Source organism: Chenopodium album, chromosome 20, assembly GCF_948465745.1.
Source record: "Chenopodium album chromosome 20, dcCheAlbu1.1, whole genome shotgun sequence".
Lineage (NCBI taxonomy): Eukaryota > Viridiplantae > Streptophyta > Magnoliopsida > Caryophyllales > Amaranthaceae > Chenopodium > Chenopodium album.
This window is the reverse complement of record NC_137853.1, coordinates 37,706,355-37,811,927: the sequence shown is the minus strand read 5'-3', so window position 1 is coordinate 37,811,927 and position 105,573 is coordinate 37,706,355. Positions and strand designations below refer to the sequence as shown.

Genomic DNA, 105,573 nt, shown 5'->3' with positions numbered 1-105,573 from the left:
GTTCCTAAACACAATAACATCAGCCGACTATTATACTTTGATAGTTTGGGTAAGTTATGTGACATAAATTATATAATCATGGGCTTAAATGAGCTAATTTCAAAATCGAGCTTTATAACGAGTCTGATTTCGAACGCTAGCTAATAACGAGCTGGAGCCACGAGCCGAGCTCCACTTTTGAGCACTCAAAGCTCGACATGAGCTCAAATTTCAAGGCTCAACGAGCCACAAGCTCCTCGAGCCGAGCCTCGAACTCAAACTCATGAGTATAAAGGTTGGATTATTCGAGAATAATCCAAAGGTTGGTTTATTTTGGGAGAATGGGGCAAAGGTTGGATTATTTAAAGTAATTTTTCCTAAAAAAAAAAATTAATAATAATAATAATAAAAAAAAAAAAAAAAAAAAAAACCACCTTACAATTACGCTTAAATTAAGTTGATTGTTGATTGAATGTATTAAGTTGTCGTATGAATTTTGATCTCAAAAGTTAAGGTTCATATTAAATGAACCCTAACTCACTTAAAAAAAAAAAAAAAAAAAAAAAAAAAAAAAAACAGAGATTATTTCCTCTCTTAAATAAATAGATATTAAAAGATAAGTATAATCATTGAATCCTTATCTTTTGTATCATCCATAAAGATTGGATACATCATCTATCGTTATCTTACTTATCATTGTAAATTGTTTAATAAAGTTTTCAATACTGATTAACACTTTGCCTTCTAGTTTGTAACATGGCAGGTTGGGGTGACATACCAAAAGAGCTCGTCACTAAGATTGCAGAGCATCTACATTTCTTTGAGGACTTTGTGACTCTAAGTTGTGTTTGTTCTTCTTGGAGATCAGCTGCTAAGAAAGCTAAATTCCGAGCATTCATCAACAATAATGACGGAATATCATCATTAGGCTGCGAGCATACAATTCCATGGCTAGGATATCCAGAGAGATTCCTCGGGGTTATATTATATTTTCCATAGCTTCTACAAGAACACGTTTCGCTACATTAAAGTCCAACAGGGAGTCTACAACAATGACGAGGAAAGGATTTTAGCTTCATATGGGTGGCTGCTTTTGGTCTTAGAAAGTCTTAGACTCTTGCTCTTTAACCCCTATACCGGTGCCACAATAGAGCTACCCGAAATTGAGTTATTATGGCCTGTGCACCACGGTGTTGACTACTACCCTGATAAACTAATCCTATCCGCCAACCCATCAATCACGTCGGATTTTGGAGGACAAAGATACAACCGATATTACTGTTCCTTCAATGCTGGTTTATTGGAGGAACGGCTATGATGATGGGTGGATTCAAGTAGTGGATCCCCAATTGAACTTGAATGGCTTTCTTGGCTCTCTTTGCCGCGACATGACTTTCTATCAAGGAGAGTTTTATGGGGTTAACTTCAATGGTATGATTGTGAAATTTGAGACAGCCCAAGGTAGTCCTCATTTTCAGGTGGTCACTGAGTTGGAAACCAGGAAAGGTAATGAAGCATGGTATTATTATTTGGTTGAATCTGCAGGTCAATTGTTGGTTATCCGTCAGGTGACATTACATATGAATTGGTATATGATTCATATTACCTCTTGCGAAACCACCAGATTTGAGGTACTCGAGCTAGATGTCAAGGACGGAAAGGTCAAGGAAGTTACAAACCTGGGTAACAGAGCTATATTCACTGGTTCCAACTCTTCCTTCAGTGTCCAGGTACCTGCTGATTCAGACCATGGTGTTAGGGCTAATACCATCTTTAACCTGGATGATCGCGTGACATGGAGGTGGGATGGGCATGGAGTTTGTTACGGAAACACTTGCTTTTATAATATATTAGATAGGCAGCCTTGGAAGTTTATCAAACGCCTAGATCGATCACCACAAGAGATTTGCTCTTTATTACTTAACAGAAGTCCATTACTGTTAGGAGAAGGCATACCATATACTTGGATTGAGTCTCCGATGATATAAACAATTTTAATCTGTTTTCATAAGTAAAAATCAGCTTCAATTAGTATGAATTATTTAAGTGTAGCACAAATAAGGTGAATAGATGGAACAAAGACTTTGTTTTACTCTGTTACAGACTGATCTCTATTTGATTTCTACCCTGTGTTTTACCAACTGTAATATGGTATTTTTCTTCAGAGTCTCAAGGAGACAAAAATGATGTTCTTGTTTTGACTTTTTCATAGATTGACCAATATTCTCATCTAAAAAAACGAATTAAAATGTATCTTTAGGAAGGTAAAAGATAAAGAAAGCGACAATACTCCAGTATTAATCATAATTCGAAACAAGCATGACATTAAACTTCATTTCACGGCAAGTCTCATATTTACTTTGAAGAGTATTGAATAAACACATTTTTGGAGAAAGTAATCTGTTAGACTATTATGGTCATTTGTAAAACACTTGCGTGTCAATGACACCTGATTATGGGGAAGAGAAGGAGCAACTATGCACTCTGCGCTCCCCTCCCTGGATAGAACAGGAAGACCATTGCCACCATAAGTCGAGTGTAGAACTACGGACCTTTGAGAAGCCAGTCAGTGATACACAGGGTTACTACTCAGGCGCTCATACACTATGGTTCTCATCACACAATAGCATTACTAAAATCCTCAGCAAAGTTTCTGAACACTACAAAACATCAGCTAGAGGCTTAAACTGTTGATTTGTAACAACTGGCAATCTATGACGATTCTAGCCTCTGAGTACCCTCGTCTCTCCAATGCCAAATTGCCAACCTTTGTCCAACTGTCTATGGTTGCACCATACTCACGAGTTATAGCGCAGCCCCTGCAGGGTTTGGCTAGGATAACTAATTGCCAGTGCTACCAGTGCTACCTGGGAGATCCCCTACTAAGCTCAAATTACTGTCTGTTCGACAATGATGTTACCTTTTGCCACTGTGGAAACCTTGTTACAACAGTCGAGTTGAGATAAGCTAGCACTGTTGTGCAAGTAGTTTATGAGCTAATGCGTTACATTAGATTAGTAGCACCCATGCCTAAACCCAAGCTTTTTATAGTTTTCGGCAAAGCCCACTTATATATGTTCTCAACCATGAAATCAGTAAGGAATGAGTGAAAATTCTGGTTTTTTTCAGCTAAGAACGTGCAATCGAGTTATGAAAAGAAAGAAAATGTTTCTGGGTTTACATTATATTATGAACTCAGTCATCAGCATGGAAAGAAATTAATTTCGGAAATATTTATCTTATGAAGATAACTGATGGAGAAAGCTACAATATTATACTAATCATAATTCAAAACAAGCATGACATAAAACTTCATTTAACAGCAAGTTCATCACTTAGATTTGATAAAATGTGTATACTTCATCTCCTTGAACTCTTTCAAAGACGCGTACATGTAGCTGGAATTCAAAATATTCTGATGGCATTATTCATCACTCAATTTGATCTTACAGCAAGAGTAGATAGATGCAATCATTGCTTCTCCTTCTTATCCACACTCACTTCTTCCAAAGGTGGCAAAGTCTACACACAAAGAAAATCTTCGATTATACAACTCATTTAACATGAATAAAAAGATTTACGCTACAATGTCAATGCATTCCAGTAAGCTTAACATGGACAAGCAATTGATCATCGAGCAAGGGAGACAATGAATTCGATAAATTAACTCGATTTGAAACGATGAAGTGCATTAGCTTTCAGGCAGTTTGATAAATAAATACATTGAGTGATACAACAAGACTTGGGCAGCACAACATAAGCACAAAAAAAAACTTACTCAGTGGAGCATTTTATCAAACATATGGTGTGCAAGCTCTAAAAATCAAAAACAAAAACAAAACAACATACAAGGTCAGGTTTGTAGATGTTGTGAACAATGGAAGCGCCACCGAGGAGAGACAAAACAACCACCACACACGACTTCGCCAACGACGGTGTTCCGGTCGGAACCTTCTTTCCTCCCAATTTCCCCTGCATTTTTCTCTCTCAAAATCTCCAAAAAAAAAAATAGTATAATTAGATGAAATTGTTTGTAGTTGAATGTTGCAATAATTAAACCAACAATTTAGGCATATTTATTTTATGTGAATGAAATTTAAAAAAGATTTGAGTCTGTCAGACAACCGTGCGACCATCCCCGGCTCTCGAAGGAGCTGAGGAACGATCCTCTACAGCACCGGCGATCCGAAGATCAACGGTGGCCGTTAATCACGCTCTGATCGCACGGTCATAATTCATCCACCAGACTTGGTTTTCTGTCTCCTTAGAACTCAAGGATACAGAGGTACGATCCTATAGAACAGATCCTGTTCAAGTAAGGTCGTGCTCTAATTACTGTTCTCCTGAGTTTATAAAAATGTTATTTGTCTTGTGTTTTGCCGATGTGGGACTATTTTTTGTTTACATGGAAAATTTTATCAACCACACGAGTACACGACCACAAGTGTTATATCAATGAAGAGTCTAGCAGCAATGCTTAGCAATTGGAATTAAATATGACTTATGATAACATAAAACATGTGGTGTACTTAATTACTTATATTGTATATCAACTCTTCTCAAATATTGATACATTTAGCACACGTTAAACTTATGCTATGTATGAATAATATGATCATTTGACATGAGCAAACCATTCTAAGCCGTAGTGATTAGTCATATGCATTCCAAAACTCATAGTAGTCCAAAGTTATTTGGTATTATTGTTAGAATGGATTTTATACTTCATTAATAGAATTGATTGTAAATCTTAGGGGGAGAGGTGGGTATGGGATTCCATAAATATGGGAGAGTGCACAATTATAATCCCTTGGACATGAGATTCCATTACTAAAAAAACTCAACTAAACAAAAAACTAGATGGAATGGATTCTAACTCCATTCCAACCCATTCCAAATGATTTAACCAAACGACCCATTAGATAACTTATGTTGCTAAATCTTTTACAAATAATAGTTGAGAACCAAGGCTATAATGAGAACTAGAAACTAAACTATAACCTTAGATCATGTTAATCGGACGGTGCACATGCTTTTCGTGTCATTAATGACATTTTTGTAATATTTTAAATTTAAAAAGTAGTTTTCAATTTCATTTATCAAAAGTAAATGAAAAATTAGTAAAACTAAAGTAAATTACAAATATGCCATTAATGAGGGCGAGTGAAACGTGAGCCATTAGATGGAGTGCAATTAAAGGCTGAGATTGATTCCTATTTCTCATTTTTCACCTTGGTTCTCATCTGATCTCAAATTCCAGATGTTTAATTTTTAAGAGAATTAGAATTTTTCTTATCTTCCCTCCAACTCTCAAGTGTCTTATGTCTAATCGCGATCTAGTAAATGATTTATTAATGATCTAACCCAATAAAAGTACTGAGTACCTCGTACAAATTAGTCTAGATCTAGTAGACTCTGATTTACCGGGCGTATACCGATACCCTAAAAATACAAGGCCACTTGCCAAAGTTGCTATCTATAGTTAATACAGGTAGAAATTATCCCCAAAACAATTACTCCAGTATTGCAAACAAACAAGACAACCATTAGCCAAACAAAAATAAATTCCCTGTCGTTTGCTTCACCATATTCACAGAAACATTAGTGCATGTTTATCATCCCCAAAATTTCCCAGATTTTATTACAAAAATTTTATCAAATGCATGTTTCTTAGAATCTCTTCTTAAAGTCAAATGGGTGTATCGATTTCTCAACACCCATAACAACTAATGTGAGCATGGCAATGGAAGCTAGTGGCTCTCTTTCTTGCTTTGCCCCCTTTCTCTCTCCTCCTATTAAATGCAGACAGAGTTGCCTGGTGAATTTCTTACACTCAATTCCAATTATTAGCATCGTTTTTATCATTGATTGATTTGAATTTTAATGCATTTGTACGCTTTAATTTATTATTGGGTATCTATAATTGTTATAAGATTATTGTAAAATATTGATTTTGTTTCTGGGGTAGCTTAATTTGAGCTATAATTTGTTGGGTTGAAGTGGGTTTTGTGCGAATTTGTGATTTTTTAGCTGTTTATACTTTGTTGTCTTTCTTGTTGTATTTTAATCTGAGCAATGGGTTTTGATTGAAATTTATTTTTGTCTATGTCACAAATTTGAGTTACTGAAAAACTGACTTGTGAAATTGAGGATATTTGGATGGAAAGGCGTGAGCATGTTGTGGTGTAGGTTTTGTCCAAATTCACACTCTTGATAATGACATTTTGTACTCCCCTCATTACAGATTTAGTGGTCGCGTTGTTAGTTTAAATTTAAAAAATCAATGTTACTAAGTATTGGACAGAAGAATACGTTTGTCGTAGTATTTAGATCAGATGGATTATATGGGTGAACCATTGTAAGTTGAAGAGATATGGTTCTAGGTAGAAAACATACACTCTACATGCTAGGTATGAGACTATGAGTGTATGAAAATTCTTTTAGCTCCTCCAATTTTACAGGTAATTTTTCAAGATGATTACCTTGGGTTTGCTCGACTTAGTTACAGAATGAACATGAACAATATGTTGTAAATGCCAGATGTTTGTAATGTCATTTCTTCAGTTGTGTCTCTAACGGCATGAAGTATCTCTGCTTGTATTACCTTTTACTTAGGATTTTTGATCTGGGATCTTATTATTTGCTCCTTAAGCATTAGAAGCTTTTATAGTTTTATTACATTAGGCAGAATTTTGGGGTTTTAAAGGGAGTATATTAGAAGCTTATTCCTAGAAATTTCAAGATTCACACTGTTGTGGAGTAGAGCTGTCCCGTTGACATTGCTTCTTGTAGCTATTGAGTGCTATATATACCTGCAATTTAAATGATTTTGTGGCTCTAATTCCTGCTTTTTATGTTTTAACTTTAGGTTGGCTTGTCTTCTGTATATTTACCTCTTATCAATAATTTATGCACAAGAATTTGGTAGAAATATTAAATGGGTGAAACATCCCTATTTGGGATGATAATAATTGTGGGAAGAATATAATCAAATTAACTCTTTTTTACAATAGGAAAGATAATAAGGGATAGTTGTCAAGATTTTTGCACTGAAGTTGTGCAAAATACTTTGAAAATAACACTTTGAAAGGGACTGAGGGAGTATATGCCTTTGTCCCTATTTCATGAAGTGCTCATAGACATCTAATTGGAATTTTGAGATGCTAATTACAATATTGAAGTGTAAAAACAGTTTCATTTTCTTTGATGTTCAGATAAGCTTAAGGCAACGATCCTTTGTAACTAAGCAGAACAGGAAGCACTTAACAATTACAAAAGGTGGGTTTCAAACTTCTGTCAATTTGCCATGATTAACTTATGTTCTGTTGGTCCACGAGTTACGGGTATTGCAATTTTGACTTGTCAGTTATGATGACCTTTTCTTTTATCACGTACATATTATCTTTGCCAAGAGTTCTACAAAGAAACTTCATGCCACAGTTGGATCCTTCATTCCATACCACATTTCCACCTAATGCAAGGATTATGGCTTTGTGATTAGGCTCACTGGAAACTAGCTTTATTAGGACCCTATGTTGACCTAGAGTTTATGAAGGGAGATATGTATGTGTATGTAAACTGCTAAATTTCCACCACCTAAATGGTCTCCCGAGTTGTCATAGGGTCCATGCGAAACACCTCGACCTCTTTCATTTATGGGCTTGGAAAAGTCGAAAATTTTCCAAAATTGAAGGCTATAATCCACACTTTCGGACTTATTTCGGAAATTTTTTTAAAATTGAACTGAATGTGGGAGGTGTCCCCTGTGGTCATATAAGTTGGTTTGGAACCATATCAAGGCTACCAATAGGTCTATAAAGTCTCAAGAATGAGTTTGGTTCAATCTTGTAGTTATTTTGGAAATATGTTGCATTGGCAGTCTACAAGAGATGGTTCCAATCACCAACTTGGCATCCCGCGGTCCTATTAAGGTGTTGGGAGTTCTTCATTATGTTATCAATTTATACCCAAATTCATTATTTTCCATACAATTAGTTGTTGATGCATGCATGTAATACAAGGGTTGTATAAATTATGCTATACTATATTGGTGTTGTGTTTGTTACTCAACACCAATCAATGTTTTACAATTGTTCGTAATGGGCTCACAGGAAATATATGATAGCTTTAGGCCTGAGACTATTAATGATCTGTCAATCACTTAAGAATAGACCACATTCTTCAACCTCAGCCAACATAAAATGATCGTTCAATCTTAGGAGCATCCAAGTAGTTTTGAAAGACCCAAGCTTGCATATTAAACTTCTAAGTTCTAGCAGTGGCTTGTCAGCCTTGTCTTAAGTGAACCATGGTTTAGCGTTCTATCATCTGTTTTGTGCTCTAAATAAGACTTTTTATTTAATTGTTTGAAGGTGACCTTACTCGATCCAGTTTGATGGTAACATTAATGAGAAATTTTCTTTTGAGCATTACTCTAACTCTTTCCTATCATCTTTTCTTTCTGTTTTGTCTAGCAGCAAAGCCATGGACGTGCAGGTTTGGGATGCTTAAAACCACAGAGGAGCTTCAGAGGAGAAGTTGTTTTCCTGTTGTATCCGAAGATTTCTTTCCAGAAGAAGTGATCGAGTTGAGTGGTTCGGGGACAGAAGAGTTACCTTTAGACTTAGTTGGTAATGTGGATGACGAAGGCATCTCACCTACTGTTTCATATGAGCAATCTGAGGGAAGTGGCGGTAAACCTGGATTTGTCTCATTTTATAGTCTTCAGCGTGCGAAAGAGAATGTAGTTCCTTCACCAATTGTGAAGAAGAATCAGAACAGCCTTTTATGGTTCGCTGGCCCTGCTGTTCTTGTAGCCTCATTCATTCTTCCATCACTATATTTGCGCAGGATAATATCTTTAATCTTTGAAGATTCCCTCTTGACAGGTGAGATGCTGGTTTAAAATCTTCTTGTATTTAAGCCCAATTTTTTTAGATGAAGGTGACATCTGCTTTACATGTTTACTACTTGATGTCATGTGTATTACGGGAACAACCTTTAAATGGAAAATCTAATCATGTTACTTTAAAAAAGAGATACTAATTCTTAAGGTGACAGGGAGCAACAACAACTAATCTCTGCTAATATGTTGAGGTACAGCTTTTGAATAACCAGTGCATGTTAATTCTTAAGGTGACAGGGAGCAACAACTACTAATTCTTGTAGCTTTAATATTGTCAAATACCTGTATTAAGTGCTAATCATGATTTGTTGGGCGCTCATATGCTAAACCTTCCAAGTTATGATTCCGAATTACCTATAACTCTATAAGTCTTCACTAGCATTACTATGCACTGAGTTGATTCTGCATTTAACTCCAAAGTTTTTATTCACAAAATCTTGTATGACTAGTATATCACTATAACCGAGATTATTATGGAAGTTCGTGAGCAGCTCATTCTGTTACTTGCAATATTCACTTGTCATGAAACTATTCACTACACTTTATTAGTGCTCCGTCTAGATATTTTGTATTGCATACCAGCCAATATTTCTCTTTATGCTCATCTGGTACACTACTTAGGTTCTCCTCATCTCTTTCTTGCAGATTTCCTCATACTATTTTTCACAGAGGCTCTCTTCTATTGCGGGGTTGCAGCTTTTCTTCTTCTTATTCACTCCCTCTGGAGCCCTGGTAACAAAGTTCCTGCTACCAGCAGCTATGGAAAGTTAGCCTCCCAGATGGGACATCGAATTTCTTCAGTTGCTATTCTAATGCTTAGTCTTATTATTCCAATGGTGACTATGGGTTTTGTTTGGCCTTGGACGGGACCTGCAGCATCTGCTGCACTAGCTCCCTACTTGGTTGGTATTGTTGTACAGTTCGCATTTGAGCAGTATGCAAAATATACAAAATCACCTTCTTGGCCTGTCATTCCAGTTGTATTTCAGGTGAAGTACTCTATCGATTAATATAAACTAATATTCGTCCTTCAGTCCTCCCCCACCCTTTGTTTTTTAAATACTTTTTAGGAGACAAGTTTACCTTAGTTATGTATCTGTGAGTTTATTGGTATTATGGAGGAATTAATTGTAACAGATATAGGCTCATGTTTTATGCTAAGATAATTTACAACTGTATAAATTCTTGTAATTTCTTTTGTTCAACTTTTTCCCTTTGTTCTTTTGGGGGATTGACGATTAACGGAATGATATCTAACAGGTGTATAGATTGCATCAACTAAATCGAGCCGCACAACTGGTAACTGCTCTATCTTTCACAGTAAGAGGAGCTGAGATGACTGCACACAACTTGGCCATTAATAATTCCTTGGGCACTCTGTTGAGTGTCCTCCAAGTTCTTGGCCTCATCTGCATTTGGTCTCTCTCTAGCTTTCTTATGAGGTTTTTTCCATCTTCTTCCATTTCGGAGCAATGAGGTACCCCTGAAATAAAGATTTGCAATGCATGATTTGAGCTTACAGCCCTTCAGACAGTCATTAGCTTGAAATTGGCTAGATATCAATGGGGAGAAGCTGGTTCAAAAAATTTTAATTACAGCTTTATGCACAGATCATGTCTGAGATTTGAGCTTAGATAAATTACGTGAGATAGGAAGTAAAAGGCCAGGGTTTAGCATATTCATTACGACAGCTTTATACGCTGCTGTATTACTCTGTGGAACATGCCAAAATTAGAAAAAGAGGAAAATGAAAGGGTGAAAACATTGCTTGTATAATTACCTTGTTAGGTATAAATTACTGGGTTGTATATTCAACATTATGAAATATACATTCTTTATTCTTTACTAAGTTTCTGCAGGATCAAATTATGGATCTTACTGTTCATTTTTTCTCATGATGCTTCCTCAGCCTCTGATCCCCCATAAAAGCTTCATATTTACCGAACTGTGATTGTTTTTTATCACGCTTGCTGTGTATTTAATTTGTGTTCGGAACTCCTGATAGGCATTTGTAGATCTTTCTGAAGGCTCACTTGTACGTTGTACCTAAAATTTGCTTCTCTTTAGGGAGCACTATGATATGATGATAACATGTATTTCAAAGTTAGGCCTCATGAATAATGCAATTATATGGGCACTGGCATAATACTTATGATGATACAAAGGCATAATTGGCATTGGACCTTTTCTCCCACATTGTGTGTTTTAGCTTTGCTCCTTCCAGTATCATGATGATACATGTGAAATACTACTCCCATTTTACTTACAACTGTTATACTGTCAATTTTGTTCCCTTTGGAAATTACTGTCCTAATTATTTTTCAGTCCTCTGTGCTTAATTGTATAGATGCACAATTCCTCGAATAATTTGAGGGATGATTAACACAAAGAAACATGTTTTCTTTCACCGAATGCATTTCTTAAGCCTGTTAACCTAAAGTCCGAAAATCATGCTGAATATAGTTCAGACTTCAGAGAGTGCTGAAGCTTTTTATATACTATGAACCGGAATAGGAATACAGAAATGCGAAGTGTTAAGCCTGTTAATCAGTTCTTTCTGTGTTTGTTTTCCTTAGTTCTATTGAAAAACAACTACCCCCCCCCCCCCCCCTCTCGAGAAATCACTTTGCATCATTACTAATAAGCACAAACTGTCTGCTGGACAGGAAGGCGCGGATCGTGAAAGCCCTTCCTACAACTCGAAGTTCAAACATCACGAGACGATGAAAACTCGCGTCAAGAGTCACATTTTCACCCTCTTCTGATGTAGGATATAAAAAAACTGATTGCACTCACAGGTTCTGCAACTACTTGTCTACTTGCAGTAACATCTCCCCTAATTCATGAACTACACATTGACTGCATTATGCTATATAAATTTATTATATAAATCCTAATTCAACCCAAATAATTAATCCCAATTTTTATAACAGTCAATACATTGGAATTAAAAAAAACACTGGTTTGGTGCTAATTTGTTGATACTCCCTTGTATTCTTTGGATAGAGGAATAACAATGAATTGGAGATATTCAGAGTAGTTACATAAATCAGAATCTCTTAATATAAATATGATAGAGGTCCAGATCATTGACATAATTGTGTCAAAGGTATTTGGCAGAAACCATTTGAGGATAATTTATTTTGTTAACTCTATGATTATAATCTTTGGTATTTTCTGATTTGTCTGAACTATGGTCTAGTATAATTTTCATAATTTATAATAAGTCAATGTGTATTATACACCTAAATTACCAAAGTTTAATTTCTTAATCCATTGAAACCTGATTTAAAATGTTTGAAGATAATATATTTTCCAATTTTTGAAGAGCAGGGGAGCTTCAAACTGCCTTATAATAAAGTCAACCACACCGACCTTAAATTTTATTAGTAACAACAGTCGTATAATCGTATGGTAAGACAAGAGTGACTTTTATTGAAAAGCGGGAGTGACTCGAGTGAGTGGGTGAAAATTTATGACTTGTAAAGTTGTGATATTATAGGGTGACTTTTCTTTTTCTTTTTATTTTTGACAAAAAGGTGAAATTATCTGTCTCATGGTATGATTTGGCAACGCACAATTTTGTTTATGCTAAGCTCTACATAATGTTTAAACCAGTTATCCTTAATTACCTTGGGTGCATTATATTCACCTTTAAAAAAAATAGGTTCCATAACTAATCAGGGTTCATTAGGTCCAATCAGGTGTAAACATAAGGTGAAATTAAGTCTAATAAGATGAGTTTAGATAAGTTCAAGTGAAAGATCGAGAACACACCTAATTTGATTTTTATGCAACTGGTATAAAGATTAAATTCTCTTCTAACCTACTGAATTTGTATCTCTTGGATGGACCAAACAATCATGTTTCTCTACTACTTGGAACATATTATCTTCACACTTCACATGGTCTATGGCTTTTATTATGAATAAAACTGTCTTAAACATGAAAATTGGAAGTGGTTACTATTTTCTCTGTGATTTTGCCCCTTTTTAAAAATGGTATTAGGTGGGTATTAGTTGAGGTTGAGGAGAATAAGTTTTTTGGCTAGATCTATAAAACTCAACAGAAGTCAAACTTTTCATGGTTTTAATAATTAATCATCCTACTCCTTTGTAGTATTATGCTTGAAAGATATATTTACAACTTTATAATAATTCAGTTTTGACTATGTTTGATTTCTTAAAATGACCTCATTCCATTTAAAGTCAAATTATTATTTATGTTAATTTTTTTGTTAATGGAATCTTATCAAGGCAAATACTTTTGTAATCATAAACTAGAAGAAATACATCTTATATGATTGATTATAGAAACATCACATTCCTTCTTAGGTTTTAGAGTGGGCCTTTAAACTCTCTTTTTATATGTTTAAACAATAAGCATATTCCCATCCTAAAACTCCATACTTCTTTTCATGATTTTTCTGACTTTCAGAAAAATGCATGGACAAAATTCCAACATGACAGAAGAATAAAACTGCTACTTACCCCATATTCTTAAACAACCAAAAAAATTCTTTTAAAGCCTCTCTCAATTTCAGTGCAATGACCTCAATACATATATAATCATATATACCTTCTCCTAGACCCTTCATCATCTTACTTGTAATTCGAAATCGGTTTCTTTCCATTTTTAGCCACTATTTCATCCATCCAAGAGCTATATAATGCAAAATTTTCTGCTGTAATAGCTCTGCAAGCATAACCCCTATAAATGGATATCACTAAGATGTCTCATTTGATGATTTTTTTCTATGTCATTTTCAGTATTTTTCTTTCTACCACCTTGGCTGAGAGTTTGGGTGATTCGTATTGGCTTTTAAGGATCAAATCGAGTTTTGTTGATCCTGATAATGCTCTCAGCAACTGGTCTTCTGCAACGAGTATCTGCAGCTGGAATGGTCTTACATGTTCACTTGATCAAGCTCATGTTATAGGCATGAACCTCTCAAGTTCCGGGCTTTCTGGTGTTATATCACCTGATTTTTCACATCTATCTTCCCTTCAGACTCTCGACTTGTCAATGAATTCTTTCTCTGGCCCTATTCCTGGTGAGCTAGGCCGCCTTGAGAATCTAAGAGAGCTCCTCCTATACAGTAACTCTCTCTCTGGCAAGATTCCTAATGAGCTCGGTTTTCTTCCAAAGTTGGAGGTTCTTAGGATAGGGGACAACTTGCTTAGTGGGGAGATCCCCAAAAGTATTGGCAACTTGACTGAACTGAAAGTTCTAGGCATTTCTTATTGCCTGTTGAATGGAAGTGTCCCATCTGAGATAGGAAAGTTGAAGAACTTGGAGTCTCTCGATTTGCAACAGAACGCTCTCACAAGCCCGATTCCAAGTGAGATTGGTGGATGTGAGAAGCTACAAATTTTTGCAGCCTCCAACAACATGCTCCAAGGCGATATACCTGCATCAATTGGTAACCTTCATTCATTACAAGTCCTTAACTTAGCCAACAATAGTTTTTCTGGTAAGATTCCTAAAGAGCTGGGAAGTTTGCAAGAACTGAATTACTTGAATCTGCTCGGAAACAGATTAAGTGGTGCTATCCCCTCGGAACTTAACCTGTTAAGTCAGCTACAAAAGCTAGACTTATCAGGAAATAATCTCTCAGGATCTCTCAATCTCTTCACTTCAAAAATGAAGAACCTCGAGGTTCTTGTCCTCTCTGATAATCATTTAGCTGGTGACATTCCAGTGAGCTTCTGCATGAATGATTCAAAGTTGCAGATGTTTTCTCTTGCAAGAAATGGTATCTCAGGAAAATTTCCCTTGGAGTTGTTGAACTGTTTTTCCCTCCAACAGTTAGACCTTTCTGACAACAAATTCCAAGGGGAGATACCGTCTGAGATTGATAAACTGGCATACCTCACTGATCTTTATCTTAACAACAACAGCTTCAGTGGGAAGCTACCTCCTGAGATTGGCAACTTGAGTAACCTGAAGTTTCTTTCCTTGTATGGCAATGGGATCACAGGAGAAATTCCGGCAGAAATAGGGAAGCTCAGTAAGTTAAGTGTCATCTACCTGTATGATAACCACATGTCAGGTAACATTCCGAAAGAATTGACAAACTGTACTAGCCTCACAGAGATTGATTTCTTCGGAAACCAATTTTCTGGCTCGATTCCTGATACAATTGGGATGCTTAAAAACTTAGTTTTGCTTCACTTGAGGCAAAATGAGTTATCAGGGAAGATTCCTCCTTCCTTGGGTGACTGCTCCAAGCTCGAGATGTTGGCCTTAGCAGATAACAAATTATCCGGGTCAATCCCATCAACATTCAGTTCTTTGTCAGAGCTCAGTCTCATCACCCTTTATAATAACTCTCTTGAAGGCCCTTTACCCGAATCTCTTTTCCTCTTAAAGAACCTTAAAATCATCAATCTATCCCATAATAAGCTTAATGGAAGTATTTATCCACTAACAGGTTCAACCTCTCTTACAGTATTAGACTTGACTAATAATAGCCTCTCTGGTTCAATCCCTCCTAGGCTAGCCTTGTCCAAAAACCTCATCCGTGTTCGCCTTGCAGGAAACACTCTCACTGGCAATATTCCTCTTGAGTTTTCCCTTCTTAAAGAGCTTATTTCCCTTGATTTATCTTCCAACAGTTTGTCAGGAGAGCTTGCTGTTAGTCTATCCAACTCCACAAAACTCGAGCATCTCATGCTGAACGATAACCAGCTTTCCGGAAAAATTCCTACTTGGTTAGGGAATCTGAAAGGGTTAGGAGAGCTTGATCTGTCTTCTAATAATTTCAGTGGAACAATACCAAAAGAGCTAGGAAACTGTTCTGCATTACTCAAACTCGCTCTTCATACCAACAAGTTGTCAGGCCAAATACCTCCAGAATTAGGAAGCCTGTTATCTCTTAATGTCCTCAATCTGCAGGGCAACAACTTGTCAGGAAACATTCCTTCAGAAATCCAGCATCTTCAGAAGCTATTCGAGCTTCGGCTCTCTGACAATTTCTTGACAGGTAAAATACCTGATGAGCTAGAACAGCTTACTGAACTTCAGGTGATATTAGACCTGAGTCATAACCAGTTGTCAGGGGAGATTCCTCAGTCACTTGGAAATCTCATGAAACTCGAGCGACTAAACCTCTCATATAACCGTCTTCAAGGGCGAGTGCCTTCCTCTCTAGGAAAGCTCTCAAGCCTTCACAGACTCGATATTTCACATAACCTTCTCCGAGGGAAACTCCCATCAGCATTCTCGTCCTTCCCGGTTAGCGCCTTTGTGGGAAACAAGAGGCTATGTGGGGCGCCGTTAGAGTCTTGCTCGGGTTCATCTAGGAAATGGCTTCCTAAGGGTGAAGTCATTGCAATCATTGTCGCAATCGTTTTCACTTCAGCTGTTATATGCTTGGTAATGATCTATATCATGTTGAGAATATGGACTGTTTGGAGGCAAGTTTCTGTTTCTAACAATGATGGGTTTGGGAATGAAAATAAGGGGCAAGATGAAGAGAAGTGGGTGTGTTACGGGGACGAAAAAAAGAAAGGAGGATACTGCAAAATGAACTCCAAGAACATGACTCCTTCACCAGATAACCAACTCAAGAAATGAACATTAATCAGTTTGAATTCCTTTTTGTGCTTTTTGTTTGAGATGTATAAATTCCCTTTATCCTCTCTATTATACATGTAAGTTTCGTGAGGCGAAAATTTGTAGCTAATGATTTTAGAGTCTGAGGTTGTAGAGATGTGTAAATTTAATTTTAGTTTGGTGGATATTCAAATGTTTGTTTTTCTGCGATTATGTATAGGTTTGATCATAACCAGATCATTGAGATAAATAAATACTAGTATGATAAGAAAAACAAAGTAAGAAGTGCAATTAAAGTGACTATAAGCAGGATGAAAACCATCAACTAGCTCTAGTTTAACTTTAGAGTGGTGGAGATTGGAGAAGGACAGTCGGACAGAAGGTATATTATCCCACATCGAAAAATGATAAGAAAAACAAGAAGAACAAGGATATAAAAATGAAGGATATAATATTTAAATCTTCATACCTTTCTCGGCCTTTTGGCTAAGATCAAGTGTAGTATCTGTTCTTATCAGTTTAATATCTGATATGTGGGCCAATGGCCCACAACAATATTAAACTTATTTTTTAAGGGGGAAGTTCCACCACAGTAGCTTGCTGCCGGGATCTTCGCGCGTCGTCCATGCGTTGCACTACTGCACGGGCCTGGCGCACCCCACCAATTTCTAGTTTAAAGTTATGTTTTCAATGAGCATTATGTGTGTCATGTTTTAGACCTTGTGAATCACAAATATTATCACGTCACAAAAAAATGCGATTTTTAAGTTCATAATTTATAAAAAGATATTTACTTGTGTACACAGTAAATATTCAATTTATATTACAAAACTATTGAATTATTATTAGTCAAACAAACTTTTTTCAAAATTTGTCTGACTCGTAATAATTTAAAGTTTGCGATTGTTGAGAATAAGGGATAGCTCATGTAGTTATAGTTTCCCTGTAAGGTCGTGTTTTAATTACCTACAAAGTTACAAATGTTAAACAGAAGTATTATTACAAGTTAAAAAAAAGAAAATTAGAGGAATCACATTTAACACCCCCTCCTCCCCAAAAGTAAAAGGCTCCTTTTGCCGCAGTCCACTAACGAAAACACGTGGTAGGGCTGCAACACTTGTTAAACGCTGGCACCTCTTATAACTGGCGCACCCCACCAATTTCTAGTATAACTGGTTTTTCTTGTCTTTTGTTGGAACTCGTTTTTGGGGAGACACAATCAGGCGTTAACACCTGTAACCTCCAAAAATTTTCAAAAAGCGTGGATAATAGCCTTCAATTTTAGAATTTTTTGACCTTTTTTCGTCTAATAAAAATTGCTGAAATATTTAACATGGTCACCAATACCCTCTGGGAGTCCAATTGGGTGAATGGAACTATCCAAATTGCCTTTCAATTAATCAGTTCACAACGTGCACCAATTTCGTGAACTCAAACCTACCACAAACATTTATGACAACATATAATAGTCATATATGGTTCCAAACAACATTATATGACCCTGAGATGTATCCCCTAGGGTCTCAACACTTTTCGCCTCCGACCCCCGAAACCTCCAAAATTCCTCAAAATGCGTGGATAATAGCCTTCAGTTTTAAATTTTTTTGACCTTTTTTCGCCTGAAAATAAAAATTGCTGAGATATTTACCATGGTCCCTAATATTCTCCTGGAGTCCAATTGGGTGGGTGGAACCATCCATTTTGCCTTTACACGATTAATGTACCAGTTCGCAACTTACACCGATTTCGTGAACTCAAACCTACCACGGACATTTATGACAACATATAAAGGTTATATATGGTTCCAAACGGCATTAGATGACCCTGAGATGTATCCCCTAAGGTCTCAACACTTTTCGCCTCCGGACCCCGTAACCTCTAAAATTCCTCAAAAAGCGTGGATAATAGCCTTTAATTTTGGAATTTTTTGACCTTTTTTGCTCGGAAATAAAAATTGCTGAGATGTTTACCATGGTCCCAAATATCTTTCTGGAGTCCAATTGGGTGAGTGGAACCATCCAATTTGCCTTTAAACGATTAATTTACCAGTTTGCAACGTGCACCAATTTCGTGATCTCAAACCTACCACGAACATATAGGATAACATATAATGGTCATATATGGTTTCTAAACGGCATTAGATAACCCTGATATGTATCCCCTAGGGTATCAACACTTTTCGCCTCCGGACCCCGTAACCTCCAAAATTCATCAAAAAGTATGGATAATAGTCTTCAATTTTACAAATTTCTGACCTTTTCTTGCCCGAAAGTGAAAATTGCTTAGATGTTTACCCTGGTCCCTAACATCCTCCAGGAGTCCAATTAGGTGTGTGGAACCATCCAATTTGCCTTAAAACGGTCAATTTACCAATTCGCAAGTTGCACTGATTTCGTGAACTCAAACCTACCATGGACATTTATGACAACTTATAATGGTCATATATGGTTCCAAACGACATTATATGACCCTGAGATGTATCCCCTAAGGTCTTGTCACTTTTCACCTCCAGACCTCATAATCTCCAAAAATCTTCAAAAAGAGTGGATATTAGCCTTCAATTTTGGAATTTTTAGACCATTTTTCGCCTGGAAATAAAAATTGCTGAGATGTTTACCATGATCCCTAATATCTTCCCGGAGTCCAATTGGGTAAATAGAACCATCCAATTTGCCTTTAAACGATTAATTTACCAGTTCGCAACGTGCACTAATTTAGTGAACTCAAACCTACCAACAACATATAATGGTCATATATGGTTCCAAACAACATTATATAACCCTTATATTTATCTCCTAAGGTTTCAACACTTTTCACCTCCAGGCCATGTAACCTCCAAAATTCCTCAAAAAGCATTGATAATATTCTACAATTCAAGAAATTTCCACCTATTTTCGCCCGGAAATAAAAATTGTTGAGATGTTTACCCTGGCCTAGTCCCTAATAACCTCCGGGAGTGCAATTGGGTTGGTAGAACCATCCCATTTGCCTTAAAACAGTCAATTTATCAGTTTGCAAGTTGCACTGATTTCATGAACTTAAACTTACCACGAACATTTATTACAACAATTAATGGTCATATATAGTTCCAAATGGCATTATATGACCCTAAGATGTATCCCCTAGGGTCTCAACATTTTTCGCTTCCAGACCCGTCACCTCCAAAATTCTTCAAAAAGCGTGGATGGAACCATCCAATTTGCCTTTAAACGGTTAATTTACCTGTTTGTAACGTGCACCAATTTTGTGATCTCAAATCCACCACGGACATTTATAACAACATATAATGGTCCTATATGGTTCCAAACGACATTATATGACCCCTAGATGTATCTCGTAAGATTTCAACACTTTTCACCTCCGGGGCTTGTAACCTCCAAAATTCTTCAAAAAGCGTGGATAATAACCTTTAAATTTCGGAAATTTCTGACCTATTTTCGCCCAAAAGTAAAAATTGCTTAGATGTTTACCCTGGTCCCTAATTTCCTCCTGGAGTCCAATTGGGTAAATGGAACCATCCAATTTGCCTTAAAACGGTCTACTAGTTCGCAAGTTGCACTGATTTCGTGAACTCAAACCTACCAAGATTATTTATGACAACATATAATGGTCATATATGATTCCAAACGGCATTATATGACCCTGAGATGTATCGTTTAGGGTTTCAACACTTTTCGCCTCCAGACCCCGTAACCTCCAAAATTCTTCAAAAAGCGTGGATCATATCCTTCAAATTTTAAATTATAACCTTTTTAACCCGGAAATATAAATTGCTGAGATGTTTACCATGGTCTCTAATATCCTCATGGAGTCTAATTGGGTGGGTGGAACCATCCAATTTGCCTTTAAGCGGTTAATTTACCGGTTCGCAACGTACACCTATTTCGTGAACTCGAACCTCCTACAGATATTTTTGACAACATATAATGGTCTTATATGGTTCCAAACGGCAATTTATGAGCCCAAGATGTATCTCCTAAGGTCTCAACACTTTTAATCTCCGGACCTTGTAACCTCCAAAATTCTTCAAAAAGCGTGGATAATAACCTTCAATTTTGGAATTTTTTGACCTTTTTTCGCCCGAAAATAAAAATTGTTGAGATGTTTACCATGGTCCCTAATATCCTCCTATAGTCCAATTGAGTGGGAGGAACTATCCAATTGGCCTTGAAATGGTCAATTTGCCAGTTCGCAAGTTGCACTGATTTCGTGAATTCAAACCTACCACAGACATTTATGACAACATATACTGGTCATATATGCTTCCAAACGACGTTATATGACCTTGAGATGTATCCCCTATGGTCTCAACTCTTTTCGCCACCAGTTCCTGTAACCTCCAAAATTCATCAAAAAGCGTGGGTAATAGACTTCAATTTTGGAATTTTTTGACCTTTTTTCGCCTGAAAATAAAAATTGCTAAACTGTTTACCATGGTCCCTAATACCCTCAGGGATTCCAATTAGGTGGGTGGAACCATCCAATTTTCCTTAAAACGGTAAATTTTCTAGTTCGCAACGTGCACCAATTTCGTGAACTCAAATCTATCACGGACATTCATGACAACATATAATGGTTATATATGGTTCCAAACGGCATTATATGACCCTAAGATTTATCTCCTAAGGTCTCAAAATTTTTCACCTCCGGGCCATGTAACCTCCAAAATTCCTCAAAAAACGTGGATAATAGTTTTCAATTTTAGAAATTTCTGACCTATTTTCGCCCGAAAATGAAAAAATTGCTGAAATGTTTACTCAGGTCCCTAATAACCTCCGGAAGTGCAATTGGGTGGGTGAAACCATCCAATTTACCTTAAAACAGTCAATTTACCAGTTCGCAAGTTGCACTGATTTCGTGAACTCAAACCTACCACGGACACTTATGACAACATATAATGGTCATATATGGTTCCAAACGGCATTATATGACCCTGAGATGTATTGTAACACCCCAATAATTCTCTCTTTAAACCTCTGAGGACCCTGAACAATATTCAAGAGAATTACTGGCGTGCTACCGCCACGTGTTCAAACGTTAAGGCTTTATCAGAAAATAGCAGCGGAAAAACTAAATCAGTTATAAATAAGTTTGAAAACCAACGAATGAAACCAAATTAAGTCATACAACTTGGAACCATTAAGGCCCTTATTCAAAACCCAATAAAAGTAGTAAGTGATTAAATTCAGTGTTCAAATAAATTCAAACCCAAAAGAAATAGTGTTGAATAAAATCGAATTAAAATAAATTCAAACTTGCAAAAGAAATAAAATGAAACAACCAACTCTCTACTCAAGATCCCACAACCCTGATGAATGCTGCATGTGTAAGAACCTGTGGTAATTCTGCTCCCCAATATTACAAGTGTAAAAATTGGATCGTCACAGGGTCATTGAAAGGCGAAGGCTATGACCAAAGAAAGACACACAAAGCACGCAATCAGCAAAGCTGAGTACATACAAGCTGCAAAATAAATTAAGAATTCCATTACATGCTACTAATAATCAATCATCATGCATCATTAAATTATAGACTCAACACACGACTCAACATTTATATTACTAAGACTCCATTAATTAATAATAGGTAAATCATTATTTCTATTCATTGGATTACGCAATAGACAAGGTTGTCCAACCCATGCTCCATTTGGAACATCAATAAAAGAAAAACCCCATGCCTCCTTTCGGAAACATCAATAAACATCCAACGACCACGGGCGGCATCCGTGACCGTAGTTAGTATGAGATCTCACCTAACTCCTAGTTTTGAAATATATTTGAAATAAGAGACTCGTAGATCAGACGGCCTCGAGAAAAGTACACGGCTAATACCCCATGTACCCCAACCCCTGATTGTCATTACTCCAGAAGTGCACCAATCCAGAGTTTTATTGCTCATCTATCTTGCACTTTACGTGATTTACAGGTTTAGACTTGGTGATGACTCATATGCATAACAATACAATCAATCCAATATCAATTCAATCAAGTAAAGCAACTTTTCAATTTCAATTCTTGATTTATTAGTGGCAAGCAACATTTATTATTTATTCCTTTACTACCTCGGTGTATAAACACCTTGAGTGCATAAGACACCCCAAACTCTTAACCTTGTCTTATAAGACATGAACCATTCCTTTACTCATCCTATTTCATTAAATCATGAATGAGTAATAATTAAGTCATTTCACCAATCACATACCTTTGCCTCTAAGCGCACCTTGCATAATTAGAACATAACCAATAATTACAATAAGGAATAGTGCACGTCAAAGGAAATTCACAATGTATAACCAAACAATTTAACCCAGTCATCCCTAGACATGATACTAAGTTCTCGATCTGTCCTTAAACATGCACCTAAAAGCAAGGTTTTGTAACTTGTACGTACCTTGAGCAAACGAATTGGTATGCCACTTTACTAACTAGAAATCACCTCAATAAACTCCTCTCTTAAGCCAAATAATAACGTCTCAATCAATACCCAATCAATTAAATTTACAGCAATACTAACTTACTTTAAAACCTTCAAAATCCAAATCAAACAACACTTTAAAACCTTCCCTTTTGTTAAAATTAAAGGCTTATATATAGTTCTTTAAATTTTTCTTCATGAAAACCTTAAAATACACTCTTATACATGAAATTACAGCAAGTTCAAAGTCTAATAAAAATCTGAAAACTATATAAAAACCCCTAAAATCTCTCTTTTTAATGGGTGATTAAACCCTCTTTATAAAACATCAAAAATAGTACTTAGAAACCATTTCCAACAATTGAAACTTCAATAAAAACATATATTTATGCTTAATTAACTTTAAACATAATTAATTTTATTAATCAAACTCATGGATAATATTTTAAGTATGTAAAAACTTCGTTAAAATAAAAACTACCCGAAAATCATATTTAGAGTCTTTCTTAAAACGTGGTTTCCACATGGAAAACACTACTTTTTTGTCAAAATCGGATGAGTTTAGAACCTGATCGGGATTAAAACGGGATTAATATTAACAAACGGAAATCTAAAAATTAAAACACGAATCTATGTGTTCAAAATAATCTGGAATTAAATTAAACTAATCAATAGTTATAATCACCAAAATTTCAAAACATCATTACTATAAAAGCCCTAAATCAATTGTTCATAAAAACCCTAAAATCATGATTTTCAATAAATTGAAACCCTAGGTTTATAATTCATAAAATATGAAATTTATAACTGTAGGGAATATTTCAAGCATTATGATAACCCCAAACTTGAACCCCACTGTGATCATACACTAAAGTACGGTGGCGTTCCAAAGGGAAAGACAAAGAGCAAAAAGAGTCGCCAACAAGTTTTAGGAACTTGTAAACCCAAAAGACAATCCAAAAGGACCATCAACTACTCCATAAGGTCTCGAACCAAACAGGGTCCGGGGATGAGGGTACGAATCCAATCTACAAAAGAAAGGACCCGCCCTATAAAATAGGCCTCTACTTTGTTCTGCTCGTATTCATGTGCGCTTTTCGAATAACATACAAACATTATATTAAACCTACCCTGTTTATCTATGTTGGTTGAATATTAATGCACAAATAATACTATTATTGGCGATCACTTGAGTTAAAATCACATTAGCCTAAACCAAATTATTAATTATCTTATTAAGCGTGATTTCAAGTACAAATTCCCTTTAAACCTGCATAAAAGGCGTGATCAAGCAATAACAAATAAAATATAATCAAGCAACATAAATAATAAAGAATAATAAATGATCATAATATTCATAATAATAATAATAACGATAATAATAGTCAAAATCATGTTAAGGCATAATAAAGCTCAAATATAATAGCAAGATCCTAGGCATGATACTAATAAGATTAATAACAAATCCTAGCATGTCACTAAGCAATAAAGATCAAAGCTTTGAACCTAACATGGTACTAACATGATATTAGAAAGAGTAAAGCAATAAAAGGCACCCTAACATGATACTAGAAAGCATTATAAGCATCCTAACATGATACTAGAAAGCATTAAACATCCTAACATGATACTAGGAATTATAAACAATAATAAACATGCGATCTACATTGTGAAAGAAATAGGGAGTAAGCCAATCTACTTACTTTGAAGCCTCGTACCTCTTTCTAATTTTCATTTATAAAATATTTAAAAATACGGGGGATTACATGTATCCCCCAGGGTCTCAACACTTTTCGCCTCCGAACCCCGTAACCTCTAAAATTCCTCAAAAAGCGTGGATAATAGCCTTCAATTTTGGAATTTTTAGACCATATTTCGCCCGGAAATAAAAATTGCTGAGATGTTTACCATGTTCCCTAATATATATCCTCCTGGAGTCCAATTAGGTGGGTGGAACCATCCAATTTGCCTTTAAACGGTTTATTTACCATTTCGTAACGTGCACCAATTTCGTGAACTCTAATCTACCACAGACCTTTATGATAACATATAATGTTCATATATGGTTTCAAACGGCATTATATGACCCTTAGATGTATCTCCTAAGGTTTCAACAATTTTCACGTACATGCCTTGTAACCTCCAAACTTTCTCAAAAAGCGTGGATAATAGCCTTTAATTTTGGAAAATTCTGACCTATTTTCGCCCGAAAGTAAAAATTGCTTAGATGTTTTCCGTGGTTCCTAATATCCTCCTGGAGTCCAATTAGATGGGTGGAACCATCCAATTTGCCTTAAAACGACCAATTTATCAATTCGCTAGTTACTCTGATTTCGTGAACTCATACCTACCACGGACATTTCCGACAACATATAAATGTCATATATGGTTCCAAACAACATAAGATGACCCTGAGGTGTATCCCTAAGGTCTCAACACTTTTCGCCCCCGGACCCCGTAACCTTCAAAATTCCTCAAAAAGTGTGGATAATAACCTTCAATTTTGGAATTTTTTGACCTTTTTTCGCCTGAAAATAAAAATTAATGAGATGTTTACCATGGTCCCTAATATCCTCATGGGGTCCAATTGGGTGGGTGGAACCATCCAATTTGACTTAAAAGGGTCAATTTACCACTTTGCAAGTTGCACCGATTTCGTGAAATCAAACCTTCCACAAGCATTTATGACAACATATAATGGTCATATATGGTTACAATCGGCATTAAATGACCCTGAGATGTATCCCATAAGGTCTCAACACTTTTCGCCTCCGACCCCCGTAACCTCCAAAATTCCTCAAAAGTGTGGATAATAGCCTTCAATTTTGGAATTTTTTAACCTTTTTTCGCCTGAAAATAAAAATTGATTCGATGTTTACCATGGTCCCTTATATCCTCCTGGAGTCCAATTGGGAAATTGGAACCATCCAATTTGCCTTAAAAGGGTCAATTTACCAGTTTGCAAGTTGCCCCGATTTCGTGAATTCAAATCTACCACAAGCATTTATGATAACATTTAATGGTCATATATGGTTCCAAACGACATTAAATGATCCTGAGATGTATTCCCTAAGGTCTCAACAATATTCGCTACCGGAACCCGTAACCTCCAAAATTCCTCAAAAGTGTGGATAAGAGCCTTTGAAAATTTTTGACCGTTTTCTTCGGAAATAAAAATTGCTGAGATGTTTACCATGATCCCTAATATCCTCCTGGAGTCCAATTGGGTGTGTAAAACCATCCAATATGCCTTTAAACTGTTAATTTACTAGTTTGCAACGTGCACCAATTTCGTGAACTCAAACCTACCATGGACAGTTATGACTAGGGGTGTTCGCGGTGCAGTTTGGTGTGGTTTGGATCATAAACCGTACCAAACCACAAAAGTGTGGTTTGTAATTTTTTGAACTCGCACTTTTAAAAAAACCGCACCAAACCCGCAGTCCGGTTTGCAGTTTAACCGTATTATATTAAAATTATAATTATTATTTTTAAAACAAAACTTTTATTTTATTTTATAATTATTAGTTTATAATTCAAATGCTATGCTCTTTTTTTAACCTTTAATCAACTAAAAAATTAAAGATTAGCTCATACATTTTAGTTCTTTTATATATAATTTTAATAAATATATAGTAAAAAAATTGCAAACCGCAACCGCATTAAAGTGCGGTTTGCGGTGCGGTTTGGTCTCAATATTTTTGGAAACCGCACCAAACCGCAAACCGCGTTTCGGTCATTTTCAAAAACCGCACTGCGATTTTCAAACCGCAAACCCCCAAACTACAAAATTGCGGTTTGGTTTGCGGTTTGGTGCGGTCAAAACCGCACACTGTACAACCCTATTTATGACAACATATAAGGGTCATATATGGTTCCAAAGGGCATTATTTGACCCTGAGATGTATTTCCTAAGGTCTCAACACTTTTCACCTCCAGGCCTTGTAACCTCCAAAATTCCTCAAAAAGTGTGGATAATAGACTTCAATTTTGGAAAATTTTGACTTTTTTTTCGCCCGAAAATTAAAATTGATGAGATCTTTACCCTGGTCCCTAATACTCTTCGGGAGTCCAATTGGGTGGGTGGAACCATCCAATTTGTCTTAAAATGGTCAATTTACCAGGTCGCAAGTTGCACTGATTTCGTGAACTCAAACCTACCACGGACATTTATGACAACATCTAATGGTCACATATGGATCCAAACGACATTGAATGACCCTAAGATGTAACCCCTAAGGTCTCAACACTTTTCGCTTCCAGACACCGTAACCTAAAAAATTACTCAAAAAGTGTGGATAATAAGCCTTTAAGTTTGGATTTTTTTGACCTTTTTTCGCCTGGAAATAAAAATTGCTGCGATGTTTACCATGGTCCCTTATATCCTCCTGGAGTCCAATTGAGTGGGTGGAATCATCCAATTTGCCTTAAAACAGTCAATTTACACTTTCGCAAGTTGTATTGATTTCGTGAACTCAAACCTACCACGAACATATATGACAACATATAATGGTCATATATGGTTTCTAAACGACATTACATAACCCTGAGATGTATCCCCTAGGGTCTCAACACTTTTCACCTCCGAACCCCGTAACCTCCAAAATTCATCAAAAAGCATGGATAATAGCCTTCAATTTTAGAATTTTTTGACCTTTTTTCGCCCATAAATAAAAATTGACAAAATGTTTACCGCGGTCCCTAATAACCTCCAAGAGTCCAATTGGGTGGGTGGAACCATCCAATTTGTCGTAAAAGGGTCAATTTACTAGTTTGCAAGTTGCACCGATTTCGTGAAATGAAACCTACCACGGACATTTATGACAACATATAATGGTCATATATGGTTTCAAACGGCATTAAATGACCCTGAGATGTATCCCATAAGGTCTTAACAATTTTCGCTTCCGGACCCCGTAACCTCCAAAATTCCTCAAAAAGTGTGTATAATAGCCTTCAACTTTGGAATTTTTTGACCTTTTTTCGCCTGAACATAATTATTGTTGCGATGTTTACCATGGTCCCTTATATCCTCCTGGAGTCCAATTGGGAAATTGGAACCATCCAATTTGCCTTAAAAGGGTCAATTTACCAGTTTGTAAGTTGCATCGATTTCATGAACTCAAACCTACCACGGACATTTAAGACATCATTTAATGGTCATATATGGTTCCAAATGACATTATATGACCATGAGATGTATTCCCTAAGGTCTCAACAATTTTCGCTTCCGGACCCCGTAACCTCCAAAATTCCTCAAAAAGTGTGGATAATAGCCTTCAATTTTTGGAATTTTTTGACTTTTTTCCCCCAGAAGTAAAAATTGCTTAGAAGTTTACCCTGGTCCGGAATACCCTCCGGGAGTTCAATTGGATAAGTGGAACCAGCCATTCAATTTGCCTTAAAACGGTCAATTAACCATTTCGCAACTAGCACTCATTTCATGAACTCAAACCTACCACGGACATTTATGACAACATATAATGGTCATATATGGTTCCAAACGACATTATATGAATCTGAGATGTATCCCTTGGGTCTCAACACTTTTCGCCACTAGGCTCCGTAACCTCCAAAATTCCTCAAAAAGCGTGGATATTAGACTTCTATTTTGGAATTTTTTGACCTTTTTTCGCCCGAAAAAAAAAAATTGTTGAGATGTTTACCACGGTCCCTAATATCCTTTAAGATTCCAATTGGGTGGGTGGAACCATCCAATTTGCCTTCAAACGGTCAATTTACTAGTTCGCAAGTTGCACTGATTTCGTGAACTCAAACCTACCACGAGATATATTCCCTAGGGTCGTATATGGTTCCAAACGTCATTATATGACCTTGAGATATATCCCCTAGGGTCTCAACACTCTTCACCTCTGGCCCCCATATCCTCCAAAATTTTCTCAAAAAATGTGGATAGTAGCCGTCAATTTTGGAATTTTTTTTACCTTTTTTCGCCAGAAAATAAAAATTGCTGAGATGTTTACAATGGTCCCTAATATTCTCCTGGAGTTCAATTGGGATGGGTGAAATTGTCCAATTTTCCTTAAAACTATCATAATTTTCCTATATGTAGGAATTAGTGAATTGCTCTCTTCATTCACAAATAGTCTTTCTGTAAGGTTTGGATATGCATATATGAGGAAATTATGTAAGGTTGAGTTAGAAAGTTAGTAAATCCGCATCACATGAACTGCGATCTTAATCCGTCCTAACTCTAAAGTAACATTCCAATTTAAGTAGCAAGAAGATTTACGATTTACAAGAACAATCGTTTATGAACATTGTTGGTCTCCATGAGCTTGGTCTTAGTTTTATAAAAGTTAGTATAATACTTGAATCTGTGAATGATTTAGTGTATGATCTTTGGTCTTTGATTAAATCAATAGACAAGTTACATTTCATGTTTCCTAATATACCTTACAATGATTTTAATGTCCATAATTTGATTACTTAAGCACATATTTTCAAATTTTAGTTCTAGGTGGTTGAGAAAAGTTTAATTTGAGGGAGTTGCGAAAAGATTTATGCAAAGTTGACTAGGCACTTATTTTACATGTCTAGCTAGTTTGCGTTAGTATACAAGTTAAACAAAGTCTTATAAGTGTATGTGTGTAGCAACATGGATTTTTGTTTTTCTTTTTTTTTTTTCTAGTTGGCTCAAATTATATCTTTGGGTGTAGAAAGTCATAAAGGGCAAATAATATGAGCATTTTTCGAACTAAAATATAAATAGGGTACTATGTTTAGATCAATTTATGTTCGCTAATAATATTTGTCAAGACACAATTGAGTCTAGACAGTATTGCCCAATAGGCTAATATCAACTATGTTTATGGAGTAATAGAGTACAATATGATGGTTTAGGTCTTTAGGAGATGAGTTGATTCTCTAAAATCAAGTTTGAATCCGATTTTCAAGGTTTTCCTTGTACAATATGATCTCCGTTGAACTTGGTCTCGTTGTCATTGGTCATTTTTTTTCTATTTTCTTTATATTTTTATCGGTATCAATATGGTCAAATATGTATATTTACGCCCATAACTACACTGTAGAGCAAACCTCACAAATTTTATTTTATTTTTGAACATGCAAGGTAGCACAAAATTAAATTGGATGACCTAATTTATTTATTTATTTTTTTTTTTTGAAGAAAGATGACCTAATTATTTAAGAATCAATTTTATTTCAAAGAATAAAAATAAAAATAAAATTGGATGACCTAATCCCCAGTTCTTGACCCAATAACTCAAGCCCAAACCCATTAACAAAATGGTCCAAGTCCAACTACCGCCACCAATAGAATATGCGCAAGAATATTCTATTGGTATGTCAATTTCTTCTTGGCAATTTGCTTGGTGCTAAATTGCTAATGAAATACATCCTTGTATGTTCTTTCACATTTGTCACAAAAATTTATACTACTTCCCTTCCTTAATGTGTGTTCCATTTGACTAATTTTTAATGCATATTTTTTTACCACATATATCTTTAATTGTACATAGATAAAAATCATAAAAATTTAATATGTTAATTTCAAACTAACTTGAGATGATTATCAAATCACATATGGTCAAATGTTCTCCCTTCAAGTAATTTCAAGTGAGAAAAATGTAGAAGAACAGATCGTAAAGAGTAGTAATTTGTTTAAAATAGAGAAGATAAAATAAATATATACCATTATATATTTATAATATTAATCCATAATAAATAAAATTAACAGAAAAATTTGAAAAAATAAAAGATTAATACACACTTATTCATGTCCGAATTCAAAACAAAAAAATGGGATCGAAAAACTTGTAAAAATTCTGAAATGTCACCACACTTTGTGATTTATTGATGAAAAAAAATGTATGCTCTAATCTCTAAGAGCATTGGTGCAATTAGATTGCAACAAACACCTTAGAAAGAGCAAAAAAAGAACACTATTATATGTACTTCTCATACCTTAATATGTGCAAGAATATGGCCGCTATACTCATCTATATTTTTAGAGCATTCGGATGGAAGTCATTTGCACATCATGTATATTCAACATGAATAATACTAATCAAATTTGAAAAAAAAAAAACTCAAAAAAAAATAAAATAATAAAAATAAAAAATAATAATCAAACAATAACAACTACTCTCTAGTCTATACCGGCCTATTAGACTGTAATCGACTACATCACTTTCCTTTGTGACTTTCTATACACTAGAAAAAAAAAAACACGAAAACGACCCTGAATAAAAACTCATTAATAGTAAGCTTAGCTATATTTGAAAGGGTTTAGCTTAGCTAAATGTAAAAGAGAGAAGTTTAAGAAGAAATGGTGTAAGAGATTAAGAAAAAGTTGTATAGAATTTATAGAAGATTCAAAGTGAGGCCTAAAATCTTCTAGCAAGGGTTTCGGGCAGCGGGCAGTCGGGCAGCAAGAAATCTTGGGAGAATGGTAAGTTGTAATTACGGGCAGCATTGCCAGCATAGCATTTGATGGCCAAAATAATTAAATGTAGGAAATGGCAAGTTGCATGTATTATTTATATTACTAAAATGGCAAGTTGTATTGCCAAATTTGATAAACTTGTCATACATGCACAGCCGCTTAGGTCAACAATGGATCTGGATTGGAGTCACTCAGTCACTCTGGGCTTTAGAGCACGGGCAAATAATGTTAATCATACGTGGATGCTTACTCACTCTTTTGCCGGTTCTTCGCTAGATAAATGTGAAGATGGTTGTAGGTTGTGTCAGGCCGTGCCTCATGTTGAGCCCACATATTTTAGGGCTAGCTGACTTAGCTCATGAGCAGTGTGTTGTGCCAAAATTATAAACAGGTCGGTCTGTGCAGGTCTAGGCTCACGTTTGAATATGCCGAATTTGCTTGACTAAACCATATTTAATTGATTTTAGTGTCCTTTGTCACGGTGGGATTGTGTTATGCTTTGTCATACTTTCTCAAATAAAGACGACCCCGTCCACGACCTAATACATATACATGCGAACACAATAACGTATTGTGTGGTGCCTAGTGCCTACACTATGCCCTTGTTGTCCTACGTCTCGTATGTATAGAATTGTGTTGTGCTTGAGTTTTATGCTTTCACCAGTATGCCACAACAGTAGATACCGGCAATGTCTTTCATATACTTGTCACTTGTTTTATGCTTTCACCAGTATCTACATTCAACGAGGTCTAATGAGCTTTGCTTATGGACAATGCAATTGATGAGGTGATTCAACTGACAATTTCCGTGCCACTACTGCTGCTATATTAGCATTTTGTTCCTATTGCTGTTTTCTCTATTCGTTATATATGTGCTTCTTTACTTTGGATTTTGTCTTCCATGTTCTGCTTTGTGATTTAGTACTCTAAAGTCTGAATCTATTACCCCATCCCTGGATTTACTAGTTTCTTTATAACTTATGTTATTCATTATGGGTGCAAATGTTTATTCGAAGATTGCTTATTACCCAAATGTGTATCTCGTACTTCTTCATTAACGCCATATTGCAATATATTCAACATCATTTATAGGCCGGAATAGAGGTAGGGGTGGTACTGCTTTGTAAAAAAGGTGGTATTTTTTAGGAAATTTTGTGTAGAACTACCCGCAAGTTCGGAAAAGTTTGGGTAGCACACCACCCACTGACGTTTTTCGTCCAAATAAAACGTTATTTTGGCCCAATTTTTCACTTTTTTCAGTAATGAGATCATTGGAATTCACATCCAAGGTGAAAACGCCCCAGTTTTCGATGAAGATGGGAAACACAAGATAGGGATAACAAGAGGAGTGGTGAAATATGGAATTCCCTCCTCCTCTGTAATTGAGGAGTTTGGCAACATGTGCAATGATTTTGAGGTTGAATATATTGGAACAACATCATCAAAGCTGGCTGCACTATTTTCTTATTTTAGAAAGAAGGACAAAAGGGAAGAGAAAGCAAGAAGGGCAGAGAAAGGGAAGAAAAGAAAAAGGGAAGAGAAGAAAAAGAAAACGAAGGGCACTTGGAAGTTGGAACAATTATTTTAAGTAGAAATGAAAATTGTAATTGACAATATAAAATTATCTTTTGAAACTTCAATGAAATTAGGTGCCTTTGAACCATTTATTTTTTGTGTGGAAGTAAATGTTGATATAAGACGTATCATATGAAGATGTAGGAAAACTAGGTGACATGGAATCGTTGTTTCTAGTAGTAATAAAAATCGAAGATTTTAATGAGAAATTGAATACAAAGTACATATGGTAGTCAGTTATTGCTATCGCTTTAAATTTTTCTTATAATTGTTGTTCACGTGGATGGTGGAAAAGGGTTGTTACAATGCAAGCAGAATAACGTACCATGGTGTGACTAATGCCTACATGGCTACACCGTTCCCTTGTTGTGCCACGTATTTCTCAACCTGAGTTTGTGCTGTGTTTCAGACCGATCTAGCCTAACATCTTAGATACTTGGAACACTCGTATTATCATTCATTTTCGAATGTTTGTAACAATTCATTATATCCATCATATTCCTCTTCTACAAACTCTATCTGCACTTGTATTTAATTGTTTCAGTCTCGTTAGTTTTACTTGCACTATCTTTCATGGAATCATATAAACCATCAGAAATACTCCCCGTTTTAACTTTGCTTGCATATTAGTATATTCGTCTAATTTCTATATACATTTCACAACTTTCCTTACACAAACACAAGTGTTGTGAGTATCTAAGAACAAAAAGTATTCTTCAACTCTATATACTTTTTCAGTATAAATCATATGAATTCCGATACCTCATGGTTATATATCTATTAACTTAAAAACAAATTAGCCATTTCATATCATTATTAAATTTGGCTTTACAAATAAATAACAACATTTATTTTTACATAAGAGAGTGTATACATTATATTACATCCATCCAAATTTAGTTATCACATTACTAATTCAACTCGTGTGGTAAAGGCATAACCAATCCATTCCATACATATGAATTGGAGTATATAATTTCTTTCTATGTTTTCCACATTAGTTGTTCCATTTTCTCCTGCTAACACGACCAATTGTTGCATTTTCCATACCAGCTATACCACCAGCCAAAATACAGGAGATCTATATGTATTATGTTCTTTCTTTTTTTTTTTTTTAATCTCTGGTCAACCAATAACTCAATAAGCACAAAATACAGAGATTTTCTTAGTTCATATGGAAAGCCAAATTAATTAAGTGTCCAAAACCTTAAGCTTCTAAGAGTGAAAACACAAAAAGGCATGTGAACAACACTGTCAGACCACACTGTATGCTGTGACACAAAAATGACTACCCAGTCAGAAAAATGGGAAACCAGACCACATTGTATGCTGTGAACAACACATATAAGTAATATAACTACTCTGAACTGTACTTCTAGCTCCAACAACATGCATAAGCTAACCAGCATCGTTCGGATGTTACCTGCGAAGGGAATTTAAAACCTTTGTAAGCATAATGAACATGTTTAACTAGTGACAGTATTGAAGAAAAAAAAGGGTCAAAAAATTTACTGGTTTTGCAATTACCTGTGATGGGATTCACATAAGTGTTACTATTTAGGGTGATATTCTCTGTATTCTTATGTATAGGATTAAGATAAAAGACAGATTAGTCTTAGCGATTCAAAAACTAACAAAATAAAAGCACGGAATGTATACATACTTTCTGCTAGAGAGTAGTTCTAAGCTTTGGCAGTTCGCTCAACATCCTGCCATATCTGATTTTTTCTTCTTCAAGCTCCTTTTTAAGCAGTGAAACCTGCATGAATTAAGTAAATATTGTAACAAATAATGGTGTTATCAAAAATAATTTGTAAACACATACAATGACAACAATGTTCATATTCACTAAAGTTGTGGTAAACCCATGCACATGGGAAACAATACTAAAGCTACCTTAATAATAATCCTACTTATATCGAAGCAACTCTTTAGAAGTCCATTTAAACTGTTGCAGACAATGTCAAATGTCCGAAGATATTCTCCTCACGACTGTAGTTGACTCCATCTTCACGAATCAATGAGATACTGACATGGTAACACCATATTTTTAGTCATAGAACATACCTTCTGAATAAGTACTTTCTCTCTATTCGCAAAATCTAAGCATCTGAAAATGTAAACCAACCGGATCAGAAGAAAATATAGGGAATTACAACAGATTTAAGACTTCTAAAAGTGTGAAGAAGACAAGAAGAAACTCCTATTCATCTGAATTATGTAAACTACCTCCATGGTTTTATGATTTTATCAATATTTTGATTTCTAAACAACTTACTTTAACCGAAGTTCCTTATGCTCCTGTATCATCAACACAGCTTCCTGTTTTCTCTGCTCATTTGCTCCAAAGGTGCAAAGCTGCAATTCCTGCAAGAAAGGTGAGTTGGTCAGAAACATGGATAAGATAACCATACTATCAAAGTTAGCTACCCCCAATTCCCTTGTATCCTTTTCTTCCCATTTGTTTTAAGGTGCATATCAAACAGAGGATGACCACCTACTGACAAGAGTAATCGCTGTGAACAATCAAACACGGAAAAACACCAAGGAAAGATGAGATGAGAGTGCTTAGTGAGATTTCATAAGGAAAAGGGTAGCATTTCTGCTACATAGTACAATTGTTTACAGGTTCAGTTAAGATGATCACATAACTGAAAGATAAAAGCACAAAGCCTTATATTCTAGCCCGAGTAACTAATTAAATGAGTTTTGGCCATAATCTGACATAACCTGGACATTGGTGAAGTTCTCCATGTTAGTAGCCTCAGGTGTTAAGCTAATCTGTGTACTTTTAAGAGCAGACGAGATGGGATTTTTTGTCCCTGTAGAATCTGCGAGGCATGAACATGGGGAAAATGATATACATAGTACTAAACATGTTGGCATTAAAAACAAATCTGATCCAGCTGTCCAAAAGTATTTACCTCGGTGTTGGCCTTTTCTTTGAGATACAGATCCAACGAGTAAACCAAGACCAGGATCATCATCATTGGCTGAATCTGACATTGTACTATTATCCAATACTACAGGTTCGAACCTAGCACTTCTAGGAAGATCATATGGCGTTTGCAGTGATGACACAGGGGGTTTCTTACTGTGATTGACATGATATCCTATAAGTCCACAGTGATTATCCCTACAAATTATTCAACAACATGCATCAATGAGCAACTATTTGTCAACAGCTGCGCTATATAAGCAGACATAAGACATAGAGGCCTTAGATTTATCATGTCACACACCCGGCTATAAATCCCAGATGAATAGCAGAATAACAAAATTCAAGGGCAATTTCTGAAGCAAGATCAAAGAAACCCACACTAAAAGTCTGGAGACAAAAGTCTATGGGAAAATGCACAAGTACAAATAGTAAAAAGAAAGGAAACATAAGATATGATGCAATGCCACCGATATCATTACCACATAAACCGGGATAAACAACAAAATACCCACCAGTATTCCCATGCCATGCTCTTCAACCGTGTTTCAAGCCTTTGGAAGAGGGAAGTCCTTTCAAAGTCTTGTTTGTTATGAATAGGCTCAGCAAAGTTTGCTTCCAAGACCCCTAAAGAACATTTTAACAATCAAAATCCCATGCATTAAGCATTACGTATTACCATTTCACTAAGTATGTGCTCCAGAGAAAGTACCAACAACGCCTCTTCCTCTATTCTTGTTATAAGGGACAACCTCCCAAAATGGCTGCAAAGAAGAAATACAAATTAGATATGCATGTTATCATCAACTGACCAAAAACAAAAGCAAAAACAAAAAAAAAAAAGAAAAAAAGAGAAAGAAAAGAAAAAAAAAGAGGGATACACTTCTCTTTAACATAAACTTTCTTGTCAGTAGGGAGCACAATTCAATTTCGAGACAGGAAAATATTTCATTCACAGTAATTATAAAGGTAAGTTCTTCAGAACTAAAAGTTCATGAAGTATATGAATGCTTCACAGGGGTTTCTTACTTGCCACATCTTGAAACATGGTTGCAAATGCTCTTGCACATGATATTGGTGCATACACAAGAAGCCAAAAAAAAAAAAAAACAAAACACTTCTTAAAGGCGGTTTACAACTTACCAGTATAAGGCGGTTCTTATGGTAGACATTGAAACCATGTATATTGACATTATGAGCTTCATTCAGAAAGCCTATTGTTGTTAAAATATCGCCCTGTCCCTGTGAATTTCAGTCAGAATCATATTCAACTGTATTATTATCATGTGGTCATTGAGGTTTGCAACTGATAATGATAACAGTGTTGGAAGCTCAGATAATGAAAACAAAAAACAGTTCAACAGGAGGGACTTAAATACATATGTTTCTTTATACTACTTCAGGCATCATATTGAATACAGCCCATGATGTGACATGCTGCACATGCATGACCACTAGTATAGGTAGTTGCTTCTGGGAAGAGAAGCCCCACGACAACAGCTTTCCAAATGGGACATCTCAAAAACCGGTGTCAGGAAGAAAGTTAAGAGCAATTTATTTCTACGTGTTCACCAACACCAACATTACACCAATGCATAAGCTTTTACATAAAATCATCAGCATCAACCAAAGAAGCCATCAAATAATGCAGGAAATTTAAATGCAAGAAGTAACAAAAATCAATATGATAGAAGAAATTTTACTCCAATATCAGCTAGCAGTAAGAGAGCATGCTTACATATCAAGAATAATTGAAATAGAAAAGCAAATGAGTTTACCTCCCTATTATGAGGTCTGTACACGATGAATTCTGGGAATTCAAGATCGCGTGCTATACTATGATGCTCAACAACTTTTCCACGCAATATCATACTAAAATTTTGGGGGAGCTGCAAATACAATATGGACATGTATACCTGCAAAGAAGACTTTCAGTTGTAAGCATAATTTCTTCTGACTCATAAAATCCATATTATATTCAGACTGACCCGGAGAGAATAATGGTATTGGTTGGAAATGTGCTCTTCTGTTAGCAACGTTTTTGCATTTTTCCAAGCATTGTTTGAACCTTTCAGGCGGATATCCTATGATGAAAACAGTCAATTCATATTCCTCAAAAAATGATGCCCCCTCCACTTAAAATTGCTTGTTGGTAATGCTTTTCTTTCCTTAACTTTTGATGCAAATTACGTATAATTTAGCCATAGGCCACACCAAATGCAATATATAATCAAATCTTTGATCTTATGCATTAACCATAGATGACATGTGTTTAGAAATGGAGTGAGCAGAATAGTCCTAATCAAGAAATAAGATAAGGGAATAAAGAGTAAACCTCAGGGTCACTATTGAAATCCAATTCCAACTTCCCGTCATCAGCAAACCACAAATTATAGATGATGACTTTGGTACCATGAGATCCAATGTCATCAAACTGCCATCAACTCAATAACAAATGAAGTTTATAAGAGAGGCAGAGAACTAGATTGCTTGAGCAAGCTAAGTAAGAACATCCAACAATAGAAACAGCATTCTTGGTCTCTAAAACAGAAAAAAAGATAGAAAAAGCATTTAATCTCTTCCATCCCCTGTAATGTGATTAACCAATAGATGTGCATAAGCTTGCAGAAAAAAGCATTCTTGGTCCTCAAACATAAAATCCATGGTTATACTTAAAGTGGCTATCACGTAGTGGGTAAATTTTATGCTGCTGGTGTGACATGGTTCCATTTGACGTGGAGACGACATATGCAGTTCATTCATTATTCATTTAGGCCCTTAGATGTCATCCACAAGAAATAATTATTAGCAAAGAAAGCCATTGAGTTTCATCCAACTATTAAGGGATTGAGTACAAGATTGAAGACCAATTATAAAATGACAATAACAAACTCGATTTAACATGGATAAATTCCCCCAACCATATTATGAATTAACCACATTAGTATACCCTATCCACAATGTTACCATCAGTAACTCCCCTCGAAGTTCATGAGGTGTCTCCCACATAGATCACCATTATGGTGTATATCACTCTCACTTGTGTATAGCTCTTTTGAAGCACTGTTATGTAACAGTGCTAGCATATTGCATGTACTCTCTCATACCAATGACCATATCAACCCCTATATATAGGAGTTACCTTCAAAACATTAAGAAGTATATCAATGGAATAGAAAATTAACATAATTTGCCTTAATCCTTCCAACTGAGATAGCCTAGCACAATTACAGTCTTTTACTTTCCTATCTTGTAATATTTTTAAAAGCCAGCAAAAAATCTTAACAAACATTATAACTGACATATCTGACCAAAATATTAGATTTGCACCTAGCATTGAATATATATGGACAAAGTGACAAACAGAGCCTGATAAACACACAGCCTGTAGGCTGTACAAAATTTTTTACTAAAAGAAGGCCAGCAACATAAATTTATTTCAATTCATTTTAAAAAGCACCCAAAGAAAGGGTTCTTCTTGAGTTCGTCTAATTGGAAATACGCAATTCATGTGTTTCTCTTCCCTTAGATTACCTTCCCTCCTTACCCTTGAACCGCTTTTTAGAAACCAAACAAGCTACAAAAACAAAGAAGACATCACAGAACATGTATGAGCATACTTGCTTCAGAAGCTCTGCTTCAGTTGAATATGGAGACCACTGCAAAATGATGGAGATATTTGATTGAAAATTCTCTCCACCATCACGATACAGAGGTTTCCAGGCTGCAGTTGACAAAGTGTACTCATAATCAATCTGCAGAAATGACGTCCAGTGGCATTATTAGAGTAGCTATTAAAAAGAGCATAGCAATGTACACCATAACATATGCTCAATGTCAAAAAATTATGGACAATAATTACACTGTAATTCAGATATCTAGACAAGCTAGAATAGCATATAATGATATTAGTTCAGATGGTGGTTTTGACAAAGGTATTTTCACCAGGAGGATTCAGTAAAATCACATCATTCAGCAAGTATAACCAAGAAGACATATATTTACCATAGGTACTGCTATTCTGCCCATCCCTGTGCGAGACAATAGTGTATATGAAAGCAGACCAACGCTTTGAGTTAATATCCTGAATGAAAAACAAATACCAGGAATAAGCAACCTATGAATAAGCAATTGCACCCATAATGAATACCATAATATACTATAAAGTAGAGTATGTAGCTGTTTTCTTCAAACTCAAAGGTTCATCAATGGTAAATTTGTAGTGCTAAATTATAGTGGCTGAAGCAGATGTCTCTCTATTCTTACTTAATGTGAAGTAGCAAGCCAGGTCAAAGCATGGATCTGATCCTCCTAAATCCAACCTTAAGTGGGAACCTCATTTACTAGGTTATACTTAGATTTAATTGCATGGGTAAGGTACAAAACAGGTAGTTAGTTGATATAAAACTTATACAAAACAGATAAGAGTAGCTTAAAGGCACATAATATTCCGTGTCAGACATAAGAAATTAATATCAGCTATTAGTCTTTGGAAACAGATATTGACATATATACTTGCTCAATGAATCACATCAAGATTGTAACACAATAGTAACAATAGTGTAACAATTCTTAGCTATAAAGATTTAATGTTCAATACAGACCCACTGCCCACTTTTCGACTGAAGACTATAGCATCTGCTCCAAGTCTCATGGTGCTGGTCTTGAATCCATTTCCATCTGAAAGCCATATAAGTAATTCAGTAAACAGGAAGAGATTAAAATATTATAGAGCTTGATAATCTAAATTGAGTTTAGCATACATTGCCCAATGGTATTTTTGGACATCTTGTCTGAGAATCCAAAACTCATACATCGCCGAATTGCTTTTGGGTCCATACCACTTCCATCGTCTACAAGTATCAAGCTCAGAGGCATAAATATTCTCTTTCAGTAAATACTGTATAGTACGAAGCGTGACAGGGCGAGGGGGGAAAGCTGGGAAACCAACTTACCTTGGATGAGCAATGCTGGACTCCCATCTTTTGGATCGGAGATTTTATCTACCATTACAAAAGTGGCTCCATTTTGTATCTATTTGATTGAGCAAAGACCATGATATATCTCATGTCAAATATTTGAGGAAACAAACAATATGAGAATATAAAATTTGAGCTTCATAGCTGACTTATATTCACACTATAATGATTTCACATAAAGGACAAACAAATGTCAAAATCAGTTAAGTTCAACCACCATATATACAGGCACAGTCAGACTTCATACAAATGTTTGCCCATATAACTACAAAGTCTACAATGTTCCTTTAATAATAGTGCTTCACATTAATTCCTTAGCACTTCAGTGTTCAAAAACTTCCAAATAACTCATGAAATTTTACTTAAAACAGCAATGGGAACGAAATGCTAATATATCAGCAGTAGTGGCACTAAAATTGTCAGTTGAATCACCTCATCAATTGCATTGTCCAGAAGCTCCGCCACAGCTGCATGAAAAAATCCATAGCAGTAAGAGATAACAAAACAAATTCTAACACTGTTAATGGACGATAGGCAACCTTTAAGACAAGGGGGGAAAAAACCAAGCAGACATCACCTCCAAAAGCCCACTTGTGAGAAGTGGCATTAGAATGAAGGAACTTGGGGTGAACATGCATATGGATCTTGGTGTCTGCAAAAAAAAAAAAGATAAAAAGAAAAAAAAAAAGAAAAGTAATACAATGCAAAGCAAAAGTCATTAGACCTCATTGAATGTAAATACTGGTGAAAGCATAAAACAAGTGACAAGTATATAAATGACATTGCCGATATCTACTGCTGTGGCATACACCCAACTTCTCCTATCAGAGATATCTTAAGATATACAGTTCAATTTACAAAACTCTTAAGGCCTTAGCTTCAAGTATATAACTACAGATGACTAACTTGGAACCAAAGATGCTGAGGACTGTGAGGAGACACTGTCATAGCTTCCAGCTTTCCAGAATTGTCGACAGAGTGGTGCAGGACGCTGGAGTGCTTCCATTACATGTGTTTCCTGAGCCGGAGACTGCATTTGCTCCGGTAAGCAGGTGTTCCTTTGATCAGTAGTTATAGCATTACAGCTATTGTATTCAGATTTAGGAGCTGCTGTATGCTGGAATTCCATCCCTGGAGGGGCTAAACTGGATATGAGGGCATATGCTTCCTGATGACCAAAAGAACCAAATAACTCCTGACCAGATTCGACACGGTTTTTCTCAGAATCTACCCACATTGTTGTTTCTGCACATGTTAACAGGTTTTCTGAAGTTAAATTCATATCTAGGATAGAAGGCCACACAACAATTGTAACAATCACTTATGATAAGATTAGAGAGATACTACTCATCAAAACTAGAAACCATCAAAAACCTGCAATAAGCACAAAAATAAGCTTTAGAAGAATTGTTCCACTTTCAACATGAATACCTCCTCGGAAAATATCTTGTATGAGCCGATCTCATATTCTCATGATCATGTGGGTGACTTGTTACTTTTTCGGGGTAAGTTTTATTTTTTTAAAAAAACTAACTTCTCACAATAAATTAGTGTGACACGATCTCAATTAAGAATTACTCAATTTATTTCATTTTATTGCACTAAATAACCCAGAAGAAGCTGAAAGCTTAATCAACATATTTTGTATGTGACTTCTTGCACAAAGTACTTAAAAAGATATTCTAAGGCAAAATTCACATAAATGCACTTAGTCAAAATGTATTCCAAGTAAATTTCGTTAAAACTTGATAATAGAATCAATTTGAGTGAGAACAATGGGGGTAGATCACAATTCAATTTTGTTTCCACACATCCAGGTATAAACATATACCGAGCACACGAACTTGAGAATGTTCGTGGGTGTAATTTTATACTCGGGTGTAGAATGGACAACCTGCAATCTTTCCAAAACTCAAAAGTACAATACATATAATCAACTTCGGGTAAAATGAACATTTTACCGAGGATTAAAAGTCCGAAACACATTTTTTTTATGTTAACAAACAAATATCTACGATTCTTCAAAAAAATAAAAATCTGTAACATAAATTAAACTAATGGGGTTTTAAGTATTTACAATACACCCTGAAAAATGAAAAATTATAATCCGATATCTCAAAAAAAAAAAAAAAAAAAAAAAAAAAGCGTATTTCTGGGTGAAGATAGAATCAATTTAAGATTTAATTAGGTCAAAATTACAAAACCCAGAAATAAAAGGGGAAATTATATGACTGATTTTCCACCAAAATCACCCTATAATCCTATATCGTGGAAAAGAGAGAGTAATAAAAAAAAAAAGGGGATAAATAAATGTGGGTTGGTAACTTGGTATTAAAGTTGCAAAATCGTTACTTGTAATAAAAATAATGTTTTGATTTAGGAAAATTTGTTAGAAACAACCTTTTAAAGTGTTCACTTTATTAAAAACAACCTTTTAAATATTTTTTTACAAATTCAGACCACATTATATATTTTTTTTATCAAAGACAACCTAATGCTAGTTTTCGGCATTGACTCTATTTTTCCGATGTTGACAACGAGTGTATGAGGCATGTGACCTCATATATTGCTAATTACACCCCTTTCCCTTCAATTCACTCGTACTAAATCCCCTCCTCTCTCAAAGTAATTTGTCACTTTAAAGGGTTTTAATATGAGTTAATTGGAGGGGAAAGGGGTATAATTAGCAATGTATGAAGTCACGTGCCTCACACACTCGTGGTCAACATCAGAAAAATAGAGTCAACGCCGAAAACTAGCAATAGGTTGTCTTTGGTAAAAAAAATTTTTAATGTGGTCTGAAGTTGCAAAAAAAAATTTAAAAGGTTGTTTTTGATAAAATAGACACTTTAAAAGGTTGTTTTTGACAAATTTTCCTTTGATTTATTTTGGTTATAAACACTTTAACTTATCAATTTCAGCTAATTTTGACGAACATTTGGGTACGTAGCGAAACCCGGGTGCATTTATTTGCAATCGGGTTTCTCTATACCCCAGATTCTGGGTTTAAATTATTTGGTGTAACCTGGGAATATGTGCATATATCAGCCAAGTTATTTTAACAAATACAGCATGTTTGTCACAATTTTTCCTTCCATTTTTAAGATTATCATTAAAGTATCAGTTTATTACAGTATTTATTACTAGCTCGTTTATAGTAGTCCAAATTATAAAATCAAAATCGTACAAAAATGATTCAGTAAAATAAATGTGAAAAGAAATAATAGGTGATTATTTTTCCTCAAAACAAAAAAAATAAAATAAATAAATAAATGATTATTTGGGATAGTGAAAAGGGTGGAAGAATACCTGAAAAATGTAAGCTTTTTGGTTGCAAAAGTGCATGCACAGGAGATTTGTGGTGGATCCAACCAACTTCAAAGTTTCAACTTTTAGGGATGCACCAATATATGGGAGCAATAGAAAAAATGAAAAATGGACTACTTTTAACTTATTATTAAGGGTATGTGTATCACACTTATTAATTTGGAGTTTTTAACATCTTTATCTCCAATCATAAAAAATAAAAAAAAAGGAAATAAATTATATGAAGCTGAAGTGCGTATAAGTGTATAACAACTTAACGTTCTATAGAAATTTTAGGTTAGATGATACTAAAATATGTATCAACTACGCCTTAATATTTTGAAATAAATTTTTATTTCTATATGTATTACGCTCTTTATAAATTATCACCTTTGTAGTATATGTGTGTAATAATGAGGCACAAACAATTGCACTTGAAACTAATTACGTAGTACTATATACAGAGTATCAATTAAAAAGTATTTAATAAGCGAAATTATATGTGAAATAAACTGAAATTGTAAATCGAGAGGACTCAATAATTATTACGACGTACTTAAAAGTTTTAAGTGTTATATATCGAGAATGGTCACTTGGCAAGGATATTGTTGGAATATATCGATTTAATTAGATTCCAAGATAGTTTCATTAATTGAAACAGGGCCATTTATATGAGCTATTGAACTACATATTCAAAGTAGCTACTTTAAATATGTAGTTTCAAAAGACATTTGCCAAAAGCTGGCCACTTGAGCATTTAAGCTCAAAGCAGCTATTCCAAATTATGTGCCTTGTTTGATACTATAATGCTATATACTAATATACTTCACGCTAGCTTAATGCTCTACTTTTGCATTTCAATTTACTATTCCTCTTGCTCCCATAGTCCCATTAATCCTAAGAGACCACTACCACAAAAACAATCCAACGGCCTGGTTTCACGGCTTGTAGCTCCAGCATCACCCAGGCACTGATTCAGCTTTGTTTTGATAGTGATATCAGTTTGCCAGCTCAGTAGCAGCACCAGCCGAGAATTTTGATCAGAGCGCAGTGCCCTTTCCTTCAATGCACATGCTCTTGAAAGATCAAGGCCTCCCAGCAGCATCTTTTCACATATTACTTGGCACACAAAACAGTCAAAAAATGACCCATCCTGTTACTGCATCAGACTTTATCATGCTTTACACCTGTAGATTATGATCACCTTGGTAGTTCAGAAAAGGTCTTAAGGCTTGAAGTGCCTCACAGTGCCACAATAAAATACGTCTAATTGAAGATGGAAAATAGGGTAATACTATAGTAGCCTAACCGAATATAGATGGCTTAAGGCTATAGCAAATAGGCCAGCAAAGTAAAATGCAAATTTTGCCACTTTTAAACGAATTGGTGGAGAAAGTTCATTATTCATCTTAAACTTGTGAACTCTAACAATCAAATTTCTTCCCCTCTCTATTTACTGCTAATTAAAATGTTGTGCAAAGCATATGATGTCAAGTATTAAATCACCATCCAAGTCATATGATATCTAGTTTAGGCATTTACCATTTTACCTGCCAAGCCACACTCTGAATCATAATTTAGTTCACTGAAAATGGAGTAAACAAATTTTCCAAGATCCTTCAAAGATGGTTGAGACTATTTATGACAATAGACACAAACCATTAGGTAAAATGACAATGGTTACTTACATCCAATTCAGGTTTGACAGCCTCGAGCGATTGAAGTACAATTAGCATCCTCTCATATTCATGCCGTGCCAGTGTAAGCTCCTTACTGAGCAGTAATACCTGCATGAATCATGTAATGCACTCTAAGAGCTAGAAAATGAACTTGAAAACACCAATACACTCGTGAAAACAGAATCAAAATTTAATTCTTTTCATCTTCTTCTAGAATTTAATAGTTATGAAGTACAAATGATAAAATTTTAAGCCTTTCCATCTTCTACTTGAATTAATAGTTACATAGTACTAGTGACAATGCATAAATAGGTAACTTAGAAAAAAAAAAAAAAAAGAAGATTCACAAATAGCCAGCTTTCTTGCAATATTTTCCCGCCTTTCTAGAGAAAGAAAACTGATTTTAGTCTAGTTTACTCCGTACCTTGTTATTGAGCTCTTCCTCAGCCTTCTCGTATTCTAAGCATCTGAAAAATATAACTAAATTATAAGACCAATACAAAATGAACCTCAAACCAGAAATGGTTAAATAATTATTTTTGAAAATCTTACTTTGCGAGAAGTTTCTTATTTTCCTGCATCATTACCACTGCCCCTTTTTTATTCCTCAGGTTGGCAGCCAGAGAGGCAGGCTGTAAGAGAGGCATGAATTAGTATTGTAACTATATGGCTACCCATATTTAAATTTATAATCTCTCAGCCACAGAGCCAAAACTCGGCTTTGCTATGTGCCAGACCATCAGTATTTCTATTTACACCTGTGTTTGAACTCATAATCAAGAAAATAAAATATTAAAAAATAAAAAACAGAAACAAACAACCTGAACTTCCATAGAGCAACCAGCGTTGTTAATGTCAGATTTAGTTCTGACATGCACTCTCCCTTTGTCTGGAGCAAACAAAACATCTTCTTGTGTCCTCTTAATACCTGCAAAGACAACTGCAATAGGCATACACAGATTTGGCTGCAGAAGGGAAAATCTGAAAGAACTGCTATATATTACCACGCTGTTGGATGCTTTGATCACTTTGAAATACAGTTGCAGCAAGTAAATTAACCACAGGATCAGCCTGATAACTTGGTGCTTGACCAAAATTCAAACTTCTATTTGTTTCAAGAGGTTCATGTCTAGCATTACTTGGGCATGGATCAGATAAGTTAAGTGAAGATTCAGGTGCTCGAATTGGTTTTTTAATTTGATAGCCAATAAGTCCACAGTGAAAATCCCTACAATTCATTTCAAAATGTCCATTAAATAAAAGCAGTTCATTATAACAATAAATCTGATACCACAGTTACTACTCTGGTCTCTATTTTATGAAAAATTACAAACTTGACAATTTTTCTTCATTTGGTTTGAGATGAGATAGACCTCAAAAGTCATAAATAAGAAGATATAAGGGGGGAGGGGGACAAGATTGTCTAACAACTGTACCATCATCAAAACAAAGAAATCCCCCCCAACCAGTAAATCCAGACCCACTTAACAACATATGAGAGGAAGATCCAAATAGGATTAGACTTCAGCTATGGTACTACCAATACATACCAAATAAAACAAAATAAAATAAATCTACACATGTATACCTACCAATATTCCCACGCCATGTCCTTCAATCGAGCTTCGAGCTTTAGAAAGAGGGAAGTTCTCTCAAAGTCTTGCTTGTTATGAGTAGGCTCTATAAAGTTTGCTTCCAAGACCCCTGAAACATTTAATAATATATATACCTTCATGCATACACTCCAGAACTCACATATTTCTGCAGAAGAACAGTGTGAAGCAAATAACTCACCTACAACACCTCTTCCTCTACTCCTATCGTAGCTTACAACTTGCCAATATGGCTGCAAAGGAAAAGTTTAAATTCAAAGTTTTTTCAGCTTTATATTTTGCATTTTTCAGAAGAAAAAATTATATAAATATATTGTATTCTCCCAGTTTAATTTTTACTGGCTGACTGCACTATGAAAACCTGATTTCTGTGTGCGTGTGAGAGTTGTGTACGTGCACTAGTACAATCACTCATGCCTACACTTCTGTGATCCCACAGTGAAACTTGCTCCCTTAATGGAGATTAATGGTGTTTACCAGTATAAGACGGTTTTTATGGTAAACACAGAAGCCATGGATGTTGACATGAGGAGCTTCCTTGATAAACCCTATTGTTGCTAATACTTCAGCCTGCAAAGTTGGTTCAGAAATACATAGCAATAGAATAACAATATGTAGATGTATAACAGAACCATGTGCCACTGATATCAACAAAAACTATTCCAAAGTAGAAAATGTAGCTTTTGACTAATATTAATTAGCAAAAGAGTGATATGTGCAACCCTGTGCACAAATTTGGAATAAAGAACCAGGATAAGTTAATACACATGAAGATACCTCCTTAGAGCCCCCAGTGTGAGGCCTGTACAAGATGAACTCTGGATATTTGAGATCACTTGCTACACTGTGATGCTCCACAGCTTTTCCACGCAGTACAATAGTGAAACTCTGTGGAATCCTCAAGTATAAGATGGACAAGTATACCTGACAAGGGTCAGAATTGTAAGTCTGATATCTTGCTTGATTCGAGGAGACAAGGACCATGTCAAACAAAGACTTACTCGGAGGGAATAATGGTATCGGATGCCAATATGCTCTTCAATTATTGAGTTTTTCATTTTTATATTCTTACAATCGTCAGAACCTTGCAGGCAAATATCCTGCAATCAATAATTACAAGTAATGAGGAAAACTAATGAAACCCACTATTACCTCAGCAAATTGAGGGGAGAGGTTGAGAGGGTACGTATAAACCTGAGGATCACTGTCAAATTCAAACTCCAGAGTCTCGTCATCAGTAAACCATAAATTGAAAACAACAACTTTAGTTCCATGAGATCCAATGTCATCAAACTGCCGTAAAATCCAAGTACAAATGAAGCTTATTAGTACTCAAAAAGCACATATTAAGCAAAAACACTATCACAGTGGAAACCTAAACTTATGCTACATTTTCTTATATCGTGTAATTAACCGACAACTGTATATAAGCTAGGAGAGGCCAGTAGCCTTTGCAAGTCCATTAGATACTGGTAGCTAATATAAGAACGCTTCACTGTGTGCAGTCACACTAGTCAAAGCCAAAATCAAGAATTAGGTGGATCAAAATGGCTTGAGAATTAGGTGGATCAAAATGGCTTGAGATTGACTTTCATCAAGATAAGATGCATAGGGCAAGCGAGGTCAAGCACAACAACCTTGTAATGAGGTAAGAAAATAACCTGCTTCATAAGGTCCACCTCATTGCAATATGGTGACCACTGCAAGATGATGGACTTACTCGTCTGAAATTGCTCTCCATGGTAGCGAGGTAGAGGTATGAAGGTGTCAGTTAGCTCGTTGTACTCGTAATCAACCTAGAACAGCAACTCGTAGTCAAGGCCAGGACAGTAACTGACTAATAGAAGACGATCTTAGGGAAAAGAATGTGCACTAAACTTGGAACTTTAGACCAGAGATCATCAAGTAAGGCTAAAATGATGGCCTTTTCCAGCTCACTAAATTGACTCTCATTAATCACTTGTGTTTTAAAAGGATTACAGTAACTGAAAATATTCACCAAAACCCTATTTGACATCTGTCTCAAATGCATACAAATAATAGGCATGCAGAATTCCATTTTTGATGTTATTCCTCAGGGTTGACAAAAAAAAAAAATAAAAAATAAAAAAAATAATTGCAGCACCAGGCCACATACTAATTCTAGAGCTATAACATGATATAAGGTTATACTTAGACTAAGACAAGCCTTCCTTTTGATAATTATGTATATTTTGATAAAAAGAACTAGGCTTCAAGAGGATTACTATAAATTGTAATATATAAACTTTGCTGAAATGTACATACAAGAATTAAGTTAAAAATAAAAGAGTCAACTGAGCATAATAGGGAAATAAGTACAATCAAGAACAGTGTGCCAGTACTCACCATAGGTACTACTATCCTATCTAGGCCGTTCTGAGACAAGTATGTATAGGAAAGGAGACCAATGCTTTGAGTCATTGTCCTAATTATGAAAGAAACACCCATCTCAATCAGCATAATCCACAATACCGTTAGTACTCAGAAAATCAAGCAGCCCAATACCATAGAGAGAGAAAACTCAGATAAGTTTGCATCACATGAACCACATTATAAAATCAAGTACAGAATGCCCTTTGGAATTTTTATGAGATGGCATGAGATAACATTGCATGGTTTTGGATCATCGCTTCCTTTCCTCACAATAAAGGCGATTACCATCTTTTAGAAGTAAATATTAAATACTGTCAAGGAAGGGTGCAATACTAAACCCATCACACGGGAAAACTTGTCCATAATACCATATCCATCTCAAAGACTGTTTTCAAACCTATATCTTCTAGAAATAGTGCATCTAGCCATATTTCTGGTTCAGTAACATAAAGATAGTAGGCTACCTTCTAAGAAACAAGCTATATCTCACTCACAGGGGGGCAAAAAGAATAGAAGAAGCAGCAGGGGGAGGAGAAGAAAATTCATGAAAATATCAATTACAAGCACCATAAGCACAAAACGTCATCATTAACCTTGGTAGGGCCAAGTTATTGAGCAAAAAGATATGATTTACACCACGGTATGTCATTGAAAGTTTCAAGTAAGGAGTTGAGGCCAAACAGAAAAGTAGAAAACCAATTATCTGCATAGTTTTGGCATACCACTGAAATATATTATGAACCAATGCAATGACACACGTCACTACTTTGAGATATCCTAGCATGTAATATGAATTGTAAAGATTTAAGCAAATCAACTTTAGACATAATTGACTACAACTCAATGTAACACCCAAAGGCAAACACACCCGTTATTTACATGGCGACTGAAGACAATAACATCAGCTCCAAGTCTCATTGTGCTAGTCTTGAATCCATTTCCATCTAAAAAGCTATGAGTTAAATAAACCATTAAATAGAAAAAATTGAAATTCTACAAATTATTGAATTGAACATACATCTTCCAATTGCAGATTTAGATTTCTTGTCTGAAAATCCAAAACTCATGCAGCGTCGAATTGCCTCTGGACTCATTCCACCTCCATTATCTGCCAAATGATATCAGAGTTAGCAATACGTAGTTCCCCTTGACAATGATTAAAATGATCCGAAAAAGAAACGTATCTGCAATACTAATTGAATCAATATACCTTGAAAGAGCAAAGATGGACTCCCATCTCTTGGATTTGAAATTTTATCAATGATGACATAAGAGGCTCCATTTTGTATCTTTAAAATGAGAAAACACGAAATAAAAATACTCAAGTAAAAAACTTGATATTTCCCCAACAGCAATTCAAAGACAGAGAGAATAAAAAATTATTCATAAACTCGAATATCTTATAAGATGATTTAACTAGAATGTACTATTGAACATTCTTCAGCCTTAAAAAGGTATGCTTAAAGGAAAAATCATCTTTTCAACCAGGACAAAGGGTACAGTTTAAGCATCTGAAGAGATTACCTCATCAATTGCATTGTCGAGAAGTTCGGCAATAGCTGCATATACAGTTAGCTAATGAGTAAGAGATGCTTAGGTAGTACAAAGATGGCAAGCACTCCAACAGCTAAAAAATCTCACAATATAGTACAAACTGCAAGTCCACAAGCTGAAGATACCTCCAAAAGCCCACTTATGAGAAGTGGCATTTGAATGAAGGAACTTGGGATGAACATGCAAATAGTTATTGCTGTCTGCAAAATACAGCATAGATATGTTAGAGACCTTTAAGATAAGACATCTAACCTAAATGAGAGGAGAATTTGGTATTTCATTAATAGCTTCTCCAATGAGTGACATTACTAATAAACACAATTTATTCTAACAATATAAGCTAATAATGACTAACTTTGGTCCCTAGAAACAAACTCATCGTCATATTTTCCAGCTTTCCAGAACTGTCGGCAGAGGGGTGCTGGACATAAAGGTGGTTCAGAGAAACTGGTATTATCAACTAGAGGTTGGGCATCCAACCCTGGATGGACCAGATAAGGCATGTGAGATTCTTCATGTTGAATTGAAGGTTTATTGCCTTCTGATTCAGACTTCACATAAATCATACCACCTTCTCCCATTTTTTCACCGGTATATGTCAATGGACAATCTAAAGCTCACTGAACATCAAAAACACAGGCTACAAAATTAGCAAATGTTTAATCAGTATCTAAAAAGAAGACAATCATAATTAGAAAGCAACTAACAGAGAACATTCCCCCCCTCCTCCCCTATAATATCTCAAATTCAACTTTGGCTCCATCAACTTTATTAGAAAGCTAGAATCGCCCGCTCCACTTAGTACAAAGACCTTTCATTGTTCATGCGGTGGCATCTAAAGGCGCTTAACAATATTCAACTTAATATCAATGTATAGGAGCTCAATATAACTAACAGAGAAGATGCATGACAGTAAGTCATCTATAATAATATTCCACAATGTACTCCACATCACATAGGTCTCATGTTTTCATAGATAGTATCACATCTTGGTTCAGTTTCCATAACATATTCACTTGGGATGAATGATAAATTAAGGGACACCACTATTACAAAGGATTATTTACAAATATTCATAAAATTCTTTCAAATGCTAAATCATCACAAGTTGGGTCAGCATGATGCAACTATTCTCTTATTAGAGTAGCAATAATACTAATAGCTTACTCTTTCCGTCCCTTAAAAATTGCCTCATGTGAAATGTTACTTTTTAAATTAATGGGACGTCTGATGACTAAACACAGGCAATCTTAGAGGGTCGGAGGGAATACTATACAACAAACCCCCCCAAAAAAAAAAGTTGCTAATTGCAAAGATTACAAACAAAAAGCCACAACCATGCAAACTATAGATTGTAATCTTGTACAATTTAGATTTAAGATTTTCAGAGTTTCACCTGCATACAAATGTGAGCCAATGTCCAAAAACCTGCACATTACAAAACCCAACAAATTGATCACAAAATTAGCAAAGCATTAAAAAAACCAAACCCCAACTGAAGGTAAAATTAACAGCCAAACCATCAACAACTTAATCATCAACAATGCAACCAAACCATCAACAAACCAATATCATCATCAACTTAATCATCCTGAATTTGCATGTTTGATGAAAGAAAAAGTAGAGAGAGAAATGAATCCTCTTAATGAATTACAACACAAAAACCAAAAAAAAAACCTCCTTTTTGATCCAAATTGCAAAATTAAGGCTTTAGAAAATTGTGGGGCCCTTGGCTCCATAACAATGGAGGAGTAACAGTAAATTACCCAATTACCCTTCTCCTTTGTCACGTGATACATGTCTATATATGGAAAGAGGGTCACGTGATACCCAAGATGATCCGGTTTTTCTGTTTTCATGAAATGGAAAAAATGAAGAATTCGATCTTGTGGAGTTAATGGGTTTTATTAATGAATAGTAGTAGGAGTAGCTAAGTAGGACATGAATGAAGAATTTGGTCGTGTTTGTCTTGCTAATTTGGTCGTAGTATATCATACAAAGTATAGTTTATTACACCAACTTTATTACAGTATTAATGGTTAACATTTAATAGTGGTAGTTGTTTAATTACTACGAAGTATTAAACCGCAATTTCTAATTATAGGTTTGAGAAAGGTGAAGAGAGGAAAGAATTTGAAATTCTGATTTTTTTTTTTTTCCTTCGTTTTGTACAAGTATTATTTGCAATGATTTGACATAAAATTTGAGTAAAAAGTGTTTAAATAGTACAAGTAATATGAAACGAAGGAAACATTTTTTTACATATATGTTAATTTCTCTGTATTTGTTATAATAGGTACTTGGAGTACTCTAGGACTACCTTTTACAAAATTATTAATGGAGTAAAGGGACATTTCAGCAGACTTTTCAGCTATACATGACTAACAAAATGACTCCTATTGATTGTAATGACTTTAACAATTAGTATTATGCAAGAGGAAATCCTAGCAAAAATGATAAATTTTTATTAACATAATGATACAATAATGATACATTGTAATGTACAATGCTACACTCCTACACTTTTCTATTTCACTTGCAAAAGCAATACAATGAGAATCAAAGGCCTCAACTCTGCAAGCTTGCTATCTCCTGCATCATCCCTAAGCTAACTAGCCTCACTGGCCATGATACTCATTTAGCAGCTAATACCAGTGCAGGGCAGTGCCTGCCTGCTCGACATCTCCAACAGCAACTCTGATGAAACATTTCAGAGAGAGACTTAACTCTCCTCAATTAACCATATTATTTCCTTTATCTTGGTTTCGTTGTAGATTAACATTGCCAACCAGCCACAGAGAAGTCTCTCATCGATTGCATCAGACAGGTACCTGCTTTTTCAGCCATGACTATGAGCATCAAACAGTTCACAAAAGTTTTCTAAGTTGTAAAATGCAAGAATAAACGAAAGGCAATGGAAAATTGACATAAAATAAGAAACTTTGACTGCTTTAACAACCCATAAATTAACAGAGACATTTGGGTCAGCAGATTACTAGTGTGCACAGTAAAAAGCTGTGATTGCCTCCTAGAAGCTCAGTTAACATAACTCTGATACTAGATTCATTTTAATGATAAGCAAAATAACCAAAAACATTGATTCTATTTTGTTCTGAAAAAATAAAATTATAATCTATTTTCCTTTTGCAGTTAAAAATGGACTGCAGTATTTCTAGATCCTTCAAGATACTGTAGTAACTACATTTCTTCTTTTTCTTGTTTGACATTAGCAAAAGCACAAACTAGTTATTACACTGACTTGCAAGGGAAGAATAACATATTTGCAACAATAAGTGCCTATCCACTTCCACAAATGTCACCTGATAACCAATAGCAATTAAATTGTTGGCCAGCTGTTGAATTTCATGTTCAAGGACTACAGATATAGTAACTACATCTACAATAAGATGATCTGACAGCAATTGCTTACATTGTTTTCAGGCTTGATAACCTCGAGTGACCGAAGCTCAGTTAACATTCTCTGATACTCTAGATGTGCCTCTTCGAGCTCCATTTTAAGCCGTGATGCCTGCATGGGTCATTTAAAGCAGTGTAAGCAAGTACTACACAGTTCATGAAATCCTAGAGTGTATCTAATACATAATTAAATGGTGATTGATCTCAGCATTTAAGAATGCTACATAGTTGGATTCCAATTGCATGAGATATATTGAAATTTGTGAGCTCCTCAGCTAATTAAAAAAGAGACACCCAAAAGAAAAGTACATGGTACATAGGAAAAATTGAGCTACTTAATGTACCTTGCACTTGAGTTCTTCCTCAGACTTCTCATATTCTAAGCATCTGAAAAATACATAAAGACCATAAGAATAAAATAAGCAAATAATAACAAAATTAAGATAAAGTCAAGTATCAGCTTAGCCAGCTTTGATAAAATTACAAAACTAGTCAATGAGAAATGTATGTCTACTTTTATTTAGTTTGTTTGGTAAGATCAACCCTATTGGACCAGTACCACTTGCAAGTTAACTACACTATTATACTTGTGTGACGCTTTATAATTCCATAGGTAAATTACCTCTCTCGAAGTTTCCTGTGCTCCTGCCTCGACACCTTAGCCTCCTGTTGACCCAACGACGCTGCAGCATGAATGACAGGCTGCAAAAGAAGAGTAACCATATCACATTTACCAAAATACTGTTCACAGAAATTAGGTACAACTAAATCGAGATATCATAACCCGTATAGGTATATTACACATTGGCAGAGCTAAGGGATAGTTTAGCCCGTATAGGGTAATGTCATGTTTACATATACTGGATCTAGAATCAACTCCTGTGTCTAGTGTATGATATTACTTACATATCATCCTTTTGACTTCTCTTGCAATGTATATCACAGTCTCTTCTTCAAATTGAATTTTCCAACCATATTTATCTCCATTCTTTTTCTAACTCCTTTGAAGCATGGATTATCAACTACATTTTTACTCTTCTATTTTTAACTTCAATGTTCAATTGCATTACATGGTTATATTTAATTTATCACATTAGTATCAGAATATAAAAAATGGATAAGTGGACACACTAGGTCCTCTCCCTAATCCACCAGAATCACTCAACGTTTATTATTAAAAAGACAGAATTAGTCGCAAAATCTAACTGCAAATCACCAAGTCTTGCAAATGCCAAAATATCATTCACGGTACGTACTTTAGAAAGTTAACATCCACATTAAATCATAATTCATAAACTCCAACCTGAATTTCCATAGAACGCCCAGCACTATGAGCAGGTTCCACTCTGCTTTGCCGTCTCCCCCTTCCAAGAGAAGACAAAAAATCATCTTGTGTCCTCTTAGTTCCTGCAAATAAGATCGCAGTAGGCATCAGCATAACTCCCGACAAAAATATCTGCAACCATTGAAAAAAATGAAAAACTTACCACACTGCTGGATGCCGCTTCGAGCGGCTAACAAATCTCCAGCAGGTAAACTGAACACAGGATGAGCCTGACCAACAGGTGAACGACTCACTTTTGAGCTTTTATCCACGCTAATAGGCTTAAGTCTAGCATCATTGGGACTAACATAGAGGGAATTAGCTGAGGGTACAGGTGCTGGGGCCTTCTTTTTAACCTGATACCCAATAAGTCCACAGTGATGATCCCTACAATATATTCAAGGATGTGCATTGATTAGTAAGTAGTTTGTCGAACTTCTATATGGTGAAAATTGAAGTGCATGTCTATTTTAAAGTTTCAGTGTGTCACATAACCAAGGCATGTTTTCTCTCAAATTCTCAATCAGCTAAGGATGGAAAAAATCGATTAAAACAAAGCTAAACATACAAATGATCAATTAAGAATAAGAAATGAAAAGCATGTAATCTAAAGACATCATGGACTTCTAATTACGTGATAGTAAACAGATGAAAGGAAAGTACAAAATAGAATCAGACTTCGGCCATTTGTTCTGCACTGAACAGAAACCATCGCAAACCTACCAATACTCCCAAGTCATTTCCTTCAACCGAGTTTCAAGCTTTTGGAAGAGCGAAGTCCTTTCAAAATCCTGTTTATTATGAGTGGGCTCGACAAAGTTTGCTTCCAATACCCCTGACAAACAATTCGATGATTATAGTATGAAGTATGCACATAATCTAAAAGCACAATTTTCAGAGACGTATTGATATGTGATGAAGAGAAATTACCTACAACCCCTCTTCCTCTACTGTCTAAATAGCTAACAACATGCCAGAATGGCTGCCAAAAAAAAAAAAAAAAAAAATATAAAAATAAATAAATAAATAAGATAAGGGATAATCAACATGAAACTTGCATTATAATCTAAAACAACAAAAACATACTTCGCTTTTAGTAAAGCTCAACATGAATATGAAGTTTTTGATTAGCTTATACATCCAGAATAAAATTCTTGACAGGGATGGAAAATACACAAGTATATATTTGTGACATACTAATTATTTTGTCTAAGTGATAGAAGCATTAATCTCACTCATGACACACAAAAATTTTCAAAAAGTTTACCCATGGACAGATGGACCCATGGTCTTCCAAAGACCACAACAACTATATTTTTACCAATCTTCTTTTTCCTCTATCACAGTATAAAAATTTGAAATGAGCTAAACATACATTATTGTTAAACTGCAAATATTGTTGTGTAGCTGCTCATTACTAAGATTCTAAGAATCACAATTACACTCAGAAATAAAATACTCCGACACAAGTTACTAGCATGATCACTTGACAATTCACACTTATATGCATGTGCATGCACGAGCTCACGTGCACAATTGGTCACATACAGAGCTTGGTATCCTAAGGACAGATTTATGCAATTTACCAGTATAAGACGGTTCTTATGGTACACATTGAAGCCATGGATATTTACATCAGGAGCTTCCTTCAGAAAGCCTATTGTTGTCAATACTTCCTGAAAGAGTCAAGCAGAAAATTTTAATCATAAAAGAAGCAATATTAAAGCACAGATCAAATAAGAATAATAGGATACTGATACTACTCACTAACTTTTTAGGGTGACCATATTCTAGGGTTTAATCGCATCAGGTCATGGTCAGTTTTGGGTGGGTTACCACTTACCAAGGCCTGGTCAGTTTTTGACAGCTCTAGTTGGGAGTTAGAAGCTCTGCTATTGAGCTCCAATTCCTCCAAGTCAGACAGAGTGAATGACAAGGTATCAGATAGGATTTGGAAACAAAACACATACTCCCTCCACCCATACCGAGGTGTTCCATATTTTACTTACTATTGTTAGTAAGTTTTGTCACTCCACTTAACAAGAAGTTGAGCCCGGCCTTTCCTTAATAGGCTTAATCCACATGTCATTTCCTTGTGCAAACTTAGATATGGGACAAAGGGTAAAAGAAGCAACACAGAATGTTCATAAAAAACCTTCATACAATTTACTATGTCATCAGTTATGAAGAATAAGCATGGACTAAGACACAATATTCAATTGTCATCATCGCATAAAATTATACAACAAATCATGTGGCCTATGTTGCACGGAAACGGATACGGGGACAAAAATGGGTATGGGTACAAAATCAGGATACGGCAAAATCAAAATTTTAAAAATACGGGTACGGCAAAAAATAAATATAAATCCATAAAATGTGAAGAAAAATTTTAAAATAATGAAAAAATAAATAAATCAATAATAAACATAGTGAGTACCATTTAAAATGAAAATTAATAAATAAAACATAAAGTGCTCTCTATACACCTACTGGACTGCTAGTCTGCCATCAAAAGTCACTGACTTCAAGTAAAAAATATACGAAAAAAAAAAATAAACTAATAAAAAAAACAAGTTCGAAGAAAGAAAAAAAACGAGAAATAGAAGCAGAACATAGAGAAGAAAGAGAAACAGTAACAGGTCGAAGCCTCGTCGGTGTCGGGGTGGTCGCAGGTGGTCTATGGTCGCGCACACGACTAAATCAGGTCACACCTCTAGGGAATTGTCGTTTGCAATAGTTAGGGCTTAGTTTAAAAAGGCGCAAGGCGCAAATGGTCCTTGCAGCCTAGGCGCGAGGCGAAGGCGCGCGCCTTTTGTATGCAAGGCGCATGTATTTACATATTTATTTCAAATTATTTTTTACTTTTTTTTTTTTTTTTTTTTTTTTTTTGAAAGCAATTATTTTTTACTTTGATTGTACTTAATACCAATTTAAAAAATTCAAAATAAATTAAATAATAATATATGTAAAGCTAAGGTAGTCTAAATTTGAAAAAGAGCCCATCATTCTTCAATTTACAGCTTATACCTTCCTTGAGGCGCAAAGGCGCACCTTACCAAAGGCGCTTTGAGGCGGACGGCGCACGGTGACTGAGCCTCGCCTAGCTAAAGCCCATTTCCCAGAGCCCGGAAGCGAGGCGCGCTTTTTAAAACCAAGAGTTAGGGTTTATGAAAATTGGGGGAAATCGAAAATTATGTTCGTAATTCACTTATTAACTAATTGGGGGAAATCGGAAAAAAAAAAAGGGCTGAGCTTCTAAGGAAACGTCAGAAAATCAAGAAGCTAGCCGTCCCCAAATTGGCTTGCCATACCACTTTCGAAGGGGACGCCTTGGGGACGTTTCCCGGCCGTACCCGTCCCCGAAACGTATTCGGTACAGGAGACGGCAGCCATTTGACAAATCCGTGCAACACTGCATGTGGCAGATTATAGAATCAAGCGTTACCAATGTTACCAACCTTCCACGTTATCAAAGACTATCAATTCGTATCTTTTACATCAGAGTAGGCTGAATGACCAACATTAACATTTTAGTTAGCTAACACTCAATTAAATAGTTGAAACATTAATTTTTTTTTTTTTCTTTGGCCACTCGTCATCCTTTACTTTGTTAAATAATTGAAAAGGAAACTTTAAATTGTGATGAATATTACCAAATTCATGAGTTAGTTAACAGATACATTAGGTCTTTTATAGCATAACAGCACATGATGTTCAGAAATTAATGGGTATTGTTCCTCAATAGTCGAATCTCCTAACATTTTCAAAGGTGTTAGTTTCTCATAAATTTACAGACTATTGTTAGTAACCAACTAATTGGTTTAAGGGTGGAATAGAAGCTCCATGAAAGCATTTCAGATTTCAGCAGAACTGGAGGACATTAAGGCAAAATATGGTCAATATGATTATTGCATCAATGAGGAGTAGAGATGACTTCCACTTCACGTACATTTCATTCTCTTCAGTAAAATCATTTGCAAGGAAATATTTTATAAAAAAAATAGGTGGACAATCCATGCCATCCAAAAACTACCAAATGAACATGATAATAAAAAATACTCCGTAATGGAAATATGAAAGCATGATAAGTAACCTCTTTGGTGCCCCCAGTTGAAGGTCTGTACATAATGAATTCTGGATATTTGAGACCATGTGCTATACTGTGATGTTCCACAACTTTCCCGCGCAATATGATACAGAAATTTTGAGGAATCCGCAAGTATAAAATGGACAAGTACACCTGCAGGTAATACCAAGGTTTGTTAGTCTGATACCTAAATATGGTTCAAAAATAATGAAACTATGTTAAAACCAAGACTTACGCGAAGGGAGAAGCGATATTGATTCCCAATGTGCTCTTCACTTATTAACATTTTTGAATTAATTTTCTTAGTATTCTCAGAATTTCTCAAGCGGATATCCTGTGACCATATAGTAAAGAATTGATTAGATGATACAGTTGAAATTAATTCTACATGGGATCACACACGTTAAAGTATGTGGAGTCAACCTCAGGATTGCTTTCAAAATCGAACTCCAATGTCCCATCATCAGTATACCACAAGTTAAAGATGATAACTTTAGTTCCATGAGGTCCAATATCATCGAACTGCCATCAAAAAAAAAGTGTATTTGAGAAACAGTATAGAAAGCCACACATACACATGCCTATATATTTTATTCATATTCAATAATTAACCAACTATATATAAGCTTGCAGATTGTGAACCGTTTAAGTCATGATGGTGAGATTCAACCAGCTCAGGTTGGACTTAACTTAATCAATTAAAATTGTCCATTGTGGGTCCTTATCAACGCAAAAAAAAAAAGTAATTCGAAAAAGGAGAATACGGAGGAAGCGAATCCAATATGCAAGGCAGGATAAGATGGTCCGAGAACAATGTCCATCAAGGAGACCAGATAATCAAAATTGTTAGTAATCCAACGACAGGAAAAGGAAACCAAAGAGATGGTAGATCCAACATGACTAGGCTCAACTTGTTCTCACTACAGACATGAGCCTCAATTTAATGTGTCACTTCAATATTTTTGTATGCAGTAGTAAACTGTCTAGGATATGTTATACTTGCTTCATTGCAAATACTTGCTTCATTGCAAAAACATGGTGATATTCTTTTTTGAGTTTTTTCTTTTCATGAACAGCCTCTAGAGTCTCTAAATTGCCTCATTGCCCCCATCTTAACCTCCCCTTAAACCCCCTCATCATAGATGAATCACACCAGGTGATTAGCTTTTGTAAAATTGCACTAAAACGCTTTATTGACTCTCAGATAGAAATTTATTACTCAAGCATATTAAACTTTACATGCAATTGGATAAATACTGATGGTGAACTATATGCTTTTCAAAATTACAGTTGTATGTCTTTTAATTTGTAAAGGATTGCTGGTCAGGAAAGTACTTATTTTAACCAAAAGAGGTCATGGTCTATAATCAATAAAATATAGAGGACAGATGGCCCACATTTTATTCCAATTTTAATAAAGCCATAAAGTCATCCAGAGAAAAAGCATCAAGAGACTGATAGCTAATATCAGTGGCTCTCGCAACAAAAATGGAAAACCAGCATTGGAAGAATAAGAACCAATGATATTAGCAGGTAATAACATGGAGAGCTCATTGAGCTCGGAAAAGACAGTTATAAATACTACCTCCGTTAAGTATTAGTTGCAACTTTGGAAAATTTTATATCTCACAAATAATACCCCAAATTTGCAACTAATACTTAACGGAGGTAGTATTATTGTTTTCCTGAGAACTATACAGGACTGAGGACATGGTATGAAAGCAATGATAGATATGGCACAAGTAGAATCCTATCAGAATCCTATCAATAACTGAACCCTTAATATAGATATACAGCACAATGTACTACAAGGTCATGACACAAAATATATAAGCAAAAAAAAAACATGATCAATTTAGCTCCAGGAGACCAATATTATCTATGAATAAGTTCACTGGCACATCTACTAAAGAAAGCTATCAAGAAGCAATTAAGTAAAAAAGGAATAACTCGCTTTAAAAATAAAAGATAAATAAATAAATAATAAAAATAAAACAGACAACTGCAAATCAGTAATGACCAGTTTTGGTTGTGATCTATTGCACGCATATGTGATATACACCTATCAAGCCTTTACCACGCAGTGGTCTCAGCTACAGTGATTACTGCTAAAAGTAGAGTGTATTGATTCTGGAATATAAGTCACTATTCTCAAACTCAAGGACTATGTAGAGATTAATAACATCATCAATAGAGTGTCACGAGTCTTCTAATTCTAACCCTTGATTTGACAAGACTTATAAATAGTCATCTGAGACTGTATAAGACTATAAACTAACCTGCTTCATAAGCTTGGCTTCAGTTTGATATGGTGACCACTGTAAAATGATGGATAAATTAGACTTAAAATACTCTTCACCATGGCGACACAGAGGGTTGAAGGTGTCAGTTGACATGTTGTACTCATAATCAACCTATCAAAGCAAACAGTTCAATTATTTAGTACCCATAACTCACAGTCAAAGAAAATTTATTTCATGAAAAAGGATCAGATTATCAGAATGCCCAGGTAAGACAATAACCTAACCTTGCACAAATACCGAACAAAACACCATCCATAATTTAACTTGTACAATAGCTACTAAATAAAAGCGCAGAAAATTTAATTTGAAACAGAAACAGTTGACATAGAAAGGGCTTGTGATAATGATGCAACCCACAGTACTATATAGTATTTTGACAAAAATTAAAAATGATGTATGAATAGAAACTTGTAGGATGATTGACAGCCAATGACATAATTCATTACTTACCATAGGTACAACTATCCTGTCTAGGCCCGTTCGTGACAAATATGTGTAGGACAAGAGACCAATGCTTTGAGTCAATGTCCTGGTCATGAGAAAAAAACACAGAATAAGCATAAGCCCCAAAAGAGGATTGTGACACCTGAGGTGAGAATTCCTACAAATAACAATAGCAATAACCTATAAGCCCACCATCCGAAAGGTTTTTTTTTTTTTTTTGCTAGACCCACGATCTTTGTTGCAACTAAAAATTAACGGAGGAAGTAGAAAGTTTTTTTGTTAAAAAAATGAAAATATTTGCATTCATATGGAAAAACTGAATTGTTTGACATGTCTAATCACAAGCTAATGAACTAGGCAAGGACTGAGATACCAATTCATCAAATATTTTGAGAGAAATACACAACATAAATAAGTGACTACATTTTATTGGTAACCCTACCGATTGTTGAAATGTCGACTGAAGACTATAACGTCGGCTCCAAGTCTCATGGTGCTGGTCTTAAATCCATTCCCATCTGAAAGGTAAAGGGTCAGCTATATTATCAATAAAAACAAAGAAATGAAAAACCTTGGAATTGTAGGTTTAAACTTACATCGTCCAATGGCTGATTTAGATTTCTTGTCTGAAAATCCAAAACTCATACAGCGCCTCATTGCCTCAGGGTCCATTCCACCTCCATCATCTGCCAAAAAGTATCAAGGATATAAAATTAACTAATAAAGAAAGTGAAGCTCCCATGAGAAGCACAAAACAACCAACAAACAAGAGGATTCCTAACACAGCATGAAGAAGGAGGAAGCTTCTTGATTATATATATAGAGATCAACATACCTTGAGTAAGCAAGGCTGGAGTTCCATCCCTTGGATTTGCAATTTTATCTACAATTACATAAGAGGCTCCATTTTGTATCTATTAAATTGAACAAACACAGAAAGGAAAAAAAAACATATATATAAGTGGAAATGCAAAATCCTTTATATGAAATGTTTCTACCATGAATATGAGAGTTGCATGTTATATATAGACAAATGGCACAAAAAAGTTCTCAATTTTCAGCATATTTTCATATGTAAATTCCGGGACAGTATTAAAATATGCAAAACAACTTAATACAATTAACAAACAGCCAATTTTGTAAGTGTTGCTATCCTCTGTAGTGATATACTAGTCATCAAGTACAGGGAAGGCAAGGTACTAAAGAATTTGATGTTTTTTCTGCTACTATGAATAGTGAACTAACATTTATACTTTGGACTTCTGAACATAAACAAGTCTACAAGAACTGCCGCAAAGCAAAAACCAGATATGTTACTACTTAACAATCAAAAGAGTATAAAGTTGTAGTTCATTTTATAATTCTTTGAAGGTTCAAACTATATGAAGGCAAAATCAATATGCCTTAAAATAGAATTTTTTAGAATAGGACAATGTTCAAAGTCTCAATCAGCAGTTCAATAGAAAAACAATCCATAGTATTTGGCAAACATTACCTCATCAATTGCATTATCAAGAAGTTCTGCAATAGCTGCACAAATAGCCAACAAACGAAATATCTGATTAAGAAAAATAAAGCAACAAACAAGAGACTCCTATAGAAAATAAAATGAAAACTTTATAAAATATAGCAATTCCATAAGCTGAAAACCTCCAAAAGCCCACTTATGAGAAGTCGCATTTGAGTGAAGAAACTTGGGGTGAACATGCAAATAATTTTTGCTATCTGCAAGCAAAAGACAGGTATATCAGAGACCATGACAGGATATTCAGTCAATATGTTAATTAATTAATATTAGTTTAGGGGATCAAAATAACACTATTATTTAATATAAAACAATTGATAGCTAACTTTGAGCTTTAGATCTCGAATCAGGCGCATCTTCGTAGTTTCCAGCTTTCCAGAATTGTCGACAAAGTGGTGCCGGACATATAGATGGTACTGATGAAGTAGTATCTTCAACAGATGTTTGAATTATTTCACTGGTGCTACTTTGGACAGTGCTTAAAGCATTTATTATATCATTGTCTTCAGATTCACAAATTCCAGGTAGATCATCCCACCCTGGTGGGCCCAAATAAGATGAGTGAATATCTCCATTTTGGATTAAAAATCCATTGAGTTCTGGTTCTGGTTTCACGTGATTAATTTCAAATTCTCCCATATATAATCAATGTATTAGCCAACAGGATGCCTTGTGCTAATTATGGATCAAGGAGACCGGACCTATATCAAGTACACGAGATATTATCGTCAATCACAATGAGCGTGGCAAAATAAAAGGTTCACAGTCCCACAAAGACTCCAGTACTGAGGGAAAAAAAAAAGTGCAGTTGATCCTTGCCACAGCTAGTCAGACATAAGACTCAACTAGAAATTATCATTGTGGTTATGCAAGAATTATAAGAAGATTACTCTGCATAGAGATTAGAGAGAAAGCCTAAAATTAGAAAGAAGAAAGCAAGGTCCCAAATTTCACATATCAGCAAACAGCAAACAATGATTCGATTCATGCTTTAGCATATTGTCCCGAAAAAAGAACTTTCATCTTAGCCGGATCAACCGGAACAGAGAGTACCATACTCTGAAACATCATAAACCATGAGACCAAAAGGCAGAATAATTTCAAAAGATCAAGGTCAATATCAAATCCAGGCTTCCCTAGAAAACTAATGCCAAACATAAATCATAATTATACAACATAGAATCAACAACATGAGACTTGAGAAATACTGAAAACATGACAATGAGTTCATACCCATGAAACATACCATCTTACGGTCTTACCTCTGCAACACAAACTATTGTAGAAAACCCTCTAAAATAACACTAAGGAATCAGGAAAGATTTTAAGAAAAGGAAACAAGGTGAATGGAAACCAAAACCCGCAAATTAACATTAACATAGTTATTTGTTTTAGTATAAGAAAGGAAATCCTCCCACTCCTTCAACTACCAGCCTATCCTTCAATCTCCCTCTTGCTGCCGTCACCACCACTTCCTCTTATGCTCTCTCTTTTCAAAAACAAAAAACAAACAAACAAAAATACTCTTTAGATCTGGTTGCTAGGTGGTTTGTTGTGATGGTTAGGGTTAATTTAGGGTGCTTAGGGTAGTTTACGGGAATAAAAAGGTTTGATTTTCGAGGTGGATTATGTGAATTTTCAAGGTAGTAGGGTTAATATAGTGATGGTGGTGGTGGTAAATTTGGCTCTAACACAATGGTGATTGGGTTTTGGGTGGTGGTGTTAGTAATAGAGTAGGTGGCTTGAGGAAATACAACTGAAAAACCTTTAGGGAGATGGGGAATAAAGGTAGATAATGGAGTAATGAGGAGGGTAAAGCGAATGATTAAATTTATTTTTTATGAAGAAAGAAAAACGGAAGTTAGGAAAATCTTCTCTAATAACCACGTACTTATCAAAATAGAGAGGATAAAGAGTAATTAAATTTTGTTAAAAAACAACCGAGGAAAGGGACCATTGTAATTCCTTTACACTTTTCAAGATAAACCAAACCAAACACCCCATAAGAAAAAAGAACATATAAGAATGTGACTACAAACACAATACACCTTAATAAAAATTATTTGATGAAAAGGTTCATGAAGTGTTTGATGCATTTGTTTACAGAATTTAGTAATTTACACAAGTCTAACTCTATAAAGGATCAATCAACCAAGAATTAAACGAGAAAGAAAGTATATTAATTCAAATAAAGACCACACCACCCCTTAAGTAATCTACTTAAACAAAGCTTAAAGAATTCAATCACCAGCTTTAAAAAAGACCGTTGTTTTAATGCAAAACAAACAAAAGAATTTTGAAAAATTTGGTATAAAAATTACATGTTGTAACCGTGTGGTTTTCTTCCACCATGTATAAACATAATTCTCCTCGTAAGGTTAGGCCAAGTCCCCAATTCTTTATCCTAAAATAAATAGTATCCAAACAAACTTAGGAGACCAAGCCCCTAATTTGATTTGTTTCGTTTACTGATCCAAATCAAATCCTAACAAATATCCTTAAATTTAGCCCTAAGCAAACTAACTACCTAATCAACTATTAATCAAAGTACACAGAGCCAACTTAAAAGAAATGAACTCTAATGCTTGAACAAAGAATATCCCCTTATAAGCAAATAAAAGAACCCTAATGCTTGAACAAAGAAAATCCCCATGTAAGCAAAATCTAAAAAAAGAACTAGAAAACTAAACAAGATCCATTCTTAAATCTTCTTAAAATTATGCACCATTAAGTTACCAACAAATTGTCAATCACAAACTTCAAGTGAATTAAATTACAATATAATTTTAGATTTCCTTGTATAAACATAAAATACTCTCGAAGTTCTCATGCAATTCTAGATTAGTGTTAAAATAAGCATTTGTGTTCTCTAGGTCCTTTTGATATGTGATTCAGATTGTTGATATACACTTGTATAAAAAATCAAGATAATGCATATCATCTCTTTGTGTCACCGGTCTCACCACGGTAAGTGACATGGAATTATGTCACGCCATGTCATGAGCACAACTATTTTACATTGTATAGTTTCTCATAGAAAGATGTTAGTATCAACACATAAACTCAAGGCGTAACATGTACTAACAAAGAGTTTCAGACACCACTTCGTGATAGAGCTTCCGACTCAAACAGTTTTAAAAGAGGAATGCTTTCTTATGCATATTAAGAGTATGATAACTTATTATCAATCAATCAAACGCCTTAATCCCATATGTGGGGTCGCCTAAATGAACCCAAAATGATTATTCTGCATAGTCATTCACAAAGACCTTCCTCATCCATCCCTTACAATCAAATACCTCATTCACATGTAAATCTATATGCTTCATATTCTTCCGAACTCATTTGAACCAATTCAATTTTAGTCTCCCTCTACCTCTTTTAACATCTCTATGATTTCACTCTTCTATTCTTCGTACCGCTACACCCTAGGTCTCCGTCTTAAATGCCCGAACCAACGCAGGCACTTTTTCAGTTTCCCCTTAGCTTGCGAGGCCGGTTTTCAATTCGCAATAAAGGGAAACTAACATCAGACTCCTTCGCTGCAGAACAACTTCATTTCTTATTCTATCACTCGGAGTGTTGCCGCTCATCAAGCTTAACATGCATATTTCCATAACCCCCATCTCTTTAATGTGGTCCCTCTTAGAAGCCTGACATTCGATACCATAGAGCAACATTGGTCTTATGGCAGCTCTATAGAATTTTCCCTTCAAATCTACAAGAATGCTTCAATCACATAACACTCCCATGATTGCTCTCCGTTTAAGTCACCCCGACGGCCAAGTCTTGTTCAATCTCTAAACGTAATACATTATTGCTTGTCCCCTTCTATGTACCAAAGTGGCATACGATACATTCGATCTTACTCCAACTTAGCTTTAACCCTTTGCCTCCATTGCTCTAATTTGGCATCAACCCCATCTTTACTTTCATCCACCAAAACGATATCATCTGCGAACAACATACACCAAAAAGGTTTAACGTAGACCCTTAATGCGATCCTATTGAAATAGGGAAATCGTTTATCCACATGTCCTTACATATGTTAACACATTCCAATACATATCCTTAACCGGGTCCACGTACCTTTGTGGCACACCTTTCTTCAACATTGCCCACCATAGCACCTCTCTTGGCACCTTATCATATGCTTTCTCAAATCAATTAAAAACCATATAGAGATCCTTCTTCATCACCTTATAAAACTCCATTTATTGGTCTTATCAAATGGATTGCTTCCTTAATATATCTCCCGCACATAAAACCAAATTGGTTATCCGAAATGCTTGTGCACGCCCTTAACCTATGTTCAATCACCCTTTTCTCACAAACGTCATAGTGTAGCTCATAAGCTTGATCCTCGATAGTTAGAACTTAGAACAATCAAACTTGAGCATCTCCTTTGTTTTTATGCACCAGGACAAAGGTGCTCTTCCTCTAATCTTGCGGGATCCTTTTAGCCCTCCATATCTTGTTAAAGAGGTTTGCTAACCTAACATACCTAAACTCCTCCACATTTCTACCGATATACAATGAGGGCCAACCGCCTTTTTAGGGTTCATTTTCTTTAGTGCAATCTCCAACTTTAATCTCCTAATTCTCCGCACATACTCCACATTGATTTCTTCATCACTTATAAAGGTATCTCCATAAGCCCAGTCCTTACTAGCCTTACTACTAGTGTATCTACCAATCTCCACCTAATATTCCCAAACAAATGCATTCTCTTACTACATCATTATCCCGAATGTCCGCAACTCCAATTTTCCTCCTAACATATTCATTTTTAATTGTATTCTTTAAGAGTTTAAGGTGTTCCCACACATGCATCTCTACTCCTCTCATCTCATTATGATCCTTTGTGAATGCTTATAAAAACGTTGGCCTAAGTTACCTTCCTCTTAGTTTCATAAAAAACATGTCAACCTAATAACTAATTATACTCGACTACTTTATAAGTAAGAAGTAGAGGAGATCAAAATTTGGGTTTGTTGGGTCTTAATATCAAATATCAAGCCCAAAACCACAAAAAAAAATAAAAAAGTGCATGCCACATTCAGGTTTTTTTACTAAAAATGTGTATATAGGCTTGCTAAACCCGCACTTTTTTCGGGCTTTGCGAGTTGGACCATAGTTGATAAACTATAGTAGAGATTATGTAGCTTAAAATATTAATGTATTAGGCTACAATAGCTACAATACATTACAATATACATTGTGGAAAACTTCAATACATTGTAGCTTGTCTTTAGAGATAGAGATGCATTTATGCCTTTCACCACTGAAGAAGATTATTTAACTTTTTGGCTTCACCTCTAAACTTTCAATATCTATCAATTTTCCGGACTGGCTTATCATAAAGGCCAGTAAAAGGGAAAATTACAAGTTTTGTGTTTGATCCATACTTGTTCCTTTTCATTAAATAATTTTAACAATAACCACTATCCTTGTGGATACCACTACAAAGAAACTCAAGGATCACAAGGTTTTTTCCTCCAAAACTATATGCTAACTTTTTAAATTAAACTTTTGTATGATGAACACTTTTGATAATCTAATAAAAAAAATTAAACGAAATTAATTTTAAATATAAGATTAGTTTTGAATTATCTTAAGTACAAAGTTAATAAAAAATTTAGAAAACCATAATATGTGTACACAATTACCTCCATATCATAACATCGCAATATTTTGACTTTTGAGCTAACTTTGACTAATTTTTAGTAATAATTAAAAAAAAAAAGTTTTATTAGGTAAAATATTGTTATGTAACTTTTTATTAGGTATTAATCTCTCCAATATGTTCTTTCTATTTTAAATCAATTCAAATTGGAGGAACAAAAAGGATTGGATGGAGCATTATTTTTTTCTTTTTTAAATAATTTTGAAACCTTAATAGTCAAAGTTTGCATCGACAAGCGTGAAAATCAAAGTGTTACAATTTTTTTTAAAGCAAAATCAAATATACAAGAAATATGTTTTCCAATAGACCAAAAAAACTTTAATTAAAAACAAAGAACTCAAGAAAATAGATTCAAAAGTAAACTCACCTTCAAAATCAAACATACTTGAGCAAATTAACATAATAGTTCTAGTAATTTACCTGCAACTCCAAGCAAATTTGCCCAATAACACCAGATGCTCCAAGAATCAACCAACCAATTCAAAACTTCAGCAATAAAATCAAATTCAGCAGCCTTTAACACAAAAAATCAGATCTACTCCTTCAAATCAGCAACAAAAGCTCAACAATTTCCCCTGTTCTTGCCCAATTCATAAAAACAGCAATCAACCCACTTGCAAATTCTTTAATTAAAGTGAGATTATTGCAAATTCTCTATATTGATGTATGCCAAAAAAAAAGAAAAAATTAACAAATCCAAAAAACCCCAACAATTTTCCAAACCCTAGGAGAGAGAAAAAGTTATATTTATACCTAAAATCCCACAAAGTCACGTGACATACAAAATTTTAGGAAACAACGCACGTGATACAAGATAATGACAGCCTGTTAACATCTATCAATACAGCTGTCTTTTCCTAAAATTACTCAAAATTTAAAAACAAGAAGAAAGAAGAAGAGAAGATTGATTAATTACCTCATAACTGACGTAATAATTACGTAACCGCCCAATTTTGTTAGTTTCCGATCTGCAACTCATCCTTCATCTGAATAAAAATTCCCGCGCTTCTTTTTAATTTTTTGAAATTTGTTTGGCGCTCAAGAACTCACTGCATCCCCAGAAACTCGAATGGACGGCAGCGGAGGCGGAGACGGAGGCGAATATAGAACCGTCCCTGAGCTAGGGCAGGAGGGTCGGCCACCTTGGGCGGTATAGGAGAGAGAAAATTGTGGATTTTGGGGTCTTGATTGGTGTTTCGAAGCCGGGTTTTGGCCGCTAATTGGTGTTTCAGGGAAGAATAGGGCAGCAGAAATTTGGTGGTTTTGGGAAATTTTGATGTGTTAAGCAATTGATTTTGGGGTACTGGTAAGGTTGGTTACTCACTACTTACTCATGGGAGGATGACAATATGACATGGTTGTGGACTTGTGGTAAGTAGTGTTGGGACTTGGAGTTGGGAAGGGAGTTGGGAAAATTTCACAATTTAAGCTCCAAACTTGAACTTTTAATTTTGATTCTCCCTCCATATTTTGTGTTTCATATTTGGTTTTGTTGATCTGAGATTTAAAATACAAGTTAGGCCTTGTTTAATTCAACTTATTTATACTTATTTCAGAAATAATAAGTTCAGATTAGATAAAAAAGATAAGTTCAGATTAGATCAGAAAAAATAAGTTCAAATTAGATCATAACATCGTTTAAGTTGCGGTTTTTTATTGCTAAATATCTTTAATTTCGTTATGAACAAGATTGTGAAAATTACATATTAATAAACTACACATTATTACGAATCTAACAAGATCTCACTTGATCTATGTTTTCCTTATAGATTATCATATACTTAAGGTCAAAGTTTGGTCAATTCAAATTATCAGATTAGACCAGATCAGATTAACAAAAATAGGATGAACCAAGCAAGACCTTACTCTATTTGATTGACGAAAGGTCAATAATAGGGTATTTCTGGTTGATAAAGAGGCAACGACGATGTTGACGATGAATTGGGAATGAAACTAGGAAGATAGAGAAAATGGTTCAAGTTGGAACTTGAAAGGTATGTATTGCGGGCTCATATCACCTAGGTCGAAGATGGTATAGGTGGAGATGAATCTTCAAGGTCTATTCAACTTCAATAGAGAACATGGCCACCCCTGCCTTATGGGTTTAACTATGCCCTTAATTTCACCCTTTAAGTTTAAGGATTTTATTTAATTTGGCGACAGTGGTGGAGTCAAAGAAGATAACGGGTGGAAAATGGATGGAGGGAGAGAGATGGAGGTAAGGGACATGAATACGTGAGGACGTCGGAAAGGTTGACCAAACGGTTGTAGGAGTATATAGAGGGTACGGTAAAGTTGAGGAGATCTTCACATAGGTTCGTGTTTAGTAGAGGTACGGTGGTGATTTTTATTATTATTATTATTATTATTACAATAGCAAAGGCAAACCAAACTAATTATTCTACTAGTAATTAGCGAGAGTCATACGGTATTGTCTAGCACTATCAAGTGCCCTTTGTACTTGATATCTCTGAACTTTGATGATTGTACATTTCTAAAAAGTCGCCCCTACTTCCTTAACCTCTTTCAGTGTGAGGTGGTGGTTTTATGGTCGTTGTTGATGAACAAAGGAAGAAAGCTTTAAGAAGAGAGGGTGAGGAAGATAAAAGTGAGTAAACATAGTTAGGAAATAAACCATTAGGTTGTTCCATTTTATTTTGACTCGGCATTTGATGTAGATATATAACAATTGAGTTGGCATTACCAGCATTGTTCCTCATTATCACTAAATAGCCACTTGATTGACAAACTTGGCTGATCTAATAAATAAACGAAGCTCCCTCGATAGAGAATAGACCATATATACTTAAAGCTCAAGAATTATCAAAAAAAAATGGAAAGAGATTTTAGGCTATGTTTATTGTTTAGTTCATCGATCTTGTTTTTGCTTATACTATGACGGCTAACGTGCGCGATGCGCTCGCTATAATTAGCCATACCCAGTAGTTTTTTCGGTTTGACCTTAAATCACAAATATAGTTGTTGATATGCGAACAAATATGTTTAGAGGTATACCAAGGCAACTAACATTAATGAGTGAATATAAGGGCCTGTTCACATTTACTGAACTGGGATGAACCGAATTGAACTGATTGGAACCGAACTGAAATGAATATTTTACGAGATAAGGAAATTAGGAGCTGAATTGAACCGAACTGAACTGATTGGAGCTGAACTAAACCCAACTGAACTGATTAGAGCTGAACTGACTAAACTGAACTGAAATTAAGTAAATGTGAACAAGCCCTAAGTAAACAAACAATTTTGAGGATATAATTGTCAAACACTATTCATTAAAAATAACTTGTACATATTAATGAGGGTATATATGTAAATGCACATTTTAAAGGGTGTAATTGGCATCACACTATTCATAAGAGTAATATTATACTACTTTTTATAAGGTAAGGAAGTTCGGAACTTTTTTCAAATCTAATCTAATTGTCTTATTTGACCACACTTTGGCCTTATTCATATGTTGATCTATAAGAAATAAATACATCAAATGGGTCTTATTTGATATGTGATAATGTTTTTTTAAATATTATATGTAATTTTCATAGTTTTTTCATTACGAAGTTATTAAATGTCTAGCTTGCACTTACACAATAAAGTTTGTTTCAAACTCGTTTTTCAACTCTGACTTAATAATTATCATATGATCTTATTTGTAATCATTCCAATTATATATGAAATAAGTGATAATATAAAAAATGTCAATATAAGATGAATTAAACACAACCTTATTTGGAGATGAAAAATAGAGATATTCAATCTTCATTTTTTAAGATACTGAGCATTGTGAATGGGTGGATAAGGTGAGGAAGTAAATAGAAATACAATATATAGAATTTGTGAATATAGTTATAGAGGGGGTAGTTGTTTGGTATGTGGGAGTTTAGAGTAGGAATGAGAGTTTAATCTTGAAATGAGATTTACTCTAATAATATTACAAGGGGGCAAGCAAGTATTAGGACTGTCTGTATTTTTTACATGAATTAAGGTGATTTGATCTGATGTGATATGATTTTCTCTTTACATGCTCGTAGCTTGGTTCCTTATTTCAACAAAGCTTGTGGGCAAGCTTCTTCTAAGAATAAGGGTTTGATGTGTATCCAAGGGGCGTTCCAAGAAGGTTTTGATGTCTACGTGTTTTTACCTTTTACTTAAACTAGGGTATCCTACGCGCGCGATGCGCGCGGAGGGGCTAGCTCTTGCGGAGAAGTTGTATTGGCGTGTATTTACACCTTTGGTTAGGGTGGTAGACCTAGTAATTTTAATACTGACTATTTGATTTATGTGCATATGTGGTGAATTTGTAGAATTATAAGAAAGCCATTTTAAGACAATTATTTTTTAAATCCTCAAAAGTTTGATAGTGTTATATCAAAATTATTATTATTATTATATAATATTTGATTGTTTTCCATCCCTTCATATTTTAAGCGGCCATTGTTAGTTTAGAACTTTTAATTATTGTGCATGTTTCAATAGTACCTAGTATAATATTTCTATCGTGATTTTCTTCAAATGAATTTTTTTGTGAGCTTTGGTCATGTGGAGTAATAATATGTAAACAAGTTCTTCAATGTTCTACGACGACCATCTAATATCTATATCAATACTAAAGCAATAGCCAATTAGTTATATTTTTCATCTTAAATTCTCTTCATAATTAATACCATTTTTTTCTACCACCGATTTCCCTTGATTTTAGGATATTTAGTTCTTTATACCTCTTGATAACATACGCCTGCTCAAATATCACCAAACTATTTAATATATAAATCCCATTCAAATTCTATGATGGATGTTGTTTATATGTAGACTTAAAAAGCTAATAAACCACATAGTGAGGGATAACTCAAGTGGTTAGAGCTCCCCTCCCGGTCCAAGAGATCTTTGGATCGATTCTCATCATTCGCCCTTGTGGCTCTCTAAACACCAAAACAAAGCTAATAAACCTTAACAATAGTTGTAATTAAAAAACGACAAGATTTTTTTTTTTTTTGGTGGGGGGTGGGGATGATAAGTTAGTAGGATTTTATTCCCAATCAAAGTTCGCAAGAGTCAAGAGACTTTGCGGAAATAAGAAGAGCAACTTTGAAAAAGTAAAAATAAACACTCACTTGGTAATAAACCGTTTCATTGTACATACAAATTTTTTCTTTTTAAATAATAATAATAATAATATCGTATAAGTGTAAAGCATTAGAATTTTTTATTTTAAAAAAAATCATTACAAATTATTTGTTAACAAAAACAAAATTAATTGATGATATGTTTAATGATAAAAAAACATTAAATATATTAATGATAGTAAACATATTAATGAGGGTATAAAAGTAAATACACATTTTGTACATAACTTTGTACATAGTTTTGAGGGTATGATTGGTAGTACACTATTCCTAAGAGAATGTTTCTACTTTTTATAAGGTAGGGAAAGGTTTTTCTTGTTTAGGGACTTAGGAGCTTCTTTTTATTACTTTGGTGTTATTTTATTTTTGTTATCAGCTGGCCAAATTCATTAGGATATATATGTTAGTTTAATTCGATTAGTAGAAGTTAGATTAACTTTAAATATTACTATGTATATTACAAGTCAAGTTTAGTTTTCTAGTTGGATTCTAACTTGCTCTACACATTTAAAGCTAATTATTTAGCTTATAAATACATTGTTAAGAATTACCTTTTTTTTAAAAAAAAATCCATTTTGATAGTTTGTTAATTGACGAGCGTATGAGCAATCTAGGTTTAGTTATTGAACAAAACACAAAATTGAGCCTTTTGTGTACTCAAAGACGAGCCATTTGAAAACTATTCACCAAATTTCATCCTCCATTAACCTTTTTATGATTATTTACCCAACAACTGATTTTAGAGCAATCGAAATTCTTCTCATACTAACTTCAAGATCATCTTTATCTAAGGGATCAAAGTTCGCATAGTTCTTTCATACCCTGAGTCCTTCTTTCAGCTTGATCCCAGCTGAATCATTCTTTCAAACACAACTATTAATATTTTTCGGAGATGTACAATATCTTTTTTCATATAATACTCATGTACTTGCACTGAAAGTTAGCTCGGTAGCAATGGATGAGGCGGAAAACTGCAAGTATATATTTCGCAACTACTCTCGCCAACATAGAAAATTGTTGCTCATGTTCATGTCACAATCTTATAATTTAGAAGTTTTGTCGATCTCATGTTGGTGTGGCAAAATAATTATGTGCTGGTTAGGCTAGGCATGCTAAGCGGGTCATGTAGTTTGGTGGTGTTGGGTGTGCAAAGCGGGTCATGTAATTTGGGCAGGATGGGCGTATTAGGTGGGTTAGTGTGTTGTGTGGATTGTATCACCAAGATGAGTTATGCGGGTTAAGCCAAGTTAAAAGGATCGAAGTGGGTTAGGCTGGAAAAAATGGACCCCCGACACACCCATGCTTAAACCTAGGCTATGTTGAGTCAAAGACGAGTTAAAATGGGGCAAACTCAGCTGACCTACTAGTCGTGCGGGTTAGGGTGGGCTGTTTCCAACTTGACCCATTTGCCATCTCTAGAAAGCCCTAGACCTGCCCTGAACATGATGTCTTGGTTATTGGATCAATACTACATGTTGCTCCAAAGGATGTGCCATTCAAGGAACAACGAGAGAATATTTTCCATTCTCGTTGTATGAATAAAGGTTGCAGCTGCTCTCCTATATTAATAGTGGATCTTGTTCAAGTATTGCATCTACGAAGATGGTTTATATGCCTAACTTGGATCAACGGGACATCCTAGACCATATAAGTTGAATTAGGTTAGCAATGAATCAATGATGGTGGTTTGATAGTTAAATAGCAAGTTATGGTTTCACATAATGAGTTAAGTGGAAAGAAAACAAATAAGAGGGAATTAATTAAGGACAAAATTGTTTGGTTTAACTATGAACAAGAATCACCTAAATCTAATCACTTAAGTTGAATTAGCCCCGATTCCCTTTGTTGTTGGTTGTTAAGCACTTTTTTTCATTCTCTTTACCCTTCCCATTACTCCAAATCCTTCCAACTTCATTCCCCACCCCCTAGACTTTCCCATTCCCTTTCCTTACAACCCTCCACCACCACATCCACACTACCCTCCACCACCCAGTCGCACCTCCATGGCTCCACCGACCATCGCCGCCCCTTCCCCGACCTTCCACGAGCTTCCACGACCTTCCCCGAGCTTTCACGACCTTCGCCGCCCCTTCCTTTTTCCTCGCCGCCGCCCAAAAACCCTTCCCCTAAGGGAGGTTTTTCGAGGGAGAGATGAGTTGCGTTGGGCCCAACGAGTGGTGGGGGAGGGCTTGCTAAGGGCGGCGAGGGGAGGGGGAGAGCCGACGAGGGGCGGGGGAGGGTCGGCGAGGGGTTTGGTGGCTGAGAAAGATGAAAAATTAATGAAATGTGTGGTGGTGGTGGGATTGATTCTCTTTGTTTTTAAAACAAACAGCGAAGCAAAAATAATGCATGTTCATTCCATTCTCTTTGTTCATTCCATTCCGATTACCCTGTGCGAACCAAACGACCCCTAACTCCCTTTCCTTTTGATTTATTAGGAGGGTAATGGTAATTATTAGTTTTTTACCTTAGCTTTTAGAGATGTAACAAATAGGTGGAAATCATTACCCTTAAATAATGGAGTATTTGTTACCAAAATCTTCTAATTAACTATACACTTAGTAGCGGTACTAGTTTAATAGAATCCGCTTTTAAGCTAAATAAATGCTTTAATTTAAAAGTAATCCCTCCCTTAATATGTGTGACTAACGATTTGTGTTTGGTTCTTGTTTGTTTAACTTTGAATCTTCTCATGTTTATTACATTAATTAATTGATACAACAATATAAAAAATTTGTCGATTTTTTTTAGGTATCTTCATTATTCAGCTACTCTTCAAACTCTCACCAATGTACAATGAATTCATATTATAAACAATTTTATAAATACGAACATTTGACAATGAGCATATGGAACACAATACCATTGCTTTTTATTTTTTATTTTATTTTACAATACTCACCTTATATTAGGGCTATATACTTGTATTTATTTATTTTTGTTTTACTTGTCGTTATTTCATCGACTGTTGTATGGCAATGAGCAATTCCTCTAGCCTCTCTACTATCATATTCCTCAGTTCCTCACCATATGCATCCAAGCTATCTACCACTTTTAACTATTTTTACTTACACTCACTTATATTTTACTCCATTTACACATTTTTCTTTCATGTACAAATCGTTTTTGTGTACTACATGTCTACATTTATGAGTAAAGCAACGAAAGCAGAAGTAGTATTTAAATGATTTTCTGGGAAGCTTCTAAACCACCATATTTAGTTGATATCGCACATGGTAAAATCTTATGACTATTTTAAAATAAGATAATAAAAATGAAATTTGAGTTTGGGCAAACTATGTATAATGTAGTTATTATGATTGAATTGCAAAATTGATTAGCATTTCACCCAAAAAAAATATAAAAAAATTGATTAGCATAAAATCATTAAAGGTTTTGAAACACAAGAACGAATTTTAAAGTTTATAGGAGCTAAGTAGTTGGCAATGCTCAATTTGCTGTATGAACATTTCGTTAAGTAAGGGTTTGGATAAAAAGCATTTGTCAATTTAGAAGATGACAAAGGCTGGAATACTATAAACCTGTCCCACATCGAAACAGAGAAATCCAAGGCTAATCTAGTTAGTATAAATTGTTACTGGATCAGAAGGGAGTTTTCACGCAGCCACGCAGTGAGCACAGAGCGAACTATTCTTTCGCCTTTTACTAAAGAATACCGTGTGCTCGCTGCATTGAGTGTTCTCATGATTGAGAGCCCCATCAATTCTAGTTTAATACTCCGTACTTAATAACTTGTTAATCGTGCTTATTATAAATTACTTAGTTTAATACTTACTAACTTGTTAATCGTGCTTATTATAAATTACTCAGTTTACGACTTACTAACTTGTTAATCGTGCTTATTATAAATTACTCAAATGTATCAAGCACATCGTTCATCTTTGTGTCAATTTAATTTTGTTGAGTTGAATTAAGTTTTGTTTGAGTTGGTAAGATCATTATTCATGGCAAGATATTTAAACGTGATGGTGCTTATTAGGTTGGTAATCATAATAGGGTTTGAATGTGGATTATGGAGATGATTAGATGGGGGGACGTAGGTAGTCACATCGTGATTTGTAAACTAGGACTAAAAAATATGAAAGGAAAGACTAGTTAGGTAGTTAAATACTTAAATCTAGGTTTTTCAACTTAGATTCTAGTAACAAGTGGTGTTTCGATTAGCTTGGTAGTCATAACAAGATTTTTAAATGTGGATTATAAAGATAACAAGTGAGGCTAATTACGTTGAAACAAAGGTTATAAATTTTGATTCTAAAGATGATATATGAGGCTAATTAGGTAGGTAATTAGGCGGTCACACCAAAACTTTAAACAAACGATTATAAAAATGATAAGTGGCACTAATTAGATAGGTAGGTAGATACAACAATGTGGATTAAATCTGGAAAAGCTTAAGTTGCCTTAATTACTGATGAGTAAGTTCATAGCTGGGAAGGTCCTGAGCAGAAAAATATTGTATATGCATTTTAGCAGCAAAAGTGAAAAACTGTGAAGTAGCACATTATATTTGTCCCACATCGACCAGAAAACAAAGACTCCCAAAGAATAAGTAGTATAAGTTTGAAACGGAGCAACGCTTATTCTTATCTTTGCGCTTGGGGCAATGACGCAGCTAGTGAGGTAATAACCGAGGCGCGTCAATTGCTGGTTGAAAACTATTTCCAAACCCCCTCTTCGGCCTGGGCTTGACCTTGGCCGTCGAGAATTTCTGGAAGGGCTCCCTCTCTGAGGGTAAAGCCCTACAATTCCCAGTTTAAGATTTATTAATTCTTTTAATTATAAAATGATTAAATAATTTAATTATGCTATTGCATTATAAGACAAGTAATTAAATTGATTAATGTAATCTATAACTTTATACTAAACCGTGTGTCATTCCAGGTTATAAATTTTCCCTCCAAATTTTATTTTTATTTATTTTATTTTTATTTTAATTTTTTGACCAAAGCTTCTTATAGAAGTTTTAAATACAAACTTTACAATAATATTTCACTTCCAATTTAATAAATATATTCCATTTGTACACATTCAAGCGAAGATATTATTCTTTTTATACAATATTATGCAATAATAGTTTTCTATCTTTAACTTTGTAATGTAATTCATAGTTATTTTTATTAGTCGTGCATATATTATTCACTCTATTTTTTTTAGTGTGATAAATTTTTTAAAATTTTTTTGTAAGAACTTTCATCGTATTTTGCAATTAGGTAGAATAATATTTTATTTATTAAATAATAGTGTTAAACTAATGATAAGTATTAAGTATTAAAAATTACCGTGCATGGCACGGGATTTAACCTAGTTTTTTTCATAACAGGAAATGTCTACTCTAAAATGTCTATGATTTTTTTCCTTTTGATTACGCGAGTTACTTTTGTGATGTGGGTCTTGGTATGCGTTCCGGCGTTGGCTATAAATTGTTACTCCATATTCAAAAAATTCTGTGCTCTATTTCTACCACAATAAAGGTAACCTGTTTGATTATTTTTAAAATTATATATGAATTGGGCACTTGTAACAAATCTGATTTCAGATTTATATTTGTTATGTCTTATTTGTAAAGCTCAGCTAAATTTCTGTGTAATATTGAGGACAATATGATATGACTATGTATTGATGCACACAACCTGTTTGATGAAATGCGCAGGTGAAAGCTAGTAGTGGAGTTTGAGTTGATTGAGTTTTTTATAATACTTTTTAGCTTTTGAGAATCATCATGGATTTGGGGCACTGTTGTTTAGATGGCAATGCTGATGCTGTTGAGTTCTGTCCTCATGAAGGGTTCCAGAACATTTTAGCTGCTTGTACGTATAACTTACAAGAGGGTGATCAGCCAACTCGATCAGGGAGCATTTCGTTGTTTGATGTTAATGGTAGCAGCCGTAGTCTTAATCGAATTGGCGGTGTTGAAACTGCTGGTATCTTTGATATTAAATGGAATCCAGTAGGGGTTGGCGCGAGTCCTTTGCTTGCTCAAGCTGATGCTGATGGGTGCTTGAGGGTTCATGACCTCGAGTGCTCTTCAGATGGACCAAGTTTTGAAGGTTTGATCATTTATATTTTTTTACTGTTTTTGTTAAATGCTGGTCTTTGAATGATTGAAGTCTAATGTACCTTTCATATCTAGGATCTTATGATCTTTAGGTAGTATTCAGATTGACCCATTGAATTAAATTGTTAGCTCAAGCATTAATAATTTGAATTCTTGTGCGTTGAGCTTCTGATATCTGCTACACGCCGTGTTTGTTGTGTAGTGTTGGGCTGTTGGCTATGTGCTTGTTACTTTGCTCAAGCTTCTGCGGAAATTAATTTTGAACATTGACATTAACAGACCTGAAATATCTTTTTCTTATCATGTTGAGTTGACAGATTGACATGAATTATGCAAAATGTTCCATGATCTTGTGCAAAGTTTTTCAGCAATATTGCTTTTGTCATTTGCCTAAGTGGTTGCTTTCTACATTATTCTTTGCCAATTGTTCAGGTAGAGTTTTTTTATACTGCTGAAGGTTCTAATGATCACATTTTTGCTAATGCAGGGGCCTTACTAAAAGAGAGCTGTGGCATTCAGATCAGCTCCTCAATGTGCCTTTGCTTGGATTGGAATTCCTCAGCCACATCAATAGTAGTTGGGCTTTCTGATGGTTCTATATCTGTTTCATCTCTTGCAGAATCACAACTCACCGAAGATCAACAATGGAAAGCTCATGACTTTGAGGTTTGGGCAGCTACCTTCGACACCCACAACCCAGATATCGTATATACTGGTTCAGATGACTGCAAATTCCTTGGATGGGATTTAAGAGGTGATCTTTCAATGCCAGCATTTCAGAACTCAAAGGTTCACACAATGGGCATTTGTTGTATCATTAAGAACCCTAATGATCCATATTCTTTGCTTACTGGTTGTTACGATGAACACTTGAGGGTGTGGGATGTCAGGTCAACCTCAAAGCCTGTGAATGAAACTTCCATTTGTCTAGGGGGTGGAGTTTGGAGGATTAAGTATCATCCTTTTGTCAGGGACCTTGTTTTAGCTGCTTGTATGCACAATGGATTTGCCATTGTCAAAACAACGAATGAGAGTCTTGAGGTGATTGAGACGTATAATAAGCATGGTTCACTTGCTTATGGAGCAGATTGGCAGAGACGCAAATCAGATCAGGAAGGGAAGAGAGAGGATAATGTGGTGGCTACTTGCTCCTTCTATGATCGGCTGCTTCGGGTTTGGATCCCTGAGACGGCAGACATTCTTGTCTGAGGCTATGGTTCTGAAACTTCTGATTGTATCAAAATCGAATAATTTATGTTCTTAAGTCCATCTTAGACTAGGTATGGTTGTTGGAACTAATTCTTAGATTGATTTTCTTTATTTTACATCAATGCTATTGTGCCATGATGCTTTCTCGTGGTCTTGGAAAGCCTTCCGTTTTATCTATCATTTACCCTCAAGAATACATATTGGTGGGGACATATTATTGGAAGTCAGTGTTAATTAGGGTTTAATATTCCACAATTTTCAATATAAGCCTACTTTATTTTGATGCATATTGCCAAGAAAATCAAAGAAAATTGTATCTGATTTGATTGCAATATGAAGTTGCTCAAATTGAAATGAAGATTGAAATACTCAAAGTTTGATGTAGGAGAGGTTGAAAATTGTACCCAAACTTCAGAAGCAGACAACTTGAGCAACAGGGACCCTTTGAAGGAGAAAGATAATGTTTTTGAGGCTAGAACTAAAGGTTAGTTTATATTTCAACAATCACTACTTTTTTTTTGGACAATTATGGGTGGGGTGATAGCACTAAGTTTGTCTTTGCTCCTACTTGTATTTTCTGCTGTTAGACTGTTCATTTTGGATTCTTCATTCAAACCCTTGTTATTCCATGCCACTCCTCCTAGATATAACACTTGCAAACTTACAAATTAGATCCGAAACAAAAAGAATTCAGACGAAACTTCTCGTATCAAGCATTCGAGCCCTTAAAATCAACAATCATAGTTGATACCCCCTTCTTGCTCCAGCCAAAGTTGCACTTGCATTTAATCTCTGTCTATTTTGCTTGACTTTTTGTCTAGGCTGTTAACAAATTTAGTGCACCTACTCTTTTGCATGCTTGCAGTATGCAGTATGACTGTTGGTCTCTAAGGCTTTGTTCTTTTCGCCTAAAAATAAAAACTTCAGATAAGTGTAAATAAGTTAGAAAAGATTAGATAAGGGCTACTAAGTTCACTTCACAAGAAAAATTCAGGAGAAATTAACGAAGCCTAAAATTTCATCATGCCAGACGGAGAAAACGGAATATTGGAAATAATCTATTAGTATTAATTACAGTTAAAATCTGACTGCTCTGTTTCACAAACAGAGTGTGTTGTTTGTTTTCTCTTAGTTCTGGTAAAAATTCTATAACTACTAGCTAGGTATTCAGCAATATAGATGAAATATATAAGTGAAGGGGACCAAGGACGTTGACGTTGAAGAATTGAGAGAGATGAATCATGAAATTGTGGTCCTCAAAATTTTCACTGTACTGTGAGTTACAATTTAGTTCTAACTGCATAATCTCTTTGGAATTAATTCCCCTCGTAGTCTCGTACATTGTCTTCCTGAGTGAGTGAGTGTGGCCTTTAAGCTACGGCATTTTGCAATTACGATTGGAGTTGGCATCGAAGTTATCAACATCATACCCATCACTACACCTTTCTTAGTGCATATTACCTAACTTAGTTGGGAAGGTCTCTAAGGGCCAAGGGCACGGTGAAAACATTTTTTTCCGCAGTCACAATTGCACGGGGATTCAAGGAGGTTGCATTTCATAGGTGTTATATCACGTGTTGTGATTGTTGCTATTAAAATGAGAGAGAGGAAGAATTACTCTTTTTCATTACGATCTTGAAACACATGTTATTGAATGACATTTTGTGCTAAGATAAGTTAGATTTAATTTATTTTTACCAAATGACCTTTATGTCAATGTAAAAAATGAACTATATGTAACTTATGCCAATTTTAATGTCCTTTGTATTTCAATTAAACTACCCAACAAAGAGGGAACTGTGTATTTTTTGGAAAATTCATGAGTCAACATCACTTTCTTTATATTCCCTCCTTTTCACTTTAACATAAAGGTTACTCACACAGTAGCATAACTATTTCTATTGGATGCAGTTGATCTTGCTGAGAGCCTGTTACTCTTGTGAGCAAAGCAGATGACATTATAATAATAATTATAATAGATGAATAAAGGGGGGAAAAACAAGAAAATTCCATCAAATATACCCATTCTTAGTTTGAAACTTTGAACTGTGAAGGGAAAGCATTGACCCATACACATGAAAAGTATAACCACAATGCTCACAGATTTATATTTTCGAACAGTTAAGTCGTTAACAGTGGTTTTATCGTTCATGTGTCTTGATATCAGACAACCGGGTATGGATCTATCCCCGCCCAACACTACGAAAGCCATTGATATTATCTCAAACAATTAAAAAGATTGTAAGATAGTGACCTTGGGGAGAGGGGGGGGGGGGGTATTAAATGTTATTAGTACACAAGAGTTGTAGTAAGAATCCTTAAAAAGATAGTGACTTTGTTCAATTATAGGAGAAAACAATCAATATGCAAATACATACAAACTTCATTTTCAGTGCTCAAGAGCTGTGACTCACAGTAATTGCTTCCTTGCTTGTATTTCTTTTTTTTAATTTGTTTTTCTCTCTTTCTCTTATCCCTAAATTATATACTGGGCTTGAGAACTGCCACTGGGCTTGATAACTACCACTGTGATGTGCATTATATCAGAAAAAACGTATCACCCACTCTCTAAAATTTGCTTCCTTATTTTATTTTATAAATAATGTTTTTGTATTTTCTTCCATTTTTAATAATCAATTCTCTGTCATTTTATGTCTCTATCTTACTCTATCTGCCACATGTTCATTTTCCCTCTTTTATCTCACCAATCATCACACCCAAAATATGCTCAGCTAATCAACTCCATGCAAAAGCCTAGCATAAACTGTCTACAAATTTCACACAGTTGCTACTTTCTATGCTCTTTTTGATACTAATTATGTCATTATTTCACAAAAAAATTTACCTTTTTTAAGCATAGTTTTTGATTTTAGGAAATGGGTTTGAGGAGAATTCCATGGGGAGGTCTTTTATTGTGTTGGGTATTCAGCATTTTGTGCTATAAAGCTGTGTGTGATGTACCAGAGTATACTGTAAAGTTCTTGCAGGGTCCCCCTCAGTTCTCTCGTCTGAACTCAGCTGCATTTTCTTTTGAAGCTTTACTAGCAAACACAACACAAACTTGCTCTAACTGTAGCTTCAATTGCAAGGTCTGCTTATTGTAATTCTATAGTACATTGTCAAAAACATTATTTTAAGTAATATTTCAGAATTTAAGCTGTTAAGATAGGTTATTGTAGTTCTGTTAAACCTTAGTCTCCATTAGAATTATCTGCTCAATGGGTCGGTACGGATCAAGCTTTGGGTATTATTATCCTTCATAGACTTTTCTACAATGTTGCATGCATAAGATTTGAGATTTATAATTATGAACTTTTCAATCACTTGTGTAGATAAGTTACATGACTGATGACTTTACAAACTTTATGTAAGAAAAGTTTTCTGTTGTATGTATATTCTGTTACCATGTATAAAGGAGAACCAAAATGGATGTCAATGTTTTTACAGTCTTGGGGAGTGGTACTTGATCCCGTCGCCGTCTATGTCATTTTCCCTATGAAAATCTACACCAATAAAAAGGGCAGACAATCAAAATAAATTTTCTTTTATGTTTAGACCAATTGACGTGCATTAATTATGAGTTTCTGGTTAGATAGAAGAAATTGCTAATTAAATTGATGTTCTTGGAAAATTTCTGCAGTTAAATGATGCTATTTCCTCAGATTGTGGGGGAAGGAATGTTTCTTTTGTGGGCTTGCAGGATGGAAATCATAGCTTGCAGGTCTGCGCCAATGTATCCCAAGGAGTTGGCTGTGCTAGTTATAACTGGACTATTGGTAAATAATAACAAAAGTCCTCTCTTCACTCGTTAATTGGAAACCTTGAGTTAAGGGATTAGCATGTAATTTTCCATGACAAAAAGTAATATCTATCTATCCTTGCTATTTTGGTGATCCACAGTAAATATTATGAAAAGATGATGTTGATGAACAAAATTGGAGTTTGTTAATAAATAAAATGTGCTAGGACTTAAGGTAGTTTCATAATACTTGTTTTATTTCATTGCATATAAAGTAGTTTTATTTCATTGCATATACAGATATACTCTTGCAATAAAGTGGTTGCATGATTGAAGTAGGGGTTCATTTAGGATCATGATACTTCCGAAGAATTTTAAGTCCCAAGCTAAATTTCTATATCTGATTGTAGTTTTTGGCATTTTGTGTTTTTTGTAGACACAATTCACCCTACAGCATACATTTCAGCTTCGACATCTTTCACAAGCGCTCCCAATTTCACTGCATATATTAACTTCAGTGAACCATGTAATGGTGGAGGTGGCTTTAGGTGCTTATCTGTCAATGCCTGCGACGTGAGTAGTTGGTCAGCTTATATATAGTTGTAACAATGCATCAAAAACTTGTGTCTTCAGTCTTCACTATGCCTCACCTCGTATCTATCGTAATGTGTAGTAGCATATAGAGTTTTAAATAAGCATTTCACTGATGTGATATCTTCTGTCACAGCTTCTTGTGTATGGTTCTGGACAAGTTATACCAAATACACTTCAAACTATCCAGCCAAACCTCAGCTATTCAGTAGTTGTCAGTTTATCTAATAATGTTCAATATGGAAGGGCAATACTTGTTATGGATAAAGGATTCTGCACTGACATGGCTGGAAATCGTTTTATCCGACCAATAAATTCAAGTCTCATTGTACATTTTGGTGAGTATATGGATCAAGAGCTTCTTCTTTCTTGTTTTTTTTCTTGTGATATTCCAATTCAGTTCCAGAAATTCATGAAATGTCTGTTGGTTTATGTGTATGTTTTGCATGTTAATGCAGATAGAAGAAGTGTCTCTGTTAGCCTAAGAACCCATGTTCCTGAAAAGCTAATTCAGCTTGGCGGCGACACTAGAACTGTGCAGGCAACTAATAGTTTCAAGAATCTCAAGGTCTATCTTTATTTTACAGAGCCTGTCTTAAACACCTCAACAGAAATATTGAGTTCAATCAATACAACTGAGGGAATGCTTCGCCCTATAAATGGAAGTACCCTTGCCAATAGAAGATTTGGATATATGGTTAGTGGGAGATGAAATTCAGTAAAATTATATCTCTGCAGTTTCTTGCATTTGATGTTACTCAGACTCGGATACTCTTGTCAGACACTGATGTACCTGAGGCTCTATTTTCTTCTGTTATATCTGTTTGCAGATTGAAAATATACCAAATGTTACCATTATCACAGTAAGCCTTAACTCAAGTCGTGTCCTCAGCAGACAGGGTTCTCCTGTTTCTTCAGTGGCTCCTGCTACATTTCTATATGGTAAGCTGAATAATTTATCATGAAATATCCTCTCTTCCACTTATTACTCCATCCGCCCCATATTTAACTTCTCACTTCTAAGAGAACTGAAAAGTAAGAAAAATGTAAAATTTTGAAAGCTTTAGTAGGAAAGCGTGAAGTTATATATGGAGGGGAGTAATTAACTACTCATTATTTTTTTGGACACTTTGAGATAATTTGGTGTGGTGATAAATTGACAATTATTTTGTATTGGTTATGTCTGTTATTTTTACTGAAAGAATGTTGTGTATCGATTTTCAGACTCAAAGAGGCCAGCAGTGAGGTTGAGCACCACCTCTAAAATGAAAACAAAAGATAGTAGTGTTACAGTATCAATTAAGTTCCTGAAGCCAGTGTTCAATTTCAATTCTAGCCACATTTCTGTTTCCGGAGGTCACCTAGAGAGGCAAGTGTATATCAATTATCTTAGAAAAATATTTGTATCTGCATTTCCTGCAACTTCATCTTAAATCCTTAACTATTTCCGATCCACAGTTTTGAAGAATTGACTCGGAATTTGTACATTGCATTTTTACAAGCCTACGAGGGAATTATGTCTATCAGCATTCCTGAAAATATGACTGCAGATGTTGCAGGGAATCCAAATTTGGCTTCTAATGTCTTACAAGTGAGGCACTGTAAGGATAATTACTTAACTATCTATTGTTGTATTATTCTGGCTTTATTTTCTTTGTTATTTTGATTTGGTATGGTTTTCTTATTCTTCTTTTCCATGATTACTCTAATTTCTCTGGAGATTTTGATTATTATGTTAAATATCTTTTGCAGATTCTTTGCCTATGATATCAACCGTCTTTTGCATAATCGTTACAGCACTGTTCGTGGCAACATGTTTGGTGGCTGGTCTACTGACTATATCCACGGCAAGCCTACAGTCTGCTGGGGCATTTCCAAGATCATCATCCTCACTGACTTCTGGCCCTACTAAGAATCTCTTTGTATGAAAAACTGACCTCTTTGCAAGTTTTTATGCTACTATGAGAACATATTTAAAAACTTGATAATTAATTTGTTTTCCCTCTGTAGTATAATAGCATATATGGCTGACAAAGTCTTAAGAACCAAAAAGAACTAAACCTGGATGAAAGAAATTTTTCTGCTGCCAATACTAAAAATCATACCTCTTTCTATGATGCAGAGAATAGCTTGTTACATTCAAGTATTTGCCTTTTCAAGGTGGCTAGCGGTCACTCTGCCTGTGGAGTATTATGAATTCATTCGAGGCATACAGTGGAGTGTTCCCTACCTTTGTCTTCCATGGGATAGTGACCATTCTCAGCCCATGTTTTTCACTCCAAACACTTCCGTAAGTTCACATTTGTTTAAAAATGGACTTAGCAGCATTGCCCAACCAGTTCAATCTGAGAAAGGCAGCCTTAATAAAGCTGGAGTAGTTTATGGTGCTCCACTGACTGCAATGGAGTACAGGTCGTTCTTTGAGGTCAGTTAAAGTATTTTGTTTCCTCTAACCTGGTTCTTTCATCGTTCTCCCACTGAATACGTAGACTTTCTATGCTTCCAGAGCCAAAATATTATCCCAGAAGCAGAATACATAACAGGCTCTGACAGTTTATCCAGGTAACCCCTTTATGTTTTAAGGGTAATAAGCTCCGCTAAAAATTGAAGCCCCATATGCTTCAAGGATATCGTAGAGATTTTCTGCCTTGTACTGTTTTTGATTTCTCTTAGTGCAGAGATAAAACACATTTGTAACCCTTTTTTTTTTTTTGTTTTGGATGTTTACGGTTTAGATGGAAGGATTTTGAGAGGAGCATGTTCTGGTTAGCTATAATCGGTGGCAGCTTGATTCTAGTCCATATTTTCCTTCTCTTAGTACTAAAACTCAGAAGAAATTACTCAAGAATGAAGACTTATGGTGCTCTTGTTTTACCGCGATTTGAGATATTCCTTATAATTCTAGCTGTACCTTGCATCTGTTATGCTTCAGCTGCCTTAATCAAAGGTGAGTCCTTAAATTTCTTTGTTTTCTTGAACTTTCTGTTTTCATTTTGATTTTAAAATTCTGTTTTTTTAAAAAGTTACATTCATGATTACAGGGAAAACAACTTCAGGGACCATAATTGGTGTTCTGCTACTAATTCTTACATCGTCTTTCCAATTAGCCTTGTTCGTCTTCCTTTCATATGGGATCACATTGGGTTGGTTACTTCAGTACAAGGAAGTCCATCAAGTTGGCCGAAAATATCATTGGTATCAAGAACTAATCCGAGTTACTCTAGGTCCAGGTAAAAGGGGCCAATGGACATGGAAAACTCCAGAAAATTCCATATACTTGGTCAAGTATGGTCCTTTATTTGAAGATCTTCGAGGCCCACCAAAGTACATGCTCTCAATGATCACTGGTGGAAGTCACATGCCTGTGGACCGAATTATTGCCTCTGAAGACGAGACTGAAGATGCCGAGGCACCTTTCATTCAAAAAGTGTTTGGCATCCTGAGAATTTACTACACCTTCCTTGAATCCATAAGGCGGTTCCTGCTAGGAGTTTTAGCTGGTTTATACTCAGAAAGATCATCCTCTAAGGCTCCTACTACCATCTTGCTATGCATTACATCTTTCCAGCTTTTTTTCCTAGTTCTTAAGAAGCCTTACATCAAGAAAAAGGTGCAACTAGTTGAAATCATATCTATTGCTTGTGAATTGGGCATGTTTGCAGCTTGCTTGGCTCTAGTGGACCGGGATTTCTCTACCGAAGCTGAGAGAGGAATTGGCATATTCATGCTTTCTCTCTTTTTATTAGGCTTCCTTGCTTTAATGATAAACGAGTGGTATGCTTTATATAAGCAAATACGAAAGCTTGACACTTCAAAGAGATCATTCCTAATGGGCTTAAGAACTGCTTTTGTTGGGTTCTTTCTGCTCTTTCTTCCTGAGAAACTGATTAAAAACATTGACAAGTGGCTGCCCGAGGACAAAGTAGGGCGAGATAACAACGAAATCAGTAGGCTGAATTCAACAGGAGCCGGAAGTAACAGGAGCTCGAGGAGTAGGAGCTCAAGCACAACTGATAAGCCATGGTTGAAACAGTTGAGAGAAATGGCTAAGGCCAGTTTTAAAGAAGGGGGTTCGAATAATGGAAATGATCCTTCAAGCAGTAATTCCAAATGGAGTGGGTTTTGGGGTGGGAGGAGCGAAAGTTCATCATCAAAGACTCCATCGTCTGACTCTAAGTCTAGGCCAAAGAGTTTGTACAAAGATTTGGAAGCCATTTTTGCATCTAAGTAAGATTTCAATGTATATTTTCTTCTCAATATACTGTCATTCTTACCCTTGTTTATGAATGTTGCGCAACACAGTTAGTATGTAGAGGGTCTATAAAGTGTGTCAAACATGAGGCATGGAACTGAAATAATTTTTTTGATATTGTAATTTTATCCCTAATGAGAGGTGAAAGTTCTATTCCTAGTGTGAATATTTTTTCTGCCATCTATTTCTATAGGCAATGTCCAGTTATGCTCTATTCTGAAGTATGTAATATGTTGTATATGTAGATTTGATTTGATTCTGAAAAAAAAAAAACATTCCTAATCTAATTCTCTGAGCAAACACATCTGGACATTCCCAATATGCCTCATTGGTGGTCTTGGCTCGGCCATTCGGAGAGCTACACCTACTCGATATACGGAGTAGTATGCATCCTCAACTCTTGGCACCAAGTCAGCATAAAGAAACTCTGATATCCTGAGATTGGGGATTAAGATGACAGTGGAAACAAACTTAAGAACTGCAATTAAAGTGACTATAAGCAGGATGAAAATCATCAACTAGCTCTAGTTTAACTTTAGAGTGGTAGAGATTGGAGAAGGACAGTCAGACAGAAGGTATATTATCCCACATCGGAAAATGATAAGAAAAACAAGAAGAACAAGAATATAAAAATGAAGGATATGAATTAATAATCTTCATACCTTTCTCGGCCTTTTGGCTAAGATCAAGTGTAGTATCTGTTCTTATCAGTTTAATATCTGATACGTGGACCAATGGCCCACAGCGATATTAAATTTATTTTTTAAGGGGGAAGTTCCACCGCAGTAGCTTGCTACTGGGATCTTCACGCGTCGCCCATGCGTTGCACTACTGCACGGGTCTGGCGCACCCCACCAATTTCTAGTGCAACTGCTTTTATACTCGAACTAATTTTGAACTAACAACGGTGGCAATAACCAATAAGGGTGGCTTGTTGGTTGCAATGTGGCTGTTTACACTTAATTTCAGTTCAGTAAAATGTGAACATGCCCTCAAAAAGACTCAATATCTTTCTTTTTGAAAATTTCTAAGACTAGCAAACAATGAAACAAACAAACCATAACACATTTTAGATCAATCTTAAACTTTCATTATATTATATACTTAAGTCAGAGTTGGTGAGATCGTATTGTGGTCTATTTTATAGTGAATTGGATTATTATGTACATACAATTCGAATACTGAATTGGATTTTTTTTTTTTTTTTTTTTTTTTCAGGTTAAATTACACGAGTTGATCAGGTCACTTTTTAACAGGTCTAAATATCCTCCACAATTTCACCAACTGTACTCGATATTTCCATATCCTCACCTTGGTCCTCAATCTCCTCAGTCCCTCACCCTATGTTATTTTCCTAAACTATGGGCCAAACCTAAAAAAAAAAAACCAAATAAATAAAATAAATAGAATTAAATAAAATCAAATTGCAAACCGTATTGATAGTAAGGGATAGCTCAAGTGGTTATAGTTTTCCTGCAGGCCGTGTTTTAATTACCGTACAAAGTTACAAATGTTAAACAGAAGTATTATTACACGTTAAAAAAAGAAAATTAGAGGAATCACATTTAACACCCCCTCCTCCCCAAAAATAAAGTGAAAGGCTCCTTTTGCCGCAGTCCACTAAATAACGAAAACACGTGCAGCACTTGTTGAACGCTGGCACCTCTTTCTCTCTCCTCTTTTCCATAAATTTATTGAGCTTCCTAAAAGATAAAAATGGGGTCATTACTCAGCTTAATCAATAACAACAATACCAGCACCAAAGCTGACACTGATATGGCGTTGGACAAGGTCAAACAGCTTGTTGCTTCCACCCCTGTCATCGTCTTCAGGTTTTTTTTTTTCTTTTCTTTGCTCAATTTTTTCGCAATTGGTTTGATTGATTTTTATGCGATCAATTTTTTTGGTCGAATTCTTGTGGAATTTCAGTTTTGAGAACTTTCAATTTTTATTTGATTAATTGAAATTTTACTTATTGTTATGAGGTCCCTTTATCGGCAAATTATTAGGTTCGCAGTCGAGATGATGATCGTTCCTAATTAAAAGCCTCTTTCTCTTTCTTTTTATTATGCGAGTAATAAATCTAGAATGAGGTTTTGTATTAAGGGACGGAGGGAGTACTCATTAGCGGTTGAAAGCAATTTTTTTCGCAAGTGTTAATACATAAAGTCAACGCATGCATTGAGAAACGGAGAAAGTAATAACTTAAATTTATTGTGAGACATTAAAAGTTATGCCGGATTAAATTAAATTAAATTAATAAATGCCCGTAGTTATAAGTTGCTGCAACTTATTTGATTATGTTCATAAAGGGTTATATAATGTGTTTTTTAAGGCGCAAGTAGCCTTGCTAATTGTTCTGTGCTTGATCGAAAACATTGGAAATTTTTTTGGTGTTTAGAGAACCACAAAGGTGAGTGATGAGATTTGATCCCGGGATCCCTTGAAATTGGGAGGAAACGAGCTATCCCTCACTCTCACCATTGGATAATTGAACAAGTAGAATTGCAGCTAATTTCAAAACTAGGTAATTATTAGAGGTTTGTCCCTTGTATTATTCTAGAGACAATTTGCTTCTTGGTATGCTTAATCATTTGGATCTTCTGACAATACATAATGTAATTAATTGATAATAGGAAAAACCGAAAGAAACTACTCCAATATTGCCTTATAGAAATTATTTGCTTCTTTTTAAGTTGGTAATTTGGAGCTTCTTATGTTACATAATTGAATGATTTGATAATAGAAAATTACAACTCCATTATAACCTTACTGTTGGATTAATTCTGTATATTTCAAAGATAAGCTTATCATATATCCTGTCAAACAAACTTTGAAGCAAAAAGTTACACGAAATATCTTATAGAAGAACATATTCCTTGATACAAGACGTGGGTACCAGACTACAAGCTAACCATTTGATTTATTTTCAATAAGGACTTTCCTAATATCTTCACATATACACTAATGCAAAAAGGGGGTAGCTTTAATTTAAGGTGTTGTGACTTTGTGTTTACAGAGTTTTTTTTTTATTTCATATTCGCTTTACCAATTAAAAGGAATCTATCTTCTCTCCCAATCCTTATCCTTCTGTGCAAAACTTTGCCTAAACCACATTTGACACTTCGTTTTTTTTTTTTTTTTCGACCAACTGATTATATTCTTGTGTCTAGGCAAGTTGGTGGATGTTTTAGTGTTTATAGCGTGACATAAGAGGGGTTAAATGGTAAATAATGCTTGCCAAAAACAATAATCTGTAGAAAGTAGGATAAAACACCTCGAAACAGAATGGGTAAGGGAAAAAACGAGGTATTTTATGACTTAGTTTCGAGTTATCTTGGTGTGCAATTCTATTATATTAAACTGATAATGTTAGAAGCTTAGCTAATCAAATCATTGTATTTGCTCTTCTGGATTTGCAGTAAAACAACCTGTGGATTCTGCAATAGGGTCAAGGAGTTGCTCAAACAGCTCGGTGCTTCTTTCCAGGTTATGGAATTGGACCAGGAATGTGAGTACTTATATTGATCACAACTAATTATTTTGATGGTTGCATATATATGTTGTTTCATTCTACTGTTAAACATGATGTTGAACCTTGAAGAAGAATGTTAATCTTGAGAAGCAATGATTTAGTTGCATTAGAATGTAATGAGGATGTAATAACGAAGATTTCAGGGCTTGGTTCATTGCAACAGTAAAATCTTGATCTACAATTAATTTTTCCTAACAACTTTTGCTGCATAAAATTACTTTTGAAACTTACTCGGGTAATCCTTACTTGAACTTATAGGCCTTTGTCTTAAAATTTTTCATTAAATGATGGGTATAAAATGAAATGATGAAGCTTATTGAAGATAGAGCTCCTTCTCTGTCACAAGGATTCGACAAACTTGCTTCTTGTAGTTCAATGCATTCTGTAAGGGTAATGATCAAATGTACGAAATGATTTGTTGTTGCTTTGCAGCGGATGGGAGTGCTATTCAAGCAGCACTGCAGGAGTGGACTAAACAGAGAACTGTACCAAATGTCTTCATAGGAGGAAAGCACATAGGTGGCTGTGATGGTATACACCTATTTCTCTTGAATTACTTTTTTTTTTTTTTACTTCTGTTCTAGTCCGATTTCTGTCCCTTAATTGCATTGTATTCCTTCCATTGCAGCTGTGATGGATAAACACTCAAAAGGTGAGCTTGTGCCCTTGCTTGTTAATGCTAAGGCAGTTGCTGCTGAGCACACTGCTTAAGCATTCTGTACAGTACAAGAGCCAGGGAAAGATCTGAAGACGAATGTGCTATTTTTGAGGCTTTGTAATCTATGTAAGGGTGTGGTAAAACAGTCTGAAATTTCTGTTTAAAATGTTCTCCAGTGACATCAGAGTTGTTGGGCTTGTAACTCGTATAAGTATGAACAAATTTCATCAGAGTTCAATATTCAGAATAAATGGTTTGATATGGCGTGACATATACTATATCACTACCTTTGCTTTTCTACCGAGCTTTTAAAGTTGAAAAATGTGAATGAGTTTACTTGAAGTCTAACTAAGCTGGTTCAAACTTAGAAACAATATGGCTACACAGCTCTATTTGCTCAAAGTGCTTCGGTCTAAGCAGGGGTAAATTATGAGCCAAGCCTCTGAGCTTGCATGGAACTTTCAGGCTCGGCCTCATTTGTAATTTACCTCAACTTAGCCAAGCTCAAGTATTTTGCAATGCATTTTTGCCCACACACCTGAAGGTGATATTTTAGTTAAAAGATCCTGTAAATTGTATTTGTGCAAATTCATCAATAAAGTAACTTCAGATGTATCAAAATGGTTCACTTGATATTTTTATTATCTAGGGAGTTACAAAAATGAGAATCTCTGTCAAATACAGAACTGTACACTTAATCAACATTGGTATCATGGTATGAGTTTCCTACTGATGAACTAACGGAAGAGTCTAAGCAACAAGCAATTCATCAGAGGACTTGCAAAAAGGAAACAAAAAAGGCGAAGGATTTGATTTTCCGGATAACTTTAGGTATGGTGAGATGCAGATCATACTCAAAAGCAAAAATTAGACACCACACAACACAACTTTATATAGATAATCTACAACATGCTTCCTCAATCAAGGAGATTTGGGCGCCTGGTGGAGAGTTAAGCCACAATCGCAGTAGCTTCTTTCACTTTCTGCAACACAAAAAACAACTTTTTTTTTTTTAAACATAATGAATATTCTGCCAAAAGGGGAAAAAAATGAAATAGATGAACTTAAAACAAAAGATCCCAGAATCACTACATAACAACTACCCGCAAATTCTTACATTTGATACATCTATCCATGACTGCAATGTCTTTAGGGCTTTCCCAGATTGTTGCGTTTCTCGAGCAAGGGCTACTCCATCACCGAGGGTACTAACTTGTCCACATACCAAAAGAGCAGCAGCAGCATTTAAGACCTGATTTTGTGACAGAAGAACACTTCAACATCAATATTAGGAAGGGAGGAGAATAAATATGCTTGTATGTGGGATATAAAGACGATGCAGAGAGACAAAACAACATGCTCCTAGCTAGGCAGTGTTTTTGCAGCACTTATTCAGTTCTTTTGAGAACCTGAAAAAAAATATTAATTCACTACTATGTTTCCAATCAATAGGTCTAGGATTCATCAAAATTCCGCCCTATCTTAGTGTGGAAGCAACCAGGGCCTCTAAAGTCGATCAAACATTAAGAGTGTAAAAATAAATTAGCAAGAGATAAAAGGCTGGAACTCACAAATGCATCTGCTATAGATCCCATCTCCCCTCCTAAAACACGCTTCAATACCTCTGCATTGTACTCTGGTCCTCCTCCTCGCAAATCTTTCACAGTGCAACGAGGGATGCCAAATTCCACTGTCAATTTACATATGGCACATTTATGAGACGTGGTTTAGAATCCCAAGCCAACTTGAATCAAAATATAGATGAAAATAAAGAGAAATATTACAGCAGAGTTCTTACATGGATCAAAAGAGAACTTCTCTATTCTATCGGGAGTCACATCAAGAATCACTCCCGGGCCTGCAATTTCCATTCCGCCAATCACAATTAGTTGAATGTACAATGTACATAAACAAAAATCAATAATAACCCTTGTACATATATTTCTGTAAAGAAGTCAAAAGATTTACCCATAGGGCTCATTTCATCTAATCCTTCTGAATGCACAACCAATGCCCTCTTCATGCCAAATCGTTGAAGAGCCTTGGCCATTTTGCCTACCTAAAAGGCAGAAGAAACAACAAAGATTAATCCTATTAACAAATAACAAAGAAAAACACATTTGATTCTTCAAAAAGGAAGTGAACTTACAATATCTTCAGAGTAAACACCAACAACGGCAAAAGGTACTCGAGCTGGATTTAACATTGGACCTAGGATGTTAAACACTGTTTTAACTTTTAGCTTCTTCCTAATAGGTCTAACAACCTTCATGGCAGGATGGTAAGTTGGCGACATCATGAAACCAATTCCGGCTTCAGTTAAACATCTTCTTATTCCCTAACAACAAAGTAAAGATAAAAATCAACAGCTTAGATAAACCGTGAATAACACAAGGATGAACATAGATCAGAATTTTGCCACACAACCGGAGATAGATATAGTTGAGTCAGTAATTCAATTCAAGCTACAAAAATGCAGGTCAGATAGTTTTAATCCAATACAGTACATCTTAACATCCACTTATCCAACAGGCCAGCAGCATTAAAGAAGAAGAAAACCAAGGTAGGAAAAATTTACAGCCAACCATGTGGCTTTTATAGTCCAATGATAATGCTTAAAAAGTATCAGCAAACCAAAACTAACACCAACTAAAAGCTCATAAATGATTTCATGACGGCATTTATGAAGGTCCAATAAAGAGTAAACACATAGCAAAAAGATAAATTTTCAACACACAACTTAGTATATATATATGTATATCATGAACAAACCTCAGGTTCCAAGTCAATGGCAACCCCCAATTCCTCCAAAACATCTGCACTCCCACAAGCTGAAGAGCTTGATCTGTTCCCTTGCTGCAACAAAATCCCATAAAACACAACCATCATTTTCAAAACAAGCATATCCATACACTATTTGCCACTTCACAGTCAATTAATACCAATATTTTACCATTTGAGCTTAACCCCTTCATTCCAAAACACACCAAAATTTTACATAAATGTTGATTTGATAGGCAAGAGATGAGATAACAACCTTGGCAACTTTTGCACCACAAGCAGCGGCCAATACAGAGGAACCGGTGGAGATATTCACGGTGTTGGCACCATCACCACCGGTACCAACGATATCAACCACATCCCCTAAATCCTCCACACTCTTACAGTGTTTCATCATTGCATTTGCCAATCCAACAATCTGCAATTTCACATAAAGTAGTCCCAGATCAAAAACAGGTATACATACATACTTTCATCAATCTCAAAATCAGCAACATCAACATTTAAATTTAAAGTCAAAGTCCAATTGAAAATCTGAAATTTCAACCAAATTCCCAAAACCCATAACTTTAAATTGTCATTTTACTGTCTGTTTTAAAAAAATCCCAAAATTGCCAATTTCATACTATAATCAAACCTAGGTCTTTGTGAACTGACCCCATCCTTTCAAAATAAATGGGTATTGTTTTCTAATTAAACTTAGATTACACAATCTCAAAATTAACACCCATTAATTAATTAATGTAATAAATATAATTTACTATTAATTACAGATGATAGAATGAAAAGGGTGGAGCTTACTTCTTCAAAGGTTTCGCCTTTAGCTCTCAACAAAACAAGAAAAGCGCTAATTAGCGATTCATTGGGGTCATTAAGCAAGAAATTTAACGACGATTCAGCCTCTAAATCCGTCAAATCAGTTCGATTAATCAAACCCTCAATTACCTGCAAAATTCATTAATCATTATCAAATTAAAATTTTGATATTTATAACTCAGAAAATTCGAAATGCAGAACAATAAAGGAAAAACTGATCAAACCTCACTGAACGAAGAAAAAGTTTGGGAATTTTGAGTGATCGATTGAACAGCAAAATGGGGTCGATTGAACAATTTGGAAGCAAACGGCGTCGTTTTGGCGAATTTAGGACAGAAAAATCGAGGCTTTATTGATAATGCTGCTGATTTTGCAGACAAATTTGAGGAGAGAGAATTTGGAATTGGAGAAGTTTGACAGAGAAATAACGCCATTTGTGATGTCTTCGTCTTCTTCTGAAAATGTATTTTTGGTATGAAATTTTGATAGAAGAAGAGAAAGAGAAAGAAAATGAAAATTACAAGTAGTATTTATATAAATATGAAAAATGGAAAAAAAATGTGAAGTAATGAACCAAATTATTTTGGAAATATTTTAAAGATTTTTTTTGTTTAAAATTGGACAAGAATAGTTCATACTACGTATTTGTCTTATGAGTGGTGCACAAATAACTAAAAAAAAAATATATCAAAATAATAATTTCGTGATGTCGACTTTTTATAATTAAACACGAGTTAGGTTTTAAGAAATTATTAAGTTTTTGATGATGATTTTGTAATTACTTCTTTGTCGAACTTTATTATTTGTATAATTCAATTAAGGTTATACAAACTAATTACTCCACCATTATTATTAAAAATAAAAAAATTTTAAAATGTAATACTATGATTTACAAAGTAGGAATTTAAAAAATTAGAAAAAAAAAAATTACTCACTTAGAAGAAAATCTCCTTAACTCATTTTACCTAATTAATTAAGTCAAAAAATGGTTAACAACAGCAATAAATTTTGTGTATAAGGTCATGTTTACTTCACCTTAAAAAAATAATATTAAGTGAAAATATTTTCAATTCAATTCACTTCAGTTCTTAATTTCCTTCTCACATAAAATATTCTGTTCAATTCAGTTCAATTCAGTCAATTAGAATGTGCCCTAATATAATATAAAAAAGTAAAAATAATTTCAATTCATCAAAATTAAGGTGAAGTGAGTGGAGCCTAAGTCTTTATATACTCAAAAGTTTTAGAAAAATAAAATCAAATAAGATTATCTGAAATATAAATCAAAATAAGTTAAGATAAGTCAGTGTTCTATCCATTCAAAGTTTCAAACTATTGGATATTACTTACCAATATTCCATCTTCTCAAAAAAAATTACCAATATTCTATAAAAATTATATTGGGTGTATTATTCAGTAATATTCACCAGTATTCTATCTGTTAATACAAACAATAGTTTTTTAAAAAAAAGATAATGTATTTACCTTTTTTTTTGAAAACAGATAATGTATTTACCTTATGTTTCTACTTTCAGTGTATTTAGATTTGGTGCACCACTCCAAATTAATTAAGACAAAATAGAGAAAGAAACCTATGCACTTCATATTAAGAATCCAGGAAATTTTGGTAAATAAAATATTCATAGAAGAATAAATATAATACTCCTGAAAGAACTTATTTTGTCAAATAGTATGAGTTTTGATGATGATTCACTTTTTTTTCTTCACGTTAACTATTGACTTTGCCAAATTCTCGAAGTAAGGAGTTTTTCATTGGCGTAGGTAGCAAATTAGCCCCAACACTTTAAGTGAGTGTGTAAATTAACCCCACAATTATTACTTGTATCAAATTAGCCCCACAACATTTTTATAGTTGTGCAATCAAAACCTATACATCAAATTTAAGCAAAATTACATTAAAATATACAAATATCATATATATATATATATAGGAGTATACGACAAAAAAAAAAAATGAAAACATCATTACATACTTCCTCCCTCTTTCTTATTTTATTTATTTATTTATTTTTTTTTTTATTGCACCACTTGGAGTTTCACAAATATTGCATCATATTCGTTTTAGGGATTTATATGTCGATATTCACGCTGCAAATACCTAATATACCATTAATTTTCAAGTTTATATATACAATTACATGGGTAATTTTGTATTTTTACATGTATCTATCGTCCCTTTTACACTACAAAAAAAACTAAAACTTGTGCCCAACCCTAATGGTGTAATATTAATAGGATGGAGAAAGTATACATTATCATACATATTAAATACATATTAGTTTGTATACAATATACGGAGTAAACATTATCGACACTGAAATGTGACAACGTTGAAAAATTAAGACTAACATACTTAATTAATTTCCTTTAATTTCACCAATTCAATTTTTTTTGTTTTTTGACAGAAATTTCACCAATTTAATTGAAATAGTAAGGAAAATGCAGTATAATGAGGCATAGTACTATTATACTATATGTATATTTGTTACAAATTCCAAATTAGCATTTTTTTTGATGAATTTGTTTAAATAATGATGTATATACTAGAATTATAGATAGATGTTCATTGCAAGACATTAAGAAATTTGGGGTTAATTTGCACATGTATGATTTTCTTACAATGAGGTCCTTTTGATTCTGCTAAGTGGGCCTGGTTACGATCACCAAGGTGGGTCCATGTTTACATTTTATTTTAGCCCAAAGTTTTTCACGTAATCACGTGCGAGACGCCCACAGTTTCATGGAAAATCCCACCTAACTTCGTTTTTTTTTTTTTTTTTTTTTTTTTTTATTTATTTTTTTTTTTTTTTTAATTTTTAACACTTCACAAGGTTCATTGACTAAGCTAATTGCTAGATTTATTTAGGCATAGTTGATTAGCTTATGCTAGTTGTTAAGCATGTGCCTGACAAATTGACATGCTCACCTTATTTCAAGCTATCTAAAAAAAGATTAATTTAATTAAAATAAGTTTAGAAAATGATAATTATAATACAATACTTCCTCTGCCCATAATTATGTGCAACAAAGAAATATTTTATATCTCACAAATAATACCCCTTTTGTTGCACATAATTGCGGGCGGAGGAAGTAACTAATACGGAGTGGATTTAATATTTGCTCGTCAAATCCACCTACTATTTTTTTTATTTTTTATTTTTTTTCTGATGTTTAGAGAGCCACAAGAACAAGCGATGAGAATTGATTGATCCCAACATCTCCTTAGACTGGAAGGGAAACTCTAACCACTTGAGTTATTCCTCACTCTCACTCGAACCCATCTACTACTAAATGTGAAGAAATAATGCAAGAAGGTTTACAAATAATGGAGAAATCAATCATGACTAACTACAAATTAATAAATTATGAAAGAAGTTTTACAAATAATGACAAAAGTAAAGAAAAACACTTTGTAAAAGTTGCATGAAAATGCAACTACATCTATCCCTAATCCCTACCAAAAATAACACCATTTGCAATGTTCTCGTACGCATGTTTATGGGCATTGCACATGAGCACGTTCATCAGTTCATGTGTACAGCTAGAATCTGGCAATCTGGTAACTTCAAATAAGTTTGACCAACATTAAATAAATCAAAATGAAAATTAAATATAGTGATAGTCATTTTGAGGAGGATTACATTAGAATTTTCACGAAAAATAACATTAGAAAACTCTATGAGGAAAATACCTATACTCTATACTTTATATTAAGCTGCAGTATAAAGTAGGGGTGAGCAAAAATTCAGGGTACCCTGATGTGGAATCGGAACCTGTTCGGGTCCACAGGTTCTAAACCCGGAACCTGTTGATCAGGTTCCGGTTTCGGGTAATAAAATTAGGAACCTGTTGCAACAGGTTTCGGTTCCGGGTAATAAAATTTTGGACCTAGAACCTGTAGGGTACCCTGTTAGTACATGTTCCCTATAGGATACATGAAACTGGAACCTATATGATATTAAATACTCTAGACAATTAGTGTTGGTTTGTTATATTTGAAGTAGTTTACTAAAGTTGTAAGCTTTTATTGTGAACATCCATTTTTAAAAATATAAATTTGTCACAATTTATCAAATAACTATTAAGCTTACTTTGAAAGATAGGGTACCCTATTTAGGAACCGGAACCTGCAGGTTCCGGTTCCGGTTCCCAATTCTTAAGAACCTGTTGCAACAGGTTCCGGTTCCGGTTCCTATTTTTAGGAACCTGTTGCAACAGGTTCCGGTTCCGGGTACCGATATTTTTACAGGGTACCCTGCTACGCTCACCCCTAATATAAAGGGAGTTAAATATGAATTAGATATGGAGTACTTTACATTTTTATAATGAATAAATTGGAGGAAAACATTGCAAGAAACTCACCTATTATTACTAAGGAATTCCATGACAAGGCTTTCAAAGTATTGGCTTTTGATATCATTGATTCAACTGCAAAAAAATATTTGAAGTTGGTTATTGTCAAAATTGAAACTGCCATTTTCAACAATATATTAAACTTAAATCACTCAAATTGTTTGTAAAACTACATGTAACCAGATGTATATTTTACTTTACGTAAAATTTAAGACTGTTTAATTCACCTGATGTAGTAGAGTCACAATTTGATGTGGAATTCCGAGTACCACAAAAGCACAACTCTGTAATTTCACTTCCATTATCACCACTATACCCACACGTGCCACGAGTAGCTTCACACGTTTTACAAAACGAATCGTGTCCTTGGACCGAATACTTCACACGTATGCCATAAGACCACTCGTGTGGTCCATCAATCCTTAAAGGTGCCAAGGTATAAGCACTACTATACCCTTGGCAATCTAACTTGGTAAGATTTATACCTTGATTTGGCCCAAGTTCACCATAGGCCACTGCACAACATTCTGGTGGGCCCAGGCCCAATGTTTTTGGGCCGAAAGTTCCCCAAGCTGGACACCTATAATAGTCTTCACAGCCCAAACCAGAAACATTTCTACAAGCCAAGTGCTTAGATGGAAGTCCTTGAAAGAGTGGAGATTTAGCCGAGCAACCGATCAACAAAAAGGCATTATCCGGTGCCGGAGTCAAGAATGGGGCTCGCCACAACTCGACCACAAACCCGTTTCCTTTGGACCCAAGCACAATCGAGTTGCATGTCGACAAGTGAGGATCATGCAACGTAAGGGCTTGGAAGGTGTAATCAATGTCTAAAACTCGGTATGACCCTGAAGCTACATGAAACATGAGGACATCATTGATGCAATATAGGAGGTCGCGATAGCCAGGATGACCACACCCGTATTTGAGCCCAAATGGGTAGTCGATCGATACGTTACCACAATAGGTTCTACATGTGTTACTATGATTGTAACTAGAACATAAAGGAACTAGCAATGAAGGGATTATTGTTAGTAATAGTGCAAAGAGTATGGACAATTTATGATGCATTGTTATTGGTTATGAGAAAATTGGGTGGGAAATGCTAGATTTTGGAGATAGCTACTTACATGAAGATGATATGGAGTGAGGCTATAGAATTATATGGATACTTTGCTTGGGGTAGTAAGCAATCAAATGACTTTATTCTGTGTGTCGTAGTATGCCAAGGAATTTTGGTCTTTAATACTCGGTTTTCACTTCTTTTTGAGTGGGATGATAAAGGCTAAATATAAACAACAATTTGTTATTAGTGTACTGTCCGTCCGTCTTCTCCACTAGAAGTGATCAATGGCCAGGCCGGGCCGGGTTCAGGCCGGGCCATGGTAAAAATTGCCTGTTAATCGGGTCGAGCTGGGCCAAATTTCAGGCCGGGAAAATGTGTGCACAAAGCCGTTCAAACTAGGCGGGTCATGGCGGCTTTCGGGCTAATTTTGGGCCGAGCTAAAAAATCAACTAAAATTGCATAAAATTGATTTACTAAGCCCGCCTAAAATTTTAAAAAAATCAGGCCGGAAAAAGTTGTCCCCGCCTAAAATCGGGTCAGGCTCAACTTGATCACCTCTATACTCTACTCTTGAAAAAAAAACTCATTCAAAGGCAAAGAATTGTACTGCTAGTATATGCCAGACATATTTTCTGTTATTCTAAATTAGTTGACATGTTTCTTTTATCACGTTTGTTAATGTATTAGTTCATCTTTAAACATCTCTAATTATTAATCAGTAAATTTTTATAATTTATAAAAAAAAGTTGATAACTTGAAAATATATTGAGAGAAATCTAACAAGATTCTATATATGTTTTTTGTTCCTAATCCATATTTCACAAGAGGTAGTCCAAGTAAAGTCTGTAAATATCGTCAAAGGTCATAATGTGTATATTAATATAGTTTGCCTGTTTCATATTATTGTTATGTTTGTCATTGTTACACGATTAATAAGGAAATGCTTTGAGAGTAGGTGACATGTGAATATTTTTCTTTGGGAGCTATAAACATTTTGGTGAACGGGAATAATTGCCTTGGATACTTCATTTGCTCATACATGTAGATTGTAGGCTATAGTAATAGAAAATATGTAATCCAAAATTATGTACTCCGTTATTCAAATGTGAATTTTACCTCCCTCAAAACATCATATTTTGATTTAACCACCTGTTTTTTTTCGTTTATTTTATTTAAAACGCAAAAAAAATTAGATTTCATTCTTTCTAAATAGCGACTC

The 105,573-nt window shown here is 35.0% G+C and overlaps 9 protein-coding genes, 4 non-coding genes and 2 pseudogenes across 15 annotated transcripts; 9 read left to right on the top strand and 6 right to left on the bottom strand.

Moving 5' to 3' along the window:
• Positions 1-4,089: 4,089 nt before the first annotated feature.
• On the bottom strand, positions 4,090-4,304 carry LOC145599988 (small nucleolar RNA U3). Its single transcript, XR_014104227.1, has one exon. It is a non-coding gene; the product is annotated as a small nucleolar RNA U3 (small nucleolar RNA).
• Positions 4,305-5,512: 1,208 nt separating this feature from the next.
• On the top strand, positions 5,513-10,733 carry LOC145598289 (uncharacterized). 2 transcript variants are annotated; one of them, XM_081654623.1, is made up of 5 exons: positions 5,513-5,797; positions 7,194-7,257; positions 8,457-8,867; positions 9,530-9,873; positions 10,145-10,733. In XM_081654623.1, exons 1-5 carry the CDS (start codon positions 5,717-5,719, stop codon positions 10,358-10,360), a joined length of 1,116 nt encoding a protein of 371 aa, XP_081510749.1. In that variant the 5' UTR covers positions 5,513-5,716; the 3' UTR covers positions 10,361-10,733. The 2 variants fall into 2 exon arrangements, with proteins under 2 accessions (XP_081510749.1, XP_081510748.1); XM_081654622.1 differs by having other exon boundaries at positions 8,454-8,867.
• Positions 10,734-13,600: 2,867 nt separating this feature from the next.
• Positions 13,601-16,543, top strand: LOC145599456 (uncharacterized). Its single transcript, XM_081655837.1, has one exon. The coding sequence runs from the start codon at positions 13,601-13,603 to the stop codon at positions 16,460-16,462; it is 2,862 nt and encodes a 953-aa protein (XP_081511963.1). The 3' UTR covers positions 16,463-16,543.
• Positions 16,544-16,906: 363 nt separating this feature from the next.
• LOC145599827 (U2 spliceosomal RNA) lies at positions 16,907-17,103 on the top strand. Its single transcript, XR_014104088.1, has one exon. It is a non-coding gene; the product is annotated as a U2 spliceosomal RNA (small nuclear RNA).
• A 17,427-nt stretch (positions 17,104-34,530) lies between these two features.
• LOC145597177 (protein MICRORCHIDIA 6-like) lies at positions 34,531-42,015 on the bottom strand. Its single transcript, XM_081653332.1, has 19 exons — positions 41,685-42,015; positions 41,356-41,430; positions 41,211-41,245; positions 40,755-40,833; positions 40,563-40,652; positions 40,404-40,479; positions 39,805-39,883; positions 39,420-39,554; positions 38,135-38,233; positions 37,788-37,883; positions 37,578-37,715; positions 36,943-37,035; positions 36,512-36,563; positions 36,315-36,426; positions 35,786-35,997; positions 35,592-35,692; positions 35,140-35,219; positions 34,929-34,971; positions 34,531-34,620 (listed from the first exon to the last, which is right to left on the bottom strand). The coding sequence occupies exons 1-19, from the start codon at positions 42,013-42,015 to the stop codon at positions 34,531-34,533; spliced, it is 2,016 nt and encodes a 671-aa protein (XP_081509458.1).
• A 2,987-nt stretch (positions 42,016-45,002) lies between these two features.
• Positions 45,003-52,142, bottom strand: LOC145597176 (protein MICRORCHIDIA 6-like; annotated as a pseudogene). The gene is made up of 21 exons (XR_014103305.1): positions 52,136-52,142; positions 51,680-51,944; positions 51,450-51,524; positions 51,295-51,329; positions 50,981-51,059; positions 50,789-50,878; positions 50,639-50,714; positions 49,744-49,822; positions 49,038-49,172; positions 48,571-48,669; positions 48,378-48,476; positions 48,154-48,300; positions 47,854-47,946; positions 47,558-47,609; positions 47,356-47,467; positions 46,768-46,991; positions 46,585-46,691; positions 46,316-46,395; positions 46,188-46,230; positions 45,773-45,871; positions 45,003-45,271 (listed from the first exon to the last, which is right to left on the bottom strand). The product of XR_014103305.1 is annotated as a protein MICRORCHIDIA 6-like (transcript).
• Positions 52,143-53,769: 1,627 nt separating this feature from the next.
• On the bottom strand, positions 53,770-71,526 carry LOC145598140 (protein MICRORCHIDIA 6-like). Its single transcript, XM_081654450.1, has 22 exons — positions 71,030-71,526; positions 70,534-70,688; positions 64,754-65,128; positions 64,553-64,627; positions 64,398-64,432; positions 63,738-63,816; positions 63,499-63,588; positions 63,345-63,420; positions 62,909-62,987; positions 62,435-62,569; positions 60,579-60,677; positions 60,391-60,489; positions 60,162-60,308; positions 57,652-57,741; positions 56,996-57,047; positions 56,789-56,900; positions 56,229-56,452; positions 56,045-56,148; positions 55,364-55,443; positions 55,086-55,128; positions 54,755-54,853; positions 53,770-54,155 (listed from the first exon to the last, which is right to left on the bottom strand). The coding sequence occupies exons 3-22, from the start codon at positions 65,064-65,066 to the stop codon at positions 54,144-54,146; spliced, it is 2,043 nt and encodes a 680-aa protein (XP_081510576.1). The 5' UTR covers positions 65,067-65,128; positions 70,534-70,688; positions 71,030-71,526; the 3' UTR covers positions 53,770-54,143.
• A 7,351-nt stretch (positions 71,527-78,877) lies between these two features.
• LOC145599831 (U5 spliceosomal RNA) lies at positions 78,878-78,964 on the top strand (annotated as a pseudogene).
• Positions 78,965-79,863: 899 nt separating this feature from the next.
• Positions 79,864-80,017, top strand: LOC145599829 (U4 spliceosomal RNA). Its single transcript, XR_014104090.1, has one exon. It is a non-coding gene; the product is annotated as a U4 spliceosomal RNA (small nuclear RNA).
• A 656-nt stretch (positions 80,018-80,673) lies between these two features.
• On the top strand, positions 80,674-82,800 carry LOC145598572 (uncharacterized). The gene is made up of 3 exons (XM_081654942.1): positions 80,674-80,749; positions 80,929-81,325; positions 81,821-82,800. The coding sequence occupies exons 2-3, from the start codon at positions 80,998-81,000 to the stop codon at positions 82,540-82,542; spliced, it is 1,050 nt and encodes a 349-aa protein (XP_081511068.1). The 5' UTR covers positions 80,674-80,749; positions 80,929-80,997; the 3' UTR covers positions 82,543-82,800.
• Positions 82,801-85,093: 2,293 nt separating this feature from the next.
• LOC145597764 (uncharacterized) lies at positions 85,094-91,304 on the top strand. Its single transcript, XM_081654009.1, has 13 exons — positions 85,094-85,631; positions 86,183-86,318; positions 86,718-86,854; positions 87,009-87,210; positions 87,331-87,569; positions 87,703-87,814; positions 88,097-88,241; positions 88,331-88,473; positions 88,625-88,794; positions 88,995-89,297; positions 89,379-89,434; positions 89,608-89,819; positions 89,914-91,304. Exons 1-13 carry the CDS (start codon positions 85,419-85,421, stop codon positions 91,101-91,103), a joined length of 3,258 nt encoding a protein of 1,085 aa, XP_081510135.1. The 5' UTR covers positions 85,094-85,418; the 3' UTR covers positions 91,104-91,304.
• A 478-nt stretch (positions 91,305-91,782) lies between these two features.
• Positions 91,783-91,979, top strand: LOC145599828 (U2 spliceosomal RNA). Its single transcript, XR_014104089.1, has one exon. It is a non-coding gene; the product is annotated as a U2 spliceosomal RNA (small nuclear RNA).
• Positions 91,980-92,730: 751 nt separating this feature from the next.
• LOC145597636 (glutaredoxin-like) lies at positions 92,731-95,588 on the top strand. Its single transcript, XM_081653848.1, has 4 exons — positions 92,731-92,956; positions 94,547-94,635; positions 95,092-95,190; positions 95,288-95,588. Exons 1-4 carry the CDS (start codon positions 92,841-92,843, stop codon positions 95,368-95,370), a joined length of 387 nt encoding a protein of 128 aa, XP_081509974.1. The 5' UTR covers positions 92,731-92,840; the 3' UTR covers positions 95,371-95,588.
• Positions 95,589-95,930: 342 nt separating this feature from the next.
• On the bottom strand, positions 95,931-99,485 carry LOC145597635 (anthranilate phosphoribosyltransferase, chloroplastic-like). Its single transcript, XM_081653847.1, has 10 exons — positions 99,139-99,485; positions 98,900-99,043; positions 98,355-98,516; positions 98,090-98,173; positions 97,467-97,655; positions 97,286-97,376; positions 97,116-97,175; positions 96,889-97,007; positions 96,435-96,569; positions 95,931-96,300 (listed from the first exon to the last, which is right to left on the bottom strand). Exons 1-10 carry the CDS (start codon positions 99,346-99,348, stop codon positions 96,268-96,270), a joined length of 1,227 nt encoding a protein of 408 aa, XP_081509973.1. The 5' UTR covers positions 99,349-99,485; the 3' UTR covers positions 95,931-96,267.
• Positions 99,486-103,480: 3,995 nt separating this feature from the next.
• LOC145597175 (uncharacterized) lies at positions 103,481-104,369 on the bottom strand. The gene has a single exon (XM_081653331.1). It carries the CDS (start codon positions 104,357-104,359, stop codon positions 103,481-103,483), a length of 879 nt encoding a protein of 292 aa, XP_081509457.1. The 5' UTR covers positions 104,360-104,369.
• Positions 104,370-105,573: the final 1,204 nt, after the last annotated feature.

Bases quoted from the DNA above. Each gene is read 5' to 3' on its own strand.
- LOC145598140 (XM_081654450.1), bottom strand. From the start codon at position 65,066: ATGGGAGAATTTGAAATTAATCACGTGAAACCAGAACCAGAACTCAAT. The intron at 64,433-64,552 runs GTTTTCAGCTTA...CTATTTGTGCAG, and splicing joins TCATAAGTGGGCTTTTGGAG to CTATTGCAGAACTTCTTGAT. The intron at 63,589-63,737 runs GTATGTTGATCT...ACTTTTTGGCAG, and splicing joins TCCAGCCTTGCTTACTCAAG to ATGATGGAGGTGGAATGGAC.
- LOC145597177 (XM_081653332.1), bottom strand. From the start codon at position 42,015: ATGTGGGTAGATTCTGAGAAAAACCGTGTCGAATCTGGTCAGGAGTTA. The intron at 38,234-39,419 runs GTATGCTCATAC...AGTTGATGGCAG, and splicing joins AAGCAGAGCTTCTGAAGCAA to TTTGATGACATTGGATCTCA. The intron at 37,716-37,787 runs GTCAGTCTGAAT...TCTTCTTTGCAG, and splicing joins AATACCATTATTCTCTCCGG to GTATACATGTCCATATTGTA.
- LOC145598572 (XM_081654942.1), top strand. From the start codon at position 80,998: ATGGATTTGGGGCACTGTTGTTTAGATGGCAATGCTGATGCTGTTGAG. The intron at 81,326-81,820 runs GTTTGATCATTT...TTGCTAATGCAG, and splicing joins AGATGGACCAAGTTTTGAAG to GGGCCTTACTAAAAGAGAGC.
- LOC145597764 (XM_081654009.1), top strand. From the start codon at position 85,419: ATGGGTTTGAGGAGAATTCCATGGGGAGGTCTTTTATTGTGTTGGGTA. The intron at 87,570-87,702 runs GTTAGTGGGAGA...ATCTGTTTGCAG, and splicing joins ATAGAAGATTTGGATATATG to ATTGAAAATATACCAAATGT. The intron at 88,795-88,994 runs GTATGAAAAACT...TCTATGATGCAG, and splicing joins GCCCTACTAAGAATCTCTTT to AGAATAGCTTGTTACATTCA.
- LOC145597636 (XM_081653848.1), top strand. From the start codon at position 92,841: ATGGGGTCATTACTCAGCTTAATCAATAACAACAATACCAGCACCAAA. The intron at 94,636-95,091 runs GTGAGTACTTAT...GTTGCTTTGCAG, and splicing joins TATGGAATTGGACCAGGAAT to CGGATGGGAGTGCTATTCAA. The intron at 95,191-95,287 runs GTATACACCTAT...CTTCCATTGCAG, and splicing joins GCACATAGGTGGCTGTGATG to CTGTGATGGATAAACACTCA.
- LOC145598289 (XM_081654622.1), top strand. From the start codon at position 5,717: ATGGCAATGGAAGCTAGTGGCTCTCTTTCTTGCTTTGCCCCCTTTCTC. The intron at 8,868-9,529 runs GTGAGATGCTGG...TCTTTCTTGCAG, and splicing joins TGAAGATTCCCTCTTGACAG to ATTTCCTCATACTATTTTTC. The intron at 9,874-10,144 runs GTGAAGTACTCT...GATATCTAACAG, and splicing joins TCATTCCAGTTGTATTTCAG to GTGTATAGATTGCATCAACT.
- LOC145597175 (XM_081653331.1), bottom strand. From the start codon at position 104,359: ATGCATCATAAATTGTCCATACTCTTTGCACTATTACTAACAATAATC.
- LOC145597635 (XM_081653847.1), bottom strand. From the start codon at position 99,348: ATGGCGTTATTTCTCTGTCAAACTTCTCCAATTCCAAATTCTCTCTCC. The intron at 99,044-99,138 runs GTTTGATCAGTT...TGAATTTTGCAG, and splicing joins CTTTTTCTTCGTTCAGTGAG to GTAATTGAGGGTTTGATTAA. The intron at 97,176-97,285 runs GTAAATCTTTTG...TGGAAATTGCAG, and splicing joins AGATGAAATGAGCCCTATGG to GCCCGGGAGTGATTCTTGAT.
- LOC145599456 (XM_081655837.1), top strand. From the start codon at position 13,601: ATGGATATCACTAAGATGTCTCATTTGATGATTTTTTTCTATGTCATT.